At 48.2% G+C, this 121,896-nt stretch overlaps 3 protein-coding genes and 1 long non-coding RNA gene across 10 annotated transcripts; 3 read left to right on the forward strand and 1 right to left on the reverse strand.

Annotated features, from left to right (window-relative positions):
• The first annotated feature begins 22,067 nt into the window (after nt 1–22,067).
• On the forward strand, nt 22,068–45,267 carry ACER1 (alkaline ceramidase 1). Its single transcript, XM_077336248.1, has 6 exons — nt 22,068–22,160; nt 36,672–36,786; nt 38,399–38,537; nt 40,015–40,152; nt 43,651–43,788; nt 44,777–45,267. The coding sequence occupies exons 1-6, from the start codon at nt 22,068–22,070 to the stop codon at nt 44,943–44,945; spliced, it is 792 nt and encodes a 263-aa protein (XP_077192363.1). The 3' UTR covers nt 44,946–45,267.
• Nucleotides 45,268–49,190: 3,923 nt separating this feature from the next.
• PRR22 (proline rich 22) lies at nt 49,191–54,651 on the forward strand. 4 transcript variants are annotated; one of them, XM_077336249.1, is made up of 3 exons: nt 49,191–49,369; nt 50,976–51,038; nt 53,411–54,651. In XM_077336249.1, the coding sequence occupies exons 1-3, from the start codon at nt 49,243–49,245 to the stop codon at nt 54,523–54,525; spliced, it is 1,305 nt and encodes a 434-aa protein (XP_077192364.1). In that variant the 5' UTR covers nt 49,191–49,242; the 3' UTR covers nt 54,526–54,651. The 4 variants fall into 4 exon arrangements, with proteins under 4 accessions (XP_077192364.1, XP_077192366.1, XP_077192365.1 ...); XM_077336251.1 differs by having other exon boundaries at nt 49,239–49,365; nt 50,976–51,052; XM_077336250.1 differs by having other exon boundaries at nt 49,239–49,365.
• Nucleotides 54,652–60,442: 5,791 nt separating this feature from the next.
• RFX2 (regulatory factor X2) lies at nt 60,443–120,222 on the reverse strand. 3 transcript variants are annotated; one of them, XM_077331742.1, is made up of 18 exons: nt 120,069–120,222; nt 95,539–95,651; nt 91,664–91,753; nt 90,216–90,295; nt 85,158–85,248; nt 81,645–81,719; nt 74,598–74,779; nt 74,374–74,493; nt 73,324–73,439; nt 71,137–71,255; nt 70,824–70,936; nt 69,903–70,054; nt 69,168–69,265; nt 66,672–66,821; nt 66,019–66,227; nt 64,950–65,103; nt 63,849–63,891; nt 60,443–63,520 (listed from the first exon to the last, which is right to left on the reverse strand). In XM_077331742.1, the coding sequence occupies exons 2-18, from the start codon at nt 95,641–95,643 to the stop codon at nt 63,411–63,413; spliced, it is 2,007 nt and encodes a 668-aa protein (XP_077187857.1). In that variant the 5' UTR covers nt 95,644–95,651; nt 120,069–120,222; the 3' UTR covers nt 60,443–63,410. The 3 variants fall into 3 exon arrangements, with proteins under 3 accessions (XP_077187857.1, XP_077187855.1, XP_077187856.1); XM_077331740.1 differs by having other exon boundaries at nt 60,444–63,520; nt 84,984–85,248; XM_077331741.1 differs by lacking the exon at nt 95,539–95,651 and having other exon boundaries at nt 60,444–63,520; nt 84,984–85,248; nt 120,069–120,210.
• LOC143834868 (uncharacterized) lies at nt 89,198–96,103 on the forward strand. Of its 2 annotated transcripts, none has more exons than XR_013229919.1 (3): nt 89,198–89,637; nt 95,009–95,075; nt 95,981–96,103. It is a non-coding gene; the product is annotated as an uncharacterized LOC143834868 (long non-coding RNA). The 2 variants fall into 2 exon arrangements; XR_013229918.1 differs by lacking the exon at nt 89,198–89,637 and adding an exon at nt 92,349–92,608.
• Nucleotides 120,223–121,896: the final 1,674 nt, after the last annotated feature.

Below are 121,896 nucleotides of genomic sequence, written 5' to 3' on the forward strand. Positions count from 1 at the left end.
TCTTTCTTTCTTTCTTTCTTTCTTTCTTTCTTTCTTTCTTTCTTTCTTTCTTTCTTTCTTTCTTTCTTTCTTTCTTTCTTTCATTCATTCATTCATTCATTCATTCATTCATTCATTCATTCATTTATTTATTTATTTATCATATTTATATACCGCCCTCCCCGGAGGCTCAGGGCGGTTTTAGAGCTCTGCCCTTCCCTCCATTTCCTGAACATTTTCCTTTTCTTTCTTAGTTCCTCTTGAAGTTTTCTGTTCATCCAAATAGGCTTCTTAGAGCTCCTGCAGTGTTTTCGTCTTTCTGGGATAGTCATTGATTGAGCATGCAATAGCTCTTGTTTGAGTAGCACCCACCCTTCAGATGCTCCCTTGCCTTCCAGCATTCTCGTCCATGTTATGACACTCATCATGTCTCTGAGCTTATTAAAGTTTGCCCTACGAAAATCCAACATCCATGTCTGGCTACAAGCTTCCTTGGCTCCCCATCTCAAAAGGAATTCTATGAGGATATGGTCACTTCCCCCTAGGGTCCCCACCTCCTTCACATCCACCCACCCTCCCGGCCGCTCTGATAGCAGGGGGTAGGAATAATGAGAGCTTCCGCCATGTTGTGATTGTTTTAAAAGTCTTTTAATGGGTATTTTAATGGGGATAGGACTATTGTGACCCGCCAGGAGCCTACGGGGAGTGGCGGGAAATAAATCTAATTAATAATAATAATAATAATAATAAAAATAATAACTCTTGCCTGTTGGTCAGTATTAAGTCCAGTATGACTGAACCTCTTGTCGGTGCATCTATCATTTGATAAATGTCCCAATGTTTCACCTTTCGTTTTTTCAAGGGAGAATGTGTGGGGTGTGGGGTCAAAATAGGGAGAGCAGGCTCAAGCCTCTGTAGGGTAAAATGTGTTGTAAAATTAAATATTAACATTTATTAAAATTTAAAACCTAAGGCTTGGAATATGGCCTCATTAAAATCCTTTCATGTTGATGTCACCACTGACCAGGTGCATTTAGGCATCCCTGCGTCAGGGACCAAACAGTTGAGACCCAGCAGATTCACATAACAGAAATCACTTTCGGGCTTCAAGCTGAAACTTTAAGTAGAATCGGGTTGTGCACGGCAGTGTCCGAATCGGCTGTTCCAGACCGATGCACTGGCGCCCGCCCCTCCCCTCCCCTCTCCTCTGCGGTGCGGCGCTGGCTGCATCAGCCTGGAACAGCCAGTTCGGATGCCGCTGTGCACAACCATAGTCTTTATTTGGGGAATCAGGGGGCTGCCGTGGACATAGTTTACCTGGATTTCAGTAAAGCTTTTGATAAGGTTCCACATGATATTCTTGTTCACAAGTTGGTAAAATGCGGTATGGATCCTCATTCTGTCAGGTGGATCAATAACTGGTTGACAAATCACACCCAGAAGGTACTTGTTAATGGTTCAGCATCTTCTTGGAAAAGAGTGACAAGTGGAGTACCCCAAGGATCTGTCCTGGGGCCTGTGTTGTTCAACATATTTATAAATTATTCGGATGAGGGATTAGAGGGGATACGTATTAAATTTGCAGACAATACTAAATTTGGAGGGGTAGCAAACACAACTGAAGACAGCAACAGAATACAGGATGATCTTGATAGGCTCAAGAAATGGGCTAAACTGAATAAAATTACGTTCAATAGGGACAAATGTAAAGTTCTGCATTTAGGTAGGAGAAACCAAATACACCAATACAAAGTGGGGGAGACTTATCTTGGCAGTAGCATGTGCGGAAAGGATCTAGGAGTCTTAGTAGACCATACTAACCTTAGTAGACCATACTAACCCTGGACCTGTTTGTATTACGATTGTTTACTGTTATACTGTGTTGTGTTTGGTTGCAATTGTTAGTTATCGATTTACATGTTCTACAGACTGTTTTATGTATGGTTCTCTGTTATAATGTAAACCGCCCTGAGCCTCCGGGGAGGGCGGTATAGAAATATGATAAATAAATAAATAAATAAATAAATAAATAAATAAATAAATAAATAAATAAATAAATACATTGAACATGAGTCAGCAGTGTGACTCAGTGGCTAAAAAGGCAAATGGGATTTTGGGCTGTATCAAACGGAGTATCGTGTCCAGATCACGGGAGGTGATGGTGCCGCTTTACTCTGCTCTGGTTCGGCCTCACCTGTGTTCAGTTTTGGGCTTCCCAATTGAAGAGGGATGTTGACAAATTGGAACAGTCTTCAAGCAAAGCAGTCTTCAAGCAAAGGTTGGATACACACTTTTCTTGGATGCTTTAGGATGCTTAGGGCTAAACCCCCCCCTGCGTTGAGCAGGGGGTTGGACTAGATGGCCTGTATGGCCCCTTCCAACTCTATGATTCTATGATTCTATGATTCTAACGTGTCCAGAGGAGGGCAACAAAGATAGTGAGGGTTTTGGAGGCCAAGATATATGAAGAAAGGTTGGGGGAGCTTGGTCTGTTTAGCCTGGAGAGGAGACGGCTGAGAGGGGATCTGATAACCACCTTCAAGTATTTTAAAGGGTGCCATATAGAGGATGGAGCAGAGTTGTTCTCTCTTGCCCTGGAGGGATGGACCAGAACAAATGGGATGAAATTAATTCACAGAATCACAGAATCATAGAGTTGGAAGGGGCCATACAGGTCATCTAGTCCAACCCCCTGCTCAATGCAGGATCAGCCGTAAGCATCCTAAAGCATCCAAGAAAAGTGTGTATCCAACCTTTGCTTGAAGACTGCCACTGAGGGGGATATCACCACCTCCTTAGGCAGCCTATTCCACTGCTGAACTACTCTGACTGTGAAAATTCTTTCCCTGATATCTAGCCTATATCATTGTACTTGAAGTTTAAACCCATTACTGCATGTCCTCTCCTCTGCAGCCAACAGAAACAGCATCCTGCCCTCCTCCAAGTGACAACCTTTCAAATACTTAAAGAGGGCTATCATGTCCCCTCTCAACCTCCTTTTCTCCAGGCTGAACATTCCCAAGTCCCTCAACCTATCTTCATAGGTCCCTTGGCCCCAGATCATCCTTGTTGCTCTCCTCTGTACCCTTTCAATTCAAAAAAAGGAGTTCCTGACAGAGCAGTTTCTCAGTGGAACAGGCTTCCTCGGGAGGTGGCGGGTTCTCCATCTTTGGAAATTTTAAAAAAGAGGCCAGATAGCCATCTGACGGAGAGGGTGATTTTGTGAAGGCAAAAGGGTTGCAGGTACACTAGATGAGCGATTGGGATGTGAGTGTCCTGCATAGTCCAGGGGGTTGGACTAGATAACACAGATGGTCCCTTCCAACTATATGATTCTATGATTCTATGAATCAGGACATAGGTCTGCACTTTGCAAACAGCTCACAGACAGGATTCTCTGAAACTCAGTAGCCAAGATAGTCTATTTGGCTGCTGTGAAATTGACATTTGGACATTTTGGCATACAATTTGTGATCACGAAGACGCTTCAGAACTTCGTGAACTAGTGCAACATGTACCTCTTTGGTTTCGCCATATATCAACTCGTCATGAAGACAAGCAACCACCCCCTGATACAGCAATTCATGCAACATTTCGTTAATTACATTCATGAAAATTCCCGGCAAGCCTATTAGGTAGAATGGCATGCCGAGGGACTCAAATTGTCCCAAGGAGATGTTAAATGCCAGTTTAATTCGCATTTGGACACATTCACCTTGGAGACAGCATTGATGCCCCTGTAACTGGTGCAGAGTCAGAGGGTTCCTCTCTGGGGCCACAGTGCAGAGAGGTTTTTTCTCTAGGCTCCCTCCCCCTTCTCATCCCGACTTACCACTCATTCCGGGGATGGTTTGTTGTTTCCAGAGTTTATAGTTAACTTGTTCAGCCTCGACTCCTCCCGCTCTCAGGCTCCACGCATCCAGGTTTTTGCCTACAGGAGCCCCACGATTGTAGATGCCTTCAATCAGAGTGCAGTTGAGCCCTCTTTTGAAGGCTTCAACCTTCTGCTTCTCATTCTCCAGGCATCGAAACCCGGAGGCCGGGTGGAAACCATTCTTCCTCTCCATTGCCCCTGTGAGCACGGCAGAGGTACTTTGTGTGGCTCTCCATGGGCTCTCCAATGACCCTCCGGGCTACATGGGCTGTATGGTTTCTATAGAACTACGTTTACACGGGCAGTGTCTCTGTATCTCTGTATGCAAGGATTTCCCAAATCAGCAGTTCCTTTAACTTAGCAGGGTCCATTTGGATCCGCCACTCTGAAACTCAGTAGCCAAGATAGTCTATTTGGCTGCTGTGAAATTCACATTTGGACATTTTGGCATACAATTTGTGGTCACGAAGATGCTTCAGAATGTCGCAAACTAGCACAACATGTACCTCTTTGGTTTGGCTATATATCAACACGTTATGAAGACAAACAACCACCCCCTGATACAGCAATTCATGCAACATTTCGTTAATTACATTCATGAAAATTCCCGGAAAGCCTCTTAGGCAGAACGGCATACCGAGGGACTCAAACTGACCCAAGGAGGTGTTAAATGCCACTTTATACTCACCCCCTTCTGCTATTCGGGCATGGTAGTAGGCCAAATCTAGTTTGGTGAAAATCTTCCCTCCCCCCCCAGGTGACCCAAGAGGTCCTTGATCGAGGGGAGCGGGTACACATTCACCTTGGAGACAGCGTTGATGGCCCTGTAATTGGTGCACAGTCAGAGGGTTCCATATTTCTTCTTGGTGAAAAGCATTGGGGTGGCCATTGGGGAGGTGGCTGGACGAATAAACCCCCTCTTTAGGTTTTTGTCTATGAACTGGCAGAGTTCTTTCTTTGGGACTCATGTTGTAAAGTTTGGCTTCAGGCAGAGCTGCTCCATGCATTAACTCTATGACCCAAGTGGGGTGGTGAGGGGGAAGTTGATTGCACTCCTCTTCAGGGAAGGCTTGAATCAAGTCCCTCTAGCATTCCGGCAGCCTTTCCCACTCACCCATGTGGATACCCAGCACCCTCAGCCAAGGGTGACAAACAAACAGGAGGTTTTCCCAGCTCATCACAGCGGTAGCTGTTCCCCAGCCCCCTCCCTTTTTTCTGAACCAGAAGTAGGGCTGGCAGTTGGGGTGTGTGAATTACAGCATCCCCAGTTGATCTGAGGCTTGTGTGTGTCCAGCCGGTCCATGACCAGCAAAATGACAACCCCCCTCCCAATTGGGGTGATAGTCAGCGAGATTCATTTCCAATGGGCCATGATGTTCATTACTAAGAAGGAGGAGGAGGAGGAGGAGGAGGAGGAGAAGGAGAAGGAGAAGGAGAAGGAGAAGGAGAAGGAGAAGGAGAAGGAGAAGGAGAAGGAGAAGGAGAAGGAGAAGGAGAAGGAGAAGGAGAAGGAGAAGGAGAAGGAGAAGGAGAAGGAGTTGCGTGGGTGATCACCTTTCCCTCCACTTTGGCCCCGTCTACTTACCGCATGATGATGGGTCTGTCCAAGGAGACCTTTCCTACTCCCAGCCCTCTAACCGCTCCAGGCTTTATTAGGGAAGTTGAGCATCCAAGACTCACTTGTACTTCCATTTATGATCCATCCTCCTCCTTCAAGAACTTTGCGGGGAGGAGGATGGGGGGAAGAATATGGCATGGAGGAGCTGGGGAGCCATTCAGTACAACCTGCCGTAGGGCACCTGGCTGACAGACCATTGTCATTTCCCAGAGATGAACGAAGTGGTCCACTCACCCAGGGAGGACTCTTTGGCCACCCGTCATCTTCACTCTCCTTGCTCTGCTCCTCCAGATATCCCATGGGGCTTTCCTGCTGCAGGGAGGGGGCCGCCCAAAACTCTTGGCTTCTCAAGAGGGGGTATTGGCTTGGGTTTGGAGTGAGTGGGCTGACCCACCCTGCAATTCCTCCATGGTGGGTGGAAGGGCACCACTTGGGGTGCTCTTTTTCCTCATGCTCTAGAGCAGGGGTAGTCAAACTGTGGCCCTCCAGATGTCTGTGGACTACATCCACTGGCAGGACTTCATGGGAATTGTAGTCCATGGACATCTGGAGGGCCACAGTTTGACTACCCCTGCTCTAGACAGAGTCTCAGTTGCCAGTGCCAGTTCCTCTCTGGGGCCACGGGGTGGGGAGGGTTTTTCTCTAGGCTCCCTCCACCTCCTCCTGACAGCTTACCACTCATTCCGGGAATGGTTTGTTGTTTCCAGAGTTTAAAGTTCATTTGTTCACCTTTGACTCATCCCGCTCTCAGGCTCCACGCATCCAGGTTTGTAGATGCCTCCAATCAGAGTGCAGTTGAGCCCTCTTTTGAAGGCTTCAACCTTCTGCTTCTCATTCAGGTTTCGCAGTTTCCCAAACAGGGAGCGTTGGTCCCCGATGTATTCGGCCACAGGGCGACCCACTTCTTCAGACATCTCAAGCTCTCTCTAGCTTTTATCTTGCAGAACGGATCTTGGAAACGCACCGTGAGCGCTTCTTGAAAGTGGGCCAAGCTGGTTGCTTCTGGAGCCCAAGCCATGTTCTTCTCCACCAACCACTCCTTTGCCTTACCATCCTGGTTGTTCCCCGATGTGTGCACACTGTCGGCTTCCAAGGTGAAAGATGCCCCCAGTCCATTAGGAAGCCATCCACCTGTAAGAGGACATAGTCCAACTTTTCGGCGGAGCTGTTGAAGTGCGGATGGAACACGTGCCCTGCTATCAGCCTGAAATGGAGGGCAGGCACCAGAGCAGCAAGTGCTGCTTGGGCTGGTGGAACAGGCACCATGGGTGTTGCTGGGCCCACCAGGGCTGTGGGCATATTTGGTGCAGGAATTGCTGTCAGGGTGGCCTAGGTGCAGGGATGACTGGACAGTGTCCAGAGGGGCCAGGGGGCCAGGCGGACACGGAGTGATGGGGCCTAGCACCTGCTGTGGACACATGGACAGCTGCCATTTCAGGATGAGCGGTGTGGGTTGGGGACGATTGTACGTTGGCAGTTCCGTGGGTCGAGTGGTGAGGGACTCCACATAGAGGGGTGACGGGGGGGGGGGACTGCAGCTGGTTCTTCCACGGCGTTTGAGAGTGTGGGAAATTCCGGTCACCGAAACCCGGAGGCCGGGTGGAAACCATTCTTCCTCTCCATTGCCCCTGTGAACCCCTCGGGTTATCCTCAGATTTCCCATTCCATGAGTGCCTGTTGTGCTCTCCCCAGGGGAACAATTCTTGCTGCCGCCTTCCCATCATCACGGACGGAGCCTGTTTCTCCAAGGTCCCTTGGTGGGAGGGTAGCACTGCAGAGGTACTTTGTGTCCATTTCTTTGCCCCCCTCCCATGGGCTCTCCAATGACCCTCTGGGTCTGGGTGGCTGTGAAAGCTTAGTCCTGGACAGAGGGAGGCGGAGGTTCCTTCCCCTTTACCATGGCTAACCCCCAGTCGGGCACGATTGCTTTTTCCTCCATGGACGCTTCACCCCCTTCAGCTTCAGCTTCCTCGATAGAGAGGTGCATCAGGAACAGTTCATGAAGTTCCGCCACCTTCCCTCGGAGTTGCTGGATTTCTTCCATCTGTTTCTCCATGTCACAGAACATGATGTCAAGATCTCTGTTACAACAACAACAACAACAACAACAACCTATATCGACATAAAAAATAAGAGAAATCAGAATACAGACAATTAGTTCTTAAATTCATGCATCTTAATTGCCATTTGTAAGAATTTAGCCACTTTAGCAATTGTACCTGGATCCTGATTGGAGAGAAGGAACTGTACCTTGCATTTAAAAAAAAGGGAGGAAGGATGACCCGGGAAACTACAGACCAGTGAGTCTGACCTCTGTGGTGGGGAAGATAATGGAGCAGATATTAAAGGGAGCGATCTGCAAACATCTGGAGGACAATTTGGTGATCTAAGGAAGTCAGCATGGATTTGCCTCCAACAGGTCCTGCCAGACCAACCTGGTTTCCTTTTTTGACCAAGTAACAGGTTTGCTGGATCAGGGAAATTCGCTTGATGTCGTTTACTTGGATTTTAGTAAAGCTTTTGACAAGGTTCCCCATGATGTTCTGATGGATAAGTTGAAGGACTGCAATATGGATTTTCAGATAGTTAGGTGGATAGGGAATTGGTTAGAGAACCGCACTCAAAGAGTTGTTGTCAATGGTGTTTCATCAGACTGGAGAGAGGTGAGTAGCGGGGTACCTCAGGGCTCAGTGCTCGGCCCGGTACTTTTTAACATATTTATTAATGATCTAGATGAGGGGGTGGAGGGACTACTCATCAAGTTTGCAGGTGACATCAAATTGGGAGGACTCCAGAAGATAGACAGAGTTCAATGAGATCTGAACACAATGGAAAAATGGGCAAATGAGAACAAGATACAATAAAGATAAGTGTAAAGTTCTGCATCTGGGTCAGAAAAATGAAAAGCATGCCTACTGGATGGGGGATACGCTTTTAGGTAATACAGTGTGTGAACGAGACCTTAGGGTACTTGTGGATTGTAAGCTAAACATGAGCAGGCAGTGTGATGCAGTGGTAAAAAAGGCGAATGCCATTTTGGGCTGTATCAACAGGGGAATCACATCAAAATCACAAGATGTCATGGTCCCATTGTATACGGCACTGGTCAGACCACACTTGGAGTACTGTGTGCAGTTCTGGAGGCCTCACTTCAAGAAGGACGTAGATAAAATTGACAGGGTACAGAGGAGAGCGACGAAGATGATCTGGGGCCAAGGGACCAAACCCTATGAAGATAGGTTGAGGGACTTGGGAATGTTCAGCCTGGAGAAAAGGAGGTTGAGAGGGGACATGATAGCCCTCTTTAAGTATTTGAAAGGTTGTCACTTGGAGGAGGGCAGGATGCTGTTTCTGCTGGCTGCAGAGAAAAGGACATGCAGTAATGGGTTTAAACTACAAGTACAACGATATAGGCTAGATATCAGGAAAAAATGTTTCACAGTCAGAGTAGTTCAGCAGTGGAATAGGCTGCCTAAGGAGGTGGTGAGCTCCCCCTCACTGGCAGTCTTCAAGCAAAGGTTGGATACACACTTTTCTTGGATGCTTTAGGATGCTTAGGGCTAATCCTGCGTTGGGCAGGGGGTTGGACTAGATGGCCTGTATGGCCCCTTCCAACTCTATGATTCTATGATTCTATGATTTATCAGAGTAGCTAATACATTAACTAGGAGTGAGTCTAGAGCATTAGCCCAGATATGGGTTAGTAAAAAAAAACCCCAAAAACGTGCTGTATGGTTTCTATAGAACCACGTTTATATGGGCAGTGACTCTGTATATAAGGAATCTTCTGAAATCTTTTAAATTTTAAAAGCTGTTTAACCTGGCAAGCATAAAAGCCCTGCATTGTAGGGGAAGAACAAGAGGGGGAAAATAGAATGCTCATTTATCAGATGGTGGAGAGAGACCTAAAAAAAGAGGAGAGCACGTTTTTCTGGCTGCATAGTTCAGCGTTTGTAATTCAACATCTAATATTCTGCATTTTATAGTTTTATATTTCGATATTGAAGGTGCTAAAGGCTAGTGAATCCAAACAGATGCCAAGCATTTGGATTTTCCGCTCAATATAATCAAACCAGTTGGAAGTCTGTAGTTCTGAGAGCTTTAGAGAAGTAAAACTGGCAGATTCAGAATTAAAGGCTAAACGCAACCCAAACTCAATAGTAAGCAGCCAAGCCCTGGTCTCCAACAGTCTTAGGTTTGTTTCTAAACAGAGAGCAGTGTATGGTACACCAGGCGTAGTCAACCTGTGGTCCTCCAGATGTCCATGGACTACAATTCCCATGAGCCCCTGCCAGCAATGCTGGCAGGGGCTCATGGGAATTGTAGTCCATGGACATCTGGAGGACCACAGGTTGACTACCCGTCTGGTACACAATGAGGGATGGCCAGAATGCTTTGCAAAAAGGAAGATTGAATGAAGATTGAACTTATCTATGCCGGGATTCCATAGAGGAGCTGAGAGCATGACTTAGCATTAAAAACGTTTAGAGCTGCTGGTACAAATTGATGCTCTTTGGTGTAAAAGAAGCGGGTGACAGCCTGAGCGCTGTTCCTTGCAGTGTTTATTATATACCTCTGGTATACAGTCCAACTCGCATTATAATTAAAGTGTACACCCAGGTATTTAAAATGCCTAACTTGCCCAATGATGTTCCCTTGGATGTTCCAGCTCAAAGGTTTCCATGATTTTGCAAAGACCAGCACTTTGGACTTCCCATAATTCAGTGTGAGTCTATTAGATTCACAATATGCAAAGCACTGATTTAGGAGGTGCTTTAATACAACTCGAGAACAAGACATAATGACAGCATCATCAGCATAAAGTACAATTGGATTTTGTAGAGCGCCAACTTAGGGCAATGGCCATCTACCGTGAATAGTGATGGAGCTAAATCATTTAGGAAAATGTTAAATAAAAAGGGTGCCGGTATACAGCCCTGTTTAATGCCCTTATTGATTATGATTTTTGGTGTTAGTTTCCCTTGGTGAGTAAATCTTACCTGACAGCTTGTATGTGAATATAGTTCCTTTATGAGGAAAAGTAACCCTTTATCTATGTTCAGATCAAGAAATTTGTTCCATAGCAAGTCTCTGGGGATGGAATCAAATGCTGACTTAAGATCCAAGAAAGCAACAAAAAATGTGGCTCTGTTTTTACTGCTATATTTATTAACTAAGTGGGTCAGGGTGACACAATGTCTAGGGTGGACTTTCCTGCACAAAACCCAATTTGTTTGGGGCCAAGGATCTTATTTTCAGAGATCCATTTGAGAAAGTTATTTAATAGCTGTTTGGCATAAATTTTTCCCATGACAGAGACTGGTTTACTGACTGGTAGGGTAGAGTCTCCCTTCTTAAAAATAGGGAGTATGATTGCATTTGTCCATGATTTTGTCATAAGGCCAGATTTATTAATCATAGTGAATATGGCAGCCAAAGGTAGAGTCCACCAATCAAGGTGAGTCTTCAGTCATTCGGGAGGTATTCTATCAGGGCCAGGTGCCTTCCCAGGTGCTTATTAGTACTAAGAATTCCTCCGGTGATACTGGTGGCTATTCTGGGGCATCTGTTGCAAATGATTCTGTGGTCACTTTCATATTTGTCCTCTCTTCGTAGAAAAGGTTCAAAAAGTATTTGTACCAAATTTCAGAAGGGATTGTTGTTGTTAATGGAGGTTTACTGCCAAAGGTATTTGAAATTGCCCAAAACTGCCCAGTTTTGTTAGCTGTTGTGGCCCAGATCAATTGATCACATTGTTTTTCAGTGGAGTTCTGAATTTTTATTCTTCCTGCATTTTTTTAATTGAAAAAAATCATCAGGTAAGGAAGATGCTATGGAGCAGCAATATTGGTGGTAAAGGTAAAGGTAAAGGTATCCCCTGTGCAAGCACCGAGCCGGCTGCTGGGAATTGAACTCTCAGCCTCATGGGCAGAGCTTTCAGACTGCATGTCTGCTGCCTTGCCACTCTGCGCCACAAGAGGGCTCTAATATTGGTAGTAAATAATACGTAATCTGGATTTTAAATCATGGCATTCCCTGTCGAACCAACTTCTGGGATGTTCAATATGATATTTGGTCACAATTTCTGAGAGAGTTGGTAACAGAGGTTGGAGACTAAACTGTCCAATAATTGTACAGCTCCTAATGAGTCATCAATATTCATCAAGGAAGATCTTATCTTGCTAAACAGGTCTGATGCTAAAAGGCTGCTAGCTTTTTGAATAATATTATGGGACCATGAGATTCTGGACAAAATAACTGTATCTTATTCTAAAGTTGATAGTGGTCAGTTTTTGTTGGGATTCAATGTTGATGGTGAGTAGAATCATAGAATCATAGAATCATAGAATCATAGAGTTGGAAGGGGCCATACAGGCCATCTAGTCCAACCCCCCGCTCAACGCAGGATCAGCCCTAAGCATCCTAAAGCATCCAAGAAAAGTGTGTATCCAACCTTTGCTTGAAGACTGCCAGTGACGGAGAGTTCACCACCTCCATAGGCAGCCTATTCCACTGCTGAACTACTCTGACTGTGAAAAATCTTTTCCTGATATCTAGCCTATATCGTTGAAGTTTAAACCCATTTCTGCGTGTCCTCTCCTCTGCAGCCAACAGAAACAGCATCCTGCCCTCCTCCAAGTGACAACCTTTCAAATACTTAAAGAGGGCTATCATGTCCCCTCTCAACCTCCTTTTCTCCAGGCTGAACATTCCCAAGTCCCTCAACCTATCTTCATAGGGCTTGGTCCCTTGGCCCCAGATCATCTTCGTCGCTCTCCTCTGTACCCTTTCAATTTTATCTACGTCCTTCTTGAAGTGAGGCCTCCAGAACTGCACACAGTACTCCAGGTGTGGTCTGACCAGTGCCGTATACAATGGGACTATGACGTGATTTTGATGTGATGCCCCTCTTGATACAGCCCAAAATGGCATTTGCCTATTTTACCGCTGCATCACACTGCCTGCTCATGTTTAGTTTACAATCCATAAGTACCCCAAGGTCTCGTTCACACACAGTGTTACCTAGAAGCGTATCCCCCATCCAGTAGGCATGCTTTGCATTTTTCTGACCCAGATGCAGAACTTTACACTTATCTTTATTAAATTGCATCATGTTCTCATTTGCCCATTTTTCCATTGTGTTTAGATCTCGTTGAACTCTGTCTCTATCTTCCGGAGTATTTGCCAGTCCTCCCAATTTGGTGTCATCTGCAAACTTGATGAGTAGTCCCTGCATTTGCTGGCAGGGGCTCATGGGAATTGTAGTCCATGGACATCTGGAGGACCACAGGTTGACTACCCCTGGGATAAGGCTTTGAAATGCAAGCAGGGGATTGGAGGGGCACTCTTGAGCAGGCCCAGGAAGGTGCAACACTCAGGGCCATTCCGCACTGATTCTTTGTAGCAGGAGTGTGGCAAATTGAAATCTCTACTAATTTGTAGTTATGCAAAACGTCGTTGACAATCTGCCACACTCCTGAAACCAATCTGCAAAAAGTGCTTCGTTGTAGCGCTTTCAGGGAAATCCCGAAAAGTGGATTCACCCTCCGGAAAGCACTACACTCTTGCAACCAATCTGCAACACTAGCGGGAAAGTTCTGTGCGTTACCATTGTTGCGGTTTCTGCAAAGTCCCTCCCCCTGGCTCTCCCCTCTGATCTTCCGGCGAAGTGATCGCCATTTTTTTTTCTCAGAGCAAGCGGAGATCAATGCACCGGCGAGCCTTCGTTTACCCAGCGAGGCTTCTCCGGCTGCAGTCCCTCCCCACAGCTGTTTTAAGTCACCAAGCACCAAGCATCACACAGCCCCGTTTGCTGGTTTATTTTCCCTTTATTTTTCCCTTTATTTTCGGCCGAAAATCGCGCCTGTGTGTGTGGGGGGGTATTATTTTTTCTCTCTGGGGAAATGTGGCAACAATGAAATGGCAGCTCAAATACCACCTGCTAGCTAGATGGGGCTCTCCGTTGCAGATTCGCTGCAATGTGTTTTTTTTTTTAACCTGACTTAAATGGAAAGGGCTTTTCGGGAGCATGATATCAGCCGCCCATTGGCTGCTCATTTGATTGACGGCCAGGGGCGGGACAAAGCTCGGCAATATCGCTTCCTGGCTAGCGATTTTTGCCGAGACCGGAAACCTGTTGGAAACGATAGAAATGCAACTGGATTCCACTACAAAGGCAGGTATGCATAACGATGAATTCCACTATTTAAAATGGCATTTTTTCGTTCCGCAACCAATTTGCAACATAGATCCTGGTGCGGAATGGCCCTCAGTGGGAGATCCGGAAGCACAAAGAGATTATGCGAACCTCAGAAGGGAGTTAAAACTACAGGTCAGGAACTAGGGGTTCATGACACTCTGCCTTTATCAATGGTCATGCATAAATAAATAAAGCAGCAGACATAAAATGAAAAAAAAAGAAATGTTAAATATACAGTTGGCTCCTTTACATACAGTGATTTCATATGTTAAATACATATGATACTAAGTGCCTTTTTTCATTCTATAGACCAGAAGGCCAGATAAAATTCTTTGTGGCCTCTTCTTTTTCTAAAGCAGGCCGTGGTCCAGAGGAGCTTTCTCCAAAGTATGCTGAGGTGCATACTTAGGAATATCTTACACTCAAAATCTCTTTACATTCCTACATCAGACTACGTCTTACATCAAATTGCTACTACAATTTATCTAAAATATTGCAGACTGGGAATTTAGTAGAATATTTTTAAAATTGCCTATCAACTGATTTTGTTAGATTCAAATGATTGATCTGAAGTAGCACAATAAAATCAGAGTCCAGTAGCACCTTTAAGACCCCAAAAGATTTATTCAAGGTGTGAGCTGCACTCAAAAGCTCATGCCTTGAAGAAATCTTTGTTGGTCTTAAAGGTGCTACTGGGCTCTGATTTTATTGAACTGATTTTGTGTGCAAGAAATTTGGAATGTAAATAATACATTTACCATCCCATGGATCATGGTAGCCACATGTTCTGGGGACAGATAGGGGTTAGTAGTCTTGCTTGACGAAGATGGAAAATCACCAGTTGGGCTACTCTGGTGACCTAGACCTACACTGACAAGGAGACATCAAAAATCACTCCCAAGTTCCTGGCCAAGCGTGAGGTCTTACGTTGCACACTGTCCAGGTAGGGAAGGCACGCTTTCTGATCTGGCCCTTTCTGATTCAGCCACAAGGCCTCCGTTTTCGAAGGGTTGAGGCATGGACCAGGCTATCACCACTTCCAAACATCTGGCAAATGTTTCTCTGGGGGGGGGGGGATCATGTTGGCCATCTATCCAGGAGATAGAGCTGGGTGTCATCCACATATTGGTGACAGCCCAGCTCGTAACTCTGGATCAGCTGGGTGAGGGGGCAGACAAAGATATGAAACCGTGTAGAAGAGAGGATTGCAACCCGCGGGACCCCACAAGGCATTCAACGCAGCACAAAAGAGTCTCTCCTACAGCCGCCCTCTGTATCCAGTTGCTAAGGAAGGAGGCCAGCCATCGGAGCACTGTTCCCACGAATCTCCGCACTGGCTCGAAGCTGACTACATCAAACAGCTGACAAATCTTAAAGCATGAGCAGCACCGAGCCGCCTCTATCCAGGTGACGCCAAAGGTCATCCATCAGGGTGACCAGCACCATCTCCACCCCGTGGCCAGGACAGAAGGCCCAATGGAAAGGCTCAAGCAGCTTTATGGTTTACTTGCTTATTTGTTACGATTTAAATTTATGAAACCCAGATATTGTCTTGAATGATTCCGCAAGGGTTAATTTATCTTAAAAATAAATGAATCCATGATTCGTTGTAGTGAAGAGTACACAAGTTTAGGAATAACATTATTATACAAATCTGTTAGTTTTCTCCAAAACTCCTAGTTGGGCTTCGATATATCCCAGAATTCCATCTGATTTCCAGACTACAGAAATCCGTTCCCCTGAAGAAAAGGACTGCTTCCCTCCCCTCTCCACCCTACAGGCCCTATCCCAAAACTCCAGGAATCTTCCAATTTACCACTGACAACTGAAGGTGTGAGTCATGATAGAACCTCCATGTTCAGAGGCAGTCTACCACACTGTATGCCAGACACTGGAGAACAAACGAACGAGAAAGCGTTACCTTCATTCCCAGCCCAGCTGGCCCATCTCAGAGGCCAGCAACCAGAACTCAGAAGAATTGGTCAGGCAAGGCTGTTTGCCTGGCACATCAAAATTGCTTTATTAAAAAAAAAAAACTTCTCCCTTGAAGGTAGTTTTTAACTCCTGTGATGTTGAATGGTTACCCCAAGGGGAAGACTGAAATGGAGTTAACTCTGGGAAGATGGCAGAGATAATGAATCAGAGGGTGTTGAAATTTGTGTTAAGGTGTTCCAAGGCCCGGCCTCCTAAGCCCTGCCACCCCCACGGGCTGGAGATGTATTGAAATGCAGCGAGCTTGCAGCTTCCAGAAGAGAGATGTCAGCGGCACCCTCTTCCCTGGCTACCTCAATTTGAATGAGATCCATTTTTAACTCTCTCTCTCCTTCTGGCTGCCTGGATTGCAGGTAGGGGAAGAGGGAGAACTTGGCTGCCCACAGCTTGTGAACACCTGGAGGAAAGAGCAGGTAAGACAAGAAAGGAACCGAGTGCGGAGGCATCCCTGAAAAGACCTGCTCTGGACTGGAAACCTGTAGGGGGAAATGATGCCATTTGGATGGGTTTCAACTGAGACAGGTGTTGAGCGGATGGAGCGATGCTGACCAGGCTGAATAGTTCTGAAAAGGAAGCAATTCTCCATTGTATGTTGGTTTCCGACAGCCAGTGATTCAGGGGTAGACTGCCTGGGACCATGAAGGTTCTCATCCCGGCTCAGCCACAGGGCTGATCTTATAGGTGGCTGAGCACTGAGTGGGCAGGTTGCAGCAACAGTACGTGAGGGCGAGAAAATCCACTATGCATAATTGATTTTTTTTTTTTAAACAACCATCTGGATTCGTTTTCCAAATGACAGGTGCCCAGCTAAAAAGCTGCTTCTTTGCTTCCTTGTTTGTTTATTATATTTATCTACCGCCTTCCTTTGAGGCTCAGGGCAGTTTACATAAAGCAGGGCAAACAATACAGATAACACAAGAGTTATAAAAACAATTACAATACAGTGATAACAATATGATAGATAACAATAGCACAATATGACAGAACAGTAGAACAATGGTGCGAACATCAGCTACAGCAGGGGTAGTCAACCTGTGGTCCTCCAGATGTCCATGGACTACAATTCCCATGGGCCCCTGCCAGCTGGCAGGGGCTCATGGGAATTGTAGTCCATGGACATCTGGAGGACCATAGGTTGACTACCCCTGAACTACAGCATACTGATGGGGGTTAGACTAATGGTCCCCAACCTTTTTATCACGCTTGACAATTTTACTGAGGCCTGGGGGGGAGGTAGTATTTTGCCGAGGGACGTTGCTGCCACCGCCTGAGCCCCTGCTTCACTTGCTTTCCTGCTGGCACCCCTGACTTCCCGCTGCCCACTGGGGGCGCTGCCAGCAGCAGCTGCACAGTGCCATGCTGATGGGGAGCCCCAGCCATGGTGGCCGCTGGAGAGCACCAAAGGTGAGCCGGTGGCAGAGTGGCAGGAGTTGGGGAGGAGGACAAGGAGAAGTCACGGCCCGGTACCGACTGATCTATGGACCGGGGGTTGGGGACCACTGGATTAGATGAATCAGCGGTGGATTTCATGGGAGAGTGACTCGGGGGGGGGGGGGCAATGGAAGGTGATTGGGTCATAGAATCATAGAATCACAGAGTTGGAAGGGACCTCCTGGGTCATCTAGTCCAACCCCCTGTACTATGCAGGACACTCACAACTCTATTGCTCATGCACTGCCATCTGCCACCCCCTTGAACCTTCACAGAATCAGCCTCTCCATCAGATGGCTATCCAGCCTCTGTTTTAGAATTTCCAAAGATGGAGAACCCACCACCTCCCGAGGAAGCCTGTTCCACTGAGAAACCTCTCTAACTGTCAGAAACTTCTTCCTGATGTTTAGATGGAATTTCTTTTGAATTAGTTTTGGTCCGTCCCTCTGGGGCAAGAGAGAACAATTCTGCTCCATCCTCCATATGGCAGCCTTTTAAATACTTGAAGATGGTTATTAAATCCCCTCTCAGTCGCCTCCTCTCCAGGCTAAACAGACCAAGCTCCCCCAACCTTTCCTCATATGTCTTGGTCTCCAACCCCCTCACCATCTTTGTCGCCTTCCTCTGCCCACTGAGGTTGCTGTCCACTCCAAGCTACACCCTCAAATGTTGAGAAGTTCCCAGCTTGGACTTGGCAGCCCTTTTTGTAGGACAGCTCTCTGTTCAGTCCCTGAGGGACTTTTTCAGTGTGGGGAAACTCATACAGAGACACAACAGTGAGTCCACCCAGCTCAGTCTTGCCTAATTACATTGTCTGCAGCCCTCCAAGATCTTAGGGAGGGGAAAGACCCTTGAATGAGAGACCCAATGGAATGAGCCTGTGATTTCAGGTTGCCTGGTTTTCAGTTTAGTCCCTGTAAGCAAACCCCCCCCCCCCTTCGACAGCCTTGGGATCTAGATCAAGGAGTAAATCTCCTTGTTTACAGTTGGGTGAGGAAATCATTCACTGGCTGATTTCTGCAGAGCTGCTAAAGGCACAGGAGTGGTCCAAGCCGCTGTTTTCCCAGTCTTCTGGCAACTCGGCTGGAATTATGCATGTGAAGCTGGTTTTGTACTTCCTCTGGAAGGATGCTCGCCGTACCGGTTAGGCACCTTTTTGAGTAATTAATATGACACCTCGAGAGACTAAGAGATTAAAATAATCCAGGGAGATGCTGTAATTATTTAATCACATTTGGATGCCTTTAGTTGTGTGAAGGAAAAGGCAAGATGATAAAGAAGGATGGGGAGCTGATGGGGAGAATTGTTAATTTGTTCTCTGCACTGAAACCTGCTTCTCACTATTACACAGTGATGAATAAAATAACAGGGGCACAGCCACGGGTCTTGAGATGCCACAATGGCTAAATGGAACCTCCATGTTCAGAGGCAGACTAATAGGGGCTTTAAAAATTAAGGAACGCAAAAAGATTGCCAAACAGGGGCCACAGCATCCGGGCTCTCGGATCTCACCAGTGACCCACTGCTGAGTCAAAAGAAATGTTTCCCAAGCCCTTACCCTGAGATTTAGTTTCCCAAGCCCTTACCCTGACAACAACACAAACAACAACAACAAATAAAATAATAATAAAATAAGTTGTACCTCTCTGCTCCCTGGGTGACTCAGGACAGTGGACAACAAACTTTACAAATATACTTTACAAACTTTACAAATCAGCCACCCCATACAAATTAAGCATTAAAACATTTAAAATATGAAAACATCTGGAGGGCCGCAGTTTGACTACCCCTGATTTTAGGGATTGATGGTAGCAAAGCAAAGTGGACAATTCATGGAAGGCGTCAATTGGATGCTCCTTCCCTGTGAAAAACCCTACCCTCTGTTCCAGTTGGGCTATCAGAACAAAAATCTCCATGCAGAAGCATCTTTTGTCTCCTATTCAGTTGCTCAGTGAATGTGGGGGCCAGACTTTGCTCGTAACTCCCTTTGCAGGAGGATGTATCCTGGCTCTTCATCTACTTGTGTCCCAGACAAACCCAGATGACCCAGTAGAGGGGTCACAAAGAGCCGTGGGCTGCAGACCTCTGACCAGCTTTGCTCGGCATGTTGCATGGTTCAGAATACTGGTCACACAATCGGGGCTCCTGGGAATTGTAGTCCATGGACATCTGGAGGGCCGCAGTTTGACTACCCCTGCCTAAAATGGTTCAATGTGATTCCCTCCCCCACAGTGAACACCTTTGCATGCCACATGGCCCAGAAGGAGCATGTTCCCCCAAATCCACACCATTGTCTTACCAATCTATTGGACCTTACTCACATTGACAGTTTCTCTAATTATTTTCGTACTGTATCTGAGTACTCCACTGCAGTTTGGAACACTGCGGATTGGGTAGGAATCCAGGGCATACGAAATATTGTATACCTTGATGAATTGCCCATGTTGCATCTTAAGAATATTTGTCACCACTTGGTCTACGGGTGAACCTCTCAATGTGAGTACGGTCCATTCTGTATATGATGAGCTTTAGTCCCTTGATAAGTTTTATACATACATACATACATACATACATACATACATACATACTATATGATAACATTGCCCCAGAGCTAGCTTCTAATCTGGCAAGCTGGGTTCGATTCTGCACTCCCGCACATACAGCCAGCTGGGTGAACTTTGGCACACCACAGCATTGATAAAGCTGTTCGAGCAGGAATTTCAGGGCTCTCAGCCCCCCCTCCCTCACAGAGTGTCTGTTGTGGGGAGAGGAAAGGGAAGGAGACTGTAAGCCACTTTGAGCCTCTCTTCTTCTTCTTCTTCTTCTTCTTCTTCTTCTTCTTCTTCTTCTTCTTCTTCTTCTTCTTCTTCTTCTTCTTCTTCTAATTGCTTCACAGAATTTGCTGTCACAACGCGCAGGGAAGGCCCACTGGCTTTGAACAATGGCTAAATGTTCAGAGGCAACCCAGCAGATGCTTTAAAAATTAAGAAACAGAATAATATCGCCAAACAGAGGCCACAGCATCCAGGCTCCCTTCTCCAGGGATCCACTGTTGAGTCAAGAGTGTCATTTCTCATGCCTCTGCCCTGAGGTTTGGTTACATACGGAGTGCTCTGTTAGAATTTTACCACCGAAGAAGGCTTATAGCCAAAACATGTTTGGATCTTGTATATGAATATAATTTGTACCTTTTAAGCTACATTAATATGTTGGGCCACTTGTCTTCATATTAAGCATGCAGAACCATAGGAATGTGGTAAAGGTGATATTTTAGTATTTTTGAATGTATAATTCCCTAAGGGCCAAGCCTGTTGCATTCAGGGATACAACAGGCGCTAGATTGGGTGGGGTGGTGGTGGTGTAAGAACTCTGTGGATGGCCTCCCCCTCCCCATAGGACCTGGAAAGGCTGCAGGCTGGAGGCCCCCTGGAAGGGAACTCACTGTCAGGGGCAGTTTTCACATAGCAAGGACCTGCAGCCTCCGAGCCTCGGAGGGAAGTGGAAGGAGGAGGGGTGGTGGGGGGGGAGGTGATTGGCTGGCCATTGGACAGACAGGCCAGCCAGTTGGAGGAGGAAGCACCCAGGGGTGGGACAGCCGCCTTGAGTGGGTGTTAAGCACTGAGTGGCACTAAAGCCATGAGACACGATCCTCCTCCTAGCCCTTACCAGCAATATATTATGTGGAACAGATGTACGTTAGCGCTGAGTGCTAGGACGGGGTTATCTCAACCTTTTGGGCTGCTTTTCTTTTTCGATCCACTTAACTCCATACGGGTTTCAAGGCAAGAGATGAGCAGAGAAGGTTTGGTGGTGCCTCGCTGTCCATTGCGAACCTCAGTGGTCTCCCTTCCAAGTATTAACCGGGGTCGACCCTCCTTAGCGTCTGAGATCTGACCAGACCAGACTAGCCTGGGTGATCTAGCTTAGGGCCCAATCAGAATAAAGCCCTATTTTATTCTGTAGGCCTCACTGCCAGGGAAGCAGTCTTAGGTTGGCATCCTGAGAAGTTTGACCTCCGCTGCTGATAAGAAGCCAGGCTCCACCACCAATCTGAAAGCATCATCTTGGATTTTTTTGTCTAGAATGGAAGTGCAGTGGAAACCCGACCTGATGTAGCCAATTGACTTCACTTGGTCTTACTTCCAAGAAAGGTTGGGTTGTGATTGTAAGGGTGGTCCCCCATCTGTCACTCTCCATGTCATGGAGGATCGGATCCTTTCCCTTTCTTGGAGGGCAAAGCAACTTCACATCTTTCACATCTGTTCCACTTAATATTTCTGGTAAGGCCTTGGAGCAGGAGGAGCGTGTCTCATGGTTTAACTGTCACTCAGCGCTTAACGCCCACTCAGGGCGGCTGTCCCTGAGTCCCGCCCTGAATGCCTCCTCCTCCAACTGGCTTGCCTGTCTATCCATCAGCCAGCCAATCACCTTCCGTCCCCCACCCCTGACCACCCCCTCCTCCTTCCACTTCCCTCTGAGGCTCGGAGGCTGCAGACCCCTGCCATGTGAGAACTGCCCCTGCTGGTGAGTTCCCTAACAGCTGCCTGCAGCCTTTCCAGGTCCTGGGGGAGACGGGGAGGCCATCCGTAGAGTTCTTCCACCCCACACACCCCGAGTCTAGTGCCCATTGTAATTCTGAATGCAACAGGCTTGGCCCCTAGTTTGGAAAAAAAAAGAAAAGAAAGAAATACGCAGTTTGAAAATCCGATTCTGCATTGCAGAACTCTCCCTGGTGGGCAAAAGAACGGGCAGGCTTTGGAGCAACACAGAGCTGTTGCTCAGGCAGTTCTCCGTGCTTTTTGGCAGCCAAAAGATAAGGGCACGTGGGTGGGTGCTTTAATTTGGTGAGCAAATTATGAGAGAGCCGGAACAGACAGTTTCCCTTTTCATCTGCGTTTCAAGTAGGGGTCACCTGACTGGTTGGTTTACTCTTCTCTCCCCCCCCCCCCCACTTCAGAAAAAGTTGTGCCAAGATGCCAAGCATATTTGCCTACCTCAGTGCTGAAGTCGACTGGTGTGAAGGAAATTTCGAACACTCGGAGTACATCGCTGAATATTACAACACGGTAAGATTCGGCCAGGGTGATGAGATCCCCACCAGATTCCGTGACAGGATCTGGGTTGCACTGTGACACACCATGGTAGAAATAGATAAGCTGTACTAATCATTCCGGCCCTGTTGCCTTGCAACCCATCAGGCACCTGAGAATTCATAGGCTTCCGCTGCATCTCTGGATAATACTCGTTTCTGACTCGTGGGCCAGTACCATCAGGTGGTCTCCCGTTCATCCCTGCTGCGAGATGCAAGAGGATAATGTGCCTCAAATGATTGGCCCATTGCATCTCAGTTTGAGTCTCTGCTTTTCAGTGATTCTCTGTTGTGGATCAGACATATGCCTGATTTGTGCATGCAGGGGATCCATCTCGGTATCAGGAATAACTGAACAATTAGTTGAACAGCAGAGGGTCTTGGGGAGGAAAAATGCTAGAGCAGTGACTCATGCAGAGAAGCAACAGTAATAATCTCTTTGGACAGGCAATGCTTTTATCTGAGTGATAAAAGCACTGCCATCTGAGTGATAAAAGCATTGCCTATCCAAAGAGATTACTACTGTTGCTTCTCTGCACGAGTCACTGCTCTAGCATTTTTCCTCCCAAAGGCCCACTGAACAATTAACTAATGTTAAATGTTAACTAACTTAACAATTAACTAATTGTTCAGTCACTTCTGAGGCAGAGATGCATGAGAATTGTCTCCCCTCAAAGGGAGCCAGCCATTGCATCTCCGAATGAGACAATACCTGCAGGGGCTTCCTCACTTCTTGCTAATGTTATTCTGATAATTTGCATCATGTCTGCACAATGAGTATAATCAGGTCCTTCAGCTGCTGCCAGTGAAGAGATGCAGCCAAACTACTCACCTTCCAAGGAGGCCTCCTGTTGCATTTCTACCCAATAGACTGCTCTGACTTCGCCTTCTCCCAGTGCCCCTCTCATGCAATCTACAGTGTCTGAGAACACAAGGCCATTGGTCATTCAATCATTCCTGAGAAATTCCTGCCTCGGAAGAGGCTGCTTGTTGTACCTCTGAGGGAGTCACTGCTCTTCCCATCAGATGTCTCCTGCATAAATATGGATATGGGTTTCTTTGAAAAGAGGGAATTCTTATTGTTACAGACTTTGTTATTATTATTATTATTAATAATAATAAAAATAATTAAATATAGCTTCAGCTGAAAAGATAGCATCATGCACCTTGTTTTGATTCAGACAAAAAGCTGTATGAAAATATAATTTAAGCATTCTGTGGTTGTGGCTGTCTCTCTCCACCTCTCGTGGGAAGACAGTATGTGGGTGGGTGGGATAATCAGGGTACCACTACTATCAAAAACAAGGGCTGGGACTTGTGCCTTTGCAACATCCATTCAAATTGAGCCCTGACTGATGTTACATAGTGAAACTCTGCACAAGCTCAGAGGCTCTGGAGCCGACCTTTAGGAAGCTCAGTTCTGACTCTTTGGGGAGAAGGCCCTCTGCCTTTGCTCTTCCGTAATGATTACTCTCCTCAGTCCAGGATTGGGTTCCCCGTGTCAAATAGGATTTGTGAAAGATCAGATTGTCAGGGTGTTAACACACTGTACGCCCGAAATAATCCATAGAAAAGGATCACCACACCCCAGCCCTGATCTGGGGCTTATCCACACTGGGCCTTGAAAGCTGGTTGGGTCCAGATAAACAAAAGCCTTCTACACTTGATACGGGTTTCCAGTCAGGATTTCCCCCCTCCTCTGCACAGGTGAGCAGACTACTTATTCCTCGGCATATCCAAAAGCGGATTTCCTCCGCCTCATCAGAGAATTGCAAGCCCAGGCAAGCCTGATCCCATCAGATCTTGAAAACAGGTCTGACGCTGGCTTATATTTGGATGGGAGACCTCCAAGGATTTGGGTGGTAGTTCAGACAGCAGGGGCGGTGGTGCACAAGCCACCTCTGCTCCTGCTCACTGTGGCGCTGGCCTCCTCCAAGGCTTCCATAAGCTCAGAGGCGGCACGAAGGAGGTCAGCGCCTTGTGGCTGCTGCTGTTACGGCCGCCAGCAACCCTTGGGAAAGGGCCAAATGACCCCTCGAGGGGTCACAACCCCCATGTTGACAGCCACTGGTCTAGATGGATCACTGGTATCATCCCACAAGGCTCTTCTTATGTTCAATATTTTGAACTGCTGAAGATGTGTTATAGGGCAGTTATATTTCTCAAGTCTCTCATTTAACGAAGAACAAATACTCTCTCCAGCCTTCATATTGGAAGAGGCAATAGGGCCAAGGATAAGCAGGTGGAGTATTGACAGGGCATGGGAACGTCTTCAGCAAGGTGTCCCGGAGGGCAGAGGGACATGGGCAGCCATCTTGGAGGATCAGAGTCTCTCCTGTTTCACAGAGGCCACATGACCATAGGCTTTTGTGAGCCGGCGTGGAACCGTGGGTAGAGAGTTGGACTGGGATCCTGGGGGACCGAAAGCACTCTGGGTGACTCAGGCCTACCACAATGGCTCAGCCTGGCCTACCTCGTAGGGACATTGTAGTGAGAAAAAATGGAGTGGCAAAAAAATGGAGGAGGGGAAGGCCAAGTTCTAAGCCACTTTTGACTCCCCATTGTGGAGAAAGTGGCCATTTCATAACTAAAGGCAAAACTTACATGCAGGCGTGCTCACATTCTTGTAGAGTACTGAAGGTACCTTGCCTGTTCCACACTGGACTGATTTCCCTTGGAACAGCTGCGTAATGTCCACCCTGTTGTACTTAATAACTCCGGCGGCTGCATGTGAAGTGGCAGGCACCAGACTGCGTGGCCTAATTAATACCCATGTGATTCATTAACAATGTGCACCCAAACATCTGAGTGGTGTTTTGCATTAATTGACTATGCAGCACCCAGTCCTGGAACAAGTTGAAATACCTCATTGTTGCAAACAAGCCTAGTCAACGGCTGCACGTGGCAGGCTGCATACTGACTGCACGTAAACCTACAAAGTACAACCACCTGATGAAGCTTTAACATCTCGCCCTGAATCTGACATCACTTACTCCATGTACACCCTGCTTTTCTCCTCAGCGGGGACTCCAAATCAACCTACATTGCTCTCTCCTCCACTGTGCCCTCACAACAACCCTGCAAGTAGGTTAGGTTGAGAACGTGTGATTGCCCCAAGGTAATCCAGCAAGCTTCCATTACAGAGTGAAGATTCGAACTGGGGTCTCCCAGTTATGACAGATGCCTCTGTACACCTTTCCCCACTGTGAGGATAATTTCCCCTCCAAAATGAAACTCAATGTCCTGCCACATCGCTGTTTGATCCCTTTGGCTTTATTTAGCCCTGGGAGTTTCTGGGAAGATGAAAACCGTCTTTACTTTACAACCCCTTGTCAGAATGGCACTGAGGTATTTTTCTAAAGAAAGTACAGATTTGGTGTGGCTCTAAACAAAACCAGTTTGGTGTGAGATCCAATTTGGTGTAGTGGTTAGGAGTGCGGACTTCTAATCTGGCATGCCAGGTTCAGTTCTGCACTCCCCCACATGCAGCCAGCTGGGTGACCTTGGGCTCGCCACGGCACTGATAAATGTATGAATCTCTTTTTCTGTTTTATTGCAGTAATCTGTTTGCCCTGATCCATGTATTGGTTCTATTTTCTTGACACATTTTCTGCCTCTTCTTGACCTGATTTTGGGGCCTTTCGTATCTGGTGAGCTGTTTTATTTATTTAGTAGTTAGATTTGCATACCACCATTCGCAAAAAGGTCTCACAATGGTTCACAGTAAAATAATAAAATCACAATAAAATCACATAAACCCCCCATAATACCCATTATTACACTAAGAAAGATGGCATTCTATTCTGTTACTCTCCCCGATTGTTCAGAGAGAGGTCAAATGTAGATGGAGCCCGGGCTCTGCCCCAGCCTCAACCATACGCCTGGCGGAAGAGCTCCGTTTTACAGGCCCTGTGGAAAGCTGGTAATTTCAGCAGGGTCCTTAGCTCCTCCGGGAGCTCATTCCACCAGATTGGGGCCAGGACTGAAAAGGCCCTGGCCCTGGTCGAGACCAGGGGAACATCTCGGGGGCCCGGGACAGTCAAGGTTCATACCTGCAGAGTGGAGAGCCCTGCAGAGGGCATAAGCAACCAAGTGGTTCCCTCAGGTAAGTAGGACCCAAGCCGCATATGGCCTTAAAGGTTAATGCCAACACCTTAAACTTGACCCATCTGGGCCAGAGGGCGCATGTAGATGTTAAACAACATGGGGGAGAGTACCGCCCTCTGCGGATCCTCACAAGGGAGCTCACAGGGATCCGATAGTTCATCCCCCAATGCCACCCTCTGCGTCCCGTTCTGGAGGAAGGGGACCAGCCATTGCAGCGCAGTTCCCCAAATTCCGATCCCGGCGAGGCGGTGAACCAATGGCTCATGGTCGACCACATTGAATGCGGCCGACAGATCTAATAACACCAGAATGGTGGATCCGCCATTGGTGTTTTCTTCCCTTTCTGGATGAACCACAGCATTCTCCCTTTCTGTGGTGATGAAAGTCTTACCTCAAGCGCACATATATCTTAGGAAATACTCCTCTGATTTCCCCTCACAACTTGGCAGGGTTCCACCTCCTCTTCCTTAGAAGGTTTCACCTCATGCTTAGGCTTAATTTGGGAGCCAACACCTGAGCATCCAAATTACAGTCTGACGGGCTTAACCATTGCACCACACTGGTTCTCTTAGGGACAACTGCAGCAGATGACGCCACAACCTTAAACTCCTGTAAAAAAGAAACATTTCTTCTTTGTAGGGCATTCTAGAGGTTTGGAATCTCTAGCAGAGTAATTGTTGCCTTCTCAGCAAACGTCAGTCCCCAGAGTATCTCAAGGGAGGGAAACAGTAACACTAAGACTGGTATAAAATTGATGGAGCTTTGTAGCATAGGTAGATTGTAACTACCTATAATTTCAATACCTGTAATTTCAATAAAGCTTTTGATAAGGTTCCACATGATATTCATGTTCACAAGTTGGTAAAATGCGGTATGGATCCTAATTCTGTCAGGTGGACAGAATTGAAGATAACAAAAAGCTGTTGTCCTCATTTTGTGGAGAAGAAATGTTAGAAGTTGCAAGAGAAAATTATTTGAAATCTAGGAACAAAAGACAGACAGACATAAATGGAGAGAATAAGAATGCCATCACGAGAAGAGAAAAAGTTACCTTTCCTAGGGTATTTAAGAACAAGAGTCCAGTAGCAAGTTAATTGACAAAATTTGTGGCAGGACATGAGCTTTTGTAAATCATTGCCCTCCTCTGGACACATTCCAGTTTCTCTACATCCCTCTTCAACTGGGGTGCCCGAAACTGAACACAGGACTCCAAGTGAGGCCGAACCAGAGCAGAGTAAAGTGGTACCATCACCTCTCATGATCTGGACATGATACTCCGTTTGATACAGCCCAAACTCCCATCTGCCTTTTTAGCCCCTGAGTCACACTGCTGACTCATGTTCAATGTATGGTCTTGTAAGACTCCTAGATCCTTTCCGCACATGCTACTGCCAAGACAAGTCTCCCCCATCTTATATTGGTGTATTTGGTTTTTCATACCTAAATGCAGAACTTTACATTTGTCCCTATTGAATATAATTTTATTCAGTTTAGCCCACTTCTTGAGCCTATCAAGATCATCCTGTATTCTGCTGCTGTCTTCAGTTGTGTTTGCTACCCCTCCCAGTTGAGTATTATCTGCAAATTTAATAAGTATCCCCTCTAATCCCTCATCCAAATAATTATAAATATGTTGAACAACACAGGCCCCAGGACAGATCCTTGGGGTACTCCACTTGTCACTCTTTTCCAAGAAGGTGACAAACCATTAACAAGTACCCTCTGGGTATGATCTGTCAAGCAGTTATTGATCCACCTGACAGAATGAGGATCCATACCGCATTTTACCAACTTGTCAACAAGGATATCATGTGGAACCTTATCAAAAGCTTTACTGAAATCCAGATAAATCCTTTTATTTATGTTTAGCATTTCTTGCTAGCCTAAGCTCATATTGAGATTTAGCTTTTCTAACACTCCCACTACAATTATTGGTTATTTGTTTATACTCTTCCTTGGTAATTAGGCCTTCCTTCCATTTCCTAAACGACTCTTTTTTATTCCTCAAGTCTTTTGACAACTGCTTATGGAGCCACCTTGGCTTCCTTAGGCTCCTCCCATCTTTTTTTCTCAAGGGGATTGTTTGTGATTGAGTCTTCGGTATTTCACTTTTAAGAAACTCCCAGCCCTCTTGGACTCCCATCTCTTTAAGTCTTTCTGACCACGGGACTCTACGCAACATACCTTTAAGTGCGTGAAAGTCAGCTTTCCTGAAGTCCAGTCTATACGTACGACTATGTAAAGGTTTTCTCTTTCCCATGATTGAAAATTCCAAAAGCACATGGTCACTGCTACCAAGTGTGCCCACTACTTCCACCTCATCTACCAGTTCTTCCCTATTGATGATAATCAAGTCTAAAATAGCAGAGCCCCTGGTTCCCCTCTCTACGTTCTGGGAAATGAAGCTGTCAGCAAGACAAGTTAAGAATTTAACAGAGTTTGCATTTTTAGCAGAGTTGGTATTCCAACAGATATCTGGGTAACTGAAGTCACCCATGACCACTGTTTCACCCTTTTTTGAAAATTGTGTAATTTGGTCTAGCAATATCTTATTCAATTCCTCTGACTGGCTTGGTAGTCTATAGCAGACCCCTACAATAATACCATAATCATTTCCTACTCCTTTTATATTTACCCAAATACACTCAACTGAACTTTCATGCTTGGGTACCTGTATTTCTTCACAAGCATAAAGATTCCTAATATATATTGCTACACCTCCCCCCTTTGTTTCTTGTCTGTCCCTTCTGAATAGATTGTACCCCTCAATTTTAGTATTCCAATTGTATTATCCCAACAAGTTTCTGTGATTCCCATTAGGCCCTAGCCCCCTTCCTCTACTAGTTCCTCCTGCTTGTTTCCCATACTCTGTGCATTGGTGTAGAGACATTGTAGCCCATCCTTTGTGTGCCTCATGGTATTGGTTTTTGAACTCCCTTGTAAGCTAGTAGGTCCCTGCTTATGTAACATTCCCTGTAGATTTGAGATCTTCTCATCTTCAGATCTTGCCATCACACCAAGTTTTGAATTTACGTCTCGCTACGCCTTTATAATAATAATAATAATAATAATAATAATAATAATAATAATAATAATAATAATAATAATAATAATAATGTGTAGTTTAAAGCCCTCTTCACCAGGTGTGCAAGGGAGCAGAACTAAAACTCTTCCTTGTGGGGGACTGTGAAGTGTTTCTTGAACTTTGTGGGGTCAGCGGGGGAGAAGACCTAGAACTCTCACCTTTGGGGGCCTGTGACTTTTTTCCTGGTCTACATTGGGGCTTGTTCTTCATGGGGGATTGCACCCAACAGAGTTTCCAACCAGCTTCCCGTCCCTTTCCTTTCCCCACAACAGACACCCTGTGAGGGATGTGAGGCTGAGAGAGCTCTGATATTACTGCTTGGTCAGAACAGCTTTATCAGTGCTGTGACTAGCCTAAGGTCACCCAGCTAGCTGCACGTGGAGGAGGAGCGGGGAATCAAACCTGGCTCACCATATTAGAATTCCACAAACCACTACACCACGCTAGCTCTCAAAAGCCCACACTTCTATGAGCAGAGATTTCGCTCTTGGATTAACTCTCCCCTGTTAATTCTCTGGGAGGCTTCTTCCTCCCCCCCCCCACTCTTGCAGGAAAAGAAAGATAAACAAGCAGCTTTGTGCTCCACTTGCTCCCCCCCCCCCCGGCTTGCTCTGGTTATAGACTCGGGAGTCAAAAGGCAGGGAATAAAGCACTCTCCAGCCTTCTGCTCCTTCAATGCTGACTGGAGCTTTACTCCCCCCCCCCCATCAAGCAGGAAGGAGACCGAAAATTATGATAATGCAAATGTAGATAGGCGACATGTTTAAAATTGGGGGAAAGGGATGCTGTAGATATGGGTTCAAATCGACCAGAATTCGGCAAGATTTACAGTAGGAAAAAATGTGAGTGCAGACTATACCTAGATGGGGTCTGACCAATGAAGAATACAGTGGGACTTCGACATCTTGTGATTTTGATGTGATGCTTCTGTTGAATGGGGTTACAAGATCAGAGCCATTCTGACAAGACTTGCAATGACTGGATTTTTACTAGGAATAAGAGAAGAGCTGTTTTTTATACCCCGCTTTTCACTCCCAAAGTGGCTTACAAATACCGTTCTCTTCCTATCCTTACAACCTGTGAGGGAGGTGAGGCTGAGAGAGGTCTAAAGGAACTACTCTGTGAGAATGGCCCTAAGAGAGCGGCGACTAGCCCAAGATCACCCAGTTGGCTGCATGCAGAGTAGTGGGGAATCCTTCAAACCCTGTTCTCCCAATTGGGGTCTGTCGCTCTTAACCACTACATCATGGTAGCTCTTAAAAGACAGTCCTCTCCATCCACCCGAAAACTCCAAACTCTCAGGTATTGAAGGCTGCAGAAAGGGCAGAGTAGCATTTCTCTGTGTGCTTCTGCCATTCCCTTGCAAGACTTATTATTGCCCTCATTTTGGGATCTGTTTTAAAGCGACTGCACTCCAAAAGGCCACACTTCTCTGAGCAGAGATTTGCCTCTTGGATTTACTTTCCCCTCCTCATTCTCTGTGAGGCTGCTGCCTCCCCCCCCTACTCTTGCAGGAAAAGAAAGATAAACAGGCAGCCTCCTACTCCACTTGCCCCTCCCCCGGCTTGCTCTGGCTGAGTCAAAAGGCAGGAAATAAAGCACTGTCCAGCCTTGTACTTCTTCAATGCTGGCTGGAGCTTCACCCAATCAAGACCGAAAATTGGAACAATGGAAATGCAGAAGGGCGATGTGTTTAAAATCGGGGGGAAAGGAAGGCTGTAGATACAGGTTCAAATCAACCAGAATTCGGCAAGATATACAGTGGGGAAAAATGTGAGTGCAGATTGTACTCTGGCTAAAGATGTCTGAACTGTAACCACCTGCAAACCTCAGTTAACATTTGTTGTTGTTGTTGTTAGGGTCATGTCCCCCATGGACAATGATTCTCCAGGCCTTCCTGTCCTCTACCATTCTCCGGAGTCCATTTAAGTTTGCACCTACTGCTTCAGTGACTCCATCCAGCCACCTCATTCTCTGTCGTCCCCTTCTTCTTTTCCCCTCAATCACTCCCAGCATTAGGCTCTTCTCCAGGGAGTCCTTCTCATGAGGTGGCCAAAGTATTTGAGTTTCATCTTCAGGATCTGGCCTTCTAAGGAGTAGTCAGGGCTGATCTCCTCTAGGACTGACCAGTTTGTTTGCCTTGCAGTCCAAGGGACTCGCAAGAGTCTTCTCCAGCACCAGAGTTCAAAAGCCTCAATTCTTTGATGCTTGGCCTTCCTTATGGTCCAACTTTCACAGCCTTATATTGCAACTGGGAATACCATAGCCTTGACTAGATGCACTTTTGTTGGCAGGATGATGTCTTTGCTTTTTAGGATGCTGTCTAGATTTGCCATAGCTTTCCTCCCCAGGAGCCAACGTCTTTTAATTTCTTTCAAGCCAACTTTTGCACTCTCCTCCTTCACCCGCATCAACAGGCTCTTTAGTTCCTCTTCACTTTCTGCCATTAGAGTGGTATCATCTGCATATCTGAGGTTGTTGATATTTCTCCCTGCAATCTTGATCCCAATTTGTGACTCCTCTAACCCCGCCTTTCTCATGATGTGCTCCGCATACAAGTTAAATAGGCAAGGAGACAGTATACAGCCTTGCCGAACTCCTTTCTCAATTTTGAACCAATCAGTGATTCTATGCCCGGTTCTCACTGGTGCTTCTTGACCTGCATATAGGTTTCTCAAGAGACAGATAAGATGCTCTGGTATTCCCATCTCTTTAAGAACTTGCCACAATTTGTTGTGCTCCACACAATCAAAGGCTTTAGCATAGTCAATGAAGTAGAAGTAGACGTTCTTCTGGTACTCCCTAGCTTTCTCCATGATCCAGCGTATGTTGGCAATTTGATCTCTAGTTCCTCTGCCTCTTCGAAATCCTGCCTGTACTTCTAGAAGTTCTCAGTCCACATATTGCTGGAGCCTAGCTTGTAGGATTTTGAGCATAACTTTGCTAGCATGAAAAATGAGTGCAATAGTGTGGTAGTTTGAACATTCTTTGGCATTGCCCTTCTTTGGCTTTGGAATGTAAACTGACCTTTTCCAATCCTGTGGCCATTGTTGAATTTTCCAAATTTGCTGGCATATTGAGTGTAGCACTTTTACTGCATCATCTTTTTATTTATTTATTTATTTATTTATTTATTTATTTATTTATTTATTTATTTATTTATTTATTTATTTATTTATTTATTATACTTCCATACCGCCCTCCCCAGAGGCTCAGGGCAGTTTACATTATAACAGAGAACCATACATAAAACAGTCTGTAGAACATCTACATCGATAACCAACAATTGCAACCAAACACAACACAGTATAACAGTAAACAATCGTAATACAAACAGGTCCAGACCTTGTTGATGGGATTCTGAGGGGGGTGGCTTATTGATTGAATTCTGAGGGGGGGGAGCAGGGGCCCTTTGGTCGCTGTAGATTACGTCTGGTCTCGGCCAAATGCCTGGTGGAGGAGCTCCTTTTTGCAGGCCCTGCGGAACTGTTTAAGCTCCGTCAGGGCCCTGATCTCCTCTGGGAGCTCCTTCCACCAGGTAGGGGCCAGAACAGAGAATGCTCTGGCCCTGGTCGAGACCAGACGGACTTCTTTAGGGCCAGGGATCCTTAGCTGATTGGAGGCAGTAGAGCATAGAGCTCTTTTGGGGGCATAGGCGGAGAGGCGGTCCCTCAGGTACACTGGGCCCTGACCGCGTATGGCCTTGAAGGTAATTACCAGAACCTTTAGTCTGATCCGGAATTCAACTGGTAACCATTGCAGCTGATGGAGAATAGGCCGGATATGGGACCTCCACGGTGTTGCCGTGAGGATCCTGGCTGCTGCATTTTGAACCAGTTGTAGTTTCCGGGTCAGGGCTAAGGGCAGGCCTGCGTAGAGCGAGTTACAAAAGTCCAGTCTAGAGGTGTCCGTCGCATGGATCACTGTGGCTAGGTGTTCCGTGGCCAGGTAGGGCGCTAGTAGTTTGGCTTGGCAGAGATGGTAGAATGCCAGCCGCGCTACCTTTGTGATCTGGGCCTCCATTGTGAGGGAGGCGTCCAGAATCACACCTAGGTTCCTGGCGGAGTGAGCCGTAGAGAGCTGCACGCCATCCAGGATAGGCAGGCGCGCTTCCTCGCATGGGCCCTTCCTACCTAGCCACAGGAACTCCGTCTTTGAAGGATTGAGCTTCAGACGACTCTGCTTGAGCCATCTCGTCACTGCTTCCAGGCAGCTGGCTAATGCTTCTGGAGGAGAGTCAGGGCGGCCATCCATCAGGAGGAAGAGCTGGGTGTCATCTGCATATTGATGGCAACCCAGCCCAAACCTCCGTACCAGCTGTGCGAGAGGGCGCATGAAGATGTTCAATAGGATAGAAGAGAGGACCGCTCCTTGTGGGACTCCACAAGTAAGTTGCCGGCGGCCTGATGTTTTCTCTCCTATTGCAACCCTCTGTCCACGATCCTGGAGGAAGGAGATCAGCCATTGAAGGGCTGTCCCTTGTATTCCAGCATCGATGAGGCGGCGAGCTAGAAGCTCGTGATCGACTGTGTCGAACGCTGCTGAGAGGTCTAATAATATCAGCAGTGCCGACATTTTAAGATTTTGAATAGTTCAACTGGAATGCTGTCACCACCACTAGCTTTATCATTGCTCAGACTTCCTAAGGCCCATTTGACTTCATATTCCAGGATGTCTGGCGCCAGGTCAGTAACTACCCCATTGTGGTTATCAGGGATGTTAAGCTCGCTCTTGTATAGTTCCTCTGTATAATTTTGCCACCCTTTTAAAATCTCTTCTGCTTCTGTGAGGTCCCTACCATTTTGGTCCCTTATCATACCCATCTTGGCATGAAATATTCTCTTGATATCTCCAATTTTCTTGAAAAGACCTCTGGTCCTCCCCACTCTATTGTTTTCTTCTATTTGTTTGCACTGTTCATTTAAAAAGGCATTCTTATCTCTTCTAGCTAGTCTCTGGAATTCAGCATTCAGTTGGGTGTATCCTTCTCTTTCTCCCTTGCCTTTCACTTCCCTTCTCTCCTCAGCTATTTGTAAAGCTTCCTCAGACAGCCATTTTGATTTCTTGCATTTCTTTTTCTTTGGGACGGTTTTAGTTGCTACCTCTTGTACAATGTTGCGAACCTCCGTCCATAGTTCTTCAGGCACTCTATCAGATCTAATTCCTTAAATCTGTTACCTCTACTGTATGTTCGTCGGGAATATGATTTAGTTCATACCTGAGTGGCCTGGTGCTTTTCCCTACTTTCTTCAATTTCAGCCTAAATTTTGCAACAAGAAGCTGATGATCTGAACCACAATCAGCTCCTGGTCTTGTTTTTACTGACTGTATAGAACTTCTCCATCTTTGGCTGCAGAGCACACAGTCAATCTGATTTCTGTGTTGACCGTCTGGTGATGTCCATGTGTAGAGTCGTCTCTTGGGTTGTTGCAAAAGAGTGTTTGCTATGACCATTGTATTCTCTTGAAAAAATTCTACCAGCCTGTGCCCTGCTTCATTTTGTACTCCAAGGCCAAACTTGCCTGTTATCCCAGGTATCTTTTGGCTTCCTAATTTAGCACAGTTAACATTTATTCAAGCTTAATTTGGATTTTAAACCATGGGGGGAATATGCCCCTCCTATCATACGTACAGGAATCTGGGACTGTATTTCTGGTTTAGTGACATATCTGACAGGATTATTATTAATTCATTAGTTTATTTCGGGATTTTTTTTTTGCTCTGTGAATTCCCGACATGTGGGTGTAAATTTTACTTGAAATCCTTCCAAACCTGTTGTTGCAGAAATGCACCCCCATGTGACACAGAATTAAATCCAAACAAATTATAACTACATAAACTAAGTTTGTTATTCCTGTTTTTTCCTTGCATCTGTTAAACACTCTGCCTGTGTTCAGAAGCACATGCCATGCAATAATGGAGAGGGGGTGTCTCTAGAGCAATTTGCACTGTGCTCCCAGTCCCGGCTGAGCAATGACTATTGTTGAGTCTGTAGACCTGCAGAAGACCTAGCTTGAGGTCAGAGGCAGGATCGTAGGTTGCAATGTAATTGACCAATGTGCAGCTAGATCCCGTTTGCAGGATCCAGTCAGTTTAAACCGAAACTGACCAATAGTGTGCACTGGAGAGAAGATCCATTGTTCGCTTGTGTATATATGTTTTTGAGCCTCTTGTGGCGCAGAGTGGTAAGGCAGCTGTCTGAAAGCTCTGCCCATGAGGCTGGGAGTTCAATCCCAGCAGCCGGCTCAAGGTTGACTCAGCCTTCCATCCTTCCGAGGTCGGTAAAATGAGTACCCAGCTTGCTGGGGGGTAAATGGTAATGAATGGGGAAGGCACTGGCAAACCACCCCATATTGAGTCTGCCAAGAAAACACTGGAGGATGTCACCCCAAGGGTCAGACATGACCCGGTGCTTGCACAGGGGATACCTTTACCTTTATACGTTTTTTGGCAGGTTGTTGGCTCAGTTTCAGTTCTTCTTGTACCATGCTGGGGTCACGATGATGATGATGTCATCCATTCAGTCATGTCTGACCCTCGGCGATTCTACAGGAAAGTCTCCGCCATGCGCCCCTGTCTCTGACTGCTTCTGTTAGTTGGTTTATGGTCATCCCTGTATCGGCTTTGATCGTGTCCAGCCAGCGGATCCTTTGGCGACCATGTTTCCTTTTGCTGCTACTGTGCCGAGCATTAATGCCTTTTCTAGCAAGTTTGATCGCATGATGTGTCCAAAGCGAGTGAGCTTCAGCCGTAATATCTTCCCTTCTAATGACATAGTTGTTTTGCTCCTCTCTAAAACTATCTTGTTGGTAACTTTGGCTGTCCATGGGATTCGCAGCATTCGTCTCCGACACCATTTGGAGTCACGATAAAGACCTCAAATCACTTGCCAAACCATCTCTCCACCCATGGATCTAACAAGTATATCTCCAAGCGCCCAAAATCCGGGGCTCCCCTAACCAGAGGGTGTCATGCTATGCAGGGGGTGAACATCTCATGCCATGAAAACTCACCGGGTGATCTTGGGCAAGCCTAACCTTCCTCAGAGGGTTGTTGTGACAATACAGTGGAGGAGATGAGAATCCACCTTGGGTCCCCTTCGTGGAGAAAGGCAGGGCAGAAATGAAACAAGGAAATAAACAACCAAAATAATCTGTACCTTTACTTGGGACCATGAGTTTCTGATTAAGAGCAAAAACTGGCTGAATGTGCTCCCCCTTGGGGGCATTTTTAGGGGCACACGCAATCCCGACGGTTGGTCAAATCCCAGCTCTCCCTTTGCCCCTTCTCCTCCAGGTCAGCAACTTCATTTTCTTCATCATGATCCCGTTCATGATCGTGCTGAACATCGACTACATGAAATACCGGCCTGTCCCCGTCCGCAGCCTTGCTTTCATGGTGGCGCTCATCGGTAGGTGGCAGGAAAACGAGAAACCTGCCTGGGTTGGGGATTGTTTCCTGTGCCACAGGAGGTGAGCCGTCTCTGGGAGAAGTCCCTGAGGCTGTGAAAAGGGGGTGAAAGAGGAATGCGCAAGGTGGCTGGGGCATTTTTGAAACTTGCAGCAAAGGACAGCAAGTGGAAGGCAGTTCCGAATTCTCTTCCTCCCGGCCAACGTCCCCAGGGCTCAGAGTCAAGAAGAGCAGCTTAGGAGAGCCCCAAGTGCAGGGTCTCCAGGTCAAAAAGCGGGGGCTTCTGGGGAGATCTAACCCCTCTCCTGCATTTGTGTCTAAACCGCTGACTCAAAGATCTGGCTCAAACAAGATGCTCTTGTGTATCCCAATATGCTCCCCAAAGAGCACTGCATCCCACAATCACTAATTCGTTGGTGATTCCTGGTCCCAGAGAGATCCAGCTGGCCTTGACCAGAGCCAGGGCCTTTCCGCCTTTGGCTCCTGCCTGGTGGAGTGAGCTGCCAGTGGAGATCTCAGCTCTGATGGCGCTTTCAAAGAGCCACGGGGCCTGTAAAACTGCACTCTTCTACCCATGGTGGAAGCTAGGGTGGCTCAGAAGCATGCGGGCCTCCTCCTGTATCCCTCGTATTTTAAGCTTCCCCCTCTCTCTGGAATACCCCACCAATGTAATACATACATTTGTTAGCCAGCCAGTCACACTTGGCGGAATGACAGAGCACTTATATAATTTTTACTGTTTAATTATGTTTTCAGTTGTGCAATAATTTTAACTATCTAGAGCAGTGGTCCTCAACCTTTTTATCACTGGGGACCACTCACCAGGGACCACTCAACACCTTTTACTGAGGCCCGGTGGGGGGGGTAGTTTACTCCTCTACTCTCAACCACTGCCCTAACGCTCCCTGATCGCTATGGTAATGTTTAAACATCCCTTCAAAATACAGACATGCCACAACAATGAAGTGTGTTGTAAAGGGCTGGGGGGGATGAAGTAAAGGGCCGGGGGGGGGGGAGAAGGCGTCCTTCGGGGCCCACCTCCAATTAGTCGAAGGACCACATGTGGTCCGAGGCCCACAGGTTGGGGATCGCTAATCTAGAGCAGGGTTTCTCAACCAGGGTTTTGAGAAACCCTGGGGTTTCGTTGCCCCTGCCCCCATGTTTTGCAAGCTTTTTTCCTGCATATATGGTCATAGAATCATAGAATCATAGAACCATAGAGTTGGAAGGGGCCATACAGGCCATCTAGTCCAACCCCCTGCTCAACGCAGGATCAGCCCTAAGCATCCTAAAGCAAGGTCATGCTAACCTGCCCTCCCTCACAAAATGGCCAGTGATTGCCACGAAGGGGGTGGGGAAAGAAGGTGCCTCGGCCATAAACGTGCTTCCTGGCAGAGGCTTCTTGCAGTTGGAGTGACTGGATTTTATTTTATTAGCAATGCCAAACACGTGACTTCTGGGGGCAGGTGTGGTCTGATGACAGCATATCCAGGGTTGCTGGAAGCCTGAAAAATGTTTCAGGGGTTTCTCAACAGTAAAAAAGGTTGGGGAACCCTGATCTAGAGGGGCAGTCTAGAAATTTAATTATAATTGTTTATCAATATGATTTGCAGGTGTATCCTCCATCTATTTCCACATGACGCTTAGCTACGCAGGGCAGCTGTTGGATGAACTGTCTATCCTCTGGACGATGGGTCTGAGCTACGCTTGCTGGTTCCCCATGCACTATTTCCCACCGTTCATCAAGAACAGGTTAAGAGATCCCTTCCGTCTCCCCTTGCTTGGTTGCCAAGTTTTGCTCTTTAGCCCTTCACCTGGGAAGGGCAGTTCTGAATGCTGATTGCAGAAACACAGCGCCTCTTCCTTGCCCTGGCTCCTTCCCTTTCATGCCCTTCACTCCTCCCTTCACCTACATTAGCACAGCACATATACATGAGGACAGAACATGGAACATCATGATTCCTCTTGTCACATTCCCCTGAAACATGACTGTGCTCGCTGTGCAAAGGGAAATTCTTGACAGTGTGCTGTGATGTAACGCCATACTGCAAAAAGAGCCGTCCTCGGTAGAACTGTACGAAGAGCCCGTATTGTGCTGTGTTTTCCTGATGTGCATGCTTCCTTACTTGTTTGTTTGTTTATATCCTGCCACTCCCATACAATGGCTCATGGCAGGTCACAAAGTCCTCATTAAAAACTCCATTAAAACCCCCATTAAAAGGACACACCAATACAATACAGAAAGACCACAGCAAACAAGGCGGTAAATGTCTCTGCGCCCAAATGACTGATACACCCACTATCAGGGAGGGAGAAGGGGCCTAGCTGGCAACAACCCAGGGGCTAACACCAGCCCTGGGAGGGAGGAGAGTGGTCTTCTTCACTGCCCTGTCCTCAACCATAGACCTGGCGGAAGAGCTCCATCTTGCAGGCTTTGCGGGACACAGAAAGCTCCTGCAGGGCCTGCATCTCACCCGGGAGCTCATTCCACCAGGTGGGGGCCAGGACCGAAAAGGCATTGTTGTTGTTATGTGCAAAGTCGTGTCCGACCCATCGCGACCCCATGGACAATGATCCTCCAGGCCTTCCTGTCCTCTACCATTCCCCGGAGTCCATTTAAGTTTGCACCTACTGCTTCAGTGACTCCATCCAGCCACCTCATTCTCTGTCGTCCCCTTCTTCTTTTGCCCTCAATCGCTCCCAGCATTAGGCTCTTCTCCAGGGAGTCCTTCCTTCTCAAGCATAGAAAAGGCATAGAAGCACAATATACAATGCATGCAATCGCATCAAGATATTTCTGTCTCTTTCTTTCTCTCTTCGTTTACTTCTCTCCCTCTCTTAATTTCTATGTCTTTCATTCTCCCTTTCTCTGTAATTCCCTCTCCTCCTCTTTCTCTCTATAGTTGTCACTCTGTTCTCCTTTCTATCACTTTCTTACTTTCTTTCCTTCTACCTATATTTCTTGCTATCACTCTTTTCCCTTTCTTTTCTTTTCTTCTCTTTCTCTTTTTCTATCCTCTTTCTCTCTCTCTTTATATATCTCTCTTTCTTAATCACTCTTCCTTTCTGCCTTTCTCCCTTTGCTATTTCCCCCCCTCCCCCCATGCTACAAGAGGCTTTAATTCTAGTACTGAATAAAACTAGGAAATGAAGGCAGGGGTTTCTAAAGCAATGCTCTTCAAAGCAGGCTCCAATTCCTGCGCTCACGACTATATTTTTATTCCCACAGGGAGCAGTTTTCATGGGTGGTGGGCACTGTGATGGTGGTGACCACCTTAATGTCCTTCCTCAAGCCAGAACTCAATGCTTATGCCCTGAACAGCGTCGCCCTCCACCTCCTATACGTGATCGTCCAGGAAATCAAAAGGTAATAATAAACGGATGACTTGCAGGATCCTTTGTATGGCTCCAACTCACAATGGTTGGGGTGTAAGAACCAATGGGCTTTAATGGGGTACCAGGAAGAAGAAGAGATGGTTTTTGTGCCCCTGCTTTTTACTACCCAAAGAAGTATCAGAGTGGCTTACCATTGCCTTCCCTTCCTCTCCCCACAATGCACACCCTGTGAGGTAGGTGGGGCAGAGAGAGCTCTGAGAGAACTGTGACCAGCCTCAAATCACTCAGTGGGCCTCATGAGTCTCACAGCTGCTTCCAATAGCCTTCCTTTCCTCTCCCCTCAACAGACATCCTGTGAGGTAGGTAGGGCAGAGAGAGCTCTGAGAGAACTGTGACTGATTCAAGGTCATCCACCTGTGGAGGAGGAATGGGGAATCCAACCCAGTTCTCCAGTAGTGTCTTCCAACTGCACAGAGTCTGAGCAGATAAGGAGACAAGAGGCAGAAAGGGTAATCTTTCATTTGGACATGGTTACCTCCAATTAAGTTTTAGTCTCCCACATAGAACCAGTCAAAATCATAAGGGACAGCAGGTTGGTGATTGTCACTTCTATCCGTTATATTGGGATGGGCTTCAACCTTTGGTTGGCCTTGCCTGTAACCCTGTTAGTTTCTGTAATGGACGTTGATTGATTCTTCTGTAGTCACGTTGGCCAAGAGCCACCAAGGGCCCTTGGAGAAAGATTCCTCCTGGGCCACACCCCTCTGTCTCTGATCCAAGCCAAACAATACACGTGGCTGGCTGTCACTATGAATCTGCAGTAATAAAAGAATCGGTCTGTCCGTCCATTCGTGGCAGGCATAATTCACCTGAGATTAAAGCTAGGAGATTCAGAACTGGCCACTGGGTTCTGGATGACTTGAATATCTTGAGACACACGTATGTTCTTGTACTATTTGCAAAGAAGCTAAGGGTCTCTAGGACAGGCAAAGCTCATTTGATCCATGTAGGACAGGGGTAGTCAAACTGCTGCCCTCCAGATGGCCATAGACTACAATTCCCATGAGCCCCTGCCAGCACTTGCTGGCAGGGGCTCATGGGAATTGTAGTCCATGGACATCTGGAAGGCCGCAGTATGACTACCCCTGATGTAGGAAGTCTCAACTATGTGCCCCCCCTCCCGGCCCATAGGGTTGTGAGTGTCCTGCATAGTGCAGGGGGTTGGACTAGATGACTCATGAGGTACCTTCCAACTCTATGATTCTAGGATTCTATGATTCTATGGTTCTATGATTCATAAGTAAAAATTGCCATTGCATGAAAAACGTGATTGATATAAACATGGTTGATGATCTGGCAATTTTTAATTGTTCCACTGTATATTTACAGTCAGTGTAAGAAGGACATGCTCAGAAGTAACGATACATGATTTGCATTGTTCAAGCCTGTCTGTCCGTTTCGTTGTTTTTTGGCTGCATACTTCACTGACAGGTGATTCTCATTTTGGACTCTACTGGGAGTGGGAGAGGAGAAGCAGGTCTTTGAGTTTTAACATGGTTTTTAGCAGGGGTGGCCAAACTGTGGCTCTCCAGATGTCCATGGACTACAGTTCCCATGAGCCACTGCACCAAAACAACAGGGACTCATGGTGATTGTGTCCACGGCCATCTCGAGAGCCACAGTTTGGCCACCACTGTTCTACAGTGAGATGTATTTTTAAAAGACCGCCCTGTCCTCTCGTTGTACTGACATCATAACAAACACTAAGCCACACATACTTTACTGATTGCTGTGAATCGCATCCTTACCTGCCAAATGCACGGGCCAAAAATTCAGAGTTCTTCCCCTCCTAGCAATGTTAATTCAAGTCCTCGTATCATAATAAATTTCTCACACATCTGATCGCTGTGAATGAAAGGACAGCTTTGCTCCAGCCTGTTTACCCTCAGGAGGAATCTATCTATCTATCTATCTATCTATCTATCTATCTATCTATCTATCTATCTATCTATCTATCTATCTATCTATCTATCTATCCATCCATCCATCCATCCATCCATCCATCCATCCATCCATCCATCCATCCATCCATCCATCCATCCATCCATCCATCCATCCATCCATCCATCCATCCATCCATCTATTTATTTATTTATTACACTACAATGCAAAAACCTTTAATGGCATCCACAATACAAAACAATATACAAATCAGTTCTACAAGTCAGAAAAGCTGTAAGGAAAATTACAGCCGGCCAGGGAGCAGCAAACACAAAAAGACAAAACCAGCGACGTCCACCTCTTTAACCTGTAGGTCATCACCACAGACAAAAACCTGGCTACCCGCTCAGTGGTCTCCGAGCAACCATCAACAAGCAACAGCTCAAGAGCCCTGCCTTTATTTATTATTTAAACTTATATACCGCCATTCGCCAGGAGGTTTCACGTAGGTTCAAACACAATAAAACATTAAATCACAATAAAACCCCATACGTTCCAATTATACGTTATGCAATAACAACAACGATGGTGTTCTAATCCTATAAGCCCCGCCTGTTCAGTCAGAATTAACTGTCCTTAAGGAACACATCCTTCTGTGTCTCTGCGCGAGGCCCTGATCTCACAGCTGCCACTCGTGCAGAGACATACAGAGCCTCAGAGAGGAGGTCATTTTGATGGCCTTTCTGCAATCCAACAACACCCCACATGCAGAGATGCTGCCAGCCCACAGCCAAGGGGGGTTGCTGGACGGAGACAAGGCCAAAACAGACACTATTTATTTAATTCATTCATTCATTCATTCATTCACATTTATATACCACCCTCCATGAAGGCACAGGGCAGTTTACATAGAACTGAAAATCTATACAGGAAACATTACATATAAAGGTAAAGGTAAAGGTATCCCCTGTGCAAGCACCGAGTCATGTTTGACCCTTGGGGTGACGCCCTCTAGCGTTTTCATGGCAGACTCAATACGGGGTGGTTTGCCAGTGCCTTCCCCAGTCATTACCGTTTACCCCCCCAGCAGCAAGCTGGGTACTCATTTTACCGACCTCGGAAGGATGGAAGGCTGAGTCAACCTTGAGCCAGCTGCTGGGATTGAACTCCCAGCCTTATGGGCAAAGCTTTCAGACGGCTGCCTTACCACCCTGCGCCACAAGAGGCTCTTATTACATATAACAAGCTATAAAAAAACTTATTACATATAACTATTACATCTTATTACATATAACTAGCTATTTTATAGCTAGTTATTACATATAACTAGCTATAAAATTAATACAACATTAATATTATTAACTGATGATCGTAACAGAGTAACCATACAACATTAAACAATAATAATACAATAATTACAACAGGTCCAGGAGTCTTGGTGGTTTTCTGGCGGGGAGGATATGCAGAAAGGCGGCATATTTGGTGGATTCTTTCAGCCCCCCATTCATTTTGGCCTCAGGAGGCCCATTGTGGAAGGGCTGGACCAGTGAAGTGATCCAGCATTTAATATCTTTGGTATCTTTCACAGAAACACCAACCCCCACGTAAACCGCGTGGCCTTCACAACCATCTTGTGGTGGTCCATCGCCATCAGCTGCTGGATAGCGGACAAGTGCTTCTGTGAATTCTGCCAGAAGATCAACTTTTGTTATTTTCACAGCTTGTGGTAAGAGAGACATGGCCCTTGTGCCAAAGCAATTTGGGGGCTACCTAGCTAGCTAGAACAGTTTTGTCCTGGGCATCTTGAGGCTGCCTTAGGGGGGGGGGGGGACAGAAAAGGAGAAACTTGAAATATGTTGAGAACTAAATTCCCCATAGCACATGAAAAATGACTCCAGGCTTTCTTAACCAGGGTTTTGTGAAACCCTGGGGTTTCTTGGTGGCCCTGGAAGGGTTTCCTGAATGGGCGGGAGTTGATTTATCTAAATTATTATAATATAACATAACATAATATAACATAACATAACAATAATATATATTATATTATATTATATTATATTATATTATATTATATTATATTATATTATATTATATTATATTATATTATATTATATTATATTATATTATATTATATTATATTATATTATATATTGTTAAATATTTATGGAGTGATATGACCATGTATGGTCATGTTGATCTGCCCCCCAATGGGGCCCCAATGACCTGCCCCCCCAATGGCCAATGATGGGCCTGTATACTGGTGGGCGTGTCCACAGCTCTGCTTCCCAACCACATTCTGCATGATTGAGCCACTTCTGGGGTTTCTCAAAGCCTGAAGGGGTTAAAGGGCTTCTCAGTGGTAAAGAAGTTGAGAAAGGCTGCCCAGACACAGAAATGCAGAAATTCCTCGAGCAGAGAGAGACTTGGTTCCCTTTCTCACACCTCTTGGATCAGAAATAAATATTTTGCTTTGTAAGGGAAGGCATTATTTAGGGTTGCCAGCTCCAGTTCGGAAAACACTTCCAAATTTTAGGGGTGGAGTTGAGGAAGATGGGGGGATCGTGTAGTTAAAATGCCCTAGCGTTTACCTTTCCACACAGCCACTTTCTCCATGTCAGTTGTAATCCCAGGAGTTCTTCACCTGCTGCGATGCGTGGGCAAAGTTATTGGCAGCCATCTCAAACACCGCCCTCTGTCTCCTTTCCTTCCCCCAGGCATATCTTTATCAACCTGGCTCTGATGTACCTATCTACCTTGATCATCTACCTCGACGTCTTGTACAGCATGCCTGGCACTCAACCGGTCTTCTTGTATTGGCCTAATGAAAAATTCCCCATCTCCCTGCCCTACCTCTCCATTGGGAAACCCCAAAAGTGGTGCTAGAGGCTTTGGATTGCCCTTGGCATCACGGTGGGGGAGACTGTGTGCAATTGACTATTTATGTATCGAAGTGTGCAATTGACTATTTATGTGTGACAGTGTTGGGGGTTTTGAGGGGGGAATGGACACAGAGCAATGGAACATTGCACTCCTTTTGTGGCATTCGTGGCTGAAGAACTGTCTTGCAATGCAGTGCCATCTTAGGTATTCTTACTCATTGCCAAAACCCCACGGATTCATTGGGGCTTGCTCCTAAATCACTGTGGCTTTTCTCTATCTCAGGGTACATTACAATGTGAAACGCCAACCGGTTTGGAACAGGTATTGCTAGTATTCTTCTGTTGGGAAAGTGTTGAGTACTGTTGGCAAAGCAGTTCTGGCAGGGAATGAGAAATCTTGGGTTTCTCCTGCTGATTCCCAAAACGATAGTCCCTGGAATTCTTGGGCTGGGCATTGCGACACTGAGAGGCCTGGAGGGGGCTGAATATCTTAAGGGCACGTACAAAATGGTTCCATGTGTGATTTTTAAAATAACCCTTGTGTTCAAATAAAGGCTAGGCCCAGCAGCGAAAGTTAACTTTGCTCCTCGCCAGCCCTAGCTGAGAAAAACCTGGGACATCATTTCTGTGTTCTAAAGTGGCCTACCACTCACATACTCTGGAAATGCAAAATAAATATATTTAATTTAAACGGTGCATGTGATTGTGTGTGGGGGAGGATGTACAACGTCAACAGAAGATGGTGAGATGTTGCTAATCAGCTTAAAGGTTGGTGATCCAGAGCTGGACTTCAGAAGTCTTACTTGCAGGGGCCATTGTTGGTGAGTAATGTCTTTGGCGGCGGGTAGAGAAGCTCTCAAGGACATCTGATGTTCCTAGATGATGAGGGATGGTAAAAGAAGTTGGCGCAAACATTTTACACGCTATGATTAGAGTTGAAACATTCAAATATATAGTATCCTGTTGTGTGTGTGACTCTTACATGGTCGTGGAGAATGCATTAACTATAATGGTCTTCTCTTTGGTCTGCACGATATCAAAATCTGAAAAAGTAATCTCCACCAGAGCGATCCGGTGTTAGTGCCCTCAATTTTATGGAGCCAGCACAGTGGAGAATGATCTGGGCATAGAGTAAACTTCTGTTCACACACATAAGGCCTTACAATGGTCATCGGATGTTAATAAAACACAAGACAATGTGATGGCCATTTGATGGTCAATTGCTGCACCTGTGACGAACAGAAGAACATAGATTATGGGCCAGCAACACCAGACTACACCTTGTAGGAGACCCAACATGCAGATCTCTCTCTCTCTCTCTCTCTCTCTCTCTCTCTCTCTCTCTCTCTCTCTTTCCCTCTCTCTCTCTCTGGGGTTGTTATCAATGAGAGAGGACGTGAATCACAAAGCAAAAACTTATGCTGTTCACGCACATATGGATGCAGTCGTGCATGTGCACTTGGTACATGTGCACAGTGTATATCACACGGGGACTGCATTTCCAGAAGTAGGCTCTAGAATTGCTGTAGGAGGTGATGCCACATGCATGCAAGAGCAGCTGTACTAACTCTGTCCTTTGAGCAGCCCATCCCAGAAGAAAGATCACAGAAAACAGACATGGCTGATGCAGCCCTATCCCAGATAAAGTCCTGACACCCAGCAAGAAGGCCGAGGAGGGAGAAAAAAATCCGAGACCGACAGAAGTTGAGAGAAATTAGGGGCTTCTCCTTTAAGGCAAGCTTGTCACATGAGCAGCTTTAGCCAATCAGGGGTTCTCTACCATGCAGCAGAGCCCAGATTCAAAACAGCCTGATTTCTCAATCCGAATCTTAAAATATTGAGGGTTAAAAGCACTCTAAGATATCGCACAATAAAGGTAGGGTTACTCCAGATCAATCCTGCTTGTTGCAGAAGGAAAATTAAAATCGCCCAAAATTAAAATGGAAATCGCATTCTGTGTAGACGACAGGGACTGAATCGACCTGGGATTGGAATAAAATCTCTGTGCAGTTTACACCCAGGTCTCCCAAGTGGTTGTGATGTGGACTGCCAAAGTATGTTCTATCTGTCACAGGAGTGTGAGTGACGACAAAGCTATACATCTTGTTAAGACAAGGGTGATAGAAGTAGAGAGGCAACATGACCTCAGCAACATCCAGGATCCACTTTTTAGGGAAGATCTTTTAATCAGGAACACCTTGATGCAATACCTAATCAAGGTTGTAAACCTTGAGCACAGGAGATCCTTCACCTTCCTTTGTTACAATGCCCTACCCCCTGCATACTTGAGAGGGAAATTTGATGGACACCCAGTCAAGGAACAGCTCTGTATTTGCAATCAGGGTCAAGTTCAGACCCCAGAACACGCCTTATTTGATTGCAAATTATATACCATATATACTCGCATATAAGCCAACCCATATATAAGCGGAGGCACCTAATTACACCACAAAATGCTGGAAAAACTTATTGACTCACATATAAGCCGAGGGTGGTGTTTGGATAGTGGCTTTTTCTCCTTTCCTCCACCCCCCCCTGTTTTGGGCAGGATTTTTTCCCTTTTCTTCCCACCCTCCTCCTCCCTCCTCTTTTCTTCCAGTCCCTCTTGCCCTTATTCCTTCCTCTAGGAGCGTTTCCTCCTTCTGCTCTCTGCTCTCCCTCTGAGACAGAGGCTTCAGAGCTTCTGGCAGAGCTTCCTGCAACACGTGCTAGCCTCGTTAAGGCAGGGGGGGGGAGGCAGAGACTGCTCTTTTCCTCCCAGGCTTGCTGCGGCTCTGCTGTTCCTGCCTCTGCTTGTTCAGGCAAGTATACTTGTCTCCCACCGCCCACCCTCCAGTCTTGTCTAGAAGCTGGGTTTTTTAAAATACCCGCATATAAGCCGAGGCGGACCTTTTCAGCTAAAAAAAGGGCTGAAAAACTCGGCTTATATGTGAGTGTATACGGTAATCATATTTGCACAGGTGCATTAGTACCACTGCTTATAGAATGCCCTCGCAGCCTGAGAAAACATCAGCTGCAGCTGTTGTTTTCAAACAGACTTCTATCTAACAAAACAGCAAGATTTGCTTGTCTAGCTTCCAGAATGAGGAAACATTGGGCCACTAATATTTTTATAGGCCTATATATGCTTTTAAGGCTAGTAGCTTTTAGGGTGTGTTTCTAAATCTTGTATTTATTTTATATATTTTAGTTGTCTTACTGCTATTATGTCTCATTTTACTCTTGTGTTTTATTGGTCTATGACCACAAAATAAATATTGATTCACTGATAATTGATAACAAAGTTTGCTGAAAGAATGGAAAATCTTTCAGTCTGTACGTGCTTCGGTTCTGTCCGATACCAAAGTAAATAAAAACAGAGTGACGTCCTTTCCAGGGAGAATATATATATATTTAGGGAGCTTTCCCAATCTGTCTGCATAACCCTTGGTTACATATTTTATACTATTATATGCTACCTGGGTGTCACTCTGTCATACAATAATTCAATGTGCACAGGGTGTCGGCTGAAACCACCCAAGGGGTCTTCAGTCAGCTACACATGGGGGCCAATCAGCTCAAAGTCAGCCCCATCCCCCCCCCATCTTGCCATCCACCTGGCCTCAATGAAACCAATAGGCGGGAGCATCAGGGTAGGAAAACCTTCCTAAAAGGTTGCGTCATTTACCAGCGGAACTGCAGGAGCTGATGGCCATTGGCAGAGATCGCTTTTAAAAGGTGATCTTTTCACTGAGTATTTGTGCTGATCTGTAGAAGTCCAGTAAAGCCAGATTTTCAGGAGCTTTGGCTTTTGAAAAGTCTTGTTGGCGGCTAAGTGCTACTAGAATCTAGCTTTAAAAAGTGATTGGGCATATCCATGAGGAGAGCGCAGTTATTTCATTTAAGGATGCGTCACCCTTATATCCTGCTTTTCTTCTGATTATCGCCAGTTCCTCCATAAACAGGAGGACAGGCCACAGAGTCCATCCTTGGGACTGACCTCTGTGGTCTGGGGATGAGGTGTCCCATCCGGAGCCCGTATCCCAAGCGGGGTACGGGTCATTATTCCACTTTTCCATTCCCCAGTCACTTTCCACTCCCCTACGCACATTTTACCCTCCCTCCGAGCCTACCCTTTTCACTCCACCACAAGCAAAGGCCTCAGAATCTTAACACACAATTTGGAACTCTTTCCCTGAGTAACCATCAAAACAGAACCTCCCCCCCCCAACCTCCCGTGGCAACAGTATCTCTTGGATACAGCCCCCCCCCCCCACAGCAGGCCAGATGGGAAAAGGTGTCCGTCAGCTTCCCAAAGGATTATGCATCAACCTAAGCTTTTTTACCCAGACCAGGAAACGTATGCCCCTCGAGCGCTAGATCGACCGGACAGCCAGCCTAGCCGGCCCTTCCCTGCTTTCGTCCGCCCGGACAATCTCGCACCTGTAGGTAGGGCTTTCTCCTCTGTTGTTGCGTTTCCTCCTGCTCAGCATTGGCTCGTGGCGTGCAGCTGCCTCCACGCTTGCCCCACGCTGCACCTGCCCAACCCGTAGGCATGCAGGTTTCCTGACCCCATCCCGCAGTGCAGGAGAAGGATCCTGCAAGGACCCTGATCACGTTTCAAAAATACAGGGGAAGCAGTTTAGATTGCAAGGAGGTTTGCCTTGGCGTTACACAGCTACACCCCTCCTGTGCTCGTTCTGTCAAGAGGTTTTTGTGCTTTAACGACTTTGGCTACAGCACAGAATTTGAACTCTACACGCCCCGGGTGCTGTGAAAGCTTCCCATTGTCACTGTAATTCTGTCTAGCGGCCGAGAACACACAATGGCGATGACAAAATAGATGTCTAACAGTTTTGAGAAGCTGGGAGGTGCAGGCAGTGTGAAGGCATGTAACCTCTTGCAAAGCTCGTTTCGCTAACACACAGAGGTCCATGTACTACAAACACACTGATTCGGGAAAGAGAGGATGAAAAGATAACTCTGCCTCTTCCCATATGTCCCTCCCAAAACTTACGATCTAGGGAGCAAACTCTGATCAAGATCCACAGCCCCAAACAGTTGAAACTGGCCTTAGTCAGAGCCTTTTCAGGCCTGGCCCCAGCCTGGGGGAACGCTCTCCCAGGGGAAACCAGGACCTTGCAGGACCTTGAACAGTTCCACAGGCCCTGCAAGATGGAGCTGTTCCATCAAGCTACAGGACATCAGCCCCATCTCAACCCATATCAGCCCTCCTATCATTAAGAAGGAGCCGTTCTGGAATTTATTAAGGGATCTATTGTGGAATTTAAGGTTATAATTGTTGCATTATTTTACTGTTTAAAAAAATGTTGTTACCCACCCTGAGGGAAGGGTGGTTTACAAATAAAATTTCCTTATTTCTTCTTATTATTATCAAAGAAGAAAATGCCCCTCAGGTTTAAAAAGAGGGCGAGGCAGACCAGTAGAAATCATGACATCACCATTTCGCCTTGCAAGCGATCTCTTGCAAAGCTCACCACAAGCACAAAGGCACGACCAACCACGCCCTTCAGATTTGAGAACCAGGACGAGCGTAGGACATCCCAGAATCATTTGTTCTAGCTGCTGAGTTCTTGTGAAAGTTCTGTTAATATATATATAAGGGGCAGAGACCCAGCAGAAAGGAAAAACAAAACCTCAGCAGGAAAGCATAAAGTTGCATGCAGAACTCTGTTTTTCCTAAGGGCATCAATGCATCGTCAGGTACATGGAAATGGGGATCCTGGTAAGAAAAGTACCCGTATTTGCCGGCATATAAGACGACTGGACGTTTAAGACGACCCCCCAACATTTCCACTCAAAATATAGAGTTTGTAACATTACATTACAGTACTATGGGCCACTATGGGCAGCCATGTCTATCCCAACTGAAGTGCACCCGGTGTATAGGACGACCCCCCCACTTGGAGGCACGTTTTTCAGGGGGGGAAAGTAGTCTTATACACCAGCAAATACTGTAATAGGCAATATGGGGGGGGGGGGGGTTATAAATAACAGTGGAGAGAATGTGGATTTTCTTGTGTTCCTGTTTTAGGGACACCCAATTTGTACTATCCCCCCAATCAAGAGAAGGACCTTTTCCCAGCACCTCCGGCAGGTAACGCTTATGCGGTGCGTAAATATCAGCGACTGAGGGTGGCATTTGTGGGGGGAGGGAGGGAAGGGAGGAAGGGCAGCAAGCGACTGGGGACAGAACCTGGGTCCGTCTTTCTACAAAGCTGCACCTAAGTTCTAGGGCAGGGATTCCCTACCAGAGTTCTGGGGATCCTTGGGTTTTTGTGCTGCTTTTACTAGAAGTCCAGATGGATGTCATTGGAGCCCCCTTCCCCTGTGGCTCTACAGGCCTAGCCTCTTTTTCCACAATCAAATAATAAATACTTGATCACAGAATCCTAGAGTTGGAAGGGACCTCCTGGGTCATCTAGTCCAGGAGTAGTCAACCAGTGGTCCTCCAGATGTCCATGGACTACAATTCCCATGATCCCCTGCCAGCAAATGCTGGCAGGGGCTCATGGGAATTGTAGTCCATGGACATCTGGAGGACCACAGGTTGACTACCCCTGATTTAGTCCAACCCTCTGCACTATGCAGGAAATTCACAACTACCTGCCCACCCACAGTGACCCCAATTCCACGCCCAGATGATTTGCCCCCTGATCACAAAGTGGGTGTGGAGGTAAGATATGAGAGCCAGCCAATCCGTTGATCATTTACCACTTGCAGAGAAAAGTCACTAGGCCTGAAGGACACCGGGGGAAGGGGGCTCTGGTGATGTCTAGTGATGTCATTGGCCATCAGAACTTCTCGGAAAGGCTCTGAGGCCCCTAGGGAGCTGTTGTGTCACCCAGGGTTCCCCAGAACCGGGTTGGGAATCCCTGGGCTGGCATATTTCCCTGCATGTTGAAACCACATTTTTATGCTGGACATTGAGCGAAGTCATATCAAACTGGCCACTAGAGGGAGCAAGATATGTGACAGTCATAGGGTGTTTGCACCCTGCAAGGACAGGAAAACACACACCCCCCACGGGTGCGATTTTCCTTCATTCATTGCCCCCCACATTCCCCCCCCCCCAGTAGCTGACCTATTTGCATAGTTTTAGGCTGACACTGAGGTGTAAATGACCAGTTCCAAACTCCAGAGGACTGTCAATTACCAAATGTAAGGAACATATCCCTGTCGTTTGTTAATATATAATTGATAGATTTCTGTAGTTCAAGGCTACTGGGATATGTCAATGGTTGACCAGTCCGTGCACTGGATTTTCAAATTAGCAGGGAATTGTAGCCCATGGCCATCTGGAGACCCACAGTTTGGCCAGCCCTTGCCTATGGCATCAGAAGAAGGTAGGGTTGCCAGCCTCCAGGTGGCAGCTGGAGATCCCTCACTGTTACAATCGATCTCTAAATCAGTCACACTGGAGAAAATAGCTGCCTTGGAGGGTTAGAGCATTATTTTATTTATTTAATTGACTTTTTAGGCTGCCCCTCTCTGCAGAGAGGCTCAGGATGGCTTACAGCAGTGGTCCCCAGTCTTTTCATCACCGGGGACCGGTCAATGCTTGACAATTTTACTGAGGCTGGGGGGGGGGGATTGTCTTTTGCCGAGGGACGTCGTTGCCGCTGCCTGAGCCCCTGCTCCACTTGCTTTCCCGACGGCCCCTGACTTCCCACCACCCGCTGGGGGGTGCTGCCAGCAACAGCTGCGCAGTGCCACGCTAAGGGGGAGCCCCATCCATGGCGGACACTGGAGAGCACCAACGGTGAGCCGGCGGCAGAGTGGCAGGGCAGCCCCAGAGGCAGCAGCCAGGGAGGAAGACAAGGAGGAGCCGCAGCCCGGTACCGACTGATCTACGGACCGGGATCGGTCTCCAGACTGGGGGTTGGGGACCACTAGCTTACAGCATATTAAAAGTCTGGTTAAAACTCCACAAAACAGTAAAGGCAACAAATACCCCCTAGTGCTCCTATTATCCTGCTGCTCAGCCATTTGTTCAGTGGGGGGGATGACTTGGAGATTGGAGGCCTATATGGTTTTCTTCCCTTGTTCTGGCCTCACCCACAGACCTGGTGGAAGAGCTCCATTTTGCAGGCCTTGCAACACTTAATATCAGCGGCTCACACAGAGAAGTGGCAGGCCGCCTTGTTGAAGCTTGAATATTTTGATTCACCGGCATTTTTTGCTGTCTGCCTTCTTGTCTTGTGCATCAGGCTTCCTGTCTGGGGAGAGGGGCATGTTGGGGATTATTGTTTATCAAATTGCTGTCCCCCAAGGGGGCTTGGTAAACCTCTGGACTGGGCTGCATCTGGCTTTAGGATGCTTTGGGCTGATCCTGCGTTGAGTAGGGGGTTGGATTAGATGGTCTGTATGGCCCCTTCCAAATCTATGATTCTACGATTCTATCTCCGCAAGGGTGCCTTCTGCCTGGAGTCCCATCTGTGATTCCCGTTCTTCTCTCTCTCTCCTTAGGCTTCCACATGGCTCCGTGTGGGTGTTTCTTTGACCCCAGGATATACCGCATCGAGTGGGCAATGGCCAATTTTGTCCAGCCCTCGGTTTACAAACTCTCAGGTGGTCCAAGCCCCCAAAGCACGTACCTTTTGGACAGCCAGAAATACCTCAAGGGCCCCATTCAACCGGTCCCGTATCCGCCCTACCAACCCGTTGCAAACAACCCCCAGTTTGTGTTGCCTTTCTTCAAACCGGAGGGGCCTCCTGCCAACTTGATGGAGCAGGTCAGCTTCATAAACAGCCCTCTCCGTGGCTCTCCGCTTGTGGAGGCCCCCCACTCGCACAGCGAAGGTGATGCACAAAGCAAAGACCACCCGCTCCAAGCCACGGTCTCCGGGCCGTCCCTCAAGGAGCAGCCCGCTCAGAGAGAGACCTGCGGCCCTCTGAATGTGCCCCCAGTAGATTCTTCGAGCCATGGTGCATCGATCCCTCATGACCTGCCCTTCCAAGATGCCATGCAGGGAGAAGAATCCAGAGAAAATGACGCAACCCCATATTATATAGAGGACCCTCCCCTCCTGGAGGCCAGTCCAGGATCCCAGGGCTCCGTCAGTGTGCCCCCCAATGAGATAATAGCAGAACTGGAGCCTTGTGTGGTCTTGGAGGACATCATCTCCAAGGAAAACAACTTGTTGGGAGAGCAGGAGTCTTTCGACCTGACGGAGAAAGTCTTGTTGGAAGATGCCGTGAAACTCTTTGACTGCCCTCTGGTTAATTCCAGTGCTGAGGACAATGTCGAGGACGGGATCCTTGGCGGGAAACTAAGAGACAGTTACGGCAATGGCCGTTTCCCCTGTGAAGATTCACCCAGCGGCATCCGGTCTCTTAACCTGCCGGACGAGCTGCTCTCGTTCGATTACAACGTCCCGGAAATCCTCGGCACGGTGATGAGCTTGGATTACCTCTACGACGTGAATACTTTCAGGGAGGACCTACCGGGGGAAAGCAAGCTGTCCTTGCAGACTCACCTGAGACACGAAGCCGGAGAGAAAAGGAAGGACGGTCCCGGGACAGCCAGGAAGAGCAGATCTGTGGCGAACAAACTGCAGTTGGCTTTGGGGCCAGCGAAATGACGGAAAAACCCTCAAAACGGGGGGTCTCAGGTGGACCCTAGCAAACCAGACTTGGGCTTTGTTACATGATCAAGAATGGGGACTGGTTATTCCTAGTGTTCCCACCATTTGGAATATTAAAAACACTTGAGATTTCTAGAAATCTAAAAAGTGTGCCCATATCTCAGCCAGTGCTCCTTGTCAGTACAAACCAGTTCAGAAACCGGTTTAACTTGCACAGTTTCTTCCCAAACAGCCTGATTTTCATGACAGATTTCACTGCCTGGGCCCCACCATTTTGTCTCCTCTATCTGGTGCATGTCCTTTTGGAAGATACTAGAACTATACAGCTGTCCAGCAATTGATTCTCAATTCAATAGTAGCCCCTGCCAAATTGGGGGGGGGGGGGGATGAAAGTATTCAGCTACAGTTAGAATTCAGATTCCAGGTTAGACATAAATGTTCTCTGGGTTACCTTGGCCAGTAATTAACCACCTGAGTCTTACCTGCCTTACAGGGAGGGCTGGCCCAGGGGTTTTGGTATTCTCGACCACTTAAGACCAGAAAAAAGAGGAATAAGTACTTAACCCCCTCCCAATAGATTCAAATGGGTAGCCATGTTGATCTGAAGTAGCACAATAAAATCAGAGTCCAGTAGCACCTTTAAGACCAACAAAGATTGATTCAAGGCGTGAGCTTTTGAGTGCTTGCACAGTTTCGAGTGCTTGCACTCAAAAGCTCACGCCTTAAATAAATCTTTGTTGGTCTTAAAGGTGCTACTGGACTCTGATTTTGTTGTCCCCCCCCAAAAAAGCGAGTGAAGGGAACAAAAAGAGGAAGAAGAGTTGGTTTTTATACCCTGCTTTTCACTGCCTGAACGATTCTCAAAGCGGCTTACAATCACCTTTCCTTCCTCTCCCCTGTGAGGTAGGTGGGACTGAAAGAGCTCTGACAGGACGGTTCGGTCCAAACAGCACTATCAGGGCCGTGACGAGCCCAAGGTCACCCCGCTGGCTGCATGTGGAGGAGCGGGGAATTCAACCCGGCTTGCCAGATTAGAAGCCGCCATTCTTCACCATGACACGCCCCCAGGTGCCTTTGCTGAGATCCTTCTGTTTGGTAGTCACATCCCGCTCAGAGGGCCATTACGAAATCAGACTCAAAGGACACAACCAACCCCTCGCTTCCTGAAGAAAAGATCTGATTAAAATAAATTAAAACACAATAAAGGTTTTAAAAAAATGGAATGACGTAATTAGGGAGTGCAAGTCTCCTGGCTCAGACATTACAGCCACTGGGTCTACCTCCCCCAGCGTGTTGTTGTGGTTAAGAGCAGCAGACTCTAATCTGGAGAGCTGGGTTTCATTCCCTGCTCTTCCACATACAGCCAGCTGGGTGACCTTGGGCCAGTCACAGTTCTCCTAAGGCTGTCCTCACAGAGCTGTTCTCTCCAAGCTCTCTCAGCCCTGCCTACCTCTCAGGGTGTCTGTTGTGGGGAGAGGAAAGGGAAACAGCTCCTCTCTTTTGTATTGGATGAATGCAGTTTAAGAGGGCAGAGTGGAGTGGGGTTTCATTCTATCATTTCCTATTAAGTGACTTAAGTGTTCCCAAATGTCCAGCTCCCAACGCATGTGAAGGTTCATGCCCTGGCTGCTCTGTAACATTGATTAAATGCAAGAGTAGACAATTTAGCATTCTTTATTTTTTCCATAACAGGGAACTGCCAGCAGAGGGTACTGTTGCCATACAAAATAACAACCATTAGTAACTAATGCTACTGGAATCTGATTTTATTAGTAACTCTTGGCCAACTAACCAGGGTGTAAACTGCACGGAGCTTTTATTCCAACCCCAGATCGATTCAGTCCCTGCCCTCTACACAGAATGCGATTTCCGTTTGGATTTGGGGCGATTTAAAATTTCCTTCTGCAGCAAGGAGGATTGATCCGGAGTGACCCTACCTTTATTGTGCAATATCTTAGAGTGCTTTTAATACTCAATATTTAAAGGCTGTTTTGAATCTGGGCTCTCCTCCATGGTAGAGGACCCGTGATTGGCCACAGGTGGTCGTGTGACAAACTTGCCTTATAGGAGAAGCCCCTGATTTCTCTCAACTTCTGTCGGTCCTGGATTTTTTCTCCCTTCTCTGCCTTTTTCGATCCTCAAGAGGCTCCCCGCTTGGCTCCTTTCCCCCCCTTCAAGAAAAGAAAGAAATAGGCTTGTCTCCCCCCCCCACCTTCTGAGCCTCCCTAACCACGTGCAGAAGACTTTCCTGTTTCAATGGGGAGGGGGGGGAGAGGAAGATCCGAGTTCAAAGTGATCTGAATTCAACAGGACTGAAAATGGAATAAACAAAGTAAGTGCAGACTCTGCCCAGGTTAGGGGAGTTGAACAGGAAATTCCTCCTCTGAATGCCCCCTCCTGAATTAGCTGTCTTAACTCCCTTTTTTGGGGAGAAACTAGAGGCTATAACAATTTAAATAAGTGTATCTCTGAGTAGTGAAGTTCAGCCCTGGGCAGCACAGCCCAGCCTGGTCACGTTCCATCTCGGGAGCTAAAGGGGGTCAAGCTATGGGGGGGTACTTGGATGGGAAACCATTGAGAAAGTCCCGGGTTGCCGTAGCAAACCATCTCTTAATGTCTCTCCTTGAAAGCCCTATGGCAGAAGTGGCGAAGCTGTGGCTCTCCAGATGTCCATGGACTACAAGTACCATGAGCCCCTGCCAGCTGCCACGGTAGTCCATGAACGTCTGGAGAACTACAGTTTGGCCACCCCTGCTATGGAGTCACCATGTCAAGTGTGCTTTAAGGGGGGAGTAGAGTTCACGGGCAGCAGAACACGGGAACTGATTCCATAGTACTGGCTGTATACCAGATTCCCCCCATATCCTGCCTTAATGGACTCATCCACAAGTTTTCCCCGGCATTATTGTGAAAGCCGGGAATTGGACGCTTCCATTGACCCGGGGGTGGTGTTCTTGAGTGGCTACTTCACCTGGGAAAGGGGGTGCAGCCTGCAAAACTCCTGTTTTGCACCATGTCCTTCCCCCCCCCTCCAGTCCTCCTTGGGTGTGGCAGAGAGGTGTGGTCCTTTGACATCACTTCCTGGGCCAGTCAAAGCCCCAAAAATATCCCAAAGGCTCCTTCATGATCAAAAGGTTGAAAGAGGTTGCTCTAGGCCAGGGGTAGTCAAACTGCGGCCCTCCAGATGTCCATGCACTACAATTCCCAGGAGCCCCCTTCCAGCGAATGCTGGCAGGGGGCTCCTGGGATTTGTAGTCCATGGACATCTGGAGGGCCGCAGTTTGACTATCCCTGCTCTAGGCCTTTCATGCCTGGGAAGACCAAAAGCTGTCTGGGATTTTTCCAACCGGAAGCTGTCAACCCTAACCGCTGGGTATAGAGGATCGGCAGTTATGGGGTCTTTGTCCCACATTGCCTTACAGCAGTGGCCCACACCCTTTTCTAGGCTGTGGACCGGCGGCGGGGAGGGCAATCTCCTGGCCGCACATGCGCGCATGTGCAGTCGGGTTGTGCATGCATGTTTGCACCATGCACAGCACAAATGTGTCATGCATTGCGCGCGCACACGCACGCGGCCCAGTTGTGCATTCGCGGGAGTGCCATGCATGCCCCGTTTGCAGCCGCGCATTGTGCAAACTCGCACGTGCGACCCAGTAGTGCATGCACGCATGCGTGGGAGTGCCGCAAATGCGTGTTTGCGGCCGCGCATGGCGCAAATGCACATGCGCGGCCTGGCACAGCCCTGTGGAGGCAGGGAGCCATGGCCCAGTGCCAGGGCCTTTGCGGGCTGCAGCCCGGTGGTTGGGGACCACCACCTTACAGCACCCTACTGTCTTCCTTGTTTTAGCCTAATTAGTCTGAAAAGACTTCCTTTACATCAGGCCTGGAGAGCTGCCTATTGGGGGTGGCCTTTGCCTTCACCAGCCGCATCCCCCCATAAACTGCTTCCCTATGGGGAAGGGCCAGCGTGGTCAGTGGGGGTGAAGAGTGCCCTCAAGCTGCAGCTGATTCCTGGCACTCCCATGGGGGTTTTGAAGGCCAGAGATGTTTGGTGGCGGTTTGCCATTGCCTGCATGGCCCTGGGATAAGTTATTATTCAGTTATTGTAGGGGAAGGTGTCACATAGCCAGGGGACCCTCTGATTGTAAAATTGTTTGGCAGCCAGGCAAGAGACCTCAGAGGGCGGCTTCCACCTCTTGACTCTGGTTTTCCTTGGAGGTCTCCCATCCAAATATCAATCAAGGGCTGCCTCTGCTTAGCTTCTGAGATCTGATGAGATTTGGCTGGTCTGGGCTACCCAGGTTGGGAATTGCCTACAAAATGGGAGACACTGGACCAGCTGGGGTGGTATCCTTGGGGACAGTTTGCAGCAGGGCCGGTCAAAGATCTTTGGCCCACCTGCAATGTCCTCCGACTGGCATGACTCTGAATCCTTTGGCACCCGGGTTAACCTGCGTGGGGATGAGTGTGCGTGTGTGAAATTTTAACCCATTCCATCGCTGACAAGATGAACTGGCTTGGGAAGCCAGCGGAGTGCATCTGGATTCAACCTGCCAAATTGCTGAGGCTTCAGATCTGGGGGGGAGGAGCCTGGTTGATCAGGGGTGGGGCTTAAGGAAATAAGAGCAGGGCCAAGCAGCACTTGAGTGGTGGGGCAGAGGCATGAGGGGCTGCAAGCTGGTGAGGGGACAGAGCTCTGTTGCTCAGGGGAGGAGCTTCTCCAGCCCTAAGTCTTCCAGTATGGACAGCATTGAAGAGCATCAGACTAGGACCTGGGAGACCTGAGTTCGAATCCCCACTCTGCCATGGCATTCTTCTGGGTGATCTAGGGCTGGTCACACATTCTCAGTCAAACCTACCTCGTTGGTTATTGGGCTATGGTTGCCAATCCCAGGTTAGGAAATTCCTGGAGATTCAGGGGGTGGAGGCTGGCAAGGTCAACGTTTGGGGAGGGACCTCGGTGGGCTATAGTGCCAGGAGGTGGAACTGAAACCCACATGGCATGGTCCAAAAGCCAAGCCGGGACAAACCTCCACCCTGTTTTTCTTGCTTCTCTGACGAAGCCAGCCAAGGGGGACAAAATCCACTAATTTCAGGGAGGACTTCCTGAGATGGATCTAGCTCATCTTTGGCTCCGCCTGGGATTGGGAAGTCATGTGCCAAGAAGAGGAGGAGGAGGAGGGCAGGATGCTGTTTCTGTTGGCTGCAGAGGAGAGGACACACAGTCATGGGTTTAAACTTCAAGTACAACGATATAGGCTAGATATCAGGAAAAAGATTTTCACAGTCAGAGTAGTTCAGCAGTGGAATAGGCTGCCTAAGGAGGTGGTGAGCTCCCCCTCACTGGCAGTCTTCAAGCAAAGGTTGGATACACACTTTTCTTGGATGCTTTAGGATGCTTTGGGCTGATCCTGCGTTGAGCAGGGGGTTGGACTAGATGGCCCGTATGGCCCCTTCCAACTCTATGATTCTATGAGTAGGATGGAGTGTGGAGAGCAACCTTTTCAAGGATTCTTCTTCTAAAAACTCAGTTCTGTTGTGACCCATCAGAGGGAAAAGGGGAGTAAGATACAGGCTGAAAAAGCTGCTGCACATTCCTAGTTTTTCTCTGCGGGATTCTCTGCTGGGCTGACTGTATTCAAAGAGTCTTGCTGATGACTGAGGGAGCCCAGCAAGAGGGGGAAGGAGGCCAGTAATTTAGATGAATGGGAGAACACTATCGTGTGTGTCCCCTCCCCCCTCGTGCAGTTCTCTGCCCCACCTCTTCCCCCCCCCCCCGCCCCAGCCTCCACAACATCATGGATAGTTCAAGCTCTCAGTGCAGAAATTGAACATGAAACAGGGTGCAAAAGAAGGAACATTGTTTTATTACTCCGTTCCCAAAAAAACCCACCTAAAAAAGGGTTTCTCCAAGGGACTCTGTGATATACACAATACTAGAACGTTACTGAGGGTATACAAGGATGGTTAAAATCACACGAGTATTAGATTAAAAGTTAGAAACCCCGTCTTAAGGATACGTAGAACTGCTTCAATTTATTGTAGCCGGTAAGGTTGCATGTAAGAGATCTTGCAAAAAAACACACAACCCCCCCCCCCCAAAAAACAAAAAAACAAAAACAAAACAGCCCAGAATTTTAAAAAATATTATAAGGGGTTCTCTTCCTTGCTATCTTAAGGCTACAATAAGCTCTACCAAAATCAGAGTCCAGTAGCACCTTTAAGACCAACAAAGATTTATTCAAGGTGTGAGCTTTTGAGTGCATGCACAGAGTGATTTTGTTGTGCTACTTCAGACCAACACGGCAACCCACTTGAAAATAAGCTCTATTAGTTCTGCATATTTTAAGATGGGGTTTTAAACTTATAATACTTGTGTGATTTCACAATTGATAAACTCGGTAATGTTATGGTTGTATTGCACAATGCTGTTGTTGTTGTTAGGTGCAAAGTTGTGTCCGACCCATTGTGACCCCATGGACAATGATCCTCCAGGCCTTCCTGTCCTCTACCGTTCCCCGGAGTCCATTTAAGTTTGCATCAACTGCTTCAGGGACTCCATCCAGCCACCTCATTCTCTGTCGTCCCCTTCTTCTTTTGCCCTCAATCGCTCCCAGCACTAGGCTCTTCTCCAGGGAGTCCTTCCTTCTCATGGCCAAAGTATTGCACAAAGAGTCCCCCAAAGAGTCCCAAAAGAAGCCTTTTTAAGGCACAATGCATTGGGAATATTTTTGGGCGTTGTTTAAAAACAGAATGATAAAATAAGATTATCGATTTTACACCACTGGTGTTGGCTTTCCACCCTTAATGACTGATGCGGCGCTTAATTTTCTTATTACCAGCAGAAATGGAGCAGCATTACTAATAATCAAGAGTCTGCCTGTCGTGGCTCTGTGTGATTCAGTGCTCGGGCATAACCCTCCTCCCAAGCAGCCTCTGCCAACAGGGAGGAGAAGTCGGCTACACTGCAACCTCAAGCCTGACCAGACAACTCAATTGCCCTTGCTGTTGCCTGTTGCATCTCTGTATGTCGCTCCTTTTGCATCCTATTCAATGTAGGGCCACGCATCGGGGGCTCTCTTCTGTAGGTGGCTGATTCTTTCGACATGAAGCAGGTGTCTGGATGTGCAGTTTCCCACAAGGCGGAGCATTGGGGGCCTCACGGGGCCCTTTCATTGAAGCCCCAGGACTAGAGATGGGTGATTTGGTTTGGAGAAGCCGAAAAGTACACGAATCGGTTTGGGCCGAATGTCTGGTTTCAGCCACCTTCGTGATTAGATGTGGAATAAAGGCTCTCAGTGTGGAGATCGGATGTGAACTGCTACCATTTATCCGCTTCCTGGCACTTATTCCAACTTTAATGTTAGAGAAATTAGACAATCCGGAAATTAGACAAATTCCGGCAAGACAGCCCTTGCGTGCGTCCCGGCTTCTTCTCTTGAATTACTGCCGTCCTCGGTGTCCAGAGCTTGTCCCACTGGCAGGTGTCACCGCAGCCTAACTAGGACACAGGGGGTGGGTCCCCAGAGTCCACTCCACTGACATCAAAGGGGGGGGGGAGGGAACACCACTGAGCATGCCCACAAGGATAGGAGCACCCGGAGACCAAGTGGGCGGGGCAAAGGGGAACCCCGCCTCCAGGCTGCCTAGTTCCATGGGGCAAAGATTCCACATTACTCCTGATTCATTTATTCTTTATCCTGTGGTGTGTGAGAGGTGTAGCCAGAAAACCCGAGGACAGTCTGGAAGCCAGGCTAAGGGCGTTCAGAGGAGGTGTACCATTGCCTGGCCCTGCATCCTGCACCCAAAGGGCCCTTGGAGGAACTACCACCCACATCCTATCCAACTCCTAGCGAGTGTCAGCCCTGCTCAGTTTCTGATCTCTGACCCACTTAACGGAGGGGGGCTAGGCCCAAAGCTGTTCATGGGGCCAAAGCGGCATGGAGGTCTTGTGGGTGGGGAGGGGCAAAAATGGCTGCCAAGGACGATTTAACTGTTTGATGGCAGGAGCCAAGGATGATCTGGAGCCCTGGAGCACCAACCGGCAAAACCGCCCTCCCCTACAGAGGCTCCTCGGGGGAGAGTCCCAATCCTAGAGGGCTGACTGGTGTCCAACAGGTTCAGAAGGTCTCTGAAGCCCAACCTGAAAAAGGTGGGAATGGGCCAATGACAAGGCTTCTCCTACTGTTCGCTACACTCATTGGAGGGGGAGAGGAGAGAGAATTAGCAGGGCTAAAGCACAGCCCTGGCACGACAGAGGAAATTTAGAGGGATCTTAGACCATGGGAGGGAAAAAAGATGCCACCACACATCTCCCACAGTGTAAATTTATTTGGCAAGTAAGGGGGGAGGGACTAGTCACCCCATCTCTGCCCCCATGAGGCGCAATCGAGAGGAACGGGTTCTGCAAGGACTCAAGCGGGGCTGTATCACAGTGGTGCTTGGGGGGAGAAACTTAAAGGGTTTTCAGTTGCTGCCATGGCTGCCCCGCTCCCTACCCATCCCTCCCTCCCGGTTCTCGAACAGTCCCGCAATCCATCGAATCAGTTAAGGCTGAGAGAGACAGAGAGAGTGCAAGGGCGAGCGAGATGCATCGCCTGCGAGGGAGGGGCTGAAGGGGCCTCGGAGGAGTCCGGCAGGCCCTTCCTGCTCCGCTGACAACGGAGCCCAGTTCACGCCGCAGGCAGCCGTATCCGCCGAAGCCCGCCAGCCCTCGTCACCGTCACCACCTCTGCGAAGACAAGTAAACATTAAGACAAAAACTAAGAGGCACTAAAATCGTAGAGGAATCGGAAATCCAGGCACTGGAATCCCAGGAAAACTTTGGAATCGTTGCAGAGTCGGAGCAAACGGCCAGTTCCCCCCTCGTGGTTTCCCCAACTCTAGATCTCCTGCAACGAGGGGCCCGGATCACTGCGTTCACGCTTGACCAGTGGCTCGCCGGGTGTCCGGGTCTCAGCTTCCACCTCGCTGCCGAGGTCACTGATGTCATCTGCAGGTAGGGAAGAGGCAGAGGCTCAAAAGTGCCGAAAATTGACGGTCAATTATTGTAAGAATAATTTCCCTCACCTCACCCTGGGTTAGGGATGTGCACCTCACCTTGGTTCGGCTGCCTTGGCAATTAATGAAGCCCGAGGCAGTGCATAGGAGGGAGGCCAGCACCCGTGGCTGGCACACGGCCGCTGCCCTCTCCACACCACGGCACTGGCTTCCTACGCGCCGCCTTGGGCTTTGGTGATTGCTGAGGCAGGTGAGATGAGCCAAGGTGCACATACCTACTGTGGGGTAGGAGAAAAGAGAAAACACAAAGGAGGAAATACCTTTATCCAGGAGTGCCGGGGACATAGAGGCAAGGTCGCTGAACTGAAAAAAAGGAAAGAAAGAGGAAATTTGAGGATGATGTTTTGCACACGAACCTGCCTTCTGCCAAGCGCAGCTGATTGTCCTGCTCAAAAACATCTACCAGGACTAACAATGTTTCTACCAGGACTAACAAAGAAGCCCTTGCTGACTACAATTCACAAAATCTCTAAATCAACCTTTTCCAACCTTTTGACCGTGGGGGAACCCCTGAAATATTTTTCAGGCTTTGGGGAACCCCGGAAGTGGTGACATGTCCCTTTGGAGAAGTGGGTGCAGAAGGAAGATGCGGGAGCCAGCCAATCGATCGATCAGTCAATCAATCATCGACTGTTTCCACTGTGTAGAAAGAGACTAGGCCCGTGGAGCAACAGGGCAAGGGGGCTCCAGTGACGTCTGGCGATGTCAGCAGTTATCTGAACTCCTGGGAAAGGCCACGGAGCCCCTGGGGGGGGGGGGAGTTCTCGCGGAACCCCAGGGATTTCTGGAACCCGGGTTGGGACTCCCTGCTCTTCACAGTTAAGCTTGCATTTAAAAAAATATGTTAAGCGACTTTAAGTAGAATGATCATAAGCAGAAAATCTTCCGAAAATGGATTGAGCCTGAGACATGCCACGTGAGCCAGGCCCTCTGCTTTCGAGACACTATCTCGTAGCAGAAACAAATCTAGTATAGAGAAGTAGAGGAAAGTCCACCAATTTACGTATTTACGGCCACTCCTCTAGGGCTGTTGAGGCAAGAGATGAACAGAGGTGGGTTTCGTCACTTGCCTGCGTCTGCCTAGCAATTCTGGACTTCCTCAGTGGTCTCCCATCCATGTATTAATTTCCAAGATCTGATGAGGTGGGGCTCACCTGAGCCGTCCAGGTGAGAACCAAGAAGACCAAGATTCAAATCCCGTCCCCCTGAAGAGGGGAGATAACCCTTGCCAATCACTGCCTCTGTCTGATCTAACTTACAAGGTTGTTTTGAAGGCGCCTTCCCAGCCCCAGGCCACCCAATGACCTTTGAAACTGCCTCGGATCTTTTCCCCCCTCGGGGGGTCCAAAACCACTTCTCACCTCTCCCATCACCGCGATCGGTGTCTCTCCGGTGGCTTGGGCCACCCGATGCTCCACCAGGTAAAACATGTATTCATCGTACAGCAGGCGGATAAGGTGGAAGGAGCCGAAACTTGCGGCGCTGCGCAGGGTGAGGTCTCGGATCACCATGGAGCTGCAGGGGAGGAGGGAACACGAGACTTTCACAAGAGACGTGGCAGGTTCATCATGTGACCCACAGCTGCAAATAGTCCATGATGGGCCCTGGGCTTGATGGGTTGGGCAGATCCGTAGAGGAAGATTATTATTATTATTATTATTATCTTTCGATTTATTGCCCGCCACTCCCTTATGGCTCGTTGGGCCCCTTAAAGGGCTACTACTTGGCCCCTTAAAGGGCTACTACTTGAGAGCCAGCCGGGTGCAGCGGTTAAGAGCTGGGGACTCTGGAGAACTGGGTATGATACCCCACTCTTCCATATGCAGCCAGCTGGGGGACCTTGGGACAGTCACAGTTCACTTAGTTGTTCTCACAGGGCAATTCCCCCCAGAGCTCTCTCAGCCCCACCTAACTCACAGGGTGTCTTGTGGGGAGAGGGAGGGGGAAGTGTTTGTAAGCCACTTTGGGACTCCTACAAGGAGTGAAAAGCAGGGTATAGAAAACCGAGCTCTCCTCTCTTCTCACTCCCAGTTCTGTCAGGGCTCTCTCAGCCCCACCTGCCTCACGGGGTGCACGTTGTGGGGAGATGAAGAGAAAGGTGTTTGTACGACGCTTTGGTAGTGAAAAGTGGAGTATTAAAAAAAAAGCCCTTCTTCTTATACTAGCTGTGAGCTACGTGGCGCTTCCAAGTACAGGGGAGAAAGTGGAAAGTCACAAGTAGGGATGTGCTCCTCGGCTCGCCCTCCTCTCTGCGCCATGGCACTGACCTCCCACGTGCCGCCTTGAGTTTCGGTGATCGCCAAGGTGGCCGAGCCGAGGTGCACATCCCGAGTCGCAAGATTCTTGTGAGGGTGAAGCCCCAGAGACAAACATTTGCTCCCCCCGCCCGCTAGCATTGGCCAAAGCAGGAGGACACGGCAGGGGGGTTACCTGTAGAAGGACCATTTCAGCAAAAACTGCCGAGCGGCCTTCGGGAAGCTCGGCCCGCCTTCGTGCTGCTTCAGCACCTGGGTCACCACGCTGTCGAGCCAGCTGGCCCACTGGTCCAAGGAGCTCTGCTGCTGGAGGGTCGTCTTGAAATCCTGCTCTAGCTTCTGGACCAGGCCTTCCTCGCACTGGCACACCCACGAGGCTTGCTCCTGAGTGCGGCAGAGGAACAGGCAGGGATGACCCCCAAGGCACGTTTCTAAGCTCGTCCGGGACAATATTTACCCCGCACCTTTAGATGAAAGTAGGGGTGCCACCTTCTAGGTGGACCTGGAATTACAGCTCACCCCCAGGCTACAGAGGTCAGTTCCCCAGGAGAAAATGGCTGCTTTGGAGGGGGGACTCCACAGCATCTGTAGCCCCTGGCCTCCTAAGGCCCCAAACCTCCCGGAGTTTCCCAAACTGGCTCTCCAGATGTTATTACAATCAACTGTAGTCCATGGACATCTGGAGAGCCAGCGTTTGGCCACCCCGGCAGAAAGCACGGATTTTGACAGTTTTGGAGGAAAGAAACTGATTTGCGCAGAATGAAAAGACGCCCAAAGGGCTGAGTATTGAGGGGGCAAGGAAGGGCAGCCCCAGCCCCCGGACGCTACCTGCACATTCGCAAAGTCTACCCGGTTGAGGTCGCTGAGCATTTGGTTGATCTGGGAGGTGTTCTGGAGCACGGCCCGCGCCGCTTGCGCCAGGTGGTTGAGAGAGGTGTACCGCCGCAGGGTCTGTGCAAAGGCACTCACCACGCCTACCTGTGGGGGGGGGGAGAAGAAACAAAAGCGAACCTAGCCAGGTGCCGAGTGGAAGGGGCTGCACAGCTGTTGACCTTGTCGGCAGAATTTAAATATACAAAGAAGCACCAGGCTGCTTGAAAGTACTCGGAAGAGAAACAAACTTTGTCTAGAAAGAGGAGAGGAGTAAGAGAGGAGAGAAAGACCTAACTGTCTAACTGTTCTTGTTTTAGATGCAAGCCGGGAAGAAGTGGGCTCAGAGCAGCAGGAAGTCTCCAAAGAGCCAATCAGATCACAAGAGGAGATAATTTGAAAAAATCTCCTCTGATGCTCCCTGTAGGATATTTTTCACATCCTTTTGAACCATGCAAACTGCGGATCTTGCATCTTCCAACAGATCTCACTTGAGAACAGAGTCAGGCCCTCCACTGAGCCCAGTGGCCTGCCTCCGACAGAGGACCGTGCTTGTAAGAAGCAGAATTGCAAGGTCTGTGTATATGTGCCCAAACTGAATTTGTGGACTACAATGACCATGACCCCCTGCCAGTGTCATGTTGGCAGCGGATCATGGTCATTGTACTCCAGGGACATCTGGAGAGCCACAGTTTGGCCACCCCTGGTCTACTGCCTCAGAATACAGAGGCTCCGTTGACAGCCAACTATAGCCCCTGCTTTGCCTCCTTGAGTTTGTCTATTTCTCCCTTTGGATACCAGAGGAGCCCCGGTGGACGAGAGAGCCAAGGTCCACAGAGCCCGGCATCCTGTTTCCAGGGCAGCTGGTATTCACAAGCACATTGCCCCTAACTAAGGAGGCTCTCTCTGGCTGCCTTGGCAAGCCAGACCTTTTCCTCCCCTAAAAAAGAGACTGGCTGGATGGAGCCAAACCTCCTGCTGGCCCAGCATCCTGTTTCCATCTGGTTTAACCCTGTCACTAACCGGACGGCCTGGCCTAGCCCAATCTTGTCAGAACGCAGGTGCTAAGCAGGGTCATCCCTGGCTAGTATTTGGATGGGAGACCCCCAAGGAATACGAAGCTTGTGACATGGAGGCAGGTAAAGGCAAGCCACCTCTGAATGCCTCTTTCTTTGAAAGCCCTAAGAGATCACCTGCGTCCGCTGTGGCTTGACAGCAACAGAAACCATGCCAAATCACCTCTGAGCACCAATGCTCATTGTAGACCTCATGGCTGCTGGTGCACTTCCCACCTCCCTCAATAAAAATGCCTTTTAAATACCATCTCAGCCGCATCTTGTGGTCAGGAGATCCACAAATTGAACAGTTCTGCAGGGCCTGCAAAAGGGAGCTCCTCCGCCAGGCATTTGGTTGAGGGTAACCTGAACCACCACTTCCCACGGGCTTCCCCCTGAGCCTCCCTCCTGGGCACCCAACTGCAGTTCTGCCCAAACCGCTGGGCTATCAGCACGCGTTGATTTAATGCTTTCCATATTATTCTATGGTTCTGTTACGTCGCTTGCCATGGTCACTGCATCCTTGTTCTAAACTGAATTATCTGTATCGGTTCCGTTTCATGTATACCACCATGAGCCTACAGGGAGGGCGGTATATAAATAAATAAACAAACAAGTTAATCCTCACAGCTCTGAGCCATTTCTGACTCCTTCTTACAAGGCAGAGAAGCCAAACTGGTGATGGAGAATTGGCTTTTGGTTTTGACCTCTCAGCTGAATTTCTTGGATCTACAACTGATTTGCGGTTATTGGTTGTGATGGACAGGCTCCGCAGAAGGGCAATCTGCCTTCAAAGGCTGTTGACTGATGCAGATAAACAGCAAGGCAAGACTGTTATCAGGCTTACTGTTAAAATGGGGTACTTTTGTTTTTTTAAAAAATAGGAGACACATTTGTGGAAGAGAAGCTATTAGTTCCAAGAGAGAAATGGAGCCTCCACAGGTAGGGGCAATCTACTTGCGAATAACCAACTCCTGGAAAACACAGAGGAAGGCCCTGTTTTTAGGGTTACATGGAGGCAAAAGACTCCGGACACCTTTATTGGCATAGCTTTCAGGGGGGCAAGTGATTGGCTGCTTTTAGAACCTGGATGTGAAGGGCAGGGAAGCCTCCCGCAGCCCTGGACAGGATCAATTGGAAGGGGATTGTAGTTTGTCTCTTCCTCTCTCAAACCTTTAATCCAGGGGTAGTCAAACTGCGGCCCTCCAGATGTCCACGGACTACAATTCCCATGAGCCCCTGCCAGCATTCGCTGGCAGGGGCTCATGGGAATCGTAGTCCGTGGACACCTGGAGGGCCGCAGACTACCCCTGCCTTAATCCAATCATGCCTACCTCAACTGAGCAGACTATTCATGAGTGGGGGGGTGTATGGGGAGGAAAGAGTGACAATCGCTTACCTTTGTCTGAACGATCTGCTGGGGGAATTCACTCATGGCGTTGATCAGCCAGCCTTCCAAGCTCTTGGCAAAATTACGGATCGCTTGCGTCAGCGTACCTGGAGGGGAACAGGAGGGCGCTGGGGATAGTTTCAAGGCAGGACTGGCAACAGGCGTGCCCCTCCAAATTGGCTCGGTTCTTACAATCACCCACATTTGCAGTTTGGGTCAAACTTAAGATCGGAAGAGTAAGTCCGCAAGCCTATGCACCTCTACTGGGAAGTAAAGTCTTATTGCCCTCAAGGGAGTTTTACTTCTGCATAGACGCACTTAAGGGGGATCGCCCTGAGAGGAAGACGCAGGCAGGGCCAAATGCAGGGCCGTGGAATGTTAAGAACTAGGAGCTTGAGATGGAACACCAAAAGGAGCCCATGCAGAGATTGCCAGTAAGAGAAGAAGAGCTGAGGTTTTGTACCCCACTTTTTACTACCTGAAGGAGTCTCAAAGCGGCTTACAACTGCCTATCCTTCCTCTCCCCGCAACAGACGACCTGTGAGGGAGGTGGGGCTGAGAGAGCTCTGAGAGAACTGTGGCTGACCCAAGGTCACCCAGCTGGCTGCATGTGGAAGAAGAGGGGTGTAATCAAGCCCAGTTCTCCAGACTAGAGGCTGCCGGTCTCATCCGATACTCCAAGCTGTGACGCGCAATCGTAGGACACAGGAAGGGTTTCCCGACTACCCCCCCATCGGTACTCACTGGGCACCGGCCTAAGGACATCCGGGATGAGGATCTCCACCAGCGTCTGGTACAGAATGTGGTCGCAGCTCCGCATCCATTTCATGATGGGGTCATATTTGCACATGGTGGTCAGCTTGTGCCTCGGGAAGATGGCCTCGCACAGCTCCTCACTTCACGGGAGAGAGAGAGACAAGAGGAGGGCCAGTGGCAGCCTCTGTTTCCAGAGCATGCATCCCATCCCATCCACGACACAGAGAGTGATTCAGATGCTGAATTTGCTGCCAGGGGATGTCAGGATGGCCACAGGAATAAACAGCTTGCAAAGGAGATTAGATAGATTCATGGAAGTCAGGTCTGTCAGTGGCTACTAGCCGTGGTGGTTGAAAGGATCTTCCAGTGCCTATAAGGCAGGGGCAGTCAACCTATGGTCCTCCAGATGTTCATGGACTACAATCCCCATGTGCTGGCAGGGTCTCATGGGAATTGTAGTCCATGAACATCTGGAGGACCACAGGTTGACTACCCCTGCTCTAAGGTTCCAAAATGCAGTGAGCTTTCTGGCAGGTAAAATTCTAGTAAAATTCCAGCCAGCCTGGCAAATCCCCAGGGTCATTCAAACAAGACACAATCATCCCCAAGGAGAGTCACCACAACAAAGTGGTGGTGTGATGTACTGGCCACACAGCTGACCTCATTTTCCCTCCCCCCCCCAGCCTACCTACTTTGCAGGGTTGTTGTGAGGCGGTAACAGGGAAAGGAGAATAATATAGGCTGCCCCAAGCTTCTTGGAGAAAGGGCAGGATAGCAATGCACTCGGCAGAAAATGTAGCAAGCGGCTGAGCCAAAGAGCCAAAGAGTCAGCATTCCTGGAAGCCGTTTCCCATTCATCTGCGTTTGGCTTCCAAGGGAGATGGCCTGCTAAAGGTGGGATGTTTTTACCTAGCGGGGATGGAGGAGCCAGCTTCAGCGGTGGGAGACTTGCAATTCCAGAAAGATTGCCAAAGCTTCTCGATGTAGTGGAACTGGAGGTTTGTCACCACGTCGACACTGGCCTAAGAAGACAGGGACAAAAGTGTGAAAACCCTTGGAGAAAGCAAACCATCATGGCTTCCCTTCTGAAGAACGAAGGGAACTGCTGCTCAGGAAGGAAGGAATACCCACCCCACCTGACAGAGGTGTCACCAAATTGATTGTTCGTTCTCCACTGCCAGGGCAGCGGCACCCAAATCAGCCCACCCGGTTTGAGAATCACCTCGCAGTGGCGCCTGTAAAACAGCTGAAGGGACTTGAGGTCGTTCACGGCAATCCCCTCCTGCAGGAGAGCATTTTCCAAGTCGAGGGCTGGGAAATCTGGAAGGACGCGGGTAACATCTGGGGCAGGGGAGGGGAAAAGATACAGCTGTGAAAAACATGCTATTTAAAAAACGGAGCCAATGTCAGACAGAAGGGAACGTGGCAGAACAACAGCACCTCTCTTCTCCAGCCGTAATAGTTTGACCTTTTTTACAAGGGAGTATTGCCTGAAATTTCTTCATATATATGTATACTTATAAATACACATACATACATACATACATACATACATACATACATACATACATACATACATACATACATACATACATATATATATATATATATATATATACACATATAGACACAAGACAATGAGATAAAAATGAGACAAAAGGAAAAAAGGGATTACATAACAAATTATACATATCAAAATTCTACCCTGCCATGAAATTTTAAAAGTTTCCAACCTGGAAAAATCTGCTCGTATTAGTTTCTAGGTCTTTGGAGAACCGTTTCTGAAAAGATTGCAATTTTGTACAGTCACATTTGTCCTCAGATATTTAACAGAATTTGTGGCTACTGTGAAGTTTACACTTTTGACAATATCATCATCTTCTTGTTGCGTTAAAAATTTTGTTATCGTTTTGGTCTTCTTACTGTTGATTTTATAACTTTTTCAACGTGTTCCATGTCCTACTGTAACAATTTTTTGTGGATCCGAAGCTGTTAAAACCATGTTGTCTGTGTAGCTTTTCATTTTGAATTCTATGTCATCCATTTTTATTCCTTTGATCCTTGTCTTGTCTAATCTTTGAAGTTAGTCTCCATTGCCAGGCTAAATAGTAGAGGGGACAGTGCAGGCATCTTCCTTTTTCAATCCAAACTGCTTTTGTTACTTTTCCATTTCTTAAAATCCTTGCTTGTCGATTTGAGTATATACCTTGCATCCAGTTGCAAAATTTCTACCCACAGACCATATTCCGAAGTACATTCAGTAGAAAAGGCCAGGTTATATCATCACACGCTTTCTCTGCTTCTTTAGTATTGCATTTCATGGTTTTTTATGAGTGAAGCAAGCCAGTATATCTCAAGGAAGCTTATTCTTGAACACAAATCTTGAATCAACACTCCAAATATCTGGTCAATTTAGAGAAAATCTCCTTGTAACTTCAACAAACCGTGAAAAAGTTCCTAAAAATCTTCCGGTATGCCTCTAAAACGCAAGTTATTAGATTTGCATTGAGTATCCAGGATTTTAGTTCTTTCTTCTGCTTTCTTCTGCTTGCCAAAATATGAACAGCTACCCTGGACTCTACCATCTCTTCCACGTGTAGACTGGACTCTAGTGACCTCTCTTTGCACACTTAAAATGCCGAAGGGAGCCAGAGCGGTGTAATGGTTTGACTGAGAATCAGATTTATATTCTTGGAGCATTCAGCCATAAAGCTCAGCTTGGACCAGTCACTTTCTGTCTGCCTAACTACTTCACAGAATTGTGAAGATAAAATGGAGGGGGGAGAGAACCATATTGGGCAGGGGTAGTCAACCTGTGGTCCTCCAGATGTCCATGGACTACAATTCCCATGAGCCCCTGCCAGCATTCGCTGGCAGGGGCTCATGGGACTTGTAGTCCATGGACATCTGGAGGACCACAGGTTGACTACCCCTGATATAGGGCACTATGAATTCCTTGGAGAAGGGCAGGATGAAAAATGGCTAGATCTACAGCAAGAAATAAAACACGATCATGTAAGGCATTTCCCCCCATCAAAACAGCCACACACAAACAAACAAAAAAACCCCCAACAAAAACAGATAAGTTTGCTCATATTAAAAAGCTAAACTCCTAGCATGTCATGTGGGACATTAGGCCCAGAATGATCTCCCTGTTATATTAATTTTTCTCCATGCAAGGTCGTCATTTTTGCACGTAGCAAAAGGGCACAGCACAAGCTGATCAACTGAGGCCTTCGCCAAAAGAGGAAACCTTTGCCAAAAGCCAGTCAAGAAATAAAACAGATATGGGGGAAGCCCCTGCCAGCTCAGCAAGCAGGTAACCGACTTAATATGGAAGGGCATCTATGATTAGAGATGGTGATCTATAGATCAAATCTGCAGTGTGGATCGGCTGTTATCCCCTCACCTATAAACTGCTGGTGATGCTGGCTCTGGGCGGCAACCGATTGCTCCGGGGTGGCGTGCAGGCTGCTGTTGGAGCCCCCTTCAGCTACGCCTTCCAACTTCTGGGACGGTCTGTATCTGGAGGGAAGGAGAGAATCCTTTGGTGCCCAAACACGTTTGGGAGATGCCCTAATGCAATCTGAGCACAAACCAAACTCTGACACTCTGATATTAACATCAAATAACCCCTCCAAGGAAAGGAAAGGGATTAAGCTCTCCCCACTATTGGGGGCCAAACGCTGCAAAGGCCACTATCCTCTCCAAATTGAAGGTGCCACAAGTTGGGCCTGCTGATTGGATCCCAGTGGGCATGGGGAGGGGGCTTAAGGAGACGCTGTCTGGCAATGTTATGGGTCTCCCTCCTTCTCCTGGTTCCCAACTCCCACTTTAGATCCTTCAAGTCTGATTAGCCTGGCAGGGATTATCTAGGGCAGAGGTTCTCAACCTTACCTTTGGCGTGACCCCAACTTCGACAATGCCAGCGGGAGCACTCGGGTAGCGAGCACAGGTGAGCATGCACAGGTGCACGCAGGCGCACAAGGATCGAGGCGGCATGGAGGCAGCCACTGCTATGGCGCTGCCGCCTCTGCCGGCCACTGACCGCCATCTCTGCTTGCCACTGCCACCACTCGCCTCTGCATGCCTCTGCCACCTGCCGCTGCCCACCGTCACCCACCGCTGCCACGGCCAGCAACCTGATGACCCCGTGGAAAGGACCCCAAATGGGGTCGCGACCTCAAGGTTGAGAACCACTGATCTAGGGGGAGGGGTATTTTTTTATTGCAAACCACTTTGAGCCCACTTGTGGGGGCAAATGGTATATGAACTGAATACATATTTAAACCCAGCTCCCCACACATTGTTTCTGGCTGAGGATTTTCCACTCTGACCCTCCACCCGCCCCAAAGTGTCTGGCCGTAGATCCGTAGACCTCTGCATTTGAGACACACAACCAACGCCTCCATGAGGGCTAGTGGCTCGTGCGTGCCTTTTTGACTGCCAGAGCGCATACCTTTGTTTTTGATGGACAGGCTGCTGCCTCATGGCCATGTACTGAGTGTCTTCCTGCAAGCGATTCAGGGGGGAGTCCGGTTTGAGGCGGATGCCGTAGTAATGATACTTGGAGTTACCCCTGGAGATTGAAATGGAGAAGTACTTACAAGAAGCCAATGCATCCAGGAGGCCAATTCAACACCAAGCAGAATATTCCCCACCGTTATCCCTCCCCCCACGAACCTCGTGCCAAGCCGGCGTGTCCGCAGCCCCATGAAGACAGAGCGGATCAGCTTTCCGAAGGAGGCGGCATTGACCGGGTCCAGCTTGTGCTCCTGGCAGTGGCGCAGGTAGTGGTTGTACAGAGAGCTTCTCGGCAGGCTCACCCCTTCGGCCGTCTCGTAATTATCCAACAGCCACTGAAGCTATGTGGGAGAACGAGAGAATCAGGGGGAAGGAGGGGAGAGCTCAATAGACGACAGGAACTCGGGAGCCTCTTTGTCAGACATGCACAGGTGGGAGCTGCTGGGTGTGGGATCAGAAAGTCAGTCCATCCTGGCCGGCACTACTTATCCTGATGGGCAACAACTCTTTTCTGAGGTCTGCAGTGGGAAAGCCTTTGCTGGCACTTGCAACCTGTAACAGGGGGTTTACAGGGACTGAAATGGGGACCTTCAGTGCATGAAGCAGTTGGTTTAATGCTCACAGTTGGCCACAAGGGTTCAAAATATAGTCTTGATTGGGTGTCATGAACATACAAAGAGGCCAGTTGAGAGCCAGCTTGGTGTGGTGGTTAAGAGTGGTGGCCTCTAATCTGGAGAACTGGATATGATTCCCTGCTCCTTTCACACATGAGGCCAGCTGGGGGACAAGTTCCAGTTCTCTATGAGCTCTCTCTGTCCCACCTACCCCAAAGGATGTCTATTGTGAAAGGTGCTTGTAAGCTGTTTTGAGACTCCCTTGGGTAGTAAAAACGTGGAGTAAAAACCTAGGTCAGTACTGTTTAATTTGCCTGGTAACTGTACAGGATCCTGGGCAATGAGAGGGTCCTCTCCAACACTGGGGGGCCTCAGGAATTTCCACATGCACAGCCAGGGTTCCCAGTTCTCCTCTGTGACTTGAACCAGCTACATCTTTTGCAGCTCCCCCTTCTCCATATATATGACCTCAGCTGCGGTATTTGCATGGCCAATGTTTGGAAAATCCCTGTCTCTAACACTTTTATAGCCACTGCTGTGCAGAAGTTCCAGGAGAGAGGACTTTCTCAGCAGCCTCCCCAAAACCTTTTGAACTGGATTCTGAACCTGGGACTTTGAGCATTTCATTGACGCTGGAAGGGAAGGACTTTGCGCTGTCCCTTAGCTTCAGACTGCAGAGGGGGACTACAGAGAGTCAGAGAGAGAGGCCAGGACCCAGAACATCCTTCCTTTCTACTGCTCTGATGCTATTCCTTTGCTGTGTGGACTGCGACTCTCAGAAAATCTTCTTTCTTTCTGGCCTCACACCTTCTCTCCACAAGGTGCTGCCCTTCTCCAGTTTGGCACCATGAGGGCAGGGCATGGCATCCTGCCTCTCTACCCATTCTATCTCGTTTGACTATATTAGAACCCTGTCTCTACCCCCTTCCTGTCTAGAATGGAGATCCTTACAATAAAGCAGGGGTAGTCAATCTATGGTCCTCCAGATGTTCATGGACTACAATTCCCATGAGCCCCTGCCAGCAAATGCTGGCAGGGGCTCATAGGAATTGTAGTCCATGGACATCTGCAGGACCACAGGTTGACTACCCCTGCAATAAAGGACCCGTGTTCATTTGGCAAAGATGGAGGCTCTACCTGTGACTGTTTCTTGTTAGCACACACCGGCCAGATAGACTCTGCTGCGTTATGTGCCTGGAGCACTTCTAACCCAGCTGTGCATGACCACTGAGCTGCCGCCTCTCGGGCTAACAAGAGGAGAGCATCAGTGTTGGTGTTTGTTTGGTGGAATAATTCCGGTTCTGCTTACAGACAGCTCCAGGTTCAATCCCAGTTTGAAGAGTGTCCGGTTGGGGGGCGGGGCACCTCCACCAGAGCCCTTGGTGAGCTACGGCCAACCAGAGATGACCATGCAGGACTGGATGGCCTTTACAGAAGCTGCTTTTTTGCACCCCTCATTAACGACCCAAAGGAGTCTCAAAATGGCTTACAATCACTTATTCTTCCCCTCCCCACAACAGACAGGGTAGGGGAGGTAGAGAGAGCTCTGAGACAGCTGGGACTGACTCAAAGTCCCCCAGCTGGCTGTACGGGGGGGCAGGAGGCATGGGGAAACAAACCCGGTTCTCCAACTGCTCTTAACAACCCACCAAGCTGGTTCTCAACGTCAAACTGGCTCTCAAGAAGGCCATTTAGCTTCATGAGCAACCACCTGCAGCTACCTCCATCTGCTGAGCTTTCAGGGTCCGTGGCTTTGCATAGAGTCCTGGGTTCGCTTTTCAACCAAAAGAATTCACAGCAGGTGTTGGGAAAAGCCTGTCTCTGTTAGAGCGCTGCAGTCAACCTGAGGAGGAAATCCCAGGCCAACAGGACTGCAGTTCTGAACGGATCAAAGCCAAATCAAGGCATACCGTTCTCACGAAGAAAACATGCACTGGGTAAAATTTCAGCCCTGTCTTTAGGCGCACACGTTCCAGTTCTTTCCTGTCCTTCCCTGCCATTCCCACTTGGAGTGCTTAAGGCCGAGACACATGAGCCTTTTGTATAAAGAAGCTCTGGATGAGAGGGAGAGCTGCTACTGGAAGTCAGAGAGATTCAGCACACGAGTTTTAAAACCACCAAAGGTGGGGGGGGGGGGAGCATGCGTGCAAGGACTGCTTCCCCAAGACAAGGTGGGTGGGTGGGTGGGAGGGAGGTGGCCCATGTCAGGTGTGCAAAGCCAGACTGCGCAGCATGCAAGAGAGCTCATGCGCCAGGCCCAGAGGCCTCAACAATTTCAGCTGGGGGCTCATTCCAAAGGGGAGGGGCTCTACAAGCAGCTAGTCCAACGCAGAGAAACCTTCACAGTTCTTCCCGAGCCACTTCAGGCACCTGCCGGTCTTAGTGCTGCGGCGTCCAGACTGTGCTTCCCTATGATGGCAAAAGAGACCCACACGGGACTCCAGCTCAGGGAGTTGGGCTCCCTGGCTGGTTGGCTATGCTGGGCTCCCTGACTGCCTAAGCCAGGGGTAGTCAAAACTGTGGCCCTCCAGATGTCCATGGACTACAATGCCAGGGGCTCATGGGAATTGTAGCCCATGGACATCTGGACGGCCGCAATTTGACCACTCCTGGCCTAAGCTCTCAGACCAGTCAGCCGGTGGGTTTTCCCCCCCAGATCACTGCCAGACCAGGGGAAGGTCTTTCTCAGGGACGGGAGTCCCCTGTGGAATGCCCTCTTGGATGATGCCCATCGCTCAGGTTAACCTTTGTGGTTTCACCAGGTGACCTTGGCTGGTTTGACAGTGGGATGAATGCCGAGTAGGGATGTCAGCAACCAGGTAGTCAACGCAATGAGATTCTGAATGAGAAGCTACGTGTAGGTTCACAAAAATCAAATTGTTCTTTTTATTTAAATAACAGAAAACACAGGCCAGAACGTAAACCGGTTAGAGCAGCCTTTCTCAACTTTTTTACCATTGAGAAACTCCTAAAACCTTCTTCAGGCTTCGAGAAATCCCAGAAGAGGCACAATGGTGCAGAATATGGTTGGGAAGCAGAGCTGTGGACACGCCCACCTGGGGCCCCTCCCATTTCCACGCCCTCCAGGCCCAGCATTGGCCATTTTTGGGATGGGGGCGGGTCAACATGACCATATATGGCCACATCATTTGATAAATGTTTCACAAATCATATACATACATACACACACAAATAAATTAACTTCCACCCATTCAAGAAACCCTTCCGGAGCTCCCAAGAAATCCCAGGTTTTATGAAACCCTGGTTGAGAAAGCCTGGGTTAGAGACACATTTTCAAAACTTCAGTCAGTCAATCCCTTAGTCAATCAATACCTTTAATGGCGACTTCTAAGTATTAACGGTAAGTCCTGTTTAATACCGGCGTTGATGGTCCTTTGTAAAATGACTGTGGATTTTTTTTTTAGTTTTTAACATGGCGTATACGTTTTACAGAATTGTATAAATTCTGTAAATCTGTATAATCAGCAGCTTCATAACTGAATACACACAAAAGCACTGTGGTCTTTGAACTCCTTAATACACCCATATCTTAGTACAGTTTTAACTAAATGTACACATGAAAAATATCCTTCGTATCCTCTGAAGACAAGACTCAAATACTGATGTATTGGAAAACTGTTAAGGGACTTGCTTTAACTATTTTTATATACTCGTTTCAACGTTAGTTTGTCGTTGTTAGGTGCGACGTCTTGTCCGACCCATCGAGACCCCATGGACAATGATCCTCCAGGCCTTCCTGTCCTCTACCATTCCCCGGAATCCATTTAAGTTTGCACCTACTGCTTCAGTGACTCCATCCAGCCACCTCATTCTCTGTCGTCCCCTTCTTCTTTGGCCCTCAATCACTCCCAGCATTAGGCTCTTCTCCAGGGAGTCCTTCCTTCTCATGAGGTGGCCAAAGTATTTGAGTTTCATCTTCAGGATCTGGCCTTCTAAGGAGCAGTCAGGGCTGATCTCCTCTAGGACTGACCGGTTTGTTCGCCTTGCAGTCCAAGGGACTCACAAGAGACTTCTTCAGCACCAGAGTTCAAAAGCCTCAATTCTTTGACGCTCAGCCTTCCTTATGGTCCAACTTTCACAGCCATACATGCAACTGGGAAGACCATAAAAAGGTAAAGGTAAAGGTATCCCCTGTACAGGCACCGAGTCATGTCTGACCCTTGGGGTGACGCCCTCTAGCGTTTTCATGGCAGACTGAATACGGGGTGGTTTGCCAGTGCCTTCCCCAGTCATTACCATTTACCCCCCAGCAAGCTGGGTACTCATTTTACGGAAGGATGGAAGGCTGAGTCAACCTTGAGCCGGCTGCTGGGATTGAACTCCCAACTTCATGGGCAAAGCTTTCAGACAGCTGCCTTACCACTCTGCACCACAAGAGGCTCTGGAAGACCATAGCCTTGACTAAACGCACTTTTGTTGGCAGGGTGATGTCTCTGCTTTTTAGGATGCTGTCTAGATTTGCCATAGCTTTCCTCCCCAGGAGCGTCTTTTAATTTCTTTGCTGCAGTTTTCTTTGGGATGGTTTTAGTTGCTACATCTTGTACAATGTCGCGAACCTCCGTCCATAGTTCTTCAGGCACTCTGTCTATCAGATCTAATTCCTTAAATCTATTTGTCACCTCTACTGTATATTCGTCGGGGATATGATTTAGTTCATACCTGAGTGGCCTAGTGCTTTTCCCTACTTTCTTCAATTTAAGACTAAATTTTGCAACAAGAAGTGGATGATCTGAACCACAATCAGCTCCTGGTCTTGTTTTTACTGACTGAATAGAACTTTTCCATCTTTGGCTGCAGAGCACACAGTCAATCTGATTTCTGTGTTGACCGTCTGGTGATGTCCATGTGTAGAGTCGTCTCTTGGGTTGTTGGAAAAGAGTGTTTGCTTTGACCATTGTATTCTCTTGACAAAATTCTATCAGCCTGTGCCCTGCTTCATTTTGTACTCCAAGGCCAAACTTGCCTGTTATCCCGGTTATCTTTTGGCTTCCTACTTTAGCATCAACTTTAGTTAATACTTACTAAAAGGTAAAGGTAAAGGTATCCCCTGTGCAAGCACCGAGTCATGTCTGACCCTTGGGGTGACGCCCTCTAGCGTTTTCATGGCAGACTCAATACGGGGTGGTTTGCCAGTGCCTTCCCCAGTCATGACCGTTTACCCCCCAGCAAGCTGGGTACTCATTTTACCGACCTCGGAAGGATGGAAGGCTGAGTCAACCTTGAGCCGGCTGCTGGGATTGAACTCCCAACCTCATGGGCAGACAGCTCCAGACAGCATATCGCTGCCTTACCACTCTGCGCCACAAGAGGCTCATAATACTTACTAAACAATGGTTTAAATACCAATTGATTGACTGATTGATTGAATTTGTATACCACACTCTCCTAAAGCTCAGGGCAGTTCACATAGACCATACATCAAACTTGGTGATTATAACAAAGGAAGCTAACAGTAATAATGATAAACAGAGGAGATAACATTTTAACAGGGCAAACAATCCAACAGGCCCATGGTTGGTCAGATCATCAGCTATGCCACTGAGGGTAACAGAAGTTTTCAAAACATGTTTCTAACCCAGCCTTTTTCAACCTTTTGACCAGGGGTAGTCAAACTGCGGCCCTCCAGATGTCCATGGACTACCATTCCCATGAGCCCCTGCCAGCAAATGCATCTGGAGGGCTGCAGTTTGCCTACCCCTGTTATATGCCAATGAAGTTCCTCCCCAAAGCTGATTGTACTCAGGCTCCACCCCACCAAACTTCCAGGTATTTCCCAACTTGGGGCTGCCAAAAAATTATCAGGTAATACCAGACTTTACCATTTCTTGACAGTCCTGAAAGAGTTTCCCAAGTGGGTGGGAGTTAATTCATTTTTACTACATTTTTAAAATGTGTGAAACGTTTATCTGGTGATATGACGATATATGGTCATGTTGATCCACTACCTCCTCCCAAACGGCCAGTGATGGGCCTGGAGGGGGTGGGAAGGGAGGGGGCCTTGGGTGGGCGTGTCCACAGCTCTGCTTCCCAACCAAATTCTGCACTGTCGCACCACTTCAGGGGTTTCTATAAAGCCGGAAAAATGTTTCAGGATTTTCTCAAGGGTGAAAAAGCTCAGAAATGTTGTGTTATACCCATTATTTGGTTGGTTTTTAACATTTATTAGGAAGCTTTTGATAGTGTATGTTGCCGTGAGACTACCTGGGTGAGCAGTCACTAAAACTATCTAATGGATCAATAAATGCCCATTAATACCATCAGCTCTGCCCACCCTTCCATACATGCATATTACTGGACCACAGCAGTGGCTGGCTGAGGAGTTGATGGCCCCGCCCAGGGACCACACAAGGTATCATTGTGCCTACGGTGGAAACCCCGCCCCCAGAGATTAGCAGGGGGCACATTCTATTGGAATTCTCCTGGTCAAGGCTTTCCAGAAGAAACATGCCTTTGCATTTGGCTTACACAGAAGGGATTCTGGTCCACAGAACCTCCTGCCACAAGAAAACTGGATGGCGCTACAGGGCTCTCGGCCCGATTTTGCTGCCAGAGAGAGGGAGAGGGAACTTACATGGCTGTTCAGCAAGCTGCTTTTGTGTGACGTTATGCCTTCATTTTTTTGGAGGTTTTCAATCGCCATTTCAAGCTAAAAGGGCAGGAGGCCAAAGAGAGGGGGAGGAAAAAAAGAGAAGGGAAATCAGACACTCCGCCACAGCCAAGGACTCTTCTGCTGGCGCCGTTCACAGATCCAGCGCCTCCCGTCACTGGGGCAGAGGCAGCCTTGGAAGCCGCAGAGGAAAGGCGACATGACCCGGGAGAAGGTGGGGGAGCCAAGCGGCATGCAAAATACGCCACAGTGCGCCAGGACCAGGGAGGAGAAGCGAGCCAGAAAGCAAACCACCTTGCATCGTAACAAAAGGGCAGACGAAGTTGCTAGCCCTCACCGATTTGGAAACCGGATGTCTAAGGTGAAGGCAGCACCTGCTAAGATCTCCAAGGCTTGTGTGGGGCTTCCACCAGCAACACAGAGGGCTTTCCCCTTCATGCACTCTTCCAGCCCCCCAACAACCCCTTGGAGTTGGCTCAAACAGCCAAGAAGGCTTTGTGCTTTAAAGAAAACGATAACTAGGGGTGGAAGGTGAGTTGATCCAACCTCCAACTGAAGAGCCCCTTAATTTGGAGGAGGGCATCAAAGGTTGCTCAGGGAAGCAGTAGGAGAGGAGTGGGATCCACCCCCATCATCCTCTCCCATTGTTTATTGTTGTGTTTTTATTTGATTTCTTAGCCACCGCTCCCAGCATGCTGGCTTGCAGCGGGCTACAATAGCACTAAACTAAGTAGCCCGCCCCCGCAAAGGTTGATTCAGGGCCAACTCACATACAAGAACATATGAAGCTGCCTTAGAGCGAGTAAGACTCACATTCCATCAGTCTTGCCTGCTCTGGCTGGCAGCTGCTCTCCAGAGACTCAGGTGATGTCCAGAGATGCTCTCCAAAGACTCAGGCCCTCCCACATCACCTGCTACCTGAGCCCACTACCTGGAAACGCTGAGAATTCAACTCGCGACCTTCTGATCATCAAGCAAGCGCTGAGCCTCGGCCCCGTAGCACCCTATGTCTTCCCCACAGCACAGAGCCAATGTGTTCCTATGCTCAGAGCATCAAAGTAATATCTGGGAGACCCACGCTCAATCCCCCCTGCTACAGAAGCTGGCCGGATGACCTTGGGACCCTCATGCTCTCTGTTTCACCTCCCTCCCTGGGTTGTTGCGGAGGGTAAATTGGGGACTTGAGAAGCAGGTTCGCTTCCCCGAGTTCCTTAGGGAAATGGCAAAGTTAGGAACACAGATGGTGGATGGCCACAGGCTTTGAATGCGGGTTAGACAAAATTCACAGAGAAGCAGCCTGTCAGTGGTTACCGGGATGAGAGTTCAGTAGCAGGAACCGGGGGTGGGGGAGTGGGTAGGTGCTGTTTGAGGATATCCTGGAGGCATCTAACTGCCCACTGGATGTGGACCAAGATGGGCCAAGATGGATCTTCAAGGTCTGACCCAGTTCTAGCTTGCCCTGACCTGGATGCTCCACACAGGATGGCCCACGAGATCTCGCAATTGCAACAGACAGACCTCAGAAACTAAGCAGGGCTGGCCCTGGTCAGCAGTTGGATGGAACTACCAAGGGAGCCCAGGGTCATTACACAGAGGCTGGCAAAGGCAAACCGCCTCTTCAGAACATCTCTCGCCTTCGAGCCTTTACAGCAGGGGGCCCCAACCAATGCGGCCCTGAGGGCCCACCTGGTGCTGCTCTCACATGCACAGTGAGCACAGTGACAAAATGGCTCCCGCGGGAGGCGGAGCCAGGTACAAAATGGCCGTCACAGGAGGTGCAACCACCCACCAAATGACTGCCACAGCTTAACTTCTGTAATGCAGGGTAGATATTTACTGTTTCATATTGTGTTATTGTTTGTTTGATGGTTTTTATTCACACATTTATGTTTGTGGAATGATGGTTGAACACCACCGTGAGCCGTAAGGGACGGTAGTATATAGATTAAATTACATTACCATTAATAACAACAACAACAACAATAAATCCTTTGGCTTTGGTGCTGCCAAGGCAACATTTTAAAATCAAATCTCCAGCGGCCAATCAGAAGCCTCACTGGGCAGAAGCCTTGCCTGGACTGACCGACCTCCTGAAAATACTTGGTTGACACCAAAAAAGGCCTCAGTGGCCACACGCATGACATTGGGGACCCCTGTCCTGTGCGGTTACCATAAGTCGGACATGACTTAATAGCACATTCCATCACCAATTGTTCTAGTACTTGCATTTTAACTGAGGTTGCTTGATTATGCTTCTTTTATTTTTTAATAATAGTTTCCATGCCTCTTGCAGGCTTTGAGGAAAGACATTTAAGTTTTGTTAAAAACATCACTGGCTAAGTGTAAATATTTGAGAAACAGAAAACGGAGAACAGAGCCTAGAGTTGGCAATTACACCGATAAAGAGTCTGGCTTTGACAGAGACGCTAATTCTACTTTTTTTCAAAACGGTGTAATGGTAACCAGTTTGGTAACCAGAGGAAGAGTCCGCCAATGGCTAGGAACCATGATCGCTATCTCCGAGATCAGAGGCACTGTATCTATTAATCCACTCCCCTTTAAGGGACAAGCAGTGGGACGAGATATTTTCCTTCCTCCCCTGTAATACCAAAGCCAGCAACCGTCGCTAGGTCTGGAATAGACACAGCGATCTGCTTCTTGCAACACATAGCTAAGCTTAGTCTTAGATAGCATTCAAAGGGACCTGGACAGTTTGCAGAGGAAGTGAGCTCTATTGGTGGCTGCTAGTCCTGGGCCTCCAAAACAATGGTAGTCCCACATTCAATCATTGGACACCAGTCACAGGACAGCAATAGTGGCAGTGTTTGATCAGCGTGTTGTCCTATGCTAACTCGATGATCTTCCAATATCCTTTATATTCCTGGGGGGGGGGGGGAATGTACACACTGGCCTGGATATTATGCAACACTACCCCATCACCCAGCATAATAGGCTTCATACAGTCAACAAATTGCTCAGATGGTATTGAAAGAAAGATGAAGGACTTGTGGAAGTCCTTCCAAAAGAGGTCAAGCAGCTATGCTGTTCCAAATGGAGTATCAAACAGCAGCATACTTAAATGAAATGAAAATGTACGTGTCCAGTCATCAGTAGGGCCAACTGCAGACCAGATAAAATGGCACTGCAGCAACATATTTTGCTGAAAGGCCAACAGCTGCCCACGCCTGTACAAAACCACTGAATGAAGCAGCCAGAAAGTCCCGTTACAGGACACTAACCCCAGAATGATTAGACTTTTGGCCCACCCAAGGGAGCAGCGCCACCTGCAGGCCTGTAGCATACCGTTGCCGGAGAGGAGCGCGAGGTGTTAGAGAGAGCATGCCGAGTGTTCTCCATCCCGCCGTGAATGAGATAGGCTCCTGAGCCGGAGACAATCTGGCTTCCCCCGATGTCCATTGCAATGCCCACCATGCTGTGGGACGGGATGCCCGTGGGTGAGGAGGCTGCTGTGCTCACCTGGGAGCTGCCCCCCTGCGACTCGAAATAGGACGAGGCACTGCTCGGGGCATAGATCTGAGCTTCGGTGCTGTACGAATAGGCGGTGCGTCTGTCAAAGAAACCCGGTTGAAAAAAGGGAAGGAGAGTTATTTACAGTTGGTGACAGTGATACGAGAGAGCCTGCAATCCTTGCAAAGGGATCCTGCCCTGCTTGCAAGTAACGTGCTCAAAGAATTGCAAAGCGGACCTGCCGTTCTTGTGAATAACACGCTCGAAAAAAATCTCAAAGAGGTTTCGCTATTCTCATGAACAGCAAACTAGGGAAAAAAATCACAAAGAGATTCCGGCATTCTCACAAATGGTATTCATGAGGGGCTTCTGGTGAGATTTCACAGTGGGCTGATGTTTCCATTTTCACATAGCCAAGAGGCTATACCTGACTGATACTATCTTCCTAGGTTAAAGGAAGATCACAGAGCTCGACCCCACATTCTCCAGCTGCTGCTTGCTCTAGGTCAGGGGTAGTCAAACTGCGGCCCTCCAGATGTCTATGGACTACAATTCCCAGGAGCCCCTGCCAGCATTCGCTGGCAGGGGCTCCTGGGAATTGTAGTCCATGGACATCTGGAGGGCCGCAGTTTGACTACCCCTGCTCTAGGTAAACAGTGAGAGTGGAGGGTTCACCTGTTTAGCCAGAGGTGATGAGCGCAGGGGAGATGTTATATTATTCTGTTATACTGTTACAACCACTGTTATTAATTATTGTATGATTTTTAACTAAGACTGTTTCATGTATTGTTGATTAGTTCAATGTAAACCGCCCTGAGCCTCCGGGGAGGGCGGTATATAAATCTAAATAAATAAAAAAAAATAAAAAATAAACTCATGAGCATAAATGCAGTTCTAGCCCTGCCAATCTTATTTCTTAAACTACTTAAGGACCCATCAGCTTTATAGTCAGATGGAAATTTTATCTTTGACTAAAACAAGACTTGCACAGACTATATATTTTAAGAACGTTTTCTTTTTAACTTTCAAGGGCTTTTAGGAACTTAAGGATTTAACATTTCTTGGCAAAGAGTCTAAAAGAGGAAGAAAGAGTTTGTAAGTTTTAAAGCAGAACTAGAGGTTCGTTGGAATCGCATTTTTAAAACTATATTGACGTATTGAAAGTGCTGTTGGGAAAAGTCACTGGATTTGCAAAGCCAGACCAGACTTCTGTGGGATTACATTTTGTTTACAACCTGAGAATTACTTTATTGGCCGCCACATTATAATAAAAGATAAGAAAGGAATTATTTACAGAAGTTCCGTTGCCATGGTGACTTGCTTAGCAACAGAAAAGTAAAGGTTGGGATAATGAACTGTTGAATTTAAGACTGTGGCTTGGTTTTGTTTTTTACTGCGCTAGTACTGAATTTTTTTTTTGTTGGAAGCACTATCTGGATTGTAGCGGTGATGTTTATTCAGGGCAAACCCCAGTAGAAACTAGAGTTTGATGGATCAACCAAAATTGGTCAGAGTTGAGTTGTTACAAGAAATGTTTGATCAGATGGGTAAGAACAGGGGTAGTCAAACTGTGGCCCTCCAGATGTCCATGGACTACAATTCCCAGAAGCCCCTGCCAGCGAATGCTGGCAGGGGCTTCTGGGAATTGTAGTCCATGGACATCTGGAGGGCTGCAGTTTGACTACCCCTGGGTAAGAACATAGATGGAATAGAATCATAAGAGTTGGAAACAGAGTTGGAAGGGGCCATGGAGGCCATCTATTCCAACCTCCTGCTCAATGCAGGATCAGCCTAAAGTATCCATAGTAAGTATCTATCCAGCCACTGCTTGAAGACCACCAGTGATAATTATAAAAATGATGAACTCACAAAACTGCAGAGTAAAATGAAAGGTCTGAAAGAAGAAATTAAGGCTGAACTGAAGAGTTTTAAAAATCTGATACTACTGTTTTTAAAATAACTGGAAAAGTGGCTCAAATTAATGATAAAAATACAAACTTTGGAAACAAAAATTAAAGCCATAAATATTTGGAAAAAGAATGGATCATTTTGCCTTAATGGAATTAAGAGGGAAAGGATAGTGTCTAAGATTTAGGTCCATATCAGAAGCCTCCAAGGATTATTGCGGCACTGGCAAATCTGAAAAAGAAAAGGTGGATTTTGAAATCGATAAGGCTTATAGAATAAACTCTAGATTTGCCAGATGAAGCAATGTCTCAAGGGAGGTTTTGTTACACTTTTTCAGGAAGAAGACAAGACATCAAGTTTTGCAATAGCACTTTAATATAAGATTAGAAATAGGCAATATTGAGATAACTGTATTAAAAGAAATACCTGTTAGAATTAGAATTGTACATGAAAAGAGGAGACTATGCTTTCCTAACTGAAAAAATTAAAACAGAAAAAGCTTTCATTTTTTGGGGACAAATCTGAAGGTATGTCACTCATGTTTAAAAAGCAGAAACTTAGACTGAATTCTGTCCAAAAGGCAAGAGAATTTCTAGTCAGACTTGAAAAAGAAATGGAGGAGAGCCAGGAAGAGGATATACAAGACCCACAACATTCACAATAGGAAATGGAGGAGGCCAAAGCAGATGACTCAAGTATGGACTTGGCAAAACCAAAGGCCTAAAAATGACTACAAATTTTTAACGTACAATGTAAGTGGAGCAAATACTCCTCAAAAGGGGGAAAAAATCATTATTTGAGAAAGTTCAAACAAGACATTCTTTGCTTACAAGAGAACCATATGAAGAAAAAGTGTACAAAATATTCTATATATAAAATTTGGGGTGATTAAATCCTTTCTGCAGATAATGAAAAGAAAAATGGAATTGTATATAAACCCACAATTAAAGCCAGAACTACTATTGACTAATGATCATAGTAGATTCATGGGGGTGAAGATTAATTTACTGGGTTTCAGAGTTTATGCTCCAAATGAAAAGGGATTTCTTACAAACTATTTATTTACAGTCTAATTGAGCTTCCCAAAGAGAGTTTGCGTTTGATGTGGGACTGGAATGGTGTGACTTCTCCACAAAGACAGATCTTCAGATAAAAATACTAAGATTACACAAAGTAAATTGCCAGAAGTTTTTAAAAACTTGACTGACAATTTGGGTTTGGCGGATATAGAGACAGAGAAATGGTAATGCTAGAGAGTAGATCTATCTTTCAGAAAGACATAGATCTTTTTAAAAGAATGCATATGATTTCTAAAAATTTAGTTACTGAAGTCTCTAAAGTAGATTTACTAAAGTTCTTTTCAGGCTATAATCCCGTAACCTGGGTGTATAAAAGAAAATCTAATACTTTTATATGGCGATTGAATTGAATGTTGTTGCAAAAAGCCGTTATTGTAGAGAATTTAATTTACAGAAAGGTACTGACCTGATAGTGGTTTTGGATATAAGCAATACATTTATCTGAGATTATTTGATTAAATGTAATTCTGAACTAAGAAGACAATACAAGAAAAATGCAAAAAAGATCAAGAAAAAAGACAATTTACAGAACTTCTCCAATTAATACAGATATTTCTCAACTAATGTCATCATATATGGTGGACATGTAAGAAGGCTAAAAATTTAGGATACAGTTACATGCATACATTCATAAGATTTTAAAAACTATTATATAAATGAGATGCTTTTCTTCTGGGGTTAATAGATAAAGAACTTGATATAAGACATGGAACTTTGTTTTTATATAGTAGAAAATCCCATTTTAAAAATGGGCTGTAGAAGGGTGGGTGAAGCAGGGTAGCCAATCTCACTAGCTGGGCCATCATGCTCGGCAGGAGCCCTGCTGCCCTTCACCATCACAGCCTAGCCCCTTCAGAGGAGGGAGGGCAAGTCAGGTTTAGGGCTGGGCACGTCAGCGTCTGAAGCGGCCATTCGTGCCCGAAGCAGACAGAGCTGCAGCGCGGGGCAGAGTTGAGGCATAGGCACCGGCATGCCTCCTCCCCCACGCTGTGGCACTGGCTGCTTTGGGTGCTGACATCATAGTGCCCAACCCTAGTCGGGTTAAATAGCCCCCCCGGAGCTCTCCAAGCAACCAGGAGGCCGGGAAGCATCAGGTGGGTGCATCAGAACACACCTGGATAGGCCTTCCACCCCCCTGACGGTGAGGAGGCTGCAGACTGCAAGGCGGTTACAGTGGTGGATGCGTGGATGAGTCTTCCACCCACCCGAGCAGTGAGGAAGTCACAGAGTGCAGGGCAGTTGTGGCGGAGTGCACCCGGACTTGTCTCCCCGAGCTGCCGGCAGCCAGGAGGCCTATATGCACGGGATGGCCAGCTCCCCCTTTTACCGCCTGCCAGTTCTTCCTAATGCCAAGTGCCAGGATGCGGCATAGAGGAGGAGGAGGAGCAAGGGGGAGGAGAAGAGCCTCTGACTGGCCCTCAGTGGGAGATGGCTGTCACCCTATTGGGGGGATGTCCAATAGCAAGAGCCAATAAGCGTCTCAGCATGTCATTGGAAGGATGGTAAGCTTTTTATGTATAAAGAAGATGACTATGGCAGCAAGACTGGTATATGCTCAAAAATGGAAACGTTTGTTATTATCCACAATGAAAGTATGGTAGGTAAAAATGCTGAAATTGGCAAAGATGGAGAAATTCATTTATTTGATTAAAGAAAGGAGAACCTCTATATTTCTTTTTCTTTATGTTATATATATTTGATAAATAATTTCATCATAGATAAAATCAAAAGCCTTTTCTTTATATACTGTTTCTTTTTTTCTTCTCTTTTCTCTTCTCATTAGTTTTGTACAGATTTTATATTATGTTCTAAAATCTCCAATAAGTTTTTTTTTATGTGCTCGAAAAATCAAACAATGACATCTCGCAATGCCCGTTTTCTCTCAGATTGAGCATCATATTGATCTGATCACAATTTTAAGATGAGCAGCATTTTGAGCGTTGCCATGTCCATGAAGTGTTCATCACCACACAGGCAACTGGCCTGATTTGGAATGGAGAATTTGGGCTAAACTGAAGGCAAGCATTGAGCTTGTATCAGACAGGCGAGCACAAATAAAAATTTCAGAAGGAAGACTCACATGGTTCCATTGGTGTAGATAGTCTCCCCTCCTTCCACATACTGGACCTGAGCTGGGTAGACGTGTTGTACGGTTTGCACCTGAAAGCAGTATCAGTAAACCAGATTTGCAGAGAGAAATATAAAGCCGGAAGAGAAGGGGATCTAATTGCAAAATAGGGATTTTCTTCTGCCTCCCAAAACAACATCTCTGATCAGCCCATTTTTATTTACTTCTTGGGGATATACAACGGAGAATCCACTCTGGCTTTCAGTTGCCCTACCCTTCTTGTACTCTGTTTAACTTTCTTCCAAACACCCTCAATGTTTCATGCCCTCAGAGTATACCCAGTCATTATCAGATCATTTTGGGGGTTCCATTCCTTTTGGCTAATTTTCAAACATATTGTTCTGCACATCTAGGGAGTCACAATGACAGACATAGAATCATAGAATCGGAAGGATCTTACGGGCCATCTAGTCCAACCCCCTACACTAAGAGTCAGCTTGGTGTAGTGGTTAGGAGTGCGGACTTCTAATCTGGTGAGTTGGGTTTAATTCCATGGTCCCCCACATGCAGCCAGCTGGGTGACGTTGGGCTCGTCACAGCACTGATAAAGCTGTTCTGAAAGAGTAGGTATATCAGGGCTCTCTCAGCCTCACCTCCCTCCCAGGGTGTCTGTTGTGGGGAGAGGAAAGGGAAGGCGACTGTAAGCTGCATTGAGCCTCCTTCGGGTAGAGATAAGCGGCATCTAAGAACCAACTCTTCTTCTTCTTCAGTAATCTCAGGGCTCTCTCAGCCCCACCCACCTCACAGGGTGTCTGTTGTGGGGAGAGGAAAGGGAAGGAAACTGTAAGCCACTTTGAGCCTCCTTTGGGTAGGGAAAAGCGGCATATAAGAACCAACTCTTCTTCTTCTTCAGTAATCTCAGGGCTCTCTCAGTTCCACCTCCCTCACAGGGTTTCTGTTGTAGAGAGAGGAAAGGAAAAGTGAATGGAAACCGCTTTGAGCCTCCTTCGGGGAGAGAAAAGTGGCATCTAAGAACCAACTCTTCTTCTTCTTCAACGACATGAAATCATCTAATAGTGTGTCAGGAATCCAGTTGATCAAAGTCAGACCCTGATTGGCAGCAGCTCTCCAGACTCTTAACAAAACCTCTTCCACCTCACCTACAGGGGGATCCTTCTAACTGGACTTTGAACCTGGAAACTTCTCTGTGCCAGGTAGATGCTCTGCCTTTGAGCCATACGAGCACGTAGGAAACCTGGAACCTGTCTCAGAGTGGTCCTCTTTTTCAGGTTCAGTGACTGGTAGGAGCTCCCTGGTTCCTGTTGGGCCTAGGCCATGGAATACAAGGATTTATGAAAAGACATAGGTACATAACTTTCCTGTGCCTTGGCCTTGCTCGTGCGCAAGGTGAGACCTTGCTGATCGTGGGAAGCTTCACCCCTGTGCCACGTAACACTTACCTGCTGAGGAACCTGCTGGACTCTGGGCACCGTCAGCTGCTGCATTTGGGCCCCTTTGGGAGTGGAGCCCGTTGCCTGCACCAGAACCCTCTGAAAGAATGAGCAAAACCAAAAATTCACCCTTCAGAGGTTCCCCAAGCTACAAATCCAGTCCCCTGCTAACAGCTCCCGAGGTAATGCGCAGCACTCATCTGAACCTCGCACGGAAATCGCGCCCACTGTAAACAATAATAAAGCAAACTATTACAACAGAGAAGAGCAGCAGAACCCCCCCCTCCCAACCAAACAGAAGAGTCATTTGTCATTCTGAATTATGTAATTATTCAAGCCCTTCCCATCAACTAAGACCTGCCCCCAGTTAAGTGCAGACTTCAATTAAAAAAAAATATTTGTAAAAAAAAAATGCACCCCAACTTAGATGAGCAATTCCTTCCCTTTCCTGTCCCCGGGTCTCTCATGATTCTTTCCCTGGGGACTGATTGGCTGGCCAGTCTGGGGCTTTAATGAACTACTTTTCACTGTCACCCCCCTCAAGACTTTTCGCTGCAGAAAGGCAACTTAAAAATGTCCTGAATAAAAGAAAACACCTCTTCTAAGATGATGCCTGCTATTACCACCGAATGTTTTTTTTTTAAGCAAGCATACCATTTCAAAAAACAACCTACTGTTTTGAAATGCACGCAGATTCATTTTGGGATTTATCGCCCTCCCCACGGCAGTTAGCGAAGGAACCCAAACAGATCCTCCTTGTGCCAAAACAGTATATCTCCCTGGGTCCAGCTGTGATCTGACAAGGTGTGCATACACATGAAAACTTATACTTTGTTGGCCTTAAAGGGGCTACTGGACTCAAACTTCCGTTTTATGGTTATCACACTTACAGGTCCTAGGATGCCCACAAAACCTCCAGCTGCAACAGCTGACGTTCTGGACACTGCCCAAAAGGTATGAATCCTTTTTTGCACAGAGGCTGTCCCTGGGCCAGCAGCCAGATAGTAACAAACAAACACGTTCTATTACAGTGTTCTATTTACAGCGTTATCAGTGGCAATTTGATTCAGCTGATTCTAGATCGGCACCCGAGACTTCCATTAAAGGATAAGGTTAAGAAACTTTTCAATAATGAAAACAGACAAATAATCCTCTGCACTGCTAAATTTTGGGCTGCAGTTACTAAATTGTGTAGTATATATAGGGGGCACAAGGCCCCCCCCAATCGAACACTGTAATGCAGCCTTTCTGAACTTGAGAAACCTCTGAAGCATTCTTCAGGCTTTGAGAAACCACGGGAGTGGCGCAATTGTGCAGAATACGGTTGGGAAACCTAACTGTGGACACGCCCACCTGGGGCCCCTCCCCTTCCCACCCCTTTCAGGCCCATCATTGGCGATTGTGGGGGGGGGGGGTTGCTCGGTCAACATAACCATATATGGTCATATCACCCAATCAATGTTTAATGGGGTTTTAATGTATATATTGTGTTTTTGATCGGTATTGTAAGCCACCACGAAACGACTTTGTCAGGAGTGGCGGGGAAAATGTCTAAAAATAAATAAATAAATAAATTGAAAAATATATTAAAAATTAATTCTCATCCATCTGGGAAACTCTGACAGGGCTCTGCCTCAGGGCTTTATGAAACCCTGGTTGAGAGTGTTTGCTGTAATGACTCAATACTTTGATTTTGGTGTTTTATTAATGATTTTTAATCATGGTAGAGCCAGCTTGGCGTAGTGGTTAACAGTGGTGGCTTCTAATCTGCGAGCTGGGTTTAATTCTTCACATGCCATTAGCTGGGTGACCTTGGGCTTGTCACAGTCCTGATAGTGCTGTTTGCATGCGGCTCACTCAGCCCCACAGACTTTACAGGGCGTCTGTTGTGGAGAGAGGAAGGCAGATGGAAGCCGCTTTGAGACATCTTCAGGTAGTGAAAAGTAGGGTATAAAAACCACCCCTTCTTCTATATTTGTTAATTTAAACATTTTTTTGTATTTAAATGTTGTTTCTGCAATCTGGTATTTTAAATGTACATTTAAATATTGGTTTGAACGACTGTAAATAAAATCTACTTGCTTGTTGCCCAAAAAGGAATGAATGGATGTGTTTATATCGTTCACATATCTAAAGATTAATCGGAAACCTGCCTTGGAAACCTGCCTGTCTTCTATCGGAAAAACGGTGGTTGATTTCAGTTTGGGGGGGGGGGGGGGCGCCGAAGGCTGACCAGTAGAGTGGGAGGGGCCAACTCTCAAAGAGGAGGAGAAACAGCTTGCCTACAGAAAGCCTAGGGTAGCCAACCTCCAGGTGGGACCTGGAGGTCTCCTGGTACTGCAACTGATTTCCAGACTACAATTTCCATGGAGAAAATGACTGCTTTGCAGGGTGGACTGTATGGCATTATACCCTGCTGTGGCCCTCCCCAGGGTAACTGCAGTCCATGGATTTGAAGAGCCACAGTTTAGCCAAGCCTAACTTAAATGCATGCATAGAGGAAAGGTTTTTTAGCAGATACTGGTCATGATAACGATTGGAACCTCCATATTCAGGGGTATTCTACCTCCAAATGCCAGTTGCTGAGGGAATAGCCACAAGATTTGGCATACGCGCCTCTTTGTGCATTTGGTTAGGTACTGGATGCGCCATGGATGCTTTGGGCTGATCCCGCATTGAGCAGGGGGTGGGACTAGATGGCCTGGATGGCCCCTTCCCACTCTAGGATTCCCTGAGTCTAGTTCAAGCAGTGGAATGGGCTGCCTGAGGAGCTGGGGATCTCCCCCTCATGGGCGGTCTTCAAGCAGCAGCTGGACAGATCCTTCTCCTGGATGCTTGAGGCTGATCCTGCACTGATCAGGGAGCTGGACTAGATGGCCTTCATGGCCCCTTCCCACTGTAGGATCCTATGAGTTTAGTTCAGCAGTGGGATGGGCTGCCTCAGGAGGTGGGGAGCTCCCCTTCACTGGCAGTCTTCAAGCAGTGGCTGGTCAGATCCTTCTCCCGGATGCTTGAAGCTGATCCTGCCTTGAGCAGGGGTTGGATTAGATGACCTGCATGCCCCCTTCTCACTCTATGGTTCTGTGGGTACTAGGCTAGATGGCCTGACCCAACAGGCAGATTCTCATGATGTCTGACAAGCCATAAGGCTCTGAAGAGTCACAGCCCAATGGTCAGCCAGGAAATCTCCCCAAGGGTTTCCGCAAAAAAAGAAATGCCACCGGATTATGGAGAGGTCAGACATATCGAGTGGCATATGATATTATGATGTAATATTTAAGTCTTCCCCCTGTTGCTTTCTTCTTGAAAGTTGTGTTCCAGAAAAAGGTTTAGTTTTCTCTTTCTTCATTGTAGGCTTAATGGCCCAGGGTTCGTGAAACCCTGCTGCAGATGGATGGCCCTGAAAGGATTTCCCAAACAGGTGGGAGTTAGTTAATTTTTTAATACATGTATTTAAATTTGTTAAACATTTCCCAGGTGATGTGACTATATATATGGTCATGTCGACCCAACCCAATGGTCAATGATGGGCCTGGAGGGGGTGGGAAGGGGCTTGTACACAGCTATGCTTGCCAATCATATTCTGTATGATTGCACCACTTCCGGGGTTCCTCTGTAAAAAATTGAGAAAGGCTGCTATACTATAAAATAGCAACTTGCATTTCAGAAATAGCAGTTCCATAATATCTGGTGTTTTATGTTTAAATATATATATATACCAGGGGTAGTCAAACTGCGGCCCTCCAGATGTCCATGGACTACAATTCCCATGAGCCCCTGCCAGCATTCGCTGGCAGGGGGCTCCTGGGAATTGTAGTCCATGGACATCTGGAGGGCCGCAGTTTGACTACCCCTGATATATACAGTAAACTGTTTCCGTCTACCTGCTGCGATGCGGGAACCAGCTGGACCACCGGGGCTTGGACGGCAGCCGATGTTCGCAGGGCCACAGGAGTTGTGGATTCGGAGCCACCCTCCGAACTCTGCATACTGGGCTCTAGGAGAAAGGACACAGGCAACAGGGTTGGGGGGGGGGCTGTAAAAAGGAAACCTGCCTTTGCTAAGCACCAAGGAAAGACCCTGCTTTGGGGACCACGGAACGCGCACAAAGTGCGGAACGGATGGGTCTTGATTTTGGAAGTCGTCTGTGCGTACAGTTTGCAGCAGCTGCACGTCAATTTCGGGACTGACAACACAGAGCAGACAGCTCAGCTTTGGAGTTTTTAAACAAATGTTCCCTCTTCCGTCTATATTAAAAGAGGCTTGCTCGGTCTCTGAAGGCAATTTTAATTAATTATCATTCATGCAACAAATTATCATTCACAGATCAGCATGACAAACGTTGAGTTTCTCACCCTGAACTTACAGAACTTACAAACCCACCAGCAATTGTAACTGGGAATGCCGTCAACTCTGTTAACCTCTAAAAATAAACAGAAATTTCCAAAAGCTGATTCAAGAATTTCTCCCCCAACGATCTAGCGATCCAGCTTCAAACATGCGCACAAAAAACCAACTCATGCAATTTCAACCCCACCCTCTCTCCAAGGAGATCAGGGCACTCCCTTTTCCGTGTTATGCCCACAACCACCCTGCAAGGTAGACTGACCCTGTCTCACGCGCACTCAGCCCGCATCCAACACATTCCAAAACCAGGCCAACACAGTCTTTTTTCCTTCTCAAAAAAAAACAAATTGGGCACAGCCTTCCCTGCAGGTTCTCCTTACATCAAATTGAGCCTGAGAAAGGGACATGACCAAGCTTGGCCAGCAAGTCATTGGCAGAGGTTGGATCTAAAACACCCAAGCCTGAGTCATCCTGGCACACTCTATAAAGCAAAGCCACAAGGCATTGAGTGGGAATACAGCCAATCTTTAAAAAATAACACTTTCCTCCCCGTCCTTTAAGGTTATTATAGTGTGAACTCCAAAGTGGTCAAATATCTCCAGCTTTTGTAATGCAGGGAATTTGGGGGGGGGGGGGAGGCGACGGTACACACAAATAGACATCACTTCCTACGTCAGCAAAAAAAATAAATAAGCAAACTCTGACTTGCCCTGGAACAAGGCAGGCGTTCGGGACAGATGGAGTCCCTGGAAACCGTCTCTGTTTACCCCGAGCTGGCTCAGTATCCAAGCAGAGAGCAAGCAACAGGAAAACGGAACTATTAAAAAAATAAAATCAGCCGGAGAGAGTGAGAACGCACAAGCAACAACTTCTGGCTTCTATTTCTGGTCTTGCTACGTTCGGTGACCCAGGGAGAAAGGGGGGTTGGAGGGGCTCCTGTATCTTCCGCTTTCCAGCTCTCTCACTCAAACAAAGAAAAGATAATCGGTGGCAGGTAGACACAGTAGACACGGTGACCCCGCTTTAAATGGAGGAAATCATGGTGGTGGCTAAGGAAGGTCATTCTCGGTAAGCTGGCTGTCCCAAGTAGTCTTCATTTTGGCTTTTTCTTTTAAATAAAGAAAGGTGACTGGAATCCAAAGGGGAGGGGTACGCCAGTAACCCCACCACTGCTTTTTTTCTTTCCTTCTTTCTTTGGCTCACTTTCTTTTTTTAGAGTGGAAAAACATACAGAGGACTGCCGAACCTGTTTTTGATCTTTCACAGCCATGTCAGAGAAGCTATTTCGGTAGGTCCCTCTGGCTGGCCCGTCTCCCTCCTCCTATGCAGCAAAATGCTCGTTTGCATCTGGGTCCCCCCAAGCCTTAAAAGACTCAAGCGGTTGTGAAGCACAGAGCAGTTTTTAAAAGAAATCAGTCCCACACAGTAAATATTCTCTCCCCCCCCCGCCCAAGAAACCAGACAAGGCCTAAAATCAACACACAAATTGAGTTTTCGGCTGTTGGAATCAGGTCAGTGACAGACCTTGCAGGATTGTTGCAGATATTGTGATAGTCATGTGAAGGCAGGAAAGAGAGGGCACGTGGCTTGGTGGCACAAACCAGGTTTGTTTGGACAGGGTGCTCAGCTGAAGGGGCGAGCACTTCCAAATGGGACACCCACCCATGTGATGTAGTGATTAAGAGCAGCAGACGCTAATCTGGAGAACCGGATTCGATTTCCCCACTCCTCTGCATGCTGCCAGCTGGGTGACCTTGGGCTTGTCACAGTTCTCTCAGGGCTGTTTTTGTAGAGCAGCTCTCTTAGAGCTCTCTTGGCTGCACCTACCTCACAAGTTGTCTGTTGTAGGGAGTGGAAGGGAAGGGCATTCGTAAGCCACTTTCAGGACTCCCTTCAAGTAGTGAAAAAGCAGGGTATAAAAAAACAGCTCTTCTTCTAGCTTTTTCTCTACCCGAAGGAGTCTCAAAGCGGCTTCCAATTGCCTTCCCTTTCCTCTCCCCCAACAGACACCCTGTGAGGGAGGCTCAGGGAGCCCTGATATGACTGAAGAAGAAGAAGAGTTGATTCTTAGATGCCACTTTTCTGTACCCAAAGGAGTCTCAAAGCGGCTTACAATCACATTCTCTTACTCTCCTCATATCAGGCACCCTGCGGGGTGGGTGAGGCTGAGAGAGCCCCGATATTCCTGCTCGGTAAGAACATCTTTCTCAGTGCCGTGGCGAGCCCAAGGTCACCCAGCTGGCTGCATGTGGGGGAGTGCAGATTCAAACCCGGCTCTAGGCCCCACTCAAGGAGTTCAGTGGAGATTCTGCACCCACCATTTCATCTGTTCTGCATAGAGATCATCTAGGGGAGGGATGGCCAAACTGTGGCTTTCCAGATGTCCACAGACTACATGCTGGCTAGCAGGGGCTCATGGGAATTGTAGTCCATGGACATCTGGAGCGCCACAGCTTGGCCACCACTGACTTAGATCATTATCTCTGGGTGCCCCCATTTTTCGGGATCAGAAGGGCACCAAATGGACGCGGAGACTTTTCCATACTGGCACCACTCTTCAACATCACCCTCCCCCAGAGGGGCTTCCTTAACTTCTCCACTGATCTCATTCGGAAACAAAAGAGAACGGCAAAGTTTCTCTCGGACGGTAAACTGTAACTGCCTGCCAGCTCGTGTCATTATATCCTTTTGAAAACGGTCACGTGTCGCTTTAAAGGGAGAAGTGGGCAAAGAACACAACACACCTTACAAGGCAGCAGTGAGATAAAAGGTAAGAGATAACAGCCCCCCCCCCGCCCCTCCCCGGGGCAATTATATATCTCGATGTCCCGTTTCTCACAGCCGGCTGCCGATGCTCACAGCGATGAGCAGCCGATTTTGTAGCATCACATTTGCTATTTGACATGTGGCCTGATTGACTTTACTTCGATCACTTTTATGCCCTCTTTCTGCCATCAGCTCCCAAGGCAGAGGCTGGGCCAGAGCTAGTTGCTTGGTTAAACGGCAGGGATTCTCAGTGGACGAGGAAACATCATAATCCTGAGAATTAGACGCCCCCCAAGCCTCCAGACTGAGCCATTAAGAGGGCCGTCTGCTCCGGCCAAGGGTCACTTGACAAACTATGGTACCCTTCCATTTGCTGGGCTCAGTACGCTGCCTGTTTCCCCTTTCCTCCACTGAGGTAGCCGCCATGCCAGTGTCCATTCATTGAACTGACAATAGGCTCTAAAAAAACAATCACATTGTCCTACCAAACTTATTGCTGACACAGCAAATGATGGTATTCTGCTCTGGTTCGGCCTCACTTGGAGTCCTGTGTTCAGTTTTGGGCACCACCGATGAAGAGGGAGGTAGACAAACTGGAGCGTGTCCAGAGGAGGGCAACAAAGATGGTGAGGGGTTTGGAGACCAAGACATATGAGGAAAGGCTGGGGGGGGGGGGCTTGGTCTGTTTAGCCTGGAAAGGAGACGACTGAGAGGGGATCTGATAACCGTCTTCAAGTATTTAAAAGGCTGCCATATGGAGGATGGAGCAGAATTGTTCTCTCTTGCCCCAGAGGGACAGACCAAAATGAATGGGATGAAATTAATTCAAAAGAAATTCTGTCTAAACATCCGGAAGAAGTTCCTGACAGTTGGAGCAGTTTCTCAGTGGAACAGGCTTCCTCGGGAGGTGGTGGGTTCTCCATCTTTGGAGATTTTAAAACAGAGGCTAGATAGCCATCTGACAGAGAGGCTGATTCTGTGAAGGCAAAGGGGCGGCAGGTTATAGTAGACTAGTAATCAAGCCCGCTGTAATCAAAATACAGCGGGCGCTAGGAATGGGAGCCTCCGGCAGTCGCACACAGCGCGGCTGCCGGGGGCTCCCCGGGTGGCGGCCTGACGCGGCGAGAGGCGCTTCGCACCTCCTGACGCATCAGGCCGCCGGCAAGGGAGGAACTGCGAGCCACTTTTCGCCAGGGAGGGAATCGGCGAGGCCAATCGGCAGGCGGTTTGCGCATGCCGATTGGCCCCGCCAATGGTCTGTCCAGAGAAAGGGGCCAATCGGCACCCTTCCTCATCCCAGACAGAGCCTGCCCTAACTCCTCCCCCTAAGCCCTTACGGCGCTGCGGGCTGTGTTAAGATGAGCAATTGGGATGTGAGTGTCCTGCATAGTGCAGGAGGTTGGACTAGATGACCCAGGAGGTCCCTTCCAACTATCATTCTACTAGAAATCAAGCCCGCTGTATGCTAAATACAGCAGGCGCTAGCATCGTTCCTGGGTGCCCCCCTCGGCACAGCGATGCCCCCGCCCCGCCTCGTTTTCCACGCCTCTCCCACCCCAGGCACGGCGTCCCTGCCCCTTTCCCCACTAGGAAGCCTCAGTTGTCAGCGCCCTGCCACCCCGGGCCCTGGGTACCTTGTGGGAGCCAAGCTCCAAGGCAAGTGTGTTCTTGTAATGGTGGCAGGCGGCAGCAGGCGGGCGAGTTCGTGGGCTGGGTGGGCAGTCCTGGGCTCAGGGGGGCAATCAAGAGCCGTGCGGTGTGCAGCTCCCAAATGGCCCCCTGGCCCAGGACTGACAATCGGGGAGGGGCAATTGGGAGGCGCTTTCTGCCTCCCAATTGGCACCCCCGATTGTCAGTCCTGGGCCAAGTGCCAATGGGCTCTGTTCCCCTCCCGGACTCTGCCCACCCCACCCCACCCCACCCCACCCCTGCCCTTACTGTTTTATTTATACCTCTCCCACAGAGCGGTTACAGATGATTCCATGGGCTTCACCAGCTATTGTGTGAAACTGCACATGCAGCCCAACATCCTTGCGGGCACCACGTATGGGCCCTAGGATTCATTCATCAGAGTCAGTTTTCTTACAGCTGTTCTCCCAGAGTGGTCCTGTCAGTCTCACCAACCGCACAAGGTATCTGTCGTAGGGAGAGGAAGGGGAGGCGATTGTAACGTGCTTCGAGACTCCTTCGGGAAGTTAAAAGTGGGGTATAAAAACCAACTCTTCTTCTTCTTCTTTTCTGGAACCCGTCAAGTGTGCTTAGGAAGTGGGTGGGGCCAGGTAGGGCTTTTACCCAGCAAGGCTTCTGATTGGCCACTGGAGATTTGATTGGCAACAGCTGTCACCACAGATCTCCTGTCTTGAGTCAAGCTGTGGCAGCCGTTCTGGGGCGGGCTCCACTTTCTGCTGCAGCCAATTTAATAAATAATAATAATAATTTTTATAACCTGCCTCTCCATGATTGGCTGAAATAACAACCGACTCTAAAAACATACCAATTAAAAAACCAACAACATTAAAAACAATGAAGCCACCTCCTTCTGGGAATAATTCATAACTTTCGGAGGTTGGTCACAGCTTGGAGGGGCCTTATGGTGGTGGATGGGGTCTCAGGCTTGGAGGCCAGTATCTTGACATTTATACCTGGCTTTAGCCATCGGCCTGGAAGAACAGCTCAGTTTCGCAGGACCTCCCAATCTGCTTGGGGTCCCGGAAGGTCTTGATCTCCTCAGGCAGAGCCTTCCACCAGATGGGGTCCAGTGTTGGAAAAGCCCTGACCCTTGTCGAGGCCAGTTTGATCTCTAGGGCTGGGGACCCTGAGCAGATTTTGATTCTTCAGTTGCAGCTATTGAGGGGTGAGGAGGATGGAGGAAAAGGTGGTTCCTTGTGCCAATTCTGTGGCAGCCATTTTGTCCTTGTGCCACTGTCTACCATGCTGTATCAGAATTCCAAAAGCTGCCTGTAGGCTCATAAAGGTTGAGGAACCCAGGTTTATGCAAAGCACATGTGCCTCAAGGTGCAGCGACATTCAAGCATTAGGCCTGTGCCCCAGCAGCTATGGGCTTCACTTGTGCCTCACTTGCACCCCAGCATTCACAAGCTACACTGAGCATCAGCATTTATGTCCTGCACATGGTGCCCTCCCACTACCTGTACACGGATCAGAGACAAACATATTTCCCTTCTTCGCTCAGCGATTTAACTTCTATGGCTCCCAGAGTGGAAGCTGAGCCCTGAACGATGTTGTAAGTCACACACAAACAACTAGCAATATTTGTTAAAATATATTCAAAAAGCATACAAGTGCTTTTCAAGGGGAGGGGGTTACAGGAAATAGCAAGAATGCAGAGAAAAACCTCCGTTTTTATTAAACATCTCCCTCCTTCCGTTTCAGATGACTTAATTAAACAAGAGCCATACTGGATTCACATTAAAACCAGAGGCCAGGAAACGGGAGAGTCTCTGGCAAAGAGTCCCATAACCCAATACTGCATTTTGGGATTTTCCGAAGCAGGCACAGAGTGTGACTCTGAAATTTTGGGGGGCTATGAAAGATAGTGGGGTTGGATTCCCTACGGGCCTCAAGGTCAGCCCGACTTGGACTGTCAATCCAGGCAGAATGTCACATTTCTCAAAATCACCCCACACCCGCCCTCTCCCCAATCCCTGTTCCAACTTTGTGTCTTCCTTAAGCCGGTGAACTTTGCCATTCTTTTTCACGCCGCTATCTGACTGTGCGGAATTGCAACCTTCCGCCTCACGTACGGTGCCGATAAGTCAGCATGATCCACGAGATGTGCATCCCGAGAAAGACCGCGCATGGTGCGCTCATCTGACAATGAGCCCTGAGAGCCGCAGTACCAAAAGCACAGGCACCAATGGAGGCAAATAGCAGGGCAAACTTTCCGGTTTGGCAGCAAACCAGCTGCAAGCACTGGAGAAGCACTGGGAAATCCAGCCTGCAATTTCGTTTGCAATATGCCGGGAGGAAATGGGGGCGAGGTGTGTGTGGCAGAGGGGGAACATGTTCCTGAAGCATCTCTGCTCTCCCCACGACAGAGACTAATGTGCAAAAGAAACGTTTTCTTCTTTTCCTGAAGATTTGTTTTCAAAAGGTGCTTGTGCAAAGGGGGGGGGGGAAGGTGTCATATTTCTCTAGGACGCAGGCAGAAACGGCCTCCTTCTTTCCCGTTACTATAGAGAAGAATTTTTCTTTTCATTACGATCTTTGCAGCCATCCGGGAAGGACTGACAAACAACCCTGACATATTTTAGTGTGTTTTTCGAGCCTGTTAATGGGAGAAAGGAGGAGAGCGGATGGCCGGGGAGATGGCATTGTTTAGTTTGGGAAGCATTCTATCCGTCGCCCAGCAACCGGCTCCTGGAAACGGGAGTGGACCGCGTCACCGTAGCAACCGTTGTTACTCGACAAACAATGCGGACCAGTGCAAACAGAGCCCAGATCCAGGTTATTAATTAAACATCTGCATGTGTTTCTCCCTCTTCCCCCCCCCCCCACACTTGGAAGGAAGATGTGCTCGTTCCAGACGATTATCTCTGGATACAACCAGCTGCTTTTAATTGATACTATTGTCTGTTCTGAGATGCAAAAAGTTTTTTTGGGGTGAGGACAGAGTGTTTCTTGATAATCCTGGGGTGCACATTTGTGGGAACAGGCAATAAAGGACTCCTGGCATTTTTTTTTTCTTTCTTTCTCTCTCTTTCGGTTGATCATTTTTGTCACCAGTCTGACTTCTTTAGAACTTCCCGTTTATTGGGGACAAACAAAACCCAACGCTAGTGTTTTTACAGCCCCCTTGCTCGTCTGAACAGTGCTTCCTTTAGCCCTTTTTAAAACCAGCCCTGGAACAAGCAAGGGGCGTGTCCTCTGAACATGTGCAGAGAGACTTTCGCCTTGTCAACAAAGCCACACATCTCCGGGGGGATCGCAAAGATAATTTCCCTGTGTGCCCCCACCCCCTAAAAGTTTTGACACAATTCTCCAGGGCACCCTTAGGGCTCTCTATCTTGAATCCGGACACATTTCCCACGATTCTATGCAAGCAATGAATTCAGTGGGACACAATTACACCAGAGGGCACGGGAGTGCACTGTGCCATGTACAGCCCAAAGGGTTCAGACCTGTTTCCTGTGCTATGCAGCTCAGGCAGTGAGAAGGCGAAATGTAGCCCTCCCTGAACGTATAGGCCCTGTTTATGCATATCCTGGCAGGCCAACGGGAGAAACTGGACCACCTGGCTTCACCCAACACAGCTCTTTTTCACATGGGGGATGGAACTCTGAAAAGACTTGCAAGCAGGGGCTCATGGGAATTGTAGTCCATAGACATCTAGAAAGTCACCGTTTAGCCACCAGTGAACTCTATGGCACTATATACCCCTGAGATATGTCTATTCCCCAAACCCTGCACTCCCCAAAAATCTCCAGGGTTGGTAAAATCTTTGACAAGTCAGGTTCCGATGTGCAAGCAACCGCAGGTTCAAATCTCCGCTTCTCTGGAGAGCTCTCCGCTGAGCTCATAGAATCCTAGAGTTGGAAGGGACCTCCTGGGTCATCTAGTCCAACCCCTGCACTATGCAGGACACTCACATCCAAATCGCTCATCCATTGTCACCTGCCACCCCCTTGAACCTTCACAGAATCAGCCTCTCTGTCAGATGGCTATCTAGCCTCTGTTTAAAAGTCTCCAAAGATGGAGAACTCACCACCTCCCAAGGAAGCCTGTTCCACTGAGGAACCGCTCTAACTGTCAGGAACTTCTTCTGGATATTTAGATGGAATTTCTTTTGAATTAATTTCATCCCATTCATTCTGGTCTGTCCCTCTGGGGCAAGAGAGAACAATTCTGCTCCATCCTCCATATGGCAGCCTTTTAAATACGTGAAGATGTTTATCAGATCCCCTCTCAGTCGTCTCCTCTCCAGGCTAAACAGACCAAGCTCCCCCAACCTTTCCTCATACATCTTGGTCTCCAAACCCCTCACCGCCTTTGTTGCCCTCCTCTGGACACGTTCCAGTTTGTCTACATCCCTCTTAAACTGGGGTGCCCAAAGCTCAGCCAATGAGAGTAAGAATGCCAGCCTCCAGGCGGGAGCTGAGGATCCCCTGGAATTATAACTCATCTCCATTTTAAAGAGACCAGATCCCCCAGAGAAAAGGGCTGCTTTGGAGGGTGCTGTCCATAGCATGTCCCTCCCCGGAGGCCCAAATTCCAGCCTCTCCTGGCTCCACCCACAAAGCCTCCAGGTCTTTCCTAAACCCGAGCTGGCAACCCTGCGTGGCAGAGACTTCTCAGATGGCTGAAAAGAAGACAGAAGTCATTCGGGGAGGGGGGAGGCTGGGACGTAATCAGAGCCTCCCTTTCCCGCTGCAGCTTTGGCGCCGGGGAGGTGAAAGATGCACCCCGCCCACTCGTGCCTCCCCGCCAAAAATGCTCTGTGTGAGCATGTGTTGCCAGGATAGCGGAGACAAAACGGGCCCAGTCTTTAAATTAAACACAGTGACACAGTCCGCCCCCCTCCCCCTCCCCTTTCCACTCCCTGCCAACAGAGAGCACAGCTGTAAAGCCAGGCAGGCTCAAAAGGCCCAATGACGGAAGGGTGGCCGTTCATCTGGCTCTTCCCCTGGAGGAGAGGAGGGGGGAGTCCCAGCACCGACGCAAGCAAAAGAGGGGAGGGGAGCCCCTTTTCCAAAGCAGACTGGTGGCGCTTCTCAGAGCAGCTCCACACGTGACACGTCTCAAAAGCCACCTGACTTTTGCACACTGAACTAAAGGTGCGGGCAGAACTGTGGTGCTCGCGCTCTGCCGTGTATGGGGGGGGGGGGTGCACATGAAAATCTTTGCACGGAATGAGCTACATGTGCAAGAGACACCAGTGCTCTGAACCTGGGGCAACTCTTCCCTGACTCCCAAGACAGCCATCAACCAACCCACCAAAAATATTCATTATCGGGCGGTGGCCTGATATTTTCTGCCCAGGCCTTGCCCTGGGATTCTGGGCCATACTGGTGCATGCCCTTCCTCTTTGCCCTCGGGCTTGGGCTATTCGGTTCTGGTGCGTTCTCAGTGGACGCGCAATGCACGAAGCGCCTGCACAGTTTTCAAGACATGGAGGAGACAGCATGTTCAGTCCGTGACCGCAGTTGTTTCACAAGTTATTAAAATACCTGAGCCAAGTTTAAATTTTATCATAACAATACCAGGGGGGGGGGCAGACGGCGGAAGCCCCAGGTCAAAGGGTGGTAGAGCGAGACAGTAGGCAGTAAACGTTTGGCTGGGGGGTGGAGACCTCGGAGACAAAGACTGCCGGGTGAGAACATAAGGTGGTGACCTCCTGGGTGAAGATTCTGCAGGGCGAAATTGCATTCCCTGTTTCAGAACCTTCAAAACATTGCCAGGGGGTGAAAGAGATAGCGAATCAATGAAAGTGTTGAGCTACACAGCCCCACGTTCGAGGTTCCTGCTGCAAGCTCCAACATGACGCATTCCCAAGAAAATGGGCATAAGGATCGAGATTTAATCTCTGAGTTGATTAACCAAGAAGATCGATCTGCATAAATGCATTTACTATAAACAGCAGTTCTGAAGGGGGGGGGGTGGATGTGGGGTAGCAGAGGAACTGTGTTAGAATTCAGGGGTAGTCAAACTGCGGCCCTCCAGATGTCCATGGACTACAATTCCCATGAGAATTGGGAATTGTAGTCCATGGACATCTGGAGGGCCGCAATTTGACTACCCCTGATGGATTCCTCAAAGTGCAAAAAAGGTGGGATTTATTTCTTTATTACCTTCCTTCATACCCAAACCTTTCTCCCCAGTGGGGATCCATGGGAGGCTTACATTCTTTTGCTGTCTTCTGTTATCCTCACAAAACCCCTGCGAGGTAGGTTAGGCTAGAAGTGCTTGAATGGCCCAGGGTCGGTCAGCAAGCTTCCACGGCACTCGTGAGGACTCGAACCCAGTTCTCTCATCCTAATCTGACATTCTCACTGCCTCACCACTCATGCTCTCTTCTGGCTGCCTTCATCGCCATGGGGACTGAGTTAGGAGAGGCATTCCCTTCCAAGGGACATGGAATGCCTCTTCCACCTGGGGCCCCTCCCCTCCCCACCCCCTCCTGGCCCATCACTGGCCATTCTGGGAGAGGTGAGTGGGTCGACATGACCATATAGGGTCACATCACCTGATAAATGTTTAACACATTTTGAAAGCAGATAAAAAATGAATTAACTCCCACCCGTTCTGGAAACCCTTCCAGGGCCATCAAACCCCGGTTGAGAATGCCTGAACTAATCGAAGCTTGCCATCTAACCCTCTGGCAACTGGATGAGCCCCAAAACAGCAAAAAGAAGGGGGCGAGCGGTTGGCAGTTCCGCCAGCCCTGTTCAGGTCAGCTCAGGAAACCCATTATGATGTTAATTCCTGGCCTCCCCACTGCCCAGAAATGCAATTAGACGTTGCGTAGCTACCGGAGATACACCTTGGAAGGAATGTTCACATGTCCTTTGAGACACAAGCAAGACTTCGAAGCTCCTGATCTGGGGACCCAGAAACGTGCTTTGCTCCAGAGAGGTTCCTGGGAGGGTGGTGGCAGATCAGTGTGCTGACCGCCCCCCTCCCCTTTCCCACATCGGAAAAAGCACCTTTAACCCGGTGCATGAATGCTCGATTTCAGCTGCAAGTTTCCACGTGACACATGAATCCTCCCCGCTGCGCCAACCACTTTAAGTTTTTTAAGTTTTCTGACCTCAACCTCCCAGCACCACACCTCCAAGGCAGCTTGGGGATGGCACTAAATGCTAATAAATACAAAAGACAATCCAACTGCAGAGAAACAATTTAAAAAGCAGCATAACAAAACGCTGGAATTACAACTGACTTCCGGACTGCAGGCCTCAGTTCTCTTACAGGGAAAGACAGCTCTGTAGAAGAGATTCTTTGGCATCACAACCCCTCCGAGCCGCTCTCCTCGAACTCTGAGGTCTTCACACACCACTCCCCAAACCTCCAGGAATTCCTCAAGCCAACGTGAGTGCCAGCCTCCAGGTGGGGCCTGGGGATCCCCTGGAATTCCAGCTCCTCTCCAGACTGCAGAGATCAGATCCCCTGGAGAAAAGGGCTGCTTGGGAGGGGGGACTCTGTGGCCTTGGACCCCACTGAGGGTCAGGGATGCCAGCCTCCAGGTGGGGCCTGGGGATCCCCTGGAATTCCAGCTCCTCTCCAGACTGCAGAGATCAGTTCCCCTGGAGAAAAGCGCTGCTTGGGAGGGGGGACTCTGTGGCCTTGGACCCTACTGTGGGTCAGGGATGCCAGCCTCCAGGTGGGGCCTGGGGATCCCCCGGAATTCCAGCTCCTCTCCAGACTACAGAGATCAGTTCCCCTGGGGGAAATGGAGGGGCATTTTCCTAGGGTTGTGCGCTTTGGCTTGGTTCGGCCGCCTGTAATCGTACCCCATTAAGGCCCCTGTCCTGCCCAGGCCTCTATCCCCAAATCTCCTGAAATTTCCCAGCCTGGATCTGGCAACCATATCCTTCCCATGGCCCCATCCTCCCCATCCCCTACTAGCTGGCAACCGTATCTGCACCTGAGGCAAACCTGACTTCATCAATCCTTAAAAGCAGAGGCGGATCATGAAGCATCAGGGCCAAACTCAGCAATGACTTTACACACTGGGTGGGTGACCAGATTTGTCCCTGAGGACATGAGGTGCTGGCAGGGGGCTCCTGGGAATTGTAGTCCATGGACACCTGGAGAGCCACAGATTGGCCACGCTTGCCCTATACAGATCAAGGCTGCGGGAGAGAATTAACTCCGTGCATCTTCCCTGACCAAAACTGACCCCACTCCCAAAGGGCTTTTAGTTTCCCACAAACCCCTTTCCCCAATGACTCAGCACAGAATCATATGGGGGGCAGGAACCTGAGGTTCAGAAAACACATTTTCATCCCCCTATAATGCTCCCCGCCCCCCCCCCAAAAAAAAACATCTTGCCACGGAAACTGCAGCGCATTGGGTTGGATATCCATCGACTAGCTCCCCAAGAGGAGAGAACAATCATGAGGCAAATAAGGCAGAGAATGGAAGACACAGATCCTGAGTTCAACATCCAACGATATTTTCGCCCCTCAATATTGGGGAATCCTTCCTGTGTACAGATCTTTTCCTGTATATTTGGGAATATTAAATGACGGTGCCTTTCTTTTAGCGCGGCTAAATATTCTCGTATGAATATACTGTTCACTGTCTTCATGGATGTGGTGTTCCTGACCCCTTATATCAGCCTTTTTCAACCTTCTGATCCTGCAGGAGGCCATGGAACAAGTTTCAAGAAGCCCAAGAAGTGATGTCAGATGGCCATGCTTCCCTGCCATGCCCCTTTATATTGCATGTCACTCAAAGTAACATCACTATCTGTATTAACAGACAGTCTTGAGGAGGCTGGGGGGAGGGGGAGATAAGACCCAGTTTAAGATGGGAATAGGTGTGCAGGCTCCGCCCCCACCCCACCACAAAAACCACCAAACAACTCACTCACGCTCAGGAGGGGAAAGGGGGAGCAAAGCAAGATAGGAGGGGAAATGCAGCGGACACCTGGACCCCTTCCCGGGAATCCTTATATCACCTATTTCTCCACTTGCAAAAACCACTAGTTAAATACTGGAGAAAACTGAAATTTACTAATGGAGAGAACCAAATAATATATGGGCATTTCTGCACATCCATAAAAATAGCATCACGCCAGCCAAATGGCATTAAGCTAAATATTATCGCGCCTCCCAGACCCTCCTCACCTTTTTCTTATCTTGCTCTTTTCTGCCGCCTTTTCGTGCTTCTCACCCTCCATGTCACCTGCTTGAAATGGCGGAAGAGAGCAACGTGGTTTATACACAACTCTCTTCCGCCTGTCAATCAAGCCAGGCAACCAATCCTCTTTCTCCATGCTTTAAAGGTCCCGCGATGCCTGCTATTTTTTTTACATGCATACTTCTCTGTTGTTATGCCTATGCATCTAATCATAAATGCATAGTGCTTTTTGAACACTACCCCTTCTTAAATCACAAATCTTGTTAATTTAAAAAATTAATCTTGTTCCCAATTTTGGAGGGAAGGGAGCTTTAGAGAGGCATACTTTGTGCTACAACATTTGGAAAAAATTATTTCTGGCATTGCCTGCATGCTTGTCTGCCTATTCGTTGCTCCAGGATTTCAGATATTTTAAAAAAGACGTTCCCATCCCCAGGAGAGGGGGTGGGAGCAAGGGCGTGATGAGGCAGGCGCCTTTTGTGTGTTTGAGCCTTTATACTTTCCCTCTGCTGGTTGTTCTCCTGTTGCTCGCACTACATAGGTTGGTGAATCCACTTTTGGGGATTCCTCAACTAGTGCTTGAAAATGGAGGATGTAGCCGGCCGGTTACTGCTGAGACGCTGGATGTTGGTGATGTCATATGCAGGGGCTGGAATATAACAATTACGTAAGGCAGTGGTCCCCTACCTTTTTGAGGCTGGGGACCGGCAGGGCAACTGCCCGCCCGGGCACGCCGCGCATGCGCACATGCGTGACCAAAATCGCGCATGCACGGCACTTTCAGGCATTCACGCATGCGCGAAATTGCTGCGCATGCACAATTTCGGCCGCGCATGGCACATGTGTGCATGCGCGGGCGCGGCCCTGATTCCCTCTCCCCCCCTCCCGCAGTAAGAAGTTTTTTACTACGGGGGTGGGGAGAGGGAGCCGCGGCCCGGCGCCAAGGCCTTCGCGACCCAGCACCGGGCTGTGGCCCGCGGGTTCGGGACCACTGACGTAAGGTAAGCATTTCACTATTTTTAACAGGTGCAGAAATCCCCATAGAATTTTAGGTGAAAGGGATCCAGAGATCATCCAAGAATTGGTCAAGGAATTTTCCACAATACTAATGATAAATCATTCATATCTGAACCCCATATCAGATATATAAAAAATTTCTGTGCACCCCATTGCAAACCACACAATATGACTACCTTGTAATCCAGCGTCTATTGCTTTATACATTATTGAAGGATTGTAAATATTATTTTATCGTATTATTTTTGTTCTACTGTTTTATATTTTTTTAACCCCTAAAATGCATTTTTCCTTACAGTGACACCCACCACCCCAGTAAGAACCTCAGTTAATCCATGCTGACTCCTACTCGCTTTTGAAGCTCAGGACAATGAACTCAAGTTTATTCTCATAACACACACCCCCCCAATAAAGTAGGCAGGCCACCCAGCAAGCAGATCCCAGCTCAATCTGATCAAGGATCCGCCTACACCAGCATCCTGTTTCCTTTGGGAAGCCTGTGAGCGGGGCACAAACGCATCAGCCTTTCCCTGCTGCTCCCTCTCCAAACATCAGGCATTCAGTGGTAGACTGCCTCTCAACATGGAAGCTTTATTTAGCCATTTCCAAAGAGGCCTAAATCCCTCTTTTGTGGAGTAGAGATGTGTTCCCCTTGGTCTCCCCAGAATCTGCTCCTTGTTCTCTTCAGTATACGGCCCAGTATAGAGCTATGGCACATCCTCATTTAGAATGTTGTGTACAGCTCTGGTCACTGTTTCTCACATAAGGCACTGCAGAGCTGGGAAAAAGTACAGAAAATGGCAACCAAGATAATTAGGGGGTTGGAGCACATTCCCTGCAAGAAAAGGCTAAAGAGTCTGGGAGTTTTCAGTTTAGAAAAGAGACAGTGTGTGTGTGAGGGGGGGGATGACATAAGGTTTTATAAAATTAGGCAAAGCAGGGTGGGGGGAGAATTTTTTCTCTCTCCCCCCAAATAGTAGAACTTAGAGGGCACCTAATGAAGTTGACAGGCAGTAGCTTCAGGACAGGCAAAAGGAAACACCACTTTACACAAATATGGAATTTGCTGCCAGAGGATGTAGTGATGGCCACAGGAATAAATAGTTTTAAAAGAGGATTAGACGGATTTAGAAAGGATTGCCATTGTGACCAAAGGGAACCCCCACATTCAGAGGGAGTGAAATCAGCCAGGAGACATCAGGGGAAGGCCTCGGTCCCTATATGCCCTGTTGTTGGCCCTCCATAAGGACCAGTTGGTTGGACTAGGTGGACCCCTGGTCCGATCCTACAGGACTCTCCTTACATTCTTATCAGGGAAGGCATTAGCCTCTACGCCGTCTTGTTGACTCTCCAGAGGAACTGGCTGGCCACTGAGTGAGACTAGATGGACCCTCAGTGGTCTGATCCAGCAGGGCTCTTCTGATGTTCCTCTCAGGGGAAGACCTCAGCCTCTCTGCCCTGTTGTTGGCCCTGCAGAGGGAGTGGATGGCCACTGAGTGAGGCAGGATGAAGGACTAGAAGGACCCCTGGTCTGATCCAGCAGGGCTCTTCTGATGTTCTTGCGATCTTGAGTTCTTGCATTATGGAAGAGGGAGAAAAACTTAGCTCACCACTCCCCCCACCCGCACCATGCATCATTTCACAGACTTCTATCGTATCCCTCCTGAGTCATCCCCCCCCCCCGCCAAAGCCTCGAATGCTTTGGCCTCACAGGAAACCACAGAGCACCTCTTTGCCAGCAGCTTCACATGCAGAAAAACAGTCACTAGAAACAAAAATAGATGATCTGTGGAAATGTCTCCACCGATTCCTAATAAGTTTCTGAGCTTTCACTGGCTCTTCCTCAAAGAAAATGAGAGAAACGATGTTGCAGAGGTCGCCATCTGCAAGACCTGCAGTGGGCATAATTGGGCAGAATATATAGGGCGTCCTGCAGGGGGCATTGGAAGAAATGTCCGCTTAGCATAGCTAGGATAGGAACTGCCTGAGGATTTTTAAATTCTCTCCTCCAGTGCCCTTATTGGCTCCACAGGTGACTTCCTACTTTTTTTAACAGACTTCCTCCCTGCTTGCCTCCAGAACAGTTGTTGAACAACAGACTGACCGCAGATAACAGCCAGCTAGGTCTTTCCTCTTTGTATACTCGCGGTTTCTCTTTTGTTTTATCCTTAAGCCTCCTGTTGTTTCACCCTCCCTGCATATTTAAACTCCACTAAAGGCAGATTCAGGAAGCTAAGAGGACAGGTCTCTGGCCTCCGTGCTCTGCATTTCTGTTTTTGTTTTTGTTTTTTTAATTATCGTACATTGCCTAGAATACATTTCTCTTTTTCAGAAAAGCACCTCCAAAGAACAACACAGCCCGGCAAGCTCTCCTGAGACACATCAATCGCTGTTTTGTGCCTGTAATCTAGACAGGATCCAAGCAGCTCTCTCCCTATCCTCCACCGTGACAACTCTGCTCAAGTCAGCAGAGGTTTCTGAGGGTGCCCATCTTCCTACTGGCAAACTCAATACTGTCCGTCCCCGTGCTTTCTCCATAATGGCTCCTGCCTTGCCACATCGCCTGCCCCAGGGGGTCAGGAAAGCTCCCGTAATGCAAAAGAAAACTATTCCAAGAGGGCTTTTCTGCACAGGTAATTGGGTTGCACCGTACAAAATGGCTTTAAACACTGGCTTGGATAAAGGAGGTTTAAGTATTGTGGTCGATAACGGCTGCATTTATCTTATTGTAAGTAGGATCCTATTTATGTGATTTATCTCCCACTTAATGCGACCTGTGAATACTTGTGCTATGCTTGTCCTTTCTGCTGATTTCAGCCTTCTAAAATCCTAAAGGATTCCTTAGTCTGTGTCCCATTTTGGTGCTTTGTACTGGCTCAGGAGGTGTCTCCTCTCCAGAGTCCCCAGGAGAATGGCAGACCATAAACCCTGTTCGTTGTCAAACACGGCTAGTTAGAGTCAAGATGCACAAGTAACTGGGCAATTACTGAGAGAGGGTGAGAGCTGGAGGTAAGACCTGAGTACAGCAGCACATGAGCCGTTAAACACAAAAGTTAGCAGATGTGAGAACTGAAACTTTAGGTCCAGCGGTACTTCCAAGGCCGATAATGTTCAATTACGGGAGGAAAGCCATCGTAAAGATGAGTCTTCCGGTTGAACTGGCACACCGATAGACTTCCACAGGTCATCCCGTTGCTCCAAGGTCATCCACAGACGGATTAAGGGAGAAGCAGCACGAGGCTTTAGGAAGCAGGCACAAGGTGCAATGAGAGGAGAAAAGAAGAGTCCGTGAAGGAAAAAGAGATTTGTGGGGCTCTGGTAGAAGGGAAGGGTGCGGGCAAGAAGGGGCCGTGAGAGACAACTGGTGGAAACAGTTAAGGGGATAGGGGAATGCTGAATGGCAGATGGTGGAGGAAGTGAAGAAGCAAAGGTCCTGGGTAGGGATAAACAATAAGGTTGCCAGACTCCAGGTAGGGCCTGGAGCTCTCCCAGAATTGCAGCTGTGGCAGTTTCCCTGGAGAAAAATGCACATTTTGGACGGCAGACTCTATGCCATTGTAAGCCCACTGAGGCCTCTTGTCCCCTCTGGAAATGCCCTAACCCAGAGTTGTTGTTATTATTATTATTAATTAGATTTATTTCCCGCCACTCCCCATAGGCTCGTGGCGGGTTACAGTAGTCTTGTCCCCATTAAAATACCCATTAAAAGACTTTAAAACAATCCCAACATGGTGGAAGCTCTCATTATTCCCACCCCTGCTATCAGAGCGGCAGGGAGGGTGGGGAGGAGATCTAACTTACTAGGTCCGGGAGGGGGGGGGATGGTGGCACTCATTCGCTGACCCCGGCCTCAACCAAAAACCTGGCGGAAGAGCTCCGTCTTGCAGGCCCTGCGGAAAGCTGGTAAATCCCACAGGGCCCGCAGCTCACCCAGGAGCTCGTTCCACCAGGTAGGGGCCAGGACCGAAAAGGCCCTGGCTCTGGTCGAGGCCAGGTGCGCTTCTCTAGGGCCAGGAACGATCAGGAGATTCTCCCCCGCTGAGCGTAAAGCCCTGTGGGGGGATATAGGGCGGTAGGCGGTCCCTCAGGTATGTGGGTCCCAACCCGCGTATAGCCTTAAAGGTCAAACCAGAACCTTGAACCGAATCCGGGCAGCAATTGGCAACCAATGCAGCTGCCTCAGCACAGGCTGGATATGGGCCCTCCAAGGTGTACCAGTGAGGACTCGAGCAGCTGCGTTTTGCACTAGCTGGAGTTTCCGGATCAGAGACAAGGGTAGGCCGGCGTAGAGCGAGTTACAGAAATCTATTCTGGTGACCGTCGCATGGATCACTGTAGCCAATTGTCAGGGGACAGGTAGGGCGCTAGTAGTCGGGCCTGGCGAAGCAACCCAGTTAAGAAGGACAGATCAGCGAGGGCTCTGAAGGCAGGGCTTGAGGCTCTTTAAAAAAAAACGCTAGATATCTTCTCTTGGGAAGCAGAAAGAGATCCTCAGAAGCAGCGCCATGGGGCAGAAGATATAACACAGATGCTCTATTTTTCCATGGAAATGTCCCGTCCCGCCTATGTGAGATTCAAATGGTTGGTCTGAGGCAGCACAACAAAACAAAAACAAAATCAGAGTCCAGTCAGGACACCTTTAAGACCAACAAAGATTTATTCAAGGCGTGAGCTTTCGAGTGCAAGCTTTTTAGTGGAGACTATGTCTAGTCTCGGTTGGACTCGAGAGTCATCAGGGCTATGCATCGTGTCAGATTGGCCACCCTGCAAAGCAGGGACAATCCCCACTCCCCAAGGGTTTGTACGTGGTCCAGGGTTGTAAAAGCCTTCTTTGGCTAGCATTTTTGAATAACGGAAGTGGAACATGTTCTGATTCACATTTCCCTGCAACACCCACATTGCTGCTCAGAACAGCCAGTGTGGTGCTGCAGTCGGAGAGTGTCGGATTAGAATCTGGAAGGCCCAGGGTCGAATCCTTATGTCATGGAAACCTCAGGCCAGTCACGGTCCCTCTGCCTGGCCCACACCATAGGTTAAAATGGAGGAGAGAAGAATGAGACACTTTGGGCCACAAGTGGGGAGAAAGGCAGGATATAAATGAAGTAAATATAAATAAAATAAAAACTCAAATAGGCCAATGGCCTTTAGATAACCAGCTGCCCCGCTCCAAATGAACACTTTCTTTCCTTTGGTCCCTGACAACTAAAGAAGAAAAGCTGGGGGGGCGGGGGTGTGCCCCACTCATTACTACCTGAAGGAGTCTCAAAGCAGCTTACAAATCACCTTCCCTTCCTCTCCCCACAACAGACCCCCAGTGAGGATGGTGAGGCTGAGAGAGCTCTGAGAGAACTGTGACTGGCTCAAGGTCACCCAGCTGGCTGCAGGTGGAAGAGGAGAGGGGAATCCAACCTAGCTCTCCAGATGAGTGGCTCTTAACCCCAACACCCAGCTGCCTTGATCTTGCCAGGCCCCATCTGTATTACGGAGAGAGTAATATGACGTTACCTTAACCCAGATAGCCCAGCCACATCTGAACTCAGGAGCTAAGAAGGGTCAGCCCTAGTTAGTACTGGGGTTGGAGACCACCAGGAAGCCCAGCATTTCTTAAGGCCCAGACCACCAATGGCAAACCACTTGCCTTGAAAACCCTACAACTTGCCTCGAAAACCCTACAACTGGAGTGGCCAAACTGTGGCTCTCCAGTTGTCCATGGACTACAATTCCCATGAGCCCCAGGGGCTCATGGGAATTGTGGTTCATGGACAACTGGATAGCCACAGTTTGGCCATCCCTGCAACTCGATGGCCCTGCCCACCCCCGACACCACCCTCCCAGGCTTCCCACTCCAGCAGTCCCAAACAGCAAGTCCTTTGACCCCAAACTACGCAGCCGCTCAACTGATTCGCAACCTTCCGACTTCAGAAGAAGGGGCAAAGATTTGCTCTCCCTCCTGCTTCACATGCGGGTTCTTTAAGGCTTATCACGGTGCAGGCGCCTTGCTGAAAAGCTCGCCAGGAGAACGCATCCATCTTTTGGGATGGGTGGCCTAAAGCTGAAGAATGAAGAGGGAGGGCAGGCCAAGGAGGGACCCGGGACCCAAGCGAAGGAAGCCACGGTTTCACATATCTGAAACTTAATCCCGCCTCGGGCCTGAGAGAACCGAGTTCTGCTCCCCAGCAGCTAACTCCACGTCTTGGCACGCTGACCAGACGGAATCCTGCTCCAGGAATGCTTGCCAGACTTGAACGGCGTTGGCATGCAGTTCTCGACAGGGAGGGCTGGCCGGGTTTTAAATAGATCTCCGCAGCCCTCAGCAAGAAACGCAGCCGAGAGCTTACGAGGGACAAGAAACCTCCTGGATCCGCACCCCGCCCACCTCATTACAGTATTCCGCTGCTCGTAAAAAGGCCCCTGTGGGGTTTACAGAACGTCAGCCAATGGGACAAGAAGACTTTTAATCCCCCCCCTCCGACTCCGGAAGGGAGGAAGCGTGATTCGTGCACCTCTTTCTTTCCTCCACTCCTGCAAATTGCAAAGTTCAAAGGAGTGAGATTGTTCTGACACCCACACACACACAGAAAAAGTATGCAGGTCCCAATGTGGTTGGGAAAGTTTAGATGCTCAGAAATGGATTTCTGCAAAGAAACTCACCTTAGGTTTTAAAAAATATATATTATTCATTTTGCTGCTAGGTTTTGAGGTTGTTTTTTTTTTCAAGAATTGGGACCTTTTTTCATCCCACTGAAATTATTATTATTATTATTATTATTATTATTATTATTATTATTATTATTATTATTATTTCGATTTATTTCCCGCCACTCCCAAATGGCTTGCGGCGGGTTACAATGTCTTAAAAAACCCATTAAAACTCCCATTAAAAGACTTTAAAATGTCACAACATGGCAGCACAATAATAAGATCCCCTTCCTACCCCCATACCTAAAAAAAGGTTACAAGAGAAGTTTTAAGCCTATGAAAAGCAGTAAGAATTTCTAGCCTCTCCCCTGTCCAGGGAACAGCAACTGGATCCCTCAGATTATTTCATATTTATGATGAGAATTCTGGGAGACTAAGAAATCCTTAAATACTTGAACTTCTTGCCTAGGAATCTAAAATGTCTGCTCAGGCTTTTGATCCTAAAACCTGGCCTTGCGGTCAAGGATTTCCATTCCTACACATGCGCACCCCAGACTCAGAAGAAGAATTAATTTCTCAGTAAGTTACTCATATCTATAAAAATTGATCCCCGGAGTCATAACCTGATCTTGGTGCTACTGGCCTAAGTATTAAAAAATGACGAAAACTAGATTTGTTTTACTAAAGCCACTCCTCTTGACTTCCTTGAATTCAAATGAGAATTCAGATCCAGAAACCTGATTTGCACAAAAAAGGGGGGAGGGGGGAACTGATTTTTATCAAGCAGGCTTGCGTTTTAAAATATACAAAATCGCATTTCTAAAACATGGCACATTATTTAACACAATTCACAGAAAAGAGATTCAGTTTTTCCCAAGTGCATGTGAAGTTGCCTTCGCCATACTCTTAGTCCAACTATGGCTCTTCAGATGTTCGTGGACTACAATTCCCATGAGCCCCTGCCAGCATTGCCCACTCAGACTGGCAATGGCCTTCAAGCACGGGTCTTTCTCATCACTGACTACCTGACCTTTTGACAGGAGATGCCAGGGATTGAACCTGGGTCCTTCTGCATGCCTATCAGACTTCTCCCAAACCAGCCCAACACGTGCCTATTTTCAATCCATTCCGCAACATTTTGCCAGGTTGCTCAAGGCAAGCAAGCCCAACCACATGAAGGTTTCATATAGAAACAGATGGCAGATTTTGCCATTCAGGATTTACCGAATAAGATTGTAGTCCAAATCAGCATATTCCACCCACAAAATTAGAGCAAAGGGAAGGAGAAATACTAGAAGGAAGCCGTAACTAAGGGGAATAATAACAACATTCTTATAGTCCACCTTTCTCAACAGAATCAGGGTAGGTAACATCAATAAAATAACAATACATACACACACACACACACAGAACAGTATTTAAATTAAATAATTAGGTTCTAAGATAATTAAAAGTCTGATAGCAAAACTCTGGAAGAGAGGAGCGGAGAAAGGAGCAACTACTCCAGGGTGCCAGGAACTGCATGTTACCCCAGGGGCCAAAAAATGCAAGCATGGCCATAGCAACGAAGGGGAAAATAATTTGTACAGCCGGTTGCTTAGCACCCTGAACGAAGGCAGAGGGGGAGTTCTGTGTTCACATGTCAAATCCCGCTGCTCCCAGCTGCGCTTTTGGCAGTTCATACCTGCCGCCAGGAGGATCTCTGCCTCTCCCCATGCTTTGCCCTCCTGCTGAGAAGGAGGAGAGGTTGGCATCTTTAGGATGGGTTTAGACAGGGCCACGCTTGCTCTGGATTTGGGGATCTGTCCCCTTTGCCGTCGCCAGATCATGGCCTTCGTTGCAGCTAAGCATGCCAAGGGCTTCACGTCCTTCAGCCAATCCGGATTCACGCCAGTTCTCGCACTCTTCTTACTTTCCAAAGCACAGTTGCCCTCCTTCCATTTGCTCTGGCGCCACAAATTACATACATTTCTCCTCCTCCTCCTCCCACCCCCCTGCAAATTCTCCCTTCCACATCAGGGTCCGTTGTGCACGCATCGGATAATGCACTCCCAATGTGCTCGGGCAGCTGGACTTTCCGGTGCAGAACAGGGAAATCTACTTCGAAAGTGCCTTGAAAGTGCCTTGTCTCTTGTGTGCAGACTAGACCCTTGTCTGAAAGTGTCCCCAGCCTGAAACGCGAGTCCCTTTGGCGCCCTGGCCCCTGCCTGCGCTTCGGGGAAACTTTTCTTCGGGATCCGGAGCCGCCTGCGACCCCCCTCCCGCCCCGCTTTCGGCACGAAAAACCATTTCTCCCCACCCCCCCGGATCTCCCACCCCACCAGTCCCGTCTCCTGGTCTCCGTCGCCGTCCACTCTTCCCAACGCCCCGCCCCCCATCCTCTCCCCCTCCGATCCGGAGTCGCTCCGGTTCCCTCCCACCGCTAGGTCCTCCCTCGCGACGCCGGGTGGGCTCCCGAAGTTATCTCTCGCCGTCCCAGACCTGCTCTGCCCCCAATGCCAAACTCTTCTCTCCCCCACCACCCTCCGATCCGGAATCGGGGCACTAACTTCGGTATGCAATTCGGAGTCACTCCGGATTGCCTGCTTCCGAAGTTGCGGCTCGCTCCTCCTCCGCCCCACCCCCGCTTCAAACTCTTTCCCCTCCCACTCCGCTTCTTCTCCGGAGTGACTCTAATTCTCCGCTCGGCCCCAATCCGGAGTGACTCCGGCTTCACCAGCGGCGCCTGCCCGGGAAGTCAGTTCCTCCACCTCCTCCTCCCGCCGCCCCCGGCCCGCTTTCCGACCGACCGGCCGACCGCCTCTCCACCGTCCGGGCTCACCTGCCCTCCTCCCCGCCGGGCTGGCCGGGCGACGCTGGGCTCGGTCGGCCGGGGCTGAGTGCGGCTCCCGTTGGCAAGTAACAGTCTCCAGGGCTACGGTCACTATGGCGCCTCCTCGCGCGGGGTTTCGAGGCAACTGTTGCTAGCCTCGCCGCCGACGTCACCGCCGGGGCCCCGCCCCCGGACACGCCCGCCACGCCTCCACGGCGAAGGGGGTGAGGAGGAAAGAGTCTTTGCCTCGCGCTAATTGGGCAGGAGGGGCGAACCAATGACGAGCGAGCGACGTCAGGGTGGGCGGGGCCGGGAGTTGGCGGGCGTTTTGGCGCGCCGGGCGGGGGACGGAAGAGCGGCGGGGGAGGGGTGGGCGAGCTAGTAGCCTCTGTGCATGAACAGAGCGCATCTGCCCTACGCAGAGCCAGCCTTAGCATGGAAAAAATGCCTCCCGCCCACCCCCCGCCCGTGTCTCTGTGAATGCGGCTTTCCCACTCTGCTTGTGCAGAGGGCTTTCGACGTCCAGTATGTGTCAGGCGGAAACCAATGGCAGGGGAGATGTCAGTCTTCAGATTAAGTCCTTGAAATTGAGTCCTTAGAACCCCACTAGGGAAGATGTGGCACCATTTCTGTAAATCACCCAGAGCCGTAGGGAAGGGCGGTATAAAAATAAATAATAAATAAAATTGGGGAGGGGGGAGACAAGTAGGGTGACTGGCTTTGTGTAAAGGACTGGGTGGTAGGTGGGGAAAGACATGGGGAGACTCCTGAGAGGTGGGAGGGTCTAAGCTCCGGTGTTGGTTAAGGTAACTGCATGGAACCTCCACAGTCCAGAGCACTCTACATCTAAAAAAAAAAAAAAAGGGAGGAAGATAGAGACAGAGTTCAACGAGATCTGAACACAATGGAAAAATGGGCAAATGAGAACAAGATGCAATTTAATAAAGATAAGTGTAAAGTTCTGCATCTGGGTCAGAAAAATGCAAAGCATGCCTACTGGATGGGGGATACGCTTCTAGGTAACACTGTGTGTGAACGAGACCTTGGGGTACTTGTGGATTGTAAACTAAACATGAGCAGGCAGTGTGATGCAGCGGTAAAAAAGGCAAATGCCATTTTGGGCTGTATCAATAGAGGCATCACATCAAAATCACAAGATGTCATAGTCCCATTGTATACGGCACTGGTCAGACCACACCTGGAGTACTGTGTGCAGTTCTGGAGGCCTCACTTCAAGAAGGACATCGATAAAATTGAAAGGGTACAGAGGAGAGGGACGAAGATGATCTGGGGCCAAGGGACCAAGCCCTATGAAGATAGGTTGAGGGACTTGGGAATGTTCAGCCTGGAGAAAAGGAGGTTGAGAGGGGACATGATAGCCCTCTTTAAGTATTTGAAAGGTTGTCACTTGGAGGAGGGCAGGATGCTGTTTCTGCTGGCTGCAGAGGAGAGGACACGCAGTAATGGGTTTAAACTTCAAGTACAACGATATAGGCTAGATATCAGGAAAAAGTTTTTCACAGTCAGAGTAGTTCAGCAGTGGAATAGGCTGCCTAGGGAGGTGGTGAGCTCCCCCTCACCGGCAGTCTTCAAGCAAAGGTTGGATACACACTTTTCTTGGATGCTTTAGGATGCTTAGGGCTGATCCTGCGTTGAGCAGGGGGGTGGACTAGATGGCCTGTATGGCCCCTTCCAACTCTATGATTCTATGTAGCAGGGGTATCTGGTGTTTTAATAGGCAAGGAAGAGGATGTGAAGTTCACAGGAAGAGATGCATTTCGAGGATGCTGTGAAGGGGAGGTAGCCAGTGGGTTGAGCTCCTAGGAAAAAGGGGAAA

This window comes from Paroedura picta, chromosome 4 (genome assembly GCF_049243985.1).
Source record: "Paroedura picta isolate Pp20150507F chromosome 4, Ppicta_v3.0, whole genome shotgun sequence".
Classification (NCBI taxonomy): domain Eukaryota; kingdom Metazoa; phylum Chordata; class Lepidosauria; order Squamata; family Gekkonidae; genus Paroedura; species Paroedura picta.

Coding starts and splice junctions, on each gene's coding strand:
- ACER1 (XM_077336248.1), top strand. CDS start 22,068: ATGCCAAGCATATTTGCCTACCTCAGTGCTGAAGTCGACTGGTGTGAA. Junction 36,787..38,398: donor TTTCATGGTGGCGCTCATCG/GTAGGTGGCAGG, acceptor TATGATTTGCAG/GTGTATCCTCCATCTATTTC. Junction 40,153..43,650: donor ATCGTCCAGGAAATCAAAAG/GTAATAATAAAC, acceptor TATCTTTCACAG/AAACACCAACCCCCACGTAA.
- PRR22 (XM_077336249.1), top strand. CDS start 49,243: ATGCATCAACCTAAGCTTTTTTACCCAGACCAGGAAACGTATGCCCCT. Junction 49,370..50,975: donor GGACAATCTCGCACCTGTAG/GTAGGGCTTTCT, acceptor TTCCTGTTTTAG/GGACACCCAATTTGTACTAT. Junction 51,039..53,410: donor TTTCCCAGCACCTCCGGCAG/GTAACGCTTATG, acceptor CTCTCTCCTTAG/GCTTCCACATGGCTCCGTGT.
- RFX2 (XM_077331740.1), bottom strand. CDS start 95,643: ATGCAGAGTTCGGAGGGTGGCTCCGAATCCACAACTCCTGTGGCCCTG. Junction 74,780..81,644: donor GCAGCTTGCTGAACAGCCAT/GTAAGTTCCCTC, acceptor TCTCCCACATAG/CTTCAGTGGCTGTTGGATAA. Junction 66,822..69,167: donor AGCAGATCGTTCAGACAAAG/GTAAGCGATTGT, acceptor CCCCCCCCACAG/GTAGGCGTGGTGAGTGCCTT.